The 120,741-nt window shown below is 51.4% G+C and overlaps 3 protein-coding genes across 5 annotated transcripts in view; 2 read left to right on the top strand and 1 right to left on the bottom strand.

The window, feature by feature from the left end:
• The first annotated feature begins 24,525 nt into the window (after window positions 1–24,525).
• Window positions 24,526–34,035, top strand: CIBAR2 (CBY1 interacting BAR domain containing 2). The gene is made up of 8 exons (XM_088026922.1): window positions 24,526–24,545; window positions 25,514–25,748; window positions 27,413–27,481; window positions 27,556–27,651; window positions 28,596–28,712; window positions 31,091–31,204; window positions 33,012–33,113; window positions 33,916–34,035. The coding sequence occupies exons 1-8, from the start codon at window positions 24,526–24,528 to the stop codon at window positions 34,033–34,035; spliced, it is 873 nt and encodes a 290-aa protein (XP_087883048.1).
• Window positions 34,036–39,458: 5,423 nt separating this feature from the next.
• Window positions 39,459–101,176, bottom strand: KIAA0513 (KIAA0513 ortholog). 3 transcript variants are annotated; one of them, XM_028093724.2, is made up of 12 exons: window positions 101,088–101,176; window positions 60,127–60,599; window positions 57,936–58,035; window positions 57,064–57,137; window positions 54,847–54,917; window positions 52,883–53,090; window positions 52,010–52,050; window positions 51,392–51,470; window positions 49,879–49,956; window positions 45,544–45,624; window positions 45,179–45,273; window positions 39,459–43,936 (listed from the first exon to the last, which is right to left on the bottom strand). In XM_028093724.2, exons 2-12 carry the CDS (start codon window positions 60,453–60,455, stop codon window positions 43,887–43,889), a joined length of 1,206 nt encoding a protein of 401 aa, XP_027949525.1. In that variant the 5' UTR covers window positions 60,456–60,599; window positions 101,088–101,176; the 3' UTR covers window positions 39,459–43,886. The 3 variants fall into 3 exon arrangements, with proteins under 3 accessions (XP_027949525.1, XP_027949533.1, XP_027949517.1); XM_028093732.2 differs by having other exon boundaries at window positions 101,041–101,131; XM_028093716.2 differs by lacking the exon at window positions 101,088–101,176 and adding an exon at window positions 100,958–101,081.
• Window positions 101,177–109,883: 8,707 nt separating this feature from the next.
• The window catches only part of ZDHHC7 (zDHHC palmitoyltransferase 7), a 23,132-nt gene continuing 12,274 nt past the window's right edge, over window positions 109,884–120,741 (top strand). Inside the window, exon 1 of the mRNA XM_088027512.1 lies at window positions 109,884–110,481. The gene's annotated coding sequence lies outside the window, so the exon portion shown is untranslated. The remainder of the gene's footprint in view (window positions 110,482–120,741) is intronic.

Below are 120,741 nucleotides of genomic sequence, written 5' to 3'. Positions count from 1 at the left end.
CTTAATCAGAGAATCCCAGGAGGTGTGTTGGAGAGAGGAAAGATTTTATCACTGATATTATTTAGTTTTGTTGTTTCTTTTTTTTTTTCCTAAGTAGATTCCATGCCCAGCAAGGAGCCCAGCGCAGGGCTTGAACTCATGACCCGAGATCAAGACCTGAATCAAGATCAAGAGTCAGATGCTTAACCAACCGAGCCACTTAGACACTCCAATATTATTTAGAATAAAAAACAGCCTGGAAAAGGTGATCCTAAAATCCATAGGGAAATACAAAATTCATATGGAAAATTCCAAAACAATCTTGAAAAAGAAGAACAGAATTGAACGAGGGACACTTTCCTGATTTCAAAACTTACCAAACACCTATAGTCATTAAGACTGTGTAGTTCCAGCATGAGGGTAGACATGTAGATCAAGGGAAGAGAATTGAGAGTCCAGAAAAAAACCCTCACCTTTATAGTCAACTGATGTTCAACAAGGGTTCCAGTATCATTTAATGGGGGAAAGAATCATCTTCCTTTTTCTTTTTTTAAGATTTATTTATTTGAGGGGGCGGGGAGAGCACAAGCAGGAGGGGTGGAGGAAGAGGGAGAGAGAATTTCAAGCAGACTCTATACTGAGCACAGAGCCTGACTCAGGGCTCGATCTCACAACTCTAAGATCATAAGCCGAAATGAAGAGTGAGCACTCAACCGACTGTGTCACCCAGGTGCCCCAGGAAAATGTCTTTTCAACAAATGGGGCTGGGACAACTAGACAGCCACATGCAAATGAATGAAGTTGGACCCCTACCTCACACCATATACTTAAACTTAAAAATGTATCAAAGACTAACATGCAAGAGCTAAAACGATAAAACTCTTAGAAGAAAGCTTAGGGGGAAATCTTCATAAACTGGGTTAGGCAATGGCTGTTAGAAATGACACCGAAAGGACAAACAACAAAAGAAAAAACAGGGATATTGGAACTTCATCAAAATTAATAACATTTGCACTCCAAAGGAGAGAGTGAAAAGACAACTCACAGAATGGGAGAAAATATGTGCAAATCATATATCTGATAAGGGACCTCTATTCAGAACATAAAAAGAATACTCACAACTCAACAATTAAGAGACAAATAACCTAAATTCTTTGCCTAAATGGGCAAACAGCATGAATAGACATCTCTCCAAAGAAGATGCACAAATGGCCAATAAGAACATGAAAAGTTGTTCAACGTTACGAGTCATTAGGAATGCAAATCAGAACCACAGTGAGATACGACTTCCCACCCGCTAGGACGGCTATCATCAAAAAGACAGACAGGAACAAGTGTTGGCGAGGACGTAGAGAAAGCAGAGCCCTCACACGTGGCTGAGAAGGATGTAACATGGGGCAGCTGCTCTGGAGGCCAGTCTGGCAGCTCCTCAAAAGGTTAAACGTAGATACCATATGATCCTGCCACTCTGCTTTCAGATCTATGCCCACGAGAATTGGAAACACGGATCCACACAAAGTCCTGTATGCAAAGGGTCCCACAGCGTTATCCATCACAGCCCAAAGGGGAAACCACCCGAATGTCCATCCGTGGATGACTGGATCAACCAGTATTGTCCAGCCCTGCACCGGAATATTATTCAACCACAGAAAGGAGTAAAGCACAACACGGATGACCCTTGACAAGAGCACGCGGTGTGAAAGGAGCCAGTCACGAAAGACCACACAGTGTATGATTCCGTCTGTGTGAAATATCCGGAATAGGCAGATCCCTAGAGATTGAAAACAGCTTCCTGGTGGTTTAGGGCTAGGGAGCTGGGGCGAAATGGGGCAAGAGTGCAAGAACGGAATATACAGTTTCTTTTCAGGTTGACAAAAATGTTCTTGGAATTAGGTAGCGGCGAAGGTTGCACACTCTGTGAATATACTAGAAAACCCTGAATTGTACACTTTACACGGATGGAGTGTGTGCCCCTTGATTTATGTCTCAATGACACTGTTACAAATGAAAAAGCAGACCGACTTCTAGCTGGCTCCATCATTAGGAACTTCTTGACAGCCAGTACCCCTCACTGCCCGCCCTGCTCACAATGACATGCTCTCAGCCACTAGGCCACGTCACCTTGCACACGCACGAAGGCTCTGTGCAAGCCTGACCTCGAGAGGTGCTCAGAGAAAGGGAACTGGAACTCTCTCCCCCATGCTCTTCCTGTAGGCAGAGCGCAGGGCCCTATGGTCTGCCCCCGCACTTTAGACACCCAACCATTCACACACAGGCTCTTCCACTCTGGTGACACGGTGCGGCCACCCGACCCCACTGGCGGTGCTGTCTGTCAATGGCACTCAGCTGTCACCCCTGAGGGTCGGCTGCACCCAAGGTCAGGCCCTTCCCACAAAGTCCGTGCTCGGTGACCCATGGACGCTGGTGCATAAAGGCCTGGCCGTCTCAGCCCAGCTGGGGACAACTCCGGGGGCCACCCTGGCTCCACGGCTCCCAGGGGGCCGGCCAAGGCCATATGGCAGTTCTAGGCCCCCTGTCCTGCCGGCTCCCCTCCCCCCACAGCGCTGATCCCAGGGCACCTCAACAAATGAGTGCACGTCAGCTCCCTCCAGAATTGGCTTCTGAGTGCCAACTCAGAAATGGGGGGCATCTAGTGAGGAGGGAGCTCAGGGATGCTGCTCAATGTCCCACAGGGCATAGGACGCCCCCCCCCCCCAGGGATGACGTGGCCTCCATGTCTGCAGCGCTGAGCTTGAGAGCTCTGACAGTGCATGGTTTTTACACACACACACACACACACACACACACACACACACACACGAATTACTACTTAGGGACCATGTTAAAATAGACTCTCAGGACTGTGGGAATCTCTCCAAGACAAACAGCCCTGTTTCGTCAATAAATACACTGTAAGGACAGAGAGGGAGGGGGCAGAGAGAGAAATAGAGACAAGGACAGACAGGGAGAGGGGATGAGAGAGACAGACAGAAAGGCACAAAGGAGAAACCTATATTTTAAAGAGTCTCTATATTAAACTTCCATATGAAATTAACCCTTCCCAGTGTGGACCTTAGTTGGATCCTGATTCAAACAAACCCTGGGGTCAGGCCTGGGAGGGAGGCAGTGTGAAGAGGGAAGTAAGTGGTGTGTGTCTTTGTTCCCTGAATGGAGCGTCTTCGTAGAATCTTTGTAGGACTCGCTTTCTCTGGACGAGGCCCACAGGAGATGACAGGCCAAGGCTGAGTTAAATGGGCTCATTAATGCTTAAGTTGTAGTCACGGGGTGACAGCGATGAGCCTCATAAATATCTGTCGGCTTCATTCCCGTATTCTGTGTTTCTCCTTCCATTTGGTCCACTTCTCCAAACACTGCTTTTTATGACTGAGAGGCCACATCATGGACCAGCCTCTACAGCTGCCTGAAAGCACCTCACAGGGAGGGATTGGACTGTCAAAAATATTTTAAAGCTTTCTTTAAAGCTAGGTTATTCATGCAATAGCTTTATTTATTTATTTTTAGTCTTCTTTTTTTATTTTAAAGCTTTTATTTATTTATTAGAGAGAGAGCAAGAGTGTGCACGACTTGGTGGGGAGGGGCAGAAGGAGAAGGAGAAGCAGACCCCCGCCGAGCAGGGAGCCCGATGCGGGGCTCCATCCCAGGACCCTGAGATCATGACCTGAGCCGAAGGCAGATGCTTAACCGACGGAGCCCCCCAGGTGCTCCTGTGCAATAGTTTCGTAGTCAAATATATTATACATTTTCTTCTTTTAATTAAAAAAAAATCCTATACATGCAAAACAGAAAAAGATACCGACGCCTGATTTCAGGGATGCTCCTTCCCGAGGTCCGACGTGGGGCCCGTGAGCTGGATGCAGATAATAGACCGGTCCCAGGCCAGCACGAAGCACCAGACCCAGGAAGAGACAATGAGCCATCGGGGCTCCCGGACCGACAAGTTGGAAATACCCTCCCTGAAGCCTCACCTCTGTCCGCCCACCTGTCTGTCTCAGAGCCAGACAGGTGCAGAGCTGGCACAGGAAGACCCATCTTCCCAAACCAGGAGCCCACGGTGGCACACCACCTGCTACCCCCAGGTGAGGCCTGGCTTTTCCTGCTGCTCAGGAAGAAGCTGCCGAGTCAGAATCAGACACATCTCCCCAACATCCATGCCACCAGCAGCACAGGGATAAATTGCAATCGGACTGTGACCCTGAGGCTTAAATCCCCCAGTGGCCCCCAGCCTCACTTCCTCACCTCGGCCATGGACGCACTGGCCTTCTGGAGCCCTCAAATGTGTATGCTGCCTCTTGTCTCCAGCCCTGGCATGGGTTTTTCCCAGCGCCTGGAACCCCATTCTCCTGCTGCGCCAACTCCCTTTCTCCTGGCTCTCACTCGTCTTTCCAGTATCAGCTTAGATGTCTCCTCCTCCAAGAAGCCCTCCTCATAGTTCCAAGAGTGGATTAGGTACCCCTCATTAAGGACTCCTGCAGCCCCCAGAGTTGCCCTTGTATTTGATATTTAAATATCTGTTTCATTGTTCCCCTTGCTAACTAGGCCCCAGTGAGGGTGGAGATTCCGATTCTGCTGATTTAACCTGTTGTTCTACTTCCAGGGCTCCACCTGTCCAGGTCACCAACACCTCTGCTTAAATGATTATAATTGGCTCCTCCCCACGTCTCTTCTCTGTCTATCCTTACGTTCTCCTACCACCTGGTGAGTAGTCTTCCTAAAATGTAAGCCACGTCATGATGCTCCCCTGCTTAAGCCCATGCAGTGACTTCCCCATTGCTCTTAGAACAAAGTTCAAAGTCCTGGCCAAGGTCCCCAGAACCCCTGTGATCAGGTCCTATCCTGCCCCCAACCTCCTCTCCTTCCTCCCTCCATAAAAGCCCCCAGCTTCCGTTCAGATCCTAGAACCCACCAAGCTCTTCCTACTTCAGGGCCTTTGCACCTGCTCTTCCCACTGCCTGGGGTATCCTTTCCACTCCTCACAAGACTGGACCTCTCTCCCTGCCCCACCCAGGTTGAAGGAGCTCACCCCTCTGAAGCGGCTGACATTGGCCTCATGGGTTCTGGTGCCTAGTTTACTTATAGACCCCCCCCCCTAATTATAATTGCTTGCATTTACTTACTGGATTTGTTTTATTCCTAACATTCTGTCTTGCACACTGTTATAAACCAGTTACCTGGCATGTGTCTTAAGCCCAGACGGTTTGGTCACTCTCTGTGGAAAAAAATGAGGAAGTGACCAGAGGGGACGTTTCTGGTTGTGGCGGGGAGGTGCAGAGAGCCTCGGCGGCACCTGAGGACTTCCCTGCTGTTCTGGCTTCGAGGAGACCAGGGATTAGCAGCCCCTGGCCTGCCGCCCTGGGGCCACCTGGCTTCCCTGGTAGGGTTCTTCATTTGCAGAAGAGATGACCACCCGGTCATCTTTAGAAGCAGAAAGACTAGGTTTGTCTAAAACAATGTTCAGGGCGCCTGGGTGGCTCAGTCGGTTAGGCATCCCATTCTTGATCTCTCAGCTCAGGTCTTGATCTCAGGGAGGTGGGTTTGAGCCCCACCTTGGGCTCTGCCTTGGTGTGGAGCCTACTTAAAAAAAAGACTACTTAAAGAAATTAAAAAATTTAAAAATAATGTTTGTTCAGGACCTTGCCTCCTGCTCAATTTCAAAGGCGAATCTTAAGGATATGCTCTTTAAGAGAGAAGATGCAAAGTTTCGGGGAGAGGAGAGAAAAGGAGAGAGGGAGGGAAGGAGGAAGAGAAGGAAAGAAAGAAGGAAGGAAGGAAGGAAACGGGGGCGGGGGGGAGTAACTGCTCCTGAGCCCTAATCAGAGAAGCCCCAGCACCACCCCCATCACGTCCCCATCCTGAAACCACCCCCAAAGGCCCCTCTCTGGACTTGGCAGGCCAGGCTGGCTGGTGGGACCCCACCCTGGGCCAGGCCGTCCCCTCCCTCCTGGACAAGGCTGGTTACACAACCGCCCCGGTGGCAGCCGGCCAGGAGCGGTCACACGGGGCAGCTCTGTGGGAGGGGTGGGGTGGGGGCGGCGCTTCCCAGACCCAGGCTGTCGCCACCGCCGCCCCGCCCCGCCCCCCGTTAGCTTGGCCGGGAGTCAGCTCTTCAGCCCACTGGCTCGACCAGACTGATCCAGAGTGTTCCCAGATGTGCGCTGCGGGTAATAAAAAGGCTAGCTGGTTCCTGTCAGCAGCGGGGAACTCCAGGAGGCGACCCCCAGCAGCCGCCCTGCCGGGCAGATGTCTACAACATGTGCTCTAGCGGCAGGGAGGGGAGGCCCGGGGCACCAGGACAGCCTGGCGACCGCACAGGAGGTGTCACCACACCCCTTCTCTTTGGACACATGGCAGAAGGGGTGGGGGTCCCCTGCCTGACCCCACACAGCCCGCTCAAGTCACCCCACCTTGGACGTAGCCCGAGTGTGGACATCTGGTTGGGTCTGCCCTGAACTCCCACTCCCTGCCCGTGGCACTGCGCCCTGACCTTGGGGGATGGGGCTCACCTGGTCCGACCCTGAGGTTCTGGGGGCAGGTGCCAATCACAGTAGTTTGCCCTTGCCCCTAGGCAACACGGGAGAGCGTGTGACCCAGTTCTGGCCAATCACAATTTGCCATTCTCCTAGCCCCTGTGATTGGTACAGGGATGGGCATGTGACTTGAGCAGGGCCAATCAGAAGTCCTTCCCTGAGATTTTTCTAGGTGGACAGAGTTGGAGGGAAGGCCCTGGGGGGAGTTCACACCTCGTGGGATGCGCTGCTGGCAGAATGTTCCCGATCCCCTAAGTCGCTCCGCATGCAAGGACACGGGTCCAGAGCTCGCAGAGCAAGCTGGTGGCAGAGCGTGCTGGCCAGCCAGGCGGAACTCCGGGGGGCCTGTCCAGGGCTGCCTGTAGCTCTGGTGCGGGCAGCCACCGTGCTGGCTCTGTGGCCAGGCTTGTGGGCACAGGAACCACACTGGGTGACCCACTGACCCTGAGCATCAGAGCAAGCAGAAGGGGGTGGTGCACGGGCAGCTGCGGCCATTGACGGAGTGAGGAGGGGGACTGTTCCGGAGGGTCCTGCAGGGAGAGGCCTCATTTTCCCTTAAAACGCAGGCTGAGGACAATTCAACCAACCTGGCCAGGTTGGGCCCTGGCGAAGCAGCAGAACAGTGGAGGAGTTAAATGAGTGGCATTTCAGAGCAGGAGGTGGGCCAAACTAAGGCCAAGCCCCGGAGGAAATGGAAGATTCTTTCCCTCAACCCTCAAACTGACCTCCGGGGATGGCCTGAACCTTCTTTCTTTCTTTCCAACTTGTAGGAACACCAAGAAGCACTTGGATTTTATCACGATGGCTTGTCTGCTCCTCACAACCATCGCCCCTCCCCACCAGTGAGGTAGGAACTGTGCTTTGCTCACTTTCCAGATGAAGATACTGAGGGTCAGAGTGGTGATGTATCTGCCCAGGAATACAGCTGCTAAGAAGTGACAGGACTGGGCCGGGACACAGCTCTCCTGACCCCCAGGACAGGGCTCTTGCCTTAGCAGCACAGTGGCTGATAAGGTTTTTGCTGGGGGGTTGGGGGAAACAGACACACCTCCAGGCCCTGGGGGCCCACTCCCCCAGGAGCTGCCCCTTCTTCTCTTCCTTTGCCCTTCACTCGGGTGACGCACAGTCGCCTGGTCTTGTGGCTTGACTTTGGTCCTTGCCTCCCTTCCCTTTGCTTCTTCCACCCCTCCTGCCCTCTGCCTCCCCCTTCTCCCTGACAGCCTGGCTCCTGGGAGACATCTGCCCACCAGGTGTATGTGGCAACACAACCACACCCCAGGGTCTGTCCTCGAGAAATTTCGATTGCTCTGGCTTCCCCCTAAGAACTGTTCTTTGGGCAAGGGCCACTCAGCTTTCTGGCCCATTTAGGCTGTTTTGTTGGATGGGACTGGAGTCAGGAGTTGGGCAGGTGGGGGGGCCAGAGGGGGGTGTTCTCTCTGATTCCAACAAGGCCCCGGCATCTCTACAAGGCATGAGAAGCGCAGATACAGCCTAAGTGAACTGAAGCCTGCTGAGTCCTAGGGTTTGTGGAGCCTCTGCAAGGCAGGACGGTGGAGTGGTCAGTCATTCCCAGTTTGGAGGCAGATATGCCTGAGTTTAAGCCTTGCCCGCTGCTGGGAGCTTCAGTTAATGTCCCCTCGTCAAGTCGCTCAAGCCCTGAAGCCTCAGTTTCCCCATCTGTCAAGGGAGGGTGACACCTGCATGCGGACTGCTGAGTGAAGCCCAAGTGAGGCCTTGTGGAGGATGCCCACGTGCTGGCTGTCACACAGATGGGTGCCTGGTCTCAGAACCCCTCCCCCCCCAAGCATGACAAGCCAGTCACCGCCCCTGCTCTCCCCTCATCACGCTGTCACCTCCTTTCAGGGGAGCAACCCCGAAAGCCTAGGGGTGGTGGCGGGCAGAAAATGGAGCCGCCTGGCCAGCAGGGTGGGGGCCGGGAAGAGAAGGGGCGGCCACAGGAAAGGTGTGGCCGGAACCTCCGGAGCCAGCAGCTGGAAGGAAGGAGTCGCCAGGTGGGTCCCACCCTCGGAAAGCAGTGCCGGGCGGGCAGAAGGCCAGGGCACTTGGCAGGACCACTCTCGTCTCTGGAGACCCCGGGATGTCCTTCGGGACTGAGGGCCAAGCATTGTCCCTGATTACAAGAGGTTCTGGCTGGTGGCTTTCACACGGTTCACTGTGTCCTGGGGCCTGTGGGAACTGGACTCTGTTCGCCTGGCTCAGGGGGGGCTTCAGCCTGCGGCCCCTCCATCTGCCACCATCCCTGGGCTCCATGCTATTGCGGGCTGCAGATGAGGAGGGAGGGGAGGGCAGGTGGACTGTTTCCATTCATACAAACGGTTGTTCACTCTGTCTGCATTCATGAGTACCCACTGTGTGCCAGGCCCTGTACAAGCCCCAGGGAGAGAGTGATACCACCTGTATACAGCTGGGGGGGGGGTGTCAGGGATGCCGACTACCCCCCACGCAGTAGAAAATCCACGTATAAGTTTTGACCCCCCAAAACTTAATTACTAATAGCCTATCGTTGACCAGAAGCCTCACTGATAACATGGACAGTCAACTAACACTTATTTTGGATGTTATATGCTTCATGTACTGTATTCTTACAATAAAGTAACCTAGAGAGAAGAAAATCATAAGGAAAAGAAACGTACGGTGCGATATCGTATTTGTCGAAAAAAATCCACAAGTAAGTGGACCCATGCGTTGTTCAACGACCAGCTGTATAATCCCTGCACGCTCTGTTCCTTCTATTCTTTTCTGACCCGTCAGTTCTCTTTATCTTAGTGGTTAGAAGCTGGGGTGCGGCCACATCCCAACCCAATTAAATCATGGGATGAGCCTGGCTGGAAGGCCACCCCAAGTCCAAATCTGCTTATGCATCAGGGGTGCTGTGGACAGTTGTTTCGGTTGCACACTGCACGAGGTGCCACATCTAAGGGGATGCTGTTTGCTTCGTGGACATCTTTATTTGTTAAAAAATCTTTTTGTATTTTTATTATAGCTTGACTGATGTGAAATTCGGGCTGTTTGCGCATCAAGTATCAGTTTTCTGTCAGATGGCAATAGAGGGGCTTGACCTAACAAAATCCACGTAATGCCACTGTCTTAATTATTCCTAATGGTTGTTATGGAAATTTTGAATTCTCCATTATCTTATGTTCAACAGTTTATACAGAATGTCTTTACATTTGGTATACTGTTGTTGTTGAGAATATAGTAGCACAACTTAAACTCTTTCGAAGGAGCCTGGGCCAGACTGCTCGCCTGAGCCTCAGTTTCTCTGTCTGTCTTATGGGCCTCAGGGCCTGTCCCTTGCAGGGTGTGCTAAGGATTCAGGGAGTGTACTAGAAGTCTGTGGTGCACAGTTGTGGTGCTCAGCAAGTGGTACTGGTGCTTATTCTCCTTAGACAGGCAGCCCTCCTGGCAATTTGCTCTGCAATGTGGAGGCATCTTTGTGCCTCAGTTTACCGCCCCAAGAAGAAGACACAGCTCTCCCCAGCGTCACGGTTGCAGGAGGATGCTCTGCTCCTACACAGTCCTGTTCTGCCTGGGCTGAAATTCTTGCCCCTGAGTATCTCCAAATTTGGTCCTGCCCAGACTCTTGACCCCGTTTCCTGTCCCCCACCCCCACCCCCCGTCCCTCTTGTGCTGGCAGCTAGAGGGGCCGCCATTGATGGGGGCCCTCCCCCGGAGCCCCCAGAAGCTGCCCAAAGAGGAAATCCTCTTCCTCCTCTTACAGGCTGGAAGCTACAGAATGTTTCTTTCGGAATTTTTTGGCTTCCACGTCGCAGAATGTTCTAGCCTCGTCAGCCACAGGTCAGCCACAGGCTCCCCCACCCCACCCCTTCCCTCTGGGCTGGCAATTCTTTGGCTAAAGACGTGCTTGGCCCTTACCTCCCCTCTTCCACCGCCCCCCCACCCGCCTACGCCACCCCTTCTCCTGTGTTTGTTGCAACCAAAACAAAATATGCCAAGGAGCCCAGAAGAACCGACCGGAAATTATCCGAACTCGCCCACAGCTGATCCTTTCCAAAACGAGAGACGCCGGAGTAGCAGAAACATGACAGCTTGTGGCCCCCAACATAGCGAAGGGGGTGGGGAGGACGGGGTAAAACCCGAAGGGCTCGATCGGATCCTGCCTTGGCCTTTGAAAAGAAAAATCCAGTGCTTTATTCATTTAGCTTCTAACCCTCCCCTTTTGGCAGCAGAATAATTAAATATTCATGCATTTTCTCCTTCCCCTAAGAAAGTGATAAGTCAGATTTCTGCACACACATAGAAAAAGTGCCCCGAGGCGAGGGGTTGGAGCCAAATTTCAGTCGAAGACAAAGCCTCCACTTCAATTTACGAATGAAAACACCCTTCACCTTTACTGCTGTGAATTTCCCAGATACACACGGTCAAGACAATCGGAGAATTATGAGGCTCCAGGACCAATTACGGCTGTTTGTGTTGACGTAAAGTCTGGGGGAATTTTTTCTTCCCCTTGCAAGTATTTATGATACTGACAGATGCAACAGGGGAAAAAAAAATCCCAGAGCAGGAATAAGCCTGTGGGGCCACGTGGATAAGAATTCGATGTGAAAAGCAGTCTCTGGTTCTGTGCAAGCCACCAGATCTGTCTGCACCCCAGTCCTGCCACTGCCAGAGTCTCCAGCCCGGGGAAAGGAAAAGCCGTGATCGCATGCCTACTGTGTGCTGACCCATTCCCAGGCACAGGGCGGGGCGTAGGCCGTGGAAGCCACCCAACAGATCTGAGGGCAAGATGTTCACCCCATTTTGCAGGTGGGGGGACAGAGATCTCGGGCAGTGAAATACCTTCCTCAAGGTGGCACGACTTGGGAGTGCAGAGACTCCTGTGCTGCCTGGAATTCCGCTCCATTTAGGTCCTACTACATCCATTTAGGTCCTACTACGTGCAGGGCTTGGTGGCGGGAAAGAACGTGCACGCAAGGCTCCCACTCCTATGCGGGGCCATCAAGCAGGACTCTGCCCTGTAACAAGCCTCTCCTGAGCACGAGGAACGTCAGGGGAGCCAGGGAAGAGAGGAAGAGGTTCCCCCCCCCCGGCAGGCTCAGAGCTGCCTGGAGAGGCGCTTGACCGCTGGTGTGCCTTCATGCACCCACCACCCTCGAGCAGGCATTTATTCAGCACCTACTGTGTGCACGGGACAGTGCAATGGTATAAGTACGGCCTCCTTCACACTGGGCCCAGAGCCCTGAACAAATGCCTAATGCCTCCGACCTCAGGGTCCCATCTGGAAAATGGGCACAATGAGAGAAGCCCCTGGAGGGTTGTTGCGAGGACTCCCTGAGATGAAGCAGCACGGGATTCCCATGTGGTTATGTAGCCAGACACCTGGGTTCAAATCCTGCCCCTACCACTGAGTGGATGATCTCAGGCCTGCAATTTACCCTCTCTCTGTCTCAGTCTCCACATCTGGAAAATGGGATGGTAACAGTGGTGACCTCACAGGGCTGCTGTGAGGTTGAAAAGTATACTTTGTTAAACAGTATATACACATTTTCTATCGTTTTCTGTATACGTGTTATGCTTTGTAATGTAAAGATTGTGTGTGATGGTGGGGAAGGAACACTATATGCAAACTCCCTTAGCACAGTCTGGCACATAGTGAGTGGTCAGGAAATGTGTTGTTATCGTCCCGTAGGTCAGTGAGAGCTATGGGGAGTATTAGAGTGAGGGGGTCACCCTTAGTTGAGTTCTGTTTTAGGCATATTAGAAGGAAAGAGACAGGAGCCAGGATCACTACCCCATGCAGTACTGTTGTATGGGAGGGAAAGATGCTCCAGCTGGGTAATAACAGAGCCCCATGCCAGGGCACATGGCTTGTTGGAGAGAGCCAGGTACTCTCACAGAGTGAACAACCTGCCCAACTGTACTCGGCAACCGTGGCCAAGAAGAAAGGACAGAATGATGGTTGATTAGGGCCTCCACCTCTGAATTTCTTGGCTTCCCTGGCTCAGCCCCCACAACCCCCTCCATAGAGCGAGCAGCTCTGAGACTAGAAGCCCACGCAGCAGATGGAAAGGCTCCCCAGCTGGCATGTGTGTGTGGGTGGGTGGAAAGGGGGAGGGCGTAGCGATTTCCTGTGCCCCAATCCCAGCTCACTCGCTCTCTGACCACATTTTTCCACCTCACTTTTTTTTCCCCATAATGCGCTCACACGTCTTAAGATCTAGATTGTTTTTTGTGAATGGAATGTAATTTGAGAGCCGGAGAGGCAAGTCCCCGTGAGGCAGTACAGATGGCGAAGGTGCCCCTCTCCGTGTGAAAGGCAAACCGGGCGGCCCTGCAGGGTCCCTGGTGGGCCAGGGCAGCCGGTGAGACGGACAGGGCCAGGTGGGGAAGGTCACGGCGCTGGCAAGGCCGGAACAGGAGAGGCCAGGGTGCCCCCTCCAACTCCCCCACAGCGCGGTGGCCCCCTCCAGCCACATTTTCTAGGCTTTGTGCTGATCAAACTCCAATGCAGGACCACCCACGGAGAGCCCGACCTCGGCCCAGGCAGGGGCTACTGGGGGCTGTGGCCTCTTCTACCAGGGGCCTGGTGACTTCCAGAGGCCCATCCCACAGGCTCGGCTCGGCCCCTGCACTAAGAACTCACTCATTCATTTGTTCAAACACTATTCATTTCCCATGCGCGGGGCACTGCGCGGGGCCCTGGGTACCCCTGTGAATGGGACCGCTGAGCCCCCTGCCCTCAGGGACTGGTGGGGAAAAGCAGCCAACACGTGACTCTGAACATTACCATGGACCAGGGTTTCTCCGCCTGTGTTAAATCGTTCAATCCTTACAGCAACTCTAGAAAGAAAGATATTATCACTGCCCACTGTACAGATGAGGAAATTGAGGCCCAGAGAGATTAAAGAGCTTCCACAAGAACAGAGCCAACAAGGTTGGACCAGGTCCTGTTGATGCCTGGCCTGAGCGCTTCACCACTGCCCTTCCCAGCCACAGGCAGGCCTCAGGCTCCCTGGGTGACCTGGGGTGGTCAGGCAGGACCTGCTCTGCAGGAAGGCCAGGCTCCTGCCGGAGTTGCATCCCTCCCAAAGCCACTGTGAAAGGTGAATTTGGGGGAAATCATGAAACTTCCCAAGGTTCCTGTCTTCATAAACTGAGGATAATAACTCTCGCTGAAGGGTGAATGGGAGGATTAAGCAAAGTTCATCATAGGTAAATGCTCGGTACCGTTTCTCATATATAGCACTGTTCAGTAAATGTTGTTGCACAGTAGACAACCTGCCCAACAGTACCTGGCAGTACTCTCTCGATTCTCTTTCATGAAAAGGCTATACATTTAAACTGAGAGGAGCCAGCAAGGGTCGGCTTTGAAGGGCAAAAGGCTTTGGCTGGCGTTTAGACCTCCAGAGAGAAAGAAAGAGGTGGCCATCTCAGACTTCCCTGCTGTTCCTCACATGCCTGTCTTTGTGGATGACTTAACTGTGTTCAAAATGTACCAGCCCCTTCCCTGGACAGTCCAGGCCATAGAAAGAGCCCCCAGCAAGAAGACCTCGAAGAAGAGGTTGCAGTCATTGGCTTTGAAGGCCTGGGAAGCTTTAAAGGCACAAATATTGTATATACTTTCCAGGACTTATGAGAGGAGAGAGCCGTGAGGAGATTGAAAGCCCCCATTTCCCAGCTGTTTCCTCTGCCTTGTTTTTAATGTTAAACTATAATTCATATATTATAAAATTCTCCATTTCAAAGGGTACAATTCAGCAGTTTTCAAAAAAGATTTTATTTAGGGGCACCTGGGTGGCTCAGTCGTTAAGCGTCTGCCTTCGGCTCAGGTCATGATCCCAGGGTCCTGGGATCGAGCCCCGCATCGGGCTCCCCGCTCCGCGGGAAGCCTGTTTCTCCCTCTCCCACTCCCCCCTGCTTGTGTTCCCTCTCTCGCTGTGTCTCTCACTGTCAGATAAATAAAATCTTTTAAAAAAATTTTATTTATTTGATGGAGAGTGTGTGCACGTGTGGGGACAGGGGGAGGGAGAGAATCTCTCAAGTGGACTCCGCGCTGAGCACCTAGGCTGACCCTGAGATCGTGACCTGAGCTGAAATCGAGAACCAGACGTTTAACCCACTGAGCGCCCCCAGCAGTTTTTAATATATTCACAAGGGTGTGCAACCATCACCCCTGTGTAGCTGAGGGCATTCTCTTCACCCTCCAAAAGAAACCCCGTGTCCTTCAGGGTCACCCCACTTTCCCTCCCCTAGCCCTGGCAACCATTAATCTACTTCTCTGTCTCCCTGATGTCCCTATTCTTGACATTTCACATAAATGGAAGAGGTCTTTAAAAACTGGCTTCTTTCACTTAGTAGGGTGTTTTTAGGGTCCCTCCATGTCACAGCTTGCGTCAGAGCTCCGTTCCTTGTGACAGCTGAACAACATCCCATGGTGAGGTCAGGCCGCACTTGCTTACCCGTTCATCCGCTGATGGACACGTGGGTTGTTGGCACTTTCTGGCTAATGTGAACAGCGCTGTGACGGTTCACGAATGCGTTTCTGCAGCCGTTTTCATTCATTTAACCCCTGCAGGAAGGGCCAGGGTGGCTGCTCCCATTTCCACGTCCTCAGGCAGCGCACCTGCATTCTGGTCTCTCTGTGAACCCGCCCACCCGGGTTATTGTCCGTCCTTCTGATTCCAACCATGGTAGTGGGAGTGACTCCTCTCTGCTCTTAACTCCCTCACCTACCAGATCTTGCCTCCCAGAACTAACCATGGTGCTCTGGTTAGGGGGGCTCCCACCAGCCTGAGACTCCAGGAAGTCGGGGTACACACCTGTCCTGTCCACTGCGGGCCCCGGGGCCCAGCTGAGAGCAGCTGCTCCCAACAAAGATAGTGTTGAATGGATCCTGAGTGCTTGCTGCTTTGATCTAAAGACTTTTTTTTTTTTTTTTTTTTAAATCAGTGAGACGTCTGAAAGCCACAGCAAGGTTGGTGTCGTGTGGAAATTTCCAAGTCCTCGGCAAGCTCTGCTCTGATAACTTGTCGTGGCTTCAGCCCAGCCGGGGCGGACCCCGGCCGAGTGACCGCCCAGGGAGGGACTTGGTGTCGGGGTGAGGGTGACGGCCAGGCCCCAGGGCTGCAGTTTTGCTCCTGGATGGCGCCCTGGCCTGGCTGGGGCCCAGCCCCCGCGACTTGGCCTCGGAGGTGGTCATCTCGGCCAAATGTGGCGGGACGTCAATTCATCAGGGCGGATGTGCCGAGGCCGCCCTGAGAGGAAACGCAAGCACTCAGCACTTACTGTTTCAAGAAAGAAGTTCTGTCCAGCGACGCTGAGTCGTCCCCATGGGATCGGGGAGCCTGCGGGGAGGTCACCCTTGTTCCCTCGGACAGAGGTAGCTTGGATGGTGGCCGCGGGTTTCAGTGGAGCCCTAAGTCAGCAGAGTTGCTCTTGGGTGCCTTCCCGCTTCCCTGGCTCACACCCCCTGTGCTCCCTGCTCCACCAGGCAGCTCCTACCCCAGGCCGCGCTCGTGCCCCTGCTCCAGGACACTAAGGAGCCCCTACTCCGCGCCAGACCCCATCAGAGTGCGGTGGTGGTGTTAACCCTCCCACAAGGAAGGGGGCTGTCTCACTATTCCCATTTTACAGGCGAGGACACTGAGGCCAGGAGCAGATCAGAACCGGTGCACCGTTGCCTGACTAGGAGGCGGAGGAGCTGGGATTCGAACCAAGCACTTTGACCGTGGCAGTCCCCAAAAGGTGGGCTGGGGGTCGGTGAGGAATAGGCCGAAGTTACCAGGAGCTCAAAACAGAGGCACAAAGTAAGGACCCTGTGTACTTAGAACACATCAGTGGGAAGGGATGCTGTCTTCTGAGCTCATAGTTGTTTTTGTGTTTGTTTGTTGTTTTTGTTTTTTGATGTTACAGAATCCTTTATTTGAATAAAATGCTGTGATAGGAAGACCTCCATTTGGGGGAGCTTTTAGCAAATATTCTGATGTGGCCAAATAGCGAGCTGTCGAGTCTGTATGGGTTCCCCCCCCCATATTATTATTTTTGTATTTTCCTGACTGGTGGAATGAGGGCACAGTGGGGAGGGGAGACTTGGGCTTTGGGGCCGGCTCTGGTCTTCTCAGGCACAGAACAGACCAGTCCCGACTCAGTTTCCTCATCTGGAGAACGGGCATCAATGTGCCACGTCCCCCGTCCCATGCAGCCGGATGCCCAGCACCGAGTGGGGTTTTCCCCTCCCCCTCAAAGACCTCTGAGCCTCACCTGTGTCCTGCACCCCCACTCCCGAGGCCTGGGGCCAGTGGACCCTGGGACAGGCTGGGTGGTAAGAGAGAGACCAATGAGGTACACCAGATGGCAGTCCCTAGCCTTTAAATGCCGTACGTTAGTGATTCTTTTCCTCAGTTTTGGGGACCAACAGAGGGTAGCCAACTTTGTGTTTTGCCAAAGGAGGACGTCTTTCAACATACCACTTTCAGCCACTGCCATTTTGCACTGAACAGGAGACACGTGACCCCCCCCCCCCAAAGCAAAGGAAATCAGCAGTTTGGGAATTAAAAAAAAAAACAAAACTGGGATCAGCCCCATTTTGTGAGTACATTGTTGCGTTTTCCATGTTCTTCCCCGTTTGTTTGCTTTGGACTGTGGAAACGCCAACCAGGCCCGCTTTGGCACGTGACCGGCCACTGGGGGCCATGGGTGCCCCCCCCCCCCAGTGGTGGCATCCGACCCACGGCTAGCAGCCGTCATGGAGATGTGGCTGAGGAAAGCGTGGGAGTGCTCGGCACTGGATTCCCACTGGTGGGGGGGGGGGAGGGACGCCCTGGCGATTCCCTCCCACTGAGGAAAGGGTCCCAAACCGATGGGCCACAGGCTCCTGGAGACCCTCCTGGAGACCCTCCTCCACCCTAGAGGTGCCCTGAGTGCCCAGCAACGCTGCTGCGCTGGCTTTTGCACTGTTAGAAATCTGACCTCTCCCAAGCCTCGAGGATGGGTAGACAAATTGCAGTGTCCTACTGTTACCTATTGTCCTATATACTCGAAATCTTTCTTAATAAAAACGTGGAAAATAACAAAAATCACACCAACACAGAGTTTGTACAGAAGAGCCCAGGAATGCCTGTGACATGCGGAGAGCAGGAGATTGTAGATTATTTACCAAAGAGATAGTAAGGAAATGTTTCCACATGTTACTAATGGACACCTCTGGATGGGGGATTATGGGCTTTTCTCTCTACCTGTGTTTCTGGATCTTCTATAATTAGGGGAAAATGCTTTGTAAAAAATACGAGTAAGATGTGTCTCAGGGTTTTATGCTCCACATCACCTTTCCCTGTCTCTCTTCCCGAGCAGGGAGCTGCTAATTGCTCCTGTATTGTCTTCCCTTTGCCTAGGAGGGTAAGTCTCCCCTGTTCTACAGAAACATCCATGCATCCAGAAGTCCAGCAGAAGGAAGGAGAGGAACTGGGAGCCAGCTCCCAAGAGCCAGGGGTTCCAGGGATGGCGCTGAGCTAGGAGCTGAGGGTTTTCTGCTCATCGGAAGGCTATATGGGGGGCTGTGGGGTGTGGGACAGATCTCCAGGGTGGCAGAGATGGGAGGACACGTGGTCCCGCCCTCATACAGATCAAAACATGAGATTCAGAGAGGGAAAGTGACCTGCCCCAGGTCACACAGCACAGTCTCCCCAAGACAAGACTTGACGACTCCTGAGCCCTCCCCTCCAGGGCCCTTCCCCCACAGCACTCTGGACTTTTCTATCTGGTGGACCCAGATAGCAGCAACTCCAACCCCTTCCCGACTTGTGCATCATCAGGTTTTGGAATCATCCCTGGGTTTTCCAAGGGAAACATATTTTGGGTTTTCTTTCTTTTCTTCTGCTCATTTGAAGAAATCCGAGAGTCCTTTCTCATTGTTTGGTCAAGACTACAGACAGGGAGTGAGGCATGCCACAAACCTGATCTTGAGCCCAGGGAGCCCACTGGCATGGAGAGACAGGACATCGGGCCTGTCACTGGTGCTTGGTCAGCACATGAGCTCTGAGTTCTAGAGAGTACAGGGTGTTTGCCAAGTTCCCCAAATCCCTGACATTGGGTCCCCGTCGGGAAAGACCGAGGGAGTCTACATTAAGCTTCCTGAGGCTGGGGCTTTTGTGGATGGGAGTGCCAACTGAGTCCATGCGGAGTTGGTAGATGTGGGCCCTGCCAAAATTGGGACCCTGCATCCTAGACTACATCCCCTAGCCTCCTTTGCAGCTATGTGTGGCTGTGTGACTTGGTTCTGGCCAATGGGATATGAGCACAAAGTGATGTGTACAACTGAAGTAAAGAAAGGGACACGGTCTTCTTACTGACTAGACAGATGGTGGATGTGATGGCTGGAGTTCCAGCAGCCATTTTGGACTATGAAGCAACTCTAAGAATAGAAGCCAAAAGAAGAATAAGATAGGAGAAGTCTGGACTATGACATCATGACATCACACAAGTGAGAAATAAATGTCCATGTTCTTAAAGCCATGACTATTTGGGGTTTCCTTTTACTTGTGGCCAATACTCTTTCTAAATGACGTACCACTTTTTGGTTGAGGGGTGGAGTTGCAGTCAGGCGCGGAGGGGCTGAAGGGACCTAGTACCTGTGAGAGGCTGGGGCACACTCTGAGATGAGACTGATAATTAATATGCATAACAGCAAGTGTGACATGTATATCAGTGTGTATGTGTTAAACATTTAGCCTAGTGCCTGGCCCAGGGTAAGAGCCCCCTAAATTTTAGCAATCGTATTGTCGTAATAGGTGACTAAACCCTGTATCCTGGTACGTGGGATGCAAAGGGCTGTCTGCGGTCAGAGGGAAGAGCCCGGGAGCGGGAGGCATTTGAACACGGCCTTAAAGATGGACTAAAAAGAGCGAGTGACATCACCAGGCACGGTGACAAAGAGCTTCATGGGTATTGTTTTACATGATGCCCTGGGAACCCAGTAGAACAGACGCATTCCATCCTTGTTATACTGGTGAGGGAACTGAGCCTCAGAGAGAGTAAGTACCTCCCCAAGGCACTCAGCAGGGCTGGGGTTGGACTTGGACACTCTGGCTCCACAGTCCTCCTCCCTGCGGGTCTGTGGGCTGAGAACCAGGGCTCAGGCAATGGGAAGAACAGAAGCAAAGTGCCAGGCGTCCAGTCTGGAGCTTAGGGCCCACGTCCAGGAGTGGGAAGCATGCTAAAGCCCATGAGGGCAGTGGGGGCTCCGCAATCAGCACCCCCTGGACAGGAGCCCCACCAGTTCTCTGGTCCTTCAGGGTTTGTATTACTTCTGTGTCCTCTGTGGCCGGCCCCAGAGAAGGGATCAACGGCCAGGCTTGGAATTTAGAGGGAGTTTCCTGTGGCTGTTGTAGCAAATGACCACAAACTTAGTGGCTTAACACAACGCACGTTTATTATCTCATGTCCCGGAGGTCAGGAGTCAGAGCAGGAGGCAGAGTCTGGGGGTGTGAAAGGTAGAGAGGATGAGAACCCCACCCCCGTCCCTTCCAGAGGCTGCCCATCACGCGGGACTGAGCCACTCTGCTCCGTTCTTTATTGCTCTTTGCCAATTCAGGGCCCAGCGCCTGGGGAAGCACACTCTACCACCTGCTTCTCCAACACCCCTCCCAGCCATACCCCTCCTGGGCCGGCCTGATGCATCCCCCATTTGGGACGGAGCCATTTCCCAGGGGTCTGGACCACCCTGCTGCTTTCACCAACCAGGACCTGGCTGGGGGGCTCCACCCACCCCATTCCCCCTGGGGCCTCTTAGCATGACCCCCAAGATCCCTGCACACATCCCCCAAACCAGACTCAGAATTGGAAGAAATGCTGGGCCCTGGCAGGGTCACAAATGCGCTGCCAAGTGTGGGGTCTGCAGAAGCCCTGAACTGAGCCCCCATCTGAGTCCGTGCATTAGCCGGCTGGCTTTGCTGTCTGAGAAATGTCCATACAGTGTAATGCGGCTGCTGGAAAAAAAACAACTAATTTGATCTTTGGCTGCACTGACAATGTCTGAGGCTTGGATCTGGGAGGGAAGAGCTCCCTGAGCCCAGTTAGGTCGGACTACATGTGGGGACGGGACCCCTGCAGGCTCTGGCAAGCCCTCTGCCCATCTGGACCTGGCACTTCCATCCTGCCCTGGGTTACTACGGCCAGACGCTGAAGGTCCTTCCCAACACCTCCCCAAAGTGACCTGATGAGGGCGGACGATTACTATGCCCTACTTCGCCGAGCCTCAGTAAGGGGTCCTGGCCTGTCCTGGGACCAGCTCTGAGCCCTCCACCAAGCGTGCAGCCCAATCTTCCAGGAAACATCAATGACCCCAAATGGAGCAACGTTCTCCAGAACAACTGGCCCAGAGTCCACGAAAATGTCAGAATCAGGCCAGCTAAAGACAGCAGGTGAGCCTGGATCAGATCCTGGAGCAGGAGAAAATTATGTTTGCTTATTGACTAAAATGACATTATTAGGACAAGTATGAACTCTGAACAAAGTCGGTAGATGAGATAATAGAATAAAATAATATGTTAGTTTCCTGATTTCACCATTTGTACTGTGGCTGCCTAAGAGACCTGTCCTGCTCTTAGGAAGCACCCATGGAGTGTCTGGGTAAAGGGGCATCGGGTCTGCAGCTTGCACTCAAGTGGATCAGAGAATAACATACACACACAGAAAGAGAGAGAGTGAGCATGGTAAGACAAACTCAGTAAAATGTTCCCGATTGGGGAATTTGGGTGAAAGCGTTCTTGCATGATTCGTGTACAACTGACACGGTTTCAAAATAAAAAGTTGCAAAATAGAAAAGTCAGTATCTTGAAAGAAAACAAGGTTGAGGAGCAGTTCCCAATTTAAGGAGACCAAGTAGACTGGGGCAGGAATTGCAACCCCCCCCCGAATCAGCAGGAAAGCCAGCTCTCGGGGACACGCATGGGACGGTGGGGGGCGCGGGGATTTCGAGAGGGGGTATTGCTTCCGTGTTAATTTCCTAGCTGTGACAGTCCCATGAGGGCTCGTAGGGGAACGCCCTGGCTCTCTGTAGGTGCGCGCTGGGGTCTGGGCAAAGGGTCAGGATGTCTGCATCCCTTGCAGGGTTCGGCAGAAATATGTTTACAGGACAGAGAGAGCCCACGGGCTCTACACCCACCGGTTCCAGCGGCTGTGTTTTCAGTTGTTCTCAAGGACTCAGACCAGCCCGCCCTGAGAAGGGGTGTGGGGTGGAGAGCCGGCAGGAGGGGGTGCGCGGGGGGGCCCCTGCAGCCCCGCTGCTCCCTGTCCCCCCGCTGTTCTCTCTCTGGCCGCAAGAGGTCTCCATGTGGTCCTGCGGGAAGGTGGTTTTGGAAAGTTCCTTAAAGTCTCTAAGATGTGAATTAAAACGTCGCCCTTTCTCTCCGACTCCCCCCTCCCCGTAGCTCTTTCTGCCCTCTGTGTTAAGGTGGTGTCTTCTGGGCTGTCCTCCCCGCGCTGGGTTTCCAGGTCCCCTGCCACGCTGCCCCGCACGCCGGAGGTTCTCATAAGGGGGTCTCTGCTGCCCTCCTGTGGCCATCGCCAACAATACAGACGCCCCTCCCGGAGGGCAGAAGCCTGCAGAGCTTTGCAGCTTCTCCTGGTCCTACAAGAGCGGGGCGTCTCCAGAGAAAGGGAACCAGTCCCTCAGAGAGGAGGGCCGTATTCTAAGGAGCTGGCTCGTGGGACTGTCCATCGAGCGGGCTGCAGGCCTGGATGTTGCTGGCAGGGGACACGGCCGAGGAAGGGCACTGGATTTAGTGACAATGAAGAACGACTGCAAAGGCAAGAGGAAGTGAAGGGAACCGAGAGCGAGGAAAGGCCACTCGTCTGCAGAGCTGCACGAAGCGGGGAGGGCTGGGGGAGTCGGTTGGGAAGCAATTTCTCCATCAGGAGGAGAGGCTTGCTCCGGCTGAAGCTGGCAGGAAGGAGTGTGGAGGGACAGGAACACAGAGCGGGGATGCTTGTTGGACCAGGGACCAGATCCAGAACCCAGGGCAGAGGCACCTCCTCCGTGTGGGCGCCTCTCAGCATGGACAAGACTCTCTGCCAGGCTCGCTCAGGAGGGGCTTCATCAACCAAAGGGATCATCAAAAGTATAGGGCGCAGGCGAGAAGTCAGAGGACCCGGAGAAACCAGGCAGGCCACCAGCCCCTGTGAGGAGACAGGCGACCACGTGGGAACACAGCAGTGCTGTGGGGAGGGAGGGGGTGTGCAAGTGTCCTGGGTCCACCATACCAAAATGGGCATTAACACGACAGAGGCTGACGCTACAGTCTGGAGGCCAGAGGTCCAAAATCAAGGTGTGGGCAGGGCTGAGCTCCCTCTGAAGGCTTCGGGGGAAGATCCTTCATGCCTCTCCCTGGGGAAGATCCTCTTCGTGCTCCTGGTGTTGCCGGCCATCCTTGGCCAGTGGCCAGGTCCCTCTAGTCTCAGCCCCTGTGTCAGGCGGCTGTCTCCCTGGGTCTCTGCTTTCTCTTCTTATAAGAACACCAGTCGTTTGACTAGAGCCCATCCTGTTCCAGCATGACTCGTCTCAGCTAGTTTTATCTGCAAAAACCCCCTTTCCAAAAGAGGTCCCTTCCGGAGGTTCTAGGGGGACATTTTGGGGAGATACTTTTCAACTCAGCACAGCCTCCAAGAGTGAAGCGGGCCAAGAACGTGAGGGGGGTGGGAGCGGTGCGCTGCACAAAGTGGGGGCACAGGAGCTCAGGCCCCAGCCCACCCAGCGTCCTGCAGGGCACCGGTCAGGGGAAGTGGCGTGCCCCACACGGAGCTGCCGCACAGGACGACGCTCTTACGTTTACGTGCTGCCCCTGGCCTGCAGGGCACACAGGGCACAGCCAAGTGCAGGGAGCGGGCAGGCAGACGCACAGGGAGAGGGGGTACCCAGGACCCGCCGCGGGGGAGTGGTCACCACCCTGGGCCGATGTGCGGGGAACTGCAGGGCAAGTCTGGCCCTGCCCTGTCCCTTTACCCTCACACCAGAGACTTCTTTCTCCCAACGAGGACAGAGCAAGGAGATACTGTCCCATTTTACAGGGGAGGTGACTTGCCCGAGGTCCCACAGCAGGGCTGGAGTCTGGGATTTAAACCTGTGTTTAGCTGACTCTAAAGTCCTTGCTTTTATCTGTGCTTAAAAAAAAAAAAGGCCCTCCACTCTGAAAACCTGCGGACACACCAAATGAACAGCCGCATGCAGGGAGTCCCAGCGCAGCTGGTTGCCAGCGTTCTGCTATGGGTTCAGGCCGCACCTGCCCCTCCTCCCGCCGCATCTCTTAGTGTTGCCACCTTCATGCTGCTTTAGGTAGAATGTACATACAGTGAAAGATACACAGCTTCCACTTAGTAAAATGTGTTATACCTTAGTACCGTTTCATCACGTGGTCTTGGATTTTCTTTGCGTCCTCTTTACTTTCTTACTTTTCTGACAATGAGCAAGAACTGTTTTTATAAATGAGGGGAAAAATAAGATGATGACTGAAATGTTAGAGAAGTCCCTTTGGGCTGGGGGCCCCGCCCCCTCCACTCAGCTACAAGGCTTCAGGACCCCCCAGATTCACTCTGGGCTTTCCCATACAGCCCCTCCCCAGGAACCAGGTATCCTAGGACCCTGCTTGCTGCTCCCAGAATTTGGGGGAAGGCTGGGCGGCAGCCCCTCATGGCTGAGCCCCAAGTAAGCTCCCCTAAATCTGGCCTTTGTCCAGTCCTAGGGAACCCCCACACTGCCTGGTTCTGCAGAACCTCCACCCCCAAACGAAGGGCATGGGAGGGACCCTTCCCCCCAGCCAATGCGAGGCTGGGCAAGGCTGGCCTGGGGAGAAGTTGCCAGGCAACCAGCTGGCGCTCCTCCCAGGGTGCCTGTGGGTGGCCATGTTGCCTGGCAACCAGGTGGCAGCGTCCCTTGAGCCCAGCCCACACAGCTGCGCCCAGCCCTGCGGGACCCCTGGGGCCCTGGCCGTACTCCCCTAGCCTAGGACAGCTGGTGCCTCCCATCACAATGAGCATTGTTCTCTCCAGGTGAGTGGCCCTGTGCTGGCCTTGGCTGGGAGGAAAGGGGAAGCAGGTTTTGGGGGCCTGATGCACCAAGAGCGATGGGTAAAGGGTGCTCTCCCTCCCACACCACCCCCACCTCAAGGTCAAGGGAAGCCCAGGGAAGCTTCCAGTGTCTGACCTCTGCTTCTCCAGCATTATTGTCCACAGCTCTGGGGTAGCCAAATTCAAAGGATCCATCCCCTCTTTCCCTCATCGGCTCACCTGGGAAACCTCTCTTCGTTCCTCCAAGCCCACCAGACACCGCGCCCCTGTGGCATCGTCCCTGACCGCACCCTCCCTGATCCTATCAATGCGGTCTTACAGCTTTGCCTGCCCCTTACCCATTTGTTTTGGCGCCTGGTTCCTCTGAGCTTTGCAGACTCGAGGGTGCCTCTGAACCACTGGATGTGCTTCTGTAAAAATGCAGCCCCTGTTGATAGTAACAGGGAAACCGTGTTTGCCCCGAGGGGAGGGCCTATGGGAACTCTCTGTACTTTCCTCTTAGTTTTTCTGTAAACCTAAAACTGGCCCCCCAAAAAAGTTTATTAATTTTTTAAAAACCTTCAGTGTTCAGAGAAGGGAGAGAATTTCAACAGCTCGGGGCAGGGGGCGGTGTGGAGGAGAATGGGCGGATTTTGGAGGGAGGGGGCCATTGCAGCTAGGGATGGTTGGAAAACAGACTAACTCCCCCAGGAAGAGTCCCAGGGAGGGTAAGGCTGGATTTGGAGCCAAAGCACCCTTTGCATTCCTGCCAGCCATTTGATCAGCCTTGAGGTCCAGCTGGTCTCCCAAATCTGCCTTGATAGAACCGTGAGCATTACTGGGGGAGCGGGGAGCAGGCACCTGGCTCGACAGCTAGGTGGGGGGTGATGTGTAGGTGACCCCTGTGTCGCTGTCCTGACCTACCTGGATGTCCTGGCCCAGAACAGCCTCTCAGGCCCCCTCCTCCCCAGGGACAGCCGGGTGAGGGTAATGGAGAACACCGTGACCAATGCCGAGAAGTACTTTGGCCAGCTCTGCTCGCTGCTGGCTGCCTACACCCGCAGGACGGCTCGGCTGCGGGACAAGGCTGACCAGCTTGTCAAGCAGCTCACTGACTTCGCCAACACCGAGAACCCAGAGCTGTGGGCCACCATGAGGAACTTTGCCGAGGACCTGGCCAAGGTGCAGGATTACCGGCACGCCGAGGTAGGCGGGGTCGCCCAGGAGGACCAGGGTGGGGGTCTGAGGGTGGGAGCCGCCCTGCGGGGGCCACAGCTAAAGAACACCTCTTCCAAAGGCGTCCCTGAAGGGTGGACACTCACACCATTCCCTCCCTGGGGTCTCGCCGCCCTTTATGGGACTGAGAGCCTGGAGGCTCTGCGGTGTTGGACACAGGCCAGACAAGGCAGGGGCCCCGGGAAGCCAGGCCTGAGGGCTGCAGCTGTGGGCTCTGCGAGTCCCAGGCAGGAGGCACAATCCGGGGCCCAGGATCCCCAGAAATCCTGGCGGGGGAGGGCGAGGAGGCAGCAGAGTGTTAGGGAGATGACTGAAAATACACACCTGCCAACCTAGGAAAGCCCTCTGTGTGACGGCAGACCAAGATCCAACCAGCTTTTCTTTTGAATAAGCACGAAATGAGACACACTGTGGGTGATACATAGGTGCCTGCGCTCAGAAACCTCACTCCCCGACAGTCGTGCAGAAACCACCCCACGCCCACCATCTCAGGACAGGTGACCAGATGGTACCGTTGGTCCCACGGGTCTCCTGAAATCCACCTGTCAGCTGGGCGGCAGCCTGTGTCAGCGAATCGCCTCTCCCCCAAGGAAAAGTAAAACTTCTCCTATCTCTGAAACCAGCAGGTCGGAGCCAGGCCCCAGAGCAAACTCCCTGGAGACCTGCCGTCCTCCATGTTTACGTTTCAAAGAGATGCCTGCCATGCCTGGCTTGTAAACCATCAAGAATCTTATTAAAAAGGTTTACATAAGTTCCAAAGGGACAGAGAAAGGGATTTACAATTGCAGGTTTTCTAAAAGAAAATGCTGTAAGGAAAGCAAGGGGAAAAGTCCCTCTTCCTTTTGACTCCTGGGAAAATTGTTATTAAGATTTGTGTTTACCCCAGCAGGGTCATAAGCCTTGACAAGGAGAAGGAAGGGGCCTGGTGGGGATTCCAGATCCCCTGGCCCATCTGGCAAGCCAAGATTTCAAGGGATCCCCCTGCCACTGGTCCTCAAGGCATCAGCCTCACCTGAGAACTTGTTAGAAATGCAGAATCTTGGGTCACGCTGAGGACGTGCTGATTCAGAACCCCTGGGGGTGGTGGCCGGCAATCAGGGTCTTAAGGGGCCCAGGGGAAAGGAATGGGGGGCTCCTAGGTCTGGCTCAGTTAGGCACCAACTCAGGGGTGTGAGGCATCCCCCTCACAGATCCTGCTGTGCCCTTGGGGGGCTGCACAGCACGCTCAGCTCAGGCAGCTCTGAATCCCGGGCTGTATTGTGTTCCAAGTGAGTCTGTCTAGTCCCTGCAGCAAGGTCGTAAGGCAGTCTGGAGAACCGGAATTGCAGTGACTCCCAGTGAACTGTCATGACACCCTCGGTGGGCACAGTTGTTATACCCATTTGATGGGAGAGTAACAAGGCTCGTGAGATGAAATGTATCGCCCCAGCCTTTGGGAGGCAGAGCCCTGAGCAGAGGCGGGGGCTCACAACCCTCTACGGGGCAAGGGAGGGAGCCTTGTGTTTGCGCAACCCCCACGGGCTCCCGTCATGCAGCACGTGGCACTCTCTAAATGTAGGCCGGAGGCCCCACAGGCTCCACACACCTCCCTGGTCCTGTCTGCTCTGACTCTCTGTGTGTCCATGCTCCCCCAGGTCGAGAGGCTGGAGACCAAGGTTGTCAGCCCCCTGAAACTGTACGGGGTGCACATCAAGCAGACACGGGTGAGCAGGGGGCACTGCCCGACAGGGTCTGGCCCACCCGGACATCCAGGAAACAGCCCTCCTCTGTCCTCTAGGCCGAGATCAAGAAATTCAAACAAGTCCAGAAGAACGAGATCAAACAACTGGAAAAGCTGGAGAAACTGAGGCAGAAGTCCCCTTTAAACAGGCAAATGATCGTATCCTTCGGTCGGGCCTGAGGCTGCTGGGCCGGGGCAACCATTTCTCACAGCGGTCCTCTGGGTCGGGGCTGCTGGTTAACCTGGCTCCTTAACAGCACCTTTCTCAGTCCCAGGTGAGTGCCCCAGGGCTGTGTGGGAAGGCGGAATCTCATGCAGGTGACGAACGACTTCACAAAACAGCCAGGTGAGCTTTTACCTGGGCAGCTGTGTGCAGAGCCTGGCGCTCAGGATGCAGGTCAAAGGTGCAGGGCAAGCAGTGGGCTGGGGGCTCTAGAGACCTGGGTTCTGTCCCCTCGTTCACACTGTTCAGTAAGCCAGCAAGTCACCCTGCTCCGTGCCCCCACCTCCTTATCAGGGCTACTTATGAATGCTCACTAGATGTGGGCACCTCTAGCTTCATGCCCATTGTCTAGATGGGGAAACCAAGACCAAGAAAGGGGAGCTGCCCAAGGGCACACAAGGGAGGCCAGGGGCGAACCTGGAACTCCACTCTGAGGGTGCCTGACTCTAAAATCCAGGTTCTTCATGTGCCTGGCGAGGAGTCGGGTCAGATGAATTACTTAATTACCTACAAACGTTCCACATGCAGGAATTAATTATTATTGAAAGTGGAGCACCTATTATAATAGCTCAGCAGGTGCCCACAGTTTAATTCCTACAACAACCCTGCAAAGCAGGTGTTATTACTACCCCCTGCTTATAGGCAAAAGGAACTGAGGCTCAGAGAGGTTTAGTGATTTGCCCAGGGTCACACAGCTAGGAAGCAGGTCCATCCAAGCAGTGCCTGGCCCTTTCACCATGGTCCTACTTGGTCTTTCCTTCGATGACCAAATTGGCAAGAGATGTCCATGAAGCAGGAGAGAGGACCCAAAAGAAGAACGGAAAAGGACCCAGAATAGTGTCTAAAGGCCAGAACCACCCCATGACACTTCTACCCCTGGAGCCAGGCAGAGACCAGTGTGCAGAGGGCCTCAGCGGATGCCAGCCGCACCACCCACCAGCTGGAGGAGGTGATCGACACCTTCCAGAAGCAGAAGCTGAAGGACCTACAGGTAGGTGGGGTTGGCCCTGTGTTAGAAGTACTCTGGCCTCACGTATGAGTGTTTTCATACGTGTGTGTGTGTGTGCGCATCTGTGTGAGTGTGCACGCATGTGTGTGCATGGTATATGTGTGAGCACATATGTGTGTACATGAGCAGGTGTGTCCTGGGCTCCCAGGACAGTTCATCTTGGCCTAATCCTGGCTGCAGGGGGAAGGCCCTGCCTCCAAGCACCCAGGTCCCGCTCCCCACCAGGAGAATTTGGCAGACTTTGTCCCCCACCAAGTCCCCCGCTTTCCGCACAAGGACCCACAGCATTTGTTCTAACCTCCTCCTCTCTTTGCCCTTCACTGAGCAAGCCATGTTTAGGTCAGCAGGGGGTTACAGGTGCTGCCTCCCTCCACACCCCTGCCCCCTTCTTCAGGGAAACTCACCCAGACCCCCAGGCCAGTCCAGCCCTGATGGTAATTCACTACTCTGCTCCCTCTTGGTGCAGTTATCCCAAGGGGATGAGTTAATCGTATCTTTAATTCACTCATTAATCCAACAAATATAGAACACATACCTACGATGTGCCAGGCGCTGTGCCTGGAGCTGGGACATCACAGCCAGAAAGAAGAGCAAGGCCCCTGTCCTCATGGAGTTGACACCTTGGGGAAAGACCCATGACGCATGCAAATCATGACGGAGTGAAGAGTGTTGGTGGGGGGCACCTTGCTGTTCCATGCCTTCCCCCCACACTGCATGTCCGTGCCACAGGGCATGAACACACGGGGCACGATGTGGCACCTGCCTGCCGTGTCCCTGCTGGGTCCCTGCACTGGGTCCAGGGCCTGGCACTTTGCAGTACTCAGTCAATATTTGGGAAATGAATGCACAAGGAGAGAACCCGTGGTGATGAGTGCTCAAGCATCTATGTTGCAGGCAGGACCTAAAACTACCAGCAGGCCATTATTAAGCACCTGATGTTTATGAGGCCTGAAAGCAGGGCTCTGTGGAGTGCCAGCAAGAGTTTGGGATGAGATTCTTGGCTTCCAGTTAGGGAGCAACAGATGAATGCAGTTTAAAATAGGCATCCTTTAAACTTTGGGGATTTAGTTTGTAAGAGGCACTTATCCAAGCCATCCCCGAGAGAGCCCTCCCAGTTCTGAAAGAGCGGAAACTCAGAACTGGAGGTAATGTTTATCACTGTATCAGGTCTAGGGCCCATGTCTAATAAAGTGATCATATATACAAAAGAGCTCTCTGGCTTCTGTGAAAGCATGTAAGTGATGCTTTCATACAGGGGTTCGCAGAGCTGAGCGTGCAGCAGGAATCTCCTGGGGGGCTGCTTAAAACGCAGATCCCCCAGCGATGAGTCCACCCACGAGTCCCATTCCGTGGAGCTGGGTGGGACTGGAGAACGTGCATTTCTGACAAACTCCCAGGTAGGGCTGGGGCTGATTTGCGGAGCCCAGACAGAACTGCTGTGCTAATAGATTCTCGTAGGGCTTTGTAAACTCGGGCCACCCTTTGTCCCTGCTGTGCAGATGAAGACGCTGGGGCTCAGAGAGGATTGGTCATGTCCTCGGGCCATATGCCAGCGAGTGGCAGGAGAAGGCCTGGGCCCTGCCGCTTGATCTGCAGAGGTGACCATGAGGCCAGCCTCCCAGAGGTGGCCAGGGAGGAGCCAGGAGGCAGGCGTTGCCATCCGTCTTGGCCCCTCTCTCCTCTCCTCTCCTACGCTGGCTTGGGGACTTCCTCTGAGCCCGCCTCCTTCACCAGGGACTTCCAGTGTTTGTGTGAAGTGGGGTGTTTCCAAACTGCAAGCTCCCCCCACCCCAGCACTAAGCCTGTGTCCTGCCGGGGCCCAAAGCAAAGTGGGAGCCTCAGTGAAGGCCTGGCACGCAGCGGGGGCCCTCCCTGGGGCCGGGCGTGCAGGAGGAGCTCTGTAAGAGCTCATTGAGCTGAGCAGAGCCATCTGATCAAGAGAAGCCAATACTACGTTTTGACAAACTGGCTCGTCAGGTTGTGAGATCCACTCACAGCCCACGGGGGACAGAGGCTGCAGGTTTTGTAGCAATCCCCCTGAAACACCTGCCCTCAGAGGGAGAGAAGCAAATGTGCCGATGAGCCCAGGTGACAGAGCAAAGCAAAGGACGTCCCTCAGAAAGCCTTCACCAAGAAACAAGCCCTCTGCGTTTCCAGAACAATTGCCGCGCAAGGCAGCTTTTGAATGGGAATGTATTGTCTGTTTAAACAAAATAAAAGTAACACGGGCCTAGGACCTGTCCCCATAAGAACAGCTAACACCCTCCAGCCCTCCAGCCCCCTTTGTCCATATTCACAATGACCCCAGGACTCCCCTTGTGACAGTGTTGCTTATGTAATTCGGGCTTCTCTCCCCATAGAAAATTTTTTCAGACTTTGTCACCATCGAGATGGTCTTCCATGCCAAAGCGGTGGAGGTATATTCCAGCGCCTTCCAGATCCTGGAGAGCTATGACCTGGAGAGAGATCTGGAGGTATACCCCTCAAATGCTCCATTTTCTACCTAATGGTGTGGGGCTCAATTTGAGTTTAGGTATCTTGATAGAAAGCCATTTTTATTGGCAACATTTTGCAACTGTTAGAATTTTGAAGACTCGTTCTGATGAATTCTTTTAAATATCTGCCCCTGGCTACCAAAACTAGAGGTGGGGGATTTTCCCAAGTCTATCATTCTGGAATATCAACCTGTTCAGCATCACTCAGGTGTTTAAAAACAAACAGATGCGTCAACATTGACAAAAGGCATTCCAGGCCGATGCTTGCCACAGATTAGATACAGACCAAGTGGTTATATCATCCTCACCTCATCTGATGAATATCAAGCACGAGCTGATGTATCTGTAACACGCTGCGCCAGTGCCCTCAAACAGCTATCACTCGCTGTGGTTATCTTCTGTGGTTCTGGGGTGGGTGGGCTCAGCTGGATGCTCTTATGTGGGTCTTTCCTGGGTTTTCAGTCAGTTGGTAGCTGGGGCTGGGGTCACGTTAAAGGCTCCCTCCCCCATATCTGATAGATGATGGCTGTTATCTGGATACAGGACAGGCTTCTTGGTTTGCAGTGTTCGGTGCAAAGTGAAAATGTGGGCCCTTCGTTCAATGATTATAAAGAATTTCAAGAGAGTGACAGCAGAGTATTAGACCAAACACAGGGCGCTTCTGAGCTCGCGAGGTCCTGGGTCACTTACTGCAGGAGCTGCACACCCACACAGGCCCGCCTGCCTGGGTCCGCAGGGGTCTGTAGCCCGAATGCCTGCCTCCCCGAGGCCTCTCCAGCTGGTGTGGGCTTCCTCATAGCATGACAGCTGGTCTGCAGCAAGCATCCTGGGGCGCCTGGGTGGCTCAGTGGGTTAAGTGTCTGACTTGATTTCAGCTCAGGGCATGATCTCAGGGTCGTGAGATCGAGCCCCGCGTCCGGCTCTGTACTGGGCGTGGAGCCTGCTTCAGATTCTCTCTCTCCCTCTGCCCCTCCCCGACCTCTAAAAAAATTTTTAAAAATAAAAAAATAAAGCATGCATCCCATGACAGAGACAGGTAGAAAATGTACCATCTTTTATGACCTAGCCTTAGAGGTAACTTTTGCTTCTGCCACAGTCTATGCTTTAGAAGTGAGTCAGTCACTAAGGACATATTCAAGGGGAGGAGAATTATATTCCAGCTTCTGATGGGCAAAGTGTCAAGGAATTTGTGGGTAAGCTTTCAAACCACCACATGAGGTTAAATGCAGACCAAACAGGCTCTGGTGTGTTCACTCATCTCTACAATATTATTATTTTTTTTAAATATTTTTATTTATTTGAGAGCGAGTGAGAGAGAAAGAGAGAGAGACTGAGAGAATGAGTGGGGAGAGAGGCAGAGGGAGACGGAGACTCCCTGCTGAGCAGGGAGCCCGATGTGGGGCTCAACCCCAGGACCCCGGGAGCATGACCTGAGCTGAAGGCAGATGCTTCACCGACTGAGCCACCCAGGCGCCCCACTCATCTCCACAATATTCTTTTAGGGGCAAGAGCAATCTCTAATTTTTCTGTGTGACTATGGATGTGTTCCCTAGACTCTCTGGGCCTGTTTCCCCATCTAAAACATGGGATGATGACGCCCACTTACCGGGCTACCATAGATTAGCTGGAGGAACACATAGGAAGCTCCCAGACAGGACCCAGTCCAGGTGGGGGTTCCGGTAGTACCAGCTGTGCATTACCTTCTTCCCCTTCCCCCGCCCCCCTCCCCCTGCCCCTTCCTTCGTCTCCTGATTGGAAACAATCCATCCTGGTCTCTCCTGGGCAGGATTTTAGAGCCAAGATGCACGGGGTTTATGGACATTACAATGCTCGGCCACTCAAGGATACCATGCCTTCCCCAGCTGTCTCGTGGGCTCTTACTGGCCAGGTGAGCACTGGGGGTGGGAAGGTGAATCCTGTGATGAGGGAGAGGCCATCTGAGGACAGGGATTTGCATGAGGTCCCGAGGAGGAGGCACTGCTTAGAGAGTGTGTAGACCTGCCCTAGGGTCTGACCTGGACTGGCCCGGAAGGGAAACGAGTAACAGGCTCATCACCAGGCAGGTGCAGCCACCGTGTGTCCTGAGCGCCCCCTAGAGGCATCCTGAAGTGTGTCCACTTGAGAAGCAAGGGCTCTCTGGACAGGTCACTCCTGTTTCCCAGCCCTTGGGCCCATGGGTTTCAGAAGTCCAAATTTCTCAGACTTTTGAAAAGTCAGATGGTACACAGACTCCATGTTCTCCTACAAGCTCAGCAAAGCACATTTCTATTTCTGCAGGAAGACCTCTGATGGCTCAACCCAGTAAAGACAAAGACTCTAAGCAGCCTCGTGCCAATCAGGGGAGGTTTAGTCACTCAGCGAGTCGGGGTCCAGGGGGAGCCTCGCCCCATAGTGGAGGGGGCAGGCTTCCTGAATAATTCTCTCTACAGGCAGTGAAGCAAGTACGGCCCCCACCCAGCCCACCTGGGTCCAAACTCACTGCTCCCAAGCTGTGTGACCTCAGGAAAGTGCCTTAACCTTTCTGTGCCTCAGACTCCTCCCCTGCAAAGTAGGGCTAATAACAGGGCCCCCCTCATAGGGTTGTGGTGAGTACCAGGTGAACAAATTTACAGGAAGCTCTTAGAAAGTGCTCGATACTTGTCGCTGCCCTTAATATTACTGATATTGTGCTGATGACCGTGACCATTCAGAGCACTCAGGCCACCATACGGAGCCAGAGGAGAGACGAGGAGGAGGACAGCACGGAGCACTCTGCCGAGGAGGACCCCGTGCAGGACCTCAGGGGACAGGGGCAGGCACCCCAGCAATAGGACCAGAGCTCCCCAGCTGGAAAGATGGGGGCTGACCGCAGATGCTCTGGGCTGGGGGCACAGCCCCCCGGGCGAGTCTCGTGTCCTCTGAGCCTCTGTTTCTTCATCTGTGCAACACGGGCAATCTCGCTCACCTGACAGGTCACTCTGAGGATCCACGGGCTTAGCATGGTGCCTGGTACACCACAGGTGCTCAATAAATGCAGGGTGCATCTTAACCTGAATCGTGCTGGGTCTCACTTCCCACCTTATGACCTGCGGACTCGGCTGTTTACACCCTCGCTGGTGTTGAGAACAGGGTGGCTTCGTCTCCCAGGGCTGCTGTAACAAAGCACCGCGAACTGGAGTTCACTCTCTCACAGCTCTGGGGGCCTGACGTCTGAGATCAAGATGTGGGCAGGGTGGGCTGCTGCTGAGGCCGTGGGGGAGAATGTGCTCCAGGCCTCCCCCCCCAGCCTTCGGAGCCTGCCGGCCATCTTTGGCATCCTTTGGCTTAGAGACACGGCACCCTGATCTGTGTCTTCACCCTCCCATGGCATTCTCCCCGTGTGTCTGTGTCCAAATTCCCTCTTTTTATAAAGACACCAGTCCTATGGCAGTAGTAGGCCCCGTGTGACCTCATCCTAACTAATTATACCCACAAAGACTCTATTTCCAAATAAGGCCACATTGTGAGGCACTGGGAGTTAAGATTTCAACATAGAAGTTTTGGGGGGACCTGAGTCACCCCTAACAAGAAGGTGAGGGAAGGAGGTGAGAACCATGATTTTCTTATCAACAAAGTTAGGGAACTCAAAGCCTTCATAGGATCATTGCAGGATTAACATCCTTACCACAATGACGTTTATTATCCCAAATCCAGCTCTATGGCACCTCCTCAGGGAAGCCCACCCTGATTCTACCAGGAAGAACACTCATTCCAAAAATAACTAAAACATTCTATATTTTCTGTATAGTAATTTGTCAAACAACAAATAGATTACATCTTACATGTAGTCACGCTTTATACTATATATTGGATCTCATACCTTTATGTGCATATGTATGTGCACACACGCACATACACACAAATGTACATCTTCTTCAATCTCAGCTGTGTCCCAACCCCACTAACAGTTTCTACAGAAAAATGGCCTTGCTTATTCACCTGGTGGGCATGGAGCCCGGTGGTGCCTGGCACACAGTAGGTGCTTGTCCCTTCCTGCTCTGACCCCAGTGCCCCCAACGGACCAATGGTTCTGAATTCCAGGGCTGGACTCAGGCAGAGCCTTCCTCGACACCATCTCTGTGGATGGCCCCTTGGGAAGCGGCAGAAAAATTCAGAGCTTCTCTCTTTTGGGGGAGCAGGAGCATTCCCGGCACTGGGGTGGCAGGGCCCTGAGGTCCACTGCAGACAGCGCTCAGACGGTTCAAGGGGAAACCCTACTCAGGGCCGTCCAGGAGCCCTAAGGCACGTGCTTCGTAATTTAGCCACGGAGGGGAAAAGCTGCCCTCTGCAAACTGCCAGACCCTGCCAAGGATGCAGCAGTCGGTGCTCCTGGACTGGAGGAATCCGTTCCGTCAGCGTCTACACTGCCCACTCTCACTCCGTGTGGCCCCGATCAAAGTCCAAGGCGGCTTCAAGAAACACAACACACAACCCAAACGCGGGTGCAGCCCGAGGAGCCCGAACAGCCAAAGCAGAGAGGAAAGACCAGCAAGCTGGAGGCCTCACGCTCCCAGCGCCAAACCAGAGCAGCGCAGCTCCGCGGGGCAGGACGAGGCCCCCCGGGGACCAGCCAAGCACCCACCAAGCACGGCGCCACGCCTGTCAGCCCATCGCCAAAGCCACGCGGGACACGAGCTCCGGCCACCGACCAACGAGCCCCCCAGGTGCCGCATCCAGCCCTGCCCACCGCGTCCTCCCGAGACTCGCCTCTCAGCCGACGGCGGCTCCCCTCCTCCCCTCCTCTCGCGTCCTCCCCTCCTTCTCCCGTGTCCTTCCCTGCTCCTCCCGCGCCCTCCCCTCCTCACCTCCTCCTTCCGCATCCCTTCCTCCTCGGCGTCCTCATCGCCTCCTGTCAGCGGGCACGTGGAGACGGAGCGAGGCGGGAAGACGCATGCGCGGTGCGGGGCGGGGTGGGGGAGCTCCGCTGCCCCCCGCCGGCCCTCGGGGGCAGTGCAGGACGCCCAGCCACAGTTCGGTGGCCGCGTTGGGGCCCGCTGAATCCCCCAGGTGTTGAAATTCAAACCGAATGGAGCCAAATATCCCATGCCTTACCCAAAGATAGTTAAGGGACAATTAACTGGAAACCGTATAGAATGAAATGAATGCAGTTACATACTTTGCAACGTACACCAAAATTCACTCAAAACTGTCCACTGATAAATTCCAAATGCAAAACTGTAACAATTCCAGAATAAATACAAAAGACAATCTACATAACCTTGGGTTTGGTGATGAGTTTTAACCGAAAACACCAAAAGACGATCCACACACAGACACAAATCGGTAACGTGCACTTTATAAAATTAAGCCTTCTACTTCCGTGGACGACCTTGCTCCAGGAACCAGAAGACGAGCCACAGACTGGGAGAAAATATTTGCAAAACCCCTATTGACAAAGGATTTGTATTCAAAATATACAAAGAATTCTCATAACTCCACAATAAGAAGACAACCCACCCCAACAAAAACGGGTACCGGTCTGAACAGACACCTGAGCAGAGAAGATAGAGGGTCAGGCATGATCCCGACACAGGCTCTAGATTACGTATTACGGAATCACACATTAGAACAAGGATGAGCTAGCATGCATCCCTTTCAGAACTGCTGAACGCCGAAACAATGACATTGACAGGACCCGTCGCTGAAGGGTGAAGCACAGGGACGCTTCTGTTAAAATACAAAATTCAGCCAAATAGAGGATCTAGTTGGCTTTATTAAGAGACTCATAGATTTGGCAGCAACATCCCCTCCAGAAAACGGAGGGGTGTCCCCTCAACGCTTCCATAAAGTCAGAGGGAGAAAAGTTACAACCCACAGAGAAACACCATCTGAAGACCTCACTGTTTAAATTTTATATTTAGTTTTGTGAATCTTGACTAAGACACTTTAGATTTATCCCTATAAGATTTGGACAGAAAAGTCTGGTCTTCTCTCTCACAGGTGGGATCCCTCCTGCAGGCACAGCCCCCAGGTTTATTTCGTGGGGATAATTACAGCAAGAGCAGCGGTGAGCAGCACAAGCTGAGGTCTGTGTATACCACCTTTGGTTCTCACAGGACCACCTAGGATAGGTGCTATGTTCTTCCCATTTTACAGATGTAGACACCAAGGCTCAAAGGACGATTTGGCAATTGGTAGCGCGGTGGGACCAGACCTGGCCTCTTTCCCGGGGCTATCCCGCCCTGCCCCATGGTCTTCTGGGTCTCTGTTGCCCTAAGGGGATCCTTCCTCTTCAACGTGGTTGCCTCTGAATCCCACCATTGGCCCGCTGCTGCTGGCAGACTCCCCCGAGCACCAGAGGAAGAGTCAGAGGTGACAGCCTGGGGATGGGAGCGCCCACCACCCAGGCCATCCCTCTACGTTCGGCTAAGAGGGGGTGGCGTTCTCCAGACTGGGTGGGAGAACTGCAGACATGGAGGTCAGGCCCTCACCCCATCCTGCCCCTGGGCACCCCTCGGGCTAAGGACCCTTCTCCCAGGCCCTTCGCTGTTCCCCAGATTCACCTCCCTCATCTGTTTAGGCCAGAGATTTAAACGTGGCTACTGACTTCTTAGAATCCGAAAAAGAGAAAGCCCAACATTTCACAAAACATGTCTGTCAAACCACACTGGAAAGGACTGATAAAGGCACCCCACCCCTGCCAGGTAGGAGATGCAATTGGGTTCCACCTATAACCCCACCCCAAGCCTCAAAAACACAGGAGGGAGGCAGCTGGGCTTGAGGAAGAGCAAGATCGGGGTTCCAGCTAGAAGGGGCGGCAGGCGTCCTGGAGGCCTGGGCTGAGGTCCTGACCCCAGGCGCCGCTCCACCAGCACAGACCCCCGTACAGACCAGGCGCGGGCTGGCCCTCCAAGGGGCACTCCTCCTCCTCCTCACGCTCCCACGAGACGCACACGCATCTGCACAAGACCCTCACACTCAGCCTAAGTGGGGAAAGCATCTATTTGACCCCAGAAAAAAAAAAAAATGCTTTCTTCTGAAAAGCTCATGTCACTGAGAAGATTGCCGGTTCTGTAAGAAGTCCTCACCGATACGTGAAAACAAAAATTAAACAGACCAGTTTTTTTTTTTTAAGATAATTTATTTAAGTTTCCACCTTCTGACAATCTGAGGTGCAATATAGAGACATAGGTTTTTTTTTTTTTCTTCACAGGAAAGTTTTGGTTTTAGCACTGTTCTGAGATCTCCCACCTTGAACCTTCCTCAGCCTTAAAATACTGTTTGTAGGATGTCACCTGGTGGGACACAGGATTGCATAATGGTCACACCGAGAACAACTGCTTCACGGAACTCTACTTTGGGGCTACTAAAGGCAAGCTCTGGGTGTGGCAACGGCAGGGTCAGGGTCCAAGACCAGCTGGCTGAAAGAGAAAACGCATTACTGCACACGTGTAAACCATCTCCGAGAGCCCCAGCAGAGGCCACGGTTTATAACAAAGGTGACAGACGGGCCTTGTTCTAACACATTTACATATTTGAAGGGGCTCTATGTCTAATGTCTGAATTTCTAGCATTTCCTGATGTTCAAAGTTTGGGCTCGTCTTCTTCAAGGCGCCTTACAGAAGTGACAGCCCCAGGCTCACTCGCAACCACAGGGACGGAGGAAGCTAACCTACGCTGTCTCTGGCACAGAAGAAAATAGGACCCCACCCGTCAGAGCTGACGTGCGGGGACAGCGCCCGCAGTGCCTTCTTCCCATTTTCACGAGCACATGTCCAAGGAGGGAACAGGTACTAGCCCCCCATTCTAGGACTGACCTGTGGGTCAAGGGGGATTTACCAATAAGCGGTCCGTTTTAGCTAAAGTGCAGACCCCTTCAGGGGCAGCTCAGGAGGGCTCCAGGTGGCGGTGCGCTCTGCTCTGACTCTACCTCGTCAAAGCCTTGGAATCTGGGGGTTAGGCGATGATCCGAGTTCTCCCCCAACTTCAGACACCCTGTGGCAGGTGTGTGTGGAAGTGACAGGAAGATGGGCAAACCCAGACCATCCTGACGCTCTTCTGGAAATCACAAGTTTATCCCTTTCTGTTAGTAACCAAGAGGCTGCACTGGTTGACTCCCGGGCGCTGGTTGACTAGGGGAGCACAAGACAGCGCCCAAGGAACAGAGCATGCCGGCCCCCACGAGACCCTTCCGTCCCTCCCTGAGGAGTATGAGACTCTCGGGCCCAGGGACAGCAAGGGACACCGATGAAGCCCACCGGAGGCTGCCATGGAGGATGGTCTTAGCATCGAGTGTATTTGCTGAAGGTGAACAATCTGAAAAGGACTCCTCCATTTGTTATCTGGTGAACCAACACACCCCCTATTCCCAGCCCCACGACGACAAAGGACGTATGCGACATGTGGCCTGTGTGGTTTTGCCCGAGGTCTGAACATTGCACATTACTCAATTAGGGGTGCTTCTAGCTGATGCAATTCCCTTTTTGGTGAAACTCATCCCCGAGAGTCATAAGGAATAAATGATTTATAGGGAAGCTAGGGGGAGGCAGCAGAGACATGAGAGTAAGGGTTCAGAACTACAAGGCTGGGGGACTAGGAGGCAGAAGGGACTCCCACCCGGCAGCTGGTCCTTGACTGAAGATGGGGAGAGAAGAGAGCTGCCTGAGCTGATCTGAGCGCTGGCACCCCCCTCTCCCGAGGCTGGGGCTGGACCTCGCTCCCCTGCACCCGGCCTCCCCACTCTGGATGACAAACTCTTCTTCCAAAGGTTCCTCACTGTTCCGGGGAAAGGACTCCGGCCCACTCCCCACCCCGGCTGCCAAGTGTCTCCAGTTTTAGGTAATCTGATAACAAAACTGATCAAACCTCACGGGCTCACCTGGATCCTCCCTAAATAAAAGCCAGCCCTTAGGCTGCTGTAACGAGCAGGAAGGTCAGGCCTGCAGCTTTCAGCCCCGATTGGTGGTCACGGTCACCGGGGTTAGACAGAGCCTCGCACAAACTCCTTCGTGGTGTGCCTCACATCCGGGGACTGGAATGCCAGGCGCTCTATGGCACAAGCTAGTCGCATAAAACATTCTGTCGGGGAGCAAACTTCAAGGCTGGGTCTCCTCTCCAGGGCAATGAACTCTGCGGTCTAGCTGGGCTTGGAGAAGTAACGCACACACTGGTTTCAACTCCGAAGAGGAGCACAGAGAAAGGGGAGGCATGCCTGACTCTTGCCCTGGGCCACTGTCCACGTTTGCTTGGGGGTTTCACCGGCTGACCTGTCCCTAGGTGGGCTCCCGGGCTAACCTGAACATCCTAGATTTTAATTTGGGTTCAGAACTCAGGAAATGGGACTCTTTTCTGGTCCTCCTTTTGGTAACTTAAGAAATTCTTAGCAAACCCTCCCCCGTTTTTTGGCAACAGGAAAATCATAGTTCACTCCATTTTACTGTACAAATAACTTCGGATATCAGAATCTGGTTCTCCTACCTTTGGTTAAACACACATGCACACACAGCAGATGCAATCTGAATATCAACGTGCCCCCCTTACACATCTACCAATATTGCTAAAATTAAAACAAAGGCTAAACACAGAGCTGCGTCTTGGGGCATCCGGGTGGCCCAGTCAGTTCAGTATCTGACTCCTGGTTTCAGTTCAGGTTATGATCTCAGGGTCGTGAGACTGAGCCCCGCCTTGGGCTCCCCACTGGGCGTGGAGCCTGCTTTGGATTCTCTCTCTCCCTCAGCACCAGCCTCACCTCCAAAAGCTGCATCTCAACATCATCCTGTTTTCCAAGCAGGGAACTTTTTATTTGAGAGGATTAGCTGTCCTGGCTCACTGTGATTTGCACAGCCCTGGAGGACAGCCAGCAGAAAGTCTGAAAACACCAGTGCTGAAGGGCGGGCGAGCCTTCAGAGCTCCTGGCTTCGGACAACTCTCCCTGCCGGGATGGGAAGCTCTCTTCTAGGATATGATCTGACCCTTCCTGCACTGAGTCTACTGTTCCTGAGTTTATAGGAAGGGTTCGCACGGCTCTCAGACCAACGTGTCCCTGTGTGTGCACCAGAGGGAGACCTCTCTGCACGCTGGGACCTCTGAGATGTCCCGTGTTGGTCTGCTCTGGCTGGGCCCCCAAGGGAAGAGACCGTGTCCCAGGGATAGAGGCACTCTCAGCAAGGCAGGCTGCCAGCCTTCTTTCTAGGGAAGGGACTCCTCCAAGTGACACCGGCCAGAGCCACTGCGAGGTGAAATGCCTCTGAGGAGGGCCCAGGTCTCTGGCACCGTCTGAGCAAGCCCGGCAGCCCAACCCCACCCTGCCCAGCCAAAAGAACAAGCAATGGGATGGGAGAAAACCCTAAGCAGGCCTTGCTTCCACCTCCAACTGCTACTTCAAGAGGCCTACAGGGGGGAATCAATGTCTCAATATCATTTTTGAAACTAAAGTGCTTGGAAATGCCCAAGAAGTCAAAGGGGCGTTTCCTTCCAAAGGCCAAGGGAGGGGTCCTACGGGCCCCTCCCCAGGGGAAAGGGCCACGCCCACTCTCTGGCACTCTGGAAAGAGCCTCAGAACCCACTTCACTCCCTCCAGAAATCAGAATCAGGCTTCTATACAAAAATCTGATATACACAAGGATAAGTCTTGGGGGCACCGTACGATAAAGTTGTAACGCATTTCAACTAACTACTGAGAAATGACTCATAAAGCCAATGATAATGCAGTTGAAAGGAGAGCCTTGCAGGAGCCTCAGATGGCCCCCCTCCCCATGCGGCCCTGATTCTACAGAGGGTGAGAGGAGCACAACGGATTCAGGGGTCACGGTTGAGCGTTTTAGGAGGGGATGCCTCATCTGAAATAGGCATTGGAGGAGGGTCCACATACTCATTAATTTGACCTCTGAAATGCATGAGACATGCACTGTCCCTGGGGCCCAACGCTGGCCAGGGGGTGGGGGGGACCTCCAGTCTGTGGGACCTGCCCCAGCAACACAGCTGTGCTCTGTTTGGTGACATCGCCAGAGAGGCTGACCTCTCTCTCTCTCTCTCTCTCACACGATGCCATCATAAAAACAAGCTGAGTTTCAGGATCCAGCCTTTGGACACCAGCCCACTCCCATCACACCATGCTTCATGTCACCTCTCCTGTCCTCACCAAGATGTGCGGCTACGGCTCCGTCGGGGCATGCTCGTCTCTGGAACATTCCAGGGAGGCATCCCATGAGGGAAAGCATTCCAGCACTGGCCGGGTGAGTGACTACCAGGCATGTTTTTGCTGTGCTCAAGAGGAGACTGTAACGTAATGACCGAGAGGAGAGGAGGTAGAGAGGGAAACAGGAGGGGAGGATGCAGGGAAAGGAGAGCGCCCCGGGCCTACTTTCAAGGTCAGTGCCCAAGTGCGAGAGGCTGAGGCAGAGGGAAGCGGACGAACGGGGAAATATTCAGGCCGGAGGAGCCGCATGCTGGCTGCTTGCTGTCACACGTCAGTCCTCTCGGGCCGGGATAAACCCCGAGAGAAAAGCCAGGGTTCCCAGGCACTGGATGCACAACGAGGAGTATCTGCAGAGTGTGCAGGACAGCGGTCAGCTGGCGAGGGCCGAGGGGGGCAGAGGTGCCTTCCCAAGGCTGCCGGGGGGCGGAGGGCCCCATGCCGCGTGGCCACTCCACCCATGAGCCTCATGCAACTGCCCCCAGAAGCCGCCTCTGCCCGGCTGTCTAACACCAACGCAGATTTTTCTGTCTTCCTTGAAATACAGAACAGCAGTGTCTGCTTTTAGAAAGGGTGGTTGTCTTGCAGCTACTGAAGAGACTTCTCTGTTTGGTGCCTCTTCACGGGGCAGACAGCCCGTGCTACTCCCAGGGAGGGAGTGCAGGACTCTCTCTGCTTCAGAAGGAAGCCGTCAGCTGACCAGGAGCATTTCAGATGGCCTGACACTGACAGCTCGGTGCTGGTGTGAGTCCCAAGCAGCCATGCAGATCCCACGAGGCCTCTGGGGCACTCACACCCCTCGCTGGGCCTTCTGCAGCCAGGGCCTTCTGCACCGGGCTCTCTCCCTCCCTAAAACAGGAAGTGTCTCTTTCCTCCTAGCGGTTCCTGTGACTCCAGTTCCTGTCACACGGTGGGGAGCTGGCAGAGCCAGCAGCAGCCACGGACTGACCCGGCCTGCCCGGGGAGGCCCACTGCCCCCTGTGCGGGGCTGTGGCTCAGCAGGAGCCCCGACTGGCGGAGTACCCCTACTCCATCCCGCTGCCGAAGAAGAGGGTCCCAGACTGTCACCCGTGTCATTGGCATGTGCCAGCTCATGATGCCCCCATCTGCATTCCCACGGGCACCCCACCCCCTCCCTCTCCTGCAGGCGGCTGCAGCAGGTGTTGCCCTGGGCCCACCTTGGCCCTGGTGTCCTTCCTCCGCCTCCTGCTCGGTCCTATGTCACGGGCCTGACACCCAGGAGTAGGGGCAGTCATCTTGGTTTTATCGTGTAATCCCAGGGACCCTATGGCACGCGGATGGGGGGAGCAGACAAGGCAGAAGGGAGGTGGGGAGACGGGCAACCAGATTGTTCTAACTGCTAGTTCTAGGGCAGTGTGGAGCGGCTCTGGGTGCTGCCGAGGTCATGCAGGGTCTTCAGGTGGGGTGACAGCCAGTCGCTGGCCCAGGAGAGGGGTGTGCACCTTCAGTCCTCCTGGAGGGTGCTCCGGGCGACCTCCCATGGCCTGCCTACTCAACGGCCATCTGTTCAATGTGGTCGCTCAGCAGCTTGTATTGCTCTGGAAAAGAAAACAACATTAATTCTTGGAAGAAAGATGTCGACATCGGCAGGTAGGCCCTGCTCTTTTCATCCGGGCAATAACAAAGCAGGACCTCACCAGGAATGGTCGTGTCACCAGTAACACCGAGCCCTCAGCCACTAGCATGCTGCACACCTGGCACCGGAAGTGGGCTCCTTGGAAATGGGATGCATCTTCTTATGGAAAGGACGTGAAGCCCAGGGAAGGCACAGTGCCGGCGGATGAACCATGCCACGGGAGCCAGGCCTGAGTCCTATGAGCTGCACAGGGCCACATGGCAGGGAAGAGGACAGTGTTCTTGCCCGGTACTGTGCGGCTGCTGACAGCATTCTGCGATTTTCCAGGGAAGCACTGAGCATTCTCCTGCCTCCCGAGGCCACTCCTCTGTGGCCCCTTTTAACTTGGTGCAGGATGGAGGGTTTTAAAAAAAGATTGATTTATTCATTTGAGAGAGAAAAAGTGCTAGCAGTGGTGGTTGTGGGGCGGAAGGGACAGAGGTAGAGAGGGAATCCCAAGCAGACTCCCCACTGAGCACAGAGCCAGACACGGGGCTCGATCCCCGACCCTGAGATCATGACCTGAGCCGAAACCAAGAGTCGGACGCTTAACCGACGGAGCCACCCAGGCTCTCCAGGTGGAGGATTTTTTTTTTTTTTTTGAAAGAATACCGTGTCAATCCAAACGTATGTTTAAGTGGAAGATTTTTTACGCCACGAGGGAAAGCTGTTTTGTAGCAGGTGGGATGACACATAAAGGCTGGCTCCAGTAGTAGATTAGGGGGGCGGATATGTAACGTATCTGCTCTTACTAAATAAGTCAGAGACTCTAGAAAAACCTCACGGCCCCCATAGCTCTCACGGCAGTGTGGTTCAAGAAACAAAGCAGTCCATTTAGAAGCAGGGGCAACTCATGGTCAGAGCTTGGCCATTTTCAAGTTCAGAGTCTGAGCGCCCAGTCCCATCTTTACCTTTGGCCCCATGTGGAAACACTGGAGAGGGGAAGCTCCCTGACCCCTGGCAAATGCCACCTAGCAGAAAGGGCCTTCCAAATACACTGAGAAGTGTCCCGTGCATGTAGGGAGACTGGAATAGAGCAGGGTTGAACCTGCCCGATAGTTCAGCATCACGTTTCTAATTAAAACCGCGGCAATCCTGTGAGCGGGGTGGGGCAGACCACTGGTTCCTCAGCCCCGAGCCCCAGCCACCTCTGGCCACTGCTCACCTTCGTCCAGATTGCCGATCACGGCCTGCTTCTTCAGGAAATCATTACACAGCTTCTTGTTGAGCCCAAACGCCAGCATGTTGTGAGTGAATGTGCTGGAGGAAAAGACACCCGTGAGCTGGCACCCTTCCTCCTCCCTGGGGAGAGGGAGCCAGAGGAGGGGGGCCCACCTGGAACTGTAAGAAGTGGAAATGAAGGGCAGCTGCCTTGGCCTGCCACCGGGTGTGGGGACAGGAGGTGCGTCCGTGGGGAACTAGAAGCCATGAGGACTGGCCTTCTGGCAGGAGAGAACCCCAGGCTGGCCCTCGCCCCCAATGCCCCACCCGGTCAGGACCCCCAGGGTGGGGTCATCGTGGTGCCCTCACCCCAGCTGCCCGAAGGTGATGTTCTCATTGAACCGCAGACTGTCGTTGCGTTCCTCCTGGGTCATGTGGCACCACTTCTCCCTGCAAGCACAGGTGACAGGAGAGCGTTCCAGAATGCTGTCGCGTCCCCCACCTCTCACCCCCCTGCTCTGATCTACAGGGGGCACCCCAGTGTTGCCTCCCTGACACGGAGTGAGGAGCACCTCCCCTGAAGAGCTGTTTGATCTGCTTTTCCATAAAGCCTGCCCAGGGTTCTGACACTCTGCCTGATGGGCCCCAAATACAAACTTCATCACTTCATCCTTCCTGAGATGAGGAGATCCAAAAGCTCATACGCTTCCTACTGACCCAGAGATGACGTGTGCTTAGTGGCTGCCCAGAGCATTCTCTAGGAGACAAGAACACCATCCCCCGCGTCCTTTTCTGTGGCTCAAGGATGGGAGGTCCCAGGGCCACTGGGGAGGCAGGATGACCTGCAGAGAGGACAGGGCCCTGCCAGCGTCCCTGGGGGGTGGGAGCAGAGAACCCGTCCGGGAGGCCCTCAGGCCGGTGCTTCATCTGCAGGCCTCCCAGGCTCTTTGGAGGGGGCAGTGTGCACAGCCTCTCGTGGCCGGGAGGCCCAGGGAGGAGGGGAGGCTGCAGAGGGCCACACTGTCCTGTCAGGTGGGGTCTTGGCTCTGCTGCATTTCCCAGCCCTGACTTCCTCAGAGGCCAGGTTCATGTTCCACGCCCCTCCCCGGAGCACAAAGATGAGACCCCGATCTTCCCAAAGGCCCCCCGGAACTTTCCTCTCCTGCCCCCCCCCGCGCCCCCCCCCCCCCCCGCCGCCGTGACCACCGTGAAGACGGCACAAGGTGCAGAAACCCCAAGAGAAAGAAACGCAGTCTGTGTGCAGCTGCCCGGGTGGGACTCTGAAGCCTGGCTCTGTCCGCTCCCCATGGAGGGACACGAGCGGGCGCAGGCTCTGGGGCAGGGAGGGCGTTCTCGGAGCCCCATGAACTCTGCGTCCTGATGGAAAGCCACCTCCATCAGCTTGCTGCAGGTGCGCTCGCTCCCTCCCCTGGTGGAGCACCCCTGTCTCGAGCGGATGGGGGACTCATCCCTGGCCCCTCTGTCTACCTGAGAAGCGGGCTCCTTGCAGGGGCAGATGCAGATGCGGAGGAGACGCTCACTTAAGCCCCCTGCCCCTTAAAGATTAAGCTCTGGGTGAAGAGTCTGACTCAAACAAGGTTAGGAGAGAGAGAAGAGACGAGGGAAAGGAGAGGCAGAGTGAGGGAGTGAGGGGTGGGGGCAATGGAGAAGCCAAAGGAAGAGAAAAAGAACCAACATCAAACCTTAACTGCTTTCCACCTGCCGGGCCCAGGGCCACGTGTGCTGCTGTGGCTTAGCAGGAGGCCACAGGACGCCAGGGGCAGATGTCACTCCCAGCCTCCTCGTGCCGAGGACAGGACGCCCACGAAGACAGCCAGAACGTGCTTCCGGGCGTGACGCTAATCCCATCCCATTTTGCTTCCCGCCCTCTTTCCCCCAGTCGGTTACCCTTAGGGTGGTCCAGGCACATAAATCCCCACACCACCACCAGGCCTGCTGTGTACAGTTCTGCAGGTTGTGCGATGCACAACCCCACACCACGTGGGAGTGACCCAGCGGCCCTAACCCTCCTGACCTGGATGAGAAGGAGATGCTCTTTGCCGTGGCTAGGCCGAGAGGTGGGGCATTTAATCTGACCTCTGAAGAAAGAGGTGGAAGGTTGTTAGCACTCAGCGGGTCAGGTGCTGCCTGCAATCCAATCAATTCCTTAAAACTGAGATCAATATCCAATACCAGTCAAGGTCTAATCCCATACAGAGGGCAGGGCATGTGTCTAAACTGCCACAGTGGGAATTTGGATGTGAGCAATAGACGCCTTTGGAAATGGAGGCCTTTCTGCCTGAGTATCATCAGCCGAGTTTCCCGAAGAGGAGATATGATGCTGGAGGCACGAGGTTGCCCAGGGACCCAGAGCCCACCCTCCCACCCCAATCTCGGAGGAACATTTGCCCCTCTTCCGGCTGAGGCCCAGGGCACGTGTGAGTGTCCCAGTGGGGCAGGTCCGAGACGTGTGGGGTCAGACCACGTCTGCTCTGGGGAACAGGGCCTGTGAGGCCCAGAGGCCGGCACTCCCTCATGGGCTTGGAGGCGGCCGCGGTGCTCCAGCTCTCCTGGGCCTCAGCCGCGGTGCTAAGCAACCGGGCCCCTGAAAGGCCGCGGTGAGTCATGCTCCCACCCAGAGAGACTGTGGAGACGCAGGGGCTTTGTACTAAAGGGGGTGTCCATTATGCCCAAATGCTCCTTTTATAGCCATAATAAGGCTGCGTAAGAAACAAGATTTCTCATAAACAATAAGCACTAAAAATATATTACTGATTAAAGGAAGTGTGCTCTGGGAAATGTCCTGTGAAGAAACAATCATTGTATCAGAAACTATTTTGAATCGGCAGGCCTTTTGCTCCAAAAATATATTACAAAAGACATCTAATGAATACAAAGGTCAAACGATGAGAGACCCCACTGGGGGCTCGAGGAAAAGAGCGCTGTTCTAGGCCCTTCTCTTCAGGGGACCCCCTCACACACACACACAGGCTCCTCACCATGGCACAGCTGGCAAGGAGGGGGCAGCCATCCTTCCTCCCTGACCCCCCGAGCCTGTCCCAGGGGCGGGGGACGGTCTGCCAGACCCCGGCACATCTCTGAGCCTGGCTGCAGAGAGGAAGAGCCTCTGGGCCCCTCCCCGCCACGGCTTTGTGTCACGACCAGATTACCAAGCATGAAGTCAAGGGGGTGGGTTCGAGGCCTGCTCAGGAGGGGCTGGAGTGGCCAGTAGAAGGCTGGAGCCGCTCAAAATCGGACTTGGCTGCTCACTCTCTGAACTCACACTGGGCCTTGCAGGGTCTCGAGTGCCCTCTCTGTCTCCTGTTCCTGATGCTCTGTCCTTGGCGAGCCCCCACCCGCCACCGGCCTGTCCTGGCAGTGGTACCGGGCTGCCCCTGCGTCTGGGCTCTGCCCGCTGCAGCAGCTAGCACGCGGCTCCCGCCTTGAGGTGGCTCTGGCGGGGACCCCCGGCCCTGTAACATGAACAAAGTCACGTGGACACACACCTCTTCTTCTCCTCCTCTCCAGCATCCCCTCTGGAGCGGCAGCAGAAACAGGTAAACAGAGGAACATGTCAAAGTCATGCAAGATATGTGGATGGAAAAAAGAGAACAGCGAGAGAGGAGCGTTATTACAGGCAGAAACAGAGAGACGGAGAGAGACGGGGTACTCGAGACCCTTGATCCGCTAGGAGCCTGACAGCTACATAAGCAGCAGGAAACCCCGTTCACCTACAAGCATCTAAGCGCTTCCTGCAGTCTGGTTTCCTGGCAGAGCATGGGATTCTCTCTCTAGAACCCCCGGGATGGCTTCAGCAGCTTCCCCTCCGCGTGCTCCCTCTGCCTCCCTCAGGAGATGCAGCTGCAGCGGCCTGCAGGCCGTCCTGCCCCGCTAGGGTGTAGCTGCCCCCCCCCCGCCCAGACAGAAAGACTGCACCTCAGACCCCCCAGCGCTAGTGCACCGGCCATACACAGCAGGCCCCGGCTGTCTCCTGCCAGGGAGGAAGTCCGAGGGGGTCTCCCCATTAGAGAAGGAGAGGTTCATGACTGGGAGGAGGTTGCCAGTAAGGGGACCCAGGACCGGGAGGGCTGCTGCCCCCTCCTGCCCAGCCGCTAGACACAGCGGGCACACAGTGGGAAGGGCCACCAGCCCTCGCTGCCACCCTGTGCGCTGTGTGATGGTTTACAAAGGGGGTCTTCTGACGTGGCGAGACTAGCGTCAGGGAGCCTGGGAGGGTCTCAGGCTGCAGACCAGAGCACTAAGCTGAAGGCAGCAGTTGCATCTCCCCAGACCTTAGCTCTCTCGAGCTGAGTCTGCGGGGGGCGGCTGGCCCCGCGCCCCAGAGTCTTGTGGTGGTTCCTATAGTGATAGGCAGAGGGGTGGATCCTTGGGGGTCCTGATGGTTGCATTCTGGGGGAGTGTGCGTTTTGAGGAGGGTCAGGCCAAGTCATGCCAGAGCCCAGGACAGAAAGCGCTCATGCAAGCTGAGGAGACCAACCCCCTCCGCCGCCCCAGCCAACCACAAAGCTGTGCGTGCCCAGGACCCTCCAGGCAGCTCGCCGGGCACGGGGGCCAGAAGGAGCTGAAGAAGAGACCGATGCACCGACTCAGCCATCCTTCCGTTCTCCTCTGCAGAAACCGGACAAAAAAGCCAGTCCCCGGTCCTCTGCCCCAAGGCAAGGCGGGCCCAGACGCTGCTCCTACCTGGTGGTAGGAGACCGCTTTCTCCTCTCATAGTGGACGGCGTCAAAGAAAGCCGCGTTCCAAAACCTCAGCGTGTGCCTGTAAGACAGAGGCGTGTGTCAGTCCTCTCCAGGGAGGCAGGTCTCGGCACAGGAGGGATAAAGGCACACCGTTTCCCACCACATCTGCAGGACCTTCTAACAAGTCAGAGAGAGGCAGAGCAGGGAACAGAAAAATGACCATGTGCCTTTGTCCCACACCGAGGCGGCTCCCTGGGCTCCCGGCCAAGGGTCACATCTCTCCCAGGATGAAGGTACAACACAGAGGCGAGTAAATCTCGCCTCCATCTGGTCAAAACCGAAGCCACCACCTTTGGGACGTGAAGGCCGTCTTCTGCTTCTCCACCCCCGCTGGGCCTCCTAGAGGAAGCCGGGGGTCTGGGGACACCTGCTGCCTGAGAATTGGATCTACTAACATAATCGGGAACCCAGCGCGGACAGACCGCGTGCAGAGAACAAACATGTTCACAGGGACACACAAGTAAGAGACGTTCTTAAAGATCAGGGCTCAGCCAACTACGCCACTGTGGCCTTTGAGGGAGGGGCACGTCTGACACCCTTTGGGCTCCAGGGGCTGGCTCTCTGCCTACTTGTGGGTGAATAGAGCACGGTGATGGAGAGGCTTCAGCGGGACGAAGGCAGCCCAAACCGTCATCCACAGAGCAAGACAGAGGGCAAGGGCTCCCCTGACCGCCGGCCTCTCACTTTACTCATGACCTTCATTCCTAGATGTTCACATAAAATAGCTTCATTGGGATATAACTCACGTACCATAAACTCAGTCTTTTAAAGCACACGATTCAGTGGTTTTTAGTATATTCAGAATTGTACAACCATGACCACTGTCTCCTTCCAGAACCTCTTCATCCTCCCCGTAAGGACACCCCATACCCGTGAACTGTCCCTGCGCATCCCCTGCTTCCCTCAGCCCTGGGCAACCACTCAGCTACTCTGTCTCCAGGGATTAGCCTATCCTGAATGTTTCATATAAATGGCATCATCCACCACGGGGTCTTTCGTGTCTGGCTTTTTCACTCTGCAAAATGTTTTCCAGCTTCACCTGCATCTCAACTGTCAGCGTCTCACTCCCTCCCGGGTCTGAAGAAAACCACGTGGTAGGGATATATCGTGTTTTGCGTATCCACACATCACGTGTCCCTGTCCGTGGACATCGGGTTCTTTCCAGCTTTGGGCTATTAGGAGCCTACGTGCATGAGTCTTGTTCTCAGTTCTCTTGAGTACCTGGCTAGGAGCGGAGCTGCTGGGCCACGGGCCGACTCTCCACTAACATGCTGGGGAGCTGCCCGGCTGTTCTGCACGGCTGCTGTCCCCTTTCCATCCCCACCGGCAGGGTATGAGGGCTGCAGTTTCTCCACATCCTCACCCACACCTGCCACGGTTCTCCCTCTTTATTCTGGCCACCCCGGAGGGCAGGGGCTGGGGGTGCGGCCCCGCAGGTTGGGGAGCGGCCTTACCAGATGGGCTGCTGCTTCAGGTGCGTGTACAGGTAGACCTTCTCCCCCTTCCTTTCTTCCTCCGGGCTGCACACGGTCACTGCGGGAGGGCAACAAAGACTGCCCGTGGCCCCGGTTGCTCCCACATGTTGGCGAACCCCTCAGTGACCCTCCTGGTCGGCACTGCTTCTCCCCAAAGGTCACAGAAACGCGCAGTGGAAATTCCAAGACCATTTGCCCGCCGCCCACGGCCGGGAAGGACACTCCTGCCGCCTTGGCCTTGGGAACTCCTTCTGAGGGAATGGTCCCTGGCACAGCTCCCCCACCCCCAGCAATCCGTTCCTTCACTTCCCTGAGACGTGAAATTTGGTTCACGAATCCTCTCCCCAGAGAAGAGGCTTCCCCCCGAAAGTCACTAGGCGAGTCCAGGCCAGGGTGGACAGAAGTCGGGAGTCATCAATGGCAGCATCTCGTGCCCCGGCGGGAGGGGCCCAGAGGTTCAGGGACCTGTTTGGTGGTGCTACCGGTTACCGGCGGGGCCGGTCGAAGACCCTGTGGGGCCTGGCTCTGCGACCAGGGGCGCTGTTGTGGCCACAGCCAGACCTCCGCTGGGCCCGGAGAGCGCTGGGAGGCACTCACCAGTCTTCTGCGGCTTCTCCCTGGGCTTGTTCTCTTCCTCCCTGGGGGAGAGAACCACAGCAGTGACAAAACAACCCCTCCCCCACACATTTTCTCAGCTGAAGGGAACCGGTCTAACCTGGCTGAAGGATTATGTCTCTTAGCAATGGCTACATTGCATGTGGTTTCCTCTGCAAAAGTGTTAAGTCAGTGCAATGTTTACCAACTGCCGATCTTCCAGAATTAAGGAGATGCGGCATGGAGGCTCCTTTGGACCATCTTCTCTGAATCCAAAACTGCCTGGACCAGATGAGGAACAAAGCCAAGTCACCCAGCTGTAACCGGCCATCGGAGGGTCACTGGGGACTTTGGGGAGCCCAGGGTACTCTCTTGCTGACGTGCCCCCTTTCTTGGGAGGTCTTGGCTTCAACACCGCATTCTCAAGCACCTGGTCCCGGCGGGCTCCTGAGCTCCCGCTGCAGAACAGCTGTCCTGGGGAACAGGGGTCTGTCCCCTGCCTACCTGGTTCCCTTCACATGCGCTCTCACCACACTTCCAGGAGGAAGGGCCAGGGAGGGTTTGTAATTACCCTCCTGCCTTCCAGCAGTTTCCACATGCTCCCCATCCGTCCTAGAAAACCCCGAGCCCCAGGACATCCCTGCCTGTCAGCCAACCCAACAGCATGTGCGAACCACAGAAAACTCTGGGGGGTGGAGGGTCAAGCTGTGCTTCTCAGGAGCTGCTCACGGGCCCCTAAGGTCACCCAGGGCAGCCAAGTGGACTCCCTCACGGCCAAGCCACAGCCTCCCTGTCACCGCCACTGGCAGGCGGAACATGGCCTCTGCCTTCGGCCACACCTGCCCCTCCCCCCACAGTCCACCTGGTGACACCTACTCATGTTTCCTGGCCAGGGGTCCCTTCAGCTTGGTCTCCAGCCCCCCGAAGAAGCCCTTGACGTTCTCTGTCTTGGCTGATGTGTTCTTCAGCAGCCGCTCAGCAATGTCCTTCTTCTCCACCAGCCAGCTGTTGGCGGATTTCAGGTAGGAGTCGATGCCCCCCGTGGGCTTCTCCCTGCACTCGGAAGGCAGCAGGTGCGGCTTACCTGGAGCGGGGAGAGGCGGAAGGGAGCAGGAATGGCACCTCGCTGTGTGGCAGGAACAACAGGGCGCCGGAGCCTCTGGGTGGCAGCGGCGGCCAGCAAAGGCCCCAAGATGCCACCAGGGGGAAGGTGGAGGGCCAGGCCTCTGGGGGCCACAGCTAACCATCTACTGTGTACAGAAAGGCAGCCAGGCGCACCCGGACCAAAGAAGAAACAGGAGAGGACCCGGCCCTAAAGAAGCTCGAGGACCTGGAGGAGGGGAGCAACACACACACAGAGCTACACCATGGTGTTGGAGGCCAAGGGTTACAGGGGGACCAAGAGCCTCTCCCTGTGCCGGGAGGAGGCATGCCGACTCCAGACAGGCTCCGGGCCCCTGCTGTGGGCCTAAAACTGGACGAGGTGGGAGTGGGCATCCCGGGAGAGAACAGTAAGGCCAAAGGTCTCCCACAGACCAAGGTGCACCCTGTGGGCCAAAGGGTCTCCTTCAGGGTCTCCTTCAAGTCAAGGTGCCCCTGCAGATCAAGGCCCTACTTCAGGTCAAAGATACCCACTTTGGGTGCCTGGGTGGCTCAGTCAATTAAGCATCTGCCTTTGGCTCAGGTCATGATCCCAGGGCCCTGGGACTGAGCCCCGCATTGGACTCCCTGCTCAGCGGGGAGTCTGCTTCTCCCTCTGACCCTCCCCCCGCTCGTGCTCTCTCTCTCACTTACACTCTCAAATAAATAAAACCTTTAAGAAATCTTAAAAAAAAAAAAAGATATCTACTGTTCAGAGCCTTGCAGGTCAAAGGACCCCCTACAGGTGAAGATGCTAAGTGTCCCCTACTCATCTGAGCTGCTCTGTGCACAGAGGTGACTCCCACTCCTTTGAGGAGGAGCCACGGTTTGGATGAGGGGTTCCCATTTGACCCAAAGGTCTGGCATGAAGGACCCTCCCAGTGGTGGCCTGGCCTGGAGCTAAGGCAGTCCGACCAGCTGTCGCCAGCAGAACTGAGGCACAGGGAGGATGGGCGGTGGGAGCCGGGGGGGGGACGGAGTCAAGCTGCAGAGGACATGGGGTTTCGACACAAGAGCAAAACCGTGCATCCTCAGAGGGGTGCGAAGAGAGGCTGTGCTTACCGCCACCCTGACTCAGCTCTAGAGCACGTGTGGGCCCCCGGCAGCCTTCTGCTCCAGAGGCCTGAACGAGTCCCTGCCATCGCACCCAAGGAACTTCACACAGGGAGGCCTCAAGCTCTGATTACCACCAAGTTAAAGAACAATGAGCCAGAAGAGCTGTCAGACAACGGGATGAAGAACAATCCGCACTTGTCATGAGGGCATCACCAGCCCACACCCAGGGGTGCTTTCCACCCCAACACCCTATACTGCTCCTCCCACTCTCTTCAAGAGCCAACCCCATGCGTATTTTGCTAAAATGTGAAAGCGATGTCCTCACATCCAGCAACTCCTGAGTCGACCATGAAATTTCCCACCAAATGAACTTCTTCTCTCATCTCCCAGCTGCCGGGTGGCTTCCTTCCTACCGTGGGTAGGCAGCCTCATGACCCATGATACGGACCACGTGTCTTCTCCTCCTGTTTCAGGAACCTCACTCCTTGTGCACCCCGTCCTAACCTCAGGCTCTCTTGTATTCTGGAAGCCTCACCACTTTGCCGCTAATGGGGAAGAAATCCTCACTTGATGCCACGTTACAAGGTGACAACTCTTGAGTTTCCATGTTTGCCCTCCACAGTGGCCGCGTCCCTGGGCCTTACCGATGTGGTAGTAGGTGAAGCACATGGTCATGAGGTTCTTGGCAGGCCCGAAGTCGTCCATCTGATGACACCTAAAATGACAAGGAAGGTCGACCAGCTAAAGAATCGTTCTACCCAATTCTCTCACTGCAAGCTCCTGAAGCAAGACCGAAAAATTTTATAAATATGTCCACATTAACATCTCACTCCCCGGAGGCTACATAGAAGCAACAAAAAAGAATCCCCAATTGCTTATCTTTTTCAGAAAGATATATATTCGCTGGGATGCATGTCATCACCGGGATCGTCGCTGGGAGGAGGACCACAGGAGCGAGGACAGGGCTGTGAGAGGGGTTCCTTTCCAGTTGAGGCACTGTGCTTCTCTACCCTGCTCTTCTGGACTTTTCTCTCCTGTTTAGTTTCTAACCTTGCACAAGTATTACTTAAGAAAAGTCAATGGAATGTAGACAGTGGGGTCAGGGCCAGTTTTATCTTTGAATATAAAAATAATCTAGTCAGAGGCGCCCGGGTGGCTCAGTTGGTTGAGCGTCTGCCTTCGGCTCAGGTCACGATCCCAGGGTCCTGGGATGGAGCCCCCTGTCGGGCTCCCCGCTCAGCAAGGAGCCTGTTTCTCCCTCTGCCCACCGCTCCCCACCTCTCGTGCTCTCTGTCTCTCCTCTCTCTCTCAAATAAACAAATACAACCTTTAAAAAAAAAAAAAACTTAAAGAACTAAACCCTGCCAAAAAAATCATAAAAGACTATAAATAAAAGTAAAAACATAAGACACTAATAAACTAAAAATTATGAAACTCAAATTTTAAAAATTAGTACATATTTTAAAAAGATTATAAAGTTTTTTTCCTTTTTCCCCCAACCATACAGAAATACATATGCTCACCGAGAAACGGGGAGATTCTGTGTTTTGGTTGGGTTGGAATTTGAATTTTATTCCTTTTATTGAAGGAAAAATCCAAAGTCAGTGCAGAAGTAAATACGTGTTACCAAGTGCGACAGGTGCCATCTCTGCACAATACGGATTTGTGAGAAGTCCTGTGGGTGGCAATGTCCGGAAGCCGGGGTGTTCTCGGTGCCTGAGAGCATGCTGCACACGAGACAGCTGGGCCTGTCTGAAACCCGCTCCTTCCGTGATGCTTTCCCGTCCCTCCGCCCTTGCCGGCTCCGAGACCCAGAACCCCCCCATGAGGGCCGATCCTCAACTTGGGACATTCCAAGCAGGTGCCAGAAAAAGAGGGATCCTCCCCTTTCCGGTCTTTTCCCTCCAGCCCACGCTCCGTGTCCTTGGGGGCGGGGAATAAAGAGATGAGACATCAAGACACAGGGAATTAGGGTTCCCGAGAGCAGCTATGTCTCTGCTGGGAGGAAAAGGGGAATGTAAAGGAGGGGGTTTTCAGGCCTGGAAGGACCAAAGGGACATGGGGCCAAACCACGGGACCAGGACCTGCTTCGGGGCCAGAATGAGGGGACGAGGGTAAGTAGGGCAGAAACAACAGTCAGATCGGGATTCCTCTTCCCTGTGCTTTCCCATTTCTCATCCACAGTGACCCCCTCCCCCATCAGTAAAGCCACTGGCCGCTTCCCCAAGGCAGACACATCCCCTCCTTTCCTGCTGGTGGGGGGGCCATCACCTGCTCTGATGCAGGTCCAAGATATATGACGTGAGTGTGGCCGTCCCAGGGCCCTGGGGCCTCAGGAGGAGAGAGCCTGTGAGTCACATGGCCCGCCTCCCGCAGCTACACAGATGCAAAGAAGGGCCCTTTCCATCACCCTCCAGCTTCTACCGTGCTGTCTGTGATAAAAGGTTCCAGCAGGGCCTAATTAGCACGCGGGGCAGGCTGAAGTCATCCGATCACATCATTAAGTGGGTGGTTATCTAGTTGGAGATACTTCACAACAAGAAATCCAGAAAAGGCCACATCTCCACAGCAGGAGGGCAGGGTCAACTGCCTGTCATCCCTGCCTGTCCTGACAGCCCTCCTGGAGGGATTTACTCATGCCCAGCTGCTGTCCCCTAACCCCCACTGCCGGGGGAGGCCCCTACTCCCTCCCCAGAGAGGCTAGTACAATGCTGCCTCTCGGTGGATGCTGGGGGAAGGTGGTGTTCAGAGCAAGCGCCCGCCGATGACTCACGTGGCTGTTACGACTGGGTTAGTGTAGGGCAGGAAAGGTGGGGAACACACACTCTAGGGCAAAGGCTTTGAGCTACAGCAACACTTACTCGAACAGGACCACGGCGAAAGACTGCACCAGGCGGTAGAAGGTCGGCTCCGAGACACACTTGGAGTTGCAGCGCTGTGTGGGAACAGGGCAGACACATCACTGGGCAAGCAGGTGGTGGAGGTGTGCTGCAGCTCAGACAGGCGCCAGGCTCCCCACGCTGAGCACCGTTAGACGCAGGGGAGCCGCGAGCCCAGGACGGGAGCTGCCGGGCCCCCGAGCAGAGCACAAGCCAACATTTTCCTGTGTCTCCTTGAAATTTTACGAACTAGGAACATCACTCACTCCCCTATACAACACAGAACAGTGTGGAGGGATGAAACCCCAGAAGACAACACGGGCCATTTCTGGATTGTAGAGGTATGGGCCATTTCTCTATTTGTGCTGATCTGCATTTTCTGATTTCTCTTGGAAAAATAAACTGTGATCAAAATACTTTTTAAGAAACCAAGAGTTTAAGCCACTTTACAGAAAAAAAAAGAACCTACTACGTATTGACAAAAAGTAATTCTTTTCTGAACTCGCACGGCTGTCACTGCTCTACATCATCTTTGTAAAATTGAATATTGTGGGCTATTGAACAAAACTATGTATGGACATCGTCCACATGCTTGCCCTTAAAAAAGGAACTTTTCTGTAACTGCAAACAGTTGAAAGACCAGTTTGCTCGCTCATTCTTTCTTACGGGGCATCCAGACAAGTGACTTCCCGCTTCCCGCTATTCTAACGAGGCCTATTGGGAACATCTTTAAGTAAGTTCTACTAATTTCTCTGCTGGGTTGTTTCCTGTGGCTTTTCTCCAGAGCGGGGGCAGGAGAGCCAATGGGAAGGGGCCCCACCACCCATGCCTCCCTCCCATCGCTGTCCCCTCACCTGGGCGCTCACGTATCGAGCAAACCACTCGCGGCCCTTTCCGTTCTCACTGCTACAGTACTCTCCAAACTTGGCTTTCTCCTCCTGGTCCAAGTCCTCCCTGGAAGGAACAGAGCAGGAAAAGCAACTTTCAGCCCTCGGCAACAAAGATGGCCAGAGCAGGCGAGAGGCAGGAGAGGGAATGGGGACGTATGGCCCCTCAGCCAAGCGTGGACACCTGACTTACACGGGCGCATCCCACCCTCAGCTGGGCCCACGAGGAAATAGGGGCATTTCTATCTCAAAGATGAGGAGACTGGCTCAGAGGATCCGACACAGCTGAGTAGTGAATGGGAGCTCCATCCAGACTTCCAGGCTCCAAAGCCCAGGCTCCATCCCCCACGTCCTGCCTCCAGTGAAACAGGGGTGCTAACAAGGGTAACAAGACCCTCTGAGGGCCTGGTTCTCAAGCTCCGCCACCTTCCCACTCACTGGTGCTAAGTCAGCAAAGAACCACACAGTGAGTTCAAGAATCCCTCATGTGCAGGACACACTGGCTGGCTATAAGGGAGACTTGTTGGTTGTTCTGAAGAGCCAGTCTGCTCACCTCTCTGATGATCCTGGCTGTGTATGTGAGGCATGGAGACTGGGGGAGCCCAGGGGGGTCACCACGGCCAGGGTGAACAGAGTGCTCACCTGACCTCAAACCACCTCTGATCACTCATCGTGGGAGGCTAATACTCTGCCCCCAGATTTAAAGACCAGATAAAAAAGAAACAGAAGGCTGAAGATCAATTAGCTCATGCAATTTTTCATTTATTTAAGGTTTGGTAGAAAACATCTTGGTCTCATTTATCCCAAAATACCAACACCAGATGAAATAGGGGAATTTGCCAGCCAGTCTTCAGTGATTTCTGGAATGCTCTTGAAAATGCATCCGGCTCAGTTGTCCACGTTCCATATTGCTGACAGGCTGCCGCAAATATAGATTGTCCTTCCTGACAAATTAGCAAGCTTCTCTGCTTTCTCCCATTTCATTAACCGGGTGTGCTCCAAGAAAGCTGACTAATTCCAGTGTTAGTCAAACAAAATTAGGAGGGCACCACATCTACTTGTTCTCTCAGAATGCATTCAAAATCAAACATGAATGCATTTTTGGATCGTCCAATATTTGGATTATCACTGAGCTCTCTTCCCCATTCTAACTGCAAAGAAAACGGACACAGGCCTGGAAAAGGCAGACATCCCACCTCGCCAGGTTACAAACAAGGGATCTTAGTCACAGTAGGAAATAATATCCTCTTTACACAGAGTCAACAGGCAGAGATTCTTCCTATTGCTTTAATAAAATGGGAAAATGATCCCTTCGGTCCCTGAGCTCCTCGGACTGCAATGCGTGCACAAAGAGTCCAGGGGTTTTGTTGAAATGCAGAGTCAGTCTCAGAAGGTCTGGGTGGGGCCCAAGACTGCATTTCTAGCAAGCTCCCATAATGCGGATGCTGCAGGTCCACGTCCGGCAAATGAGCAGCAAGGCCTTCAGTGACTAGCGTGTGGTAGGGATGCAGGACAAGGCTGACATCCCAAACCCAAGAATTTAGGTTTGCGGGCTCCCTACCCCCATGCTGAGATATTAACAAGAATGGGTGGGGGAGCTGGAGGTGTAACCACATACACCCCCTCCTCAGTCTGATCCCAACCCAAACTCCGCTCCCTGCTGCTCCAATTGCCAGGGCTCCTACTTACCCCTTCAAGAACCGTCAAAGAAAGGCAAGAAGGAGGAGCAAGGAAGGGTCCCCATCCTGGCAGGGGCTTGAGGCTCAGCTGCCATGAGCATCTTGAGGAGTACGGGTAATCAAAACCTCCTGGATCGTACTGCCCTGCATTGAGAGTCTGCTAGTCATGGTGGCGCCCTAGCCTGGAGTGAGTCTGACGCTAACATGCAAGGGCTCAGACACGGGGATGCAAACCTAGAGTCCTTCTGGATTTAGCAGTGAGGACGTGAGCATGTCAGCGGAGTGGCTGGAGCCAGGGGTGGGATGGAAGAGGCAGCGAAAACTCCCCAAATGCTTCTACCTGCAGCTGGGGGTGGGGGCTGAGAACCACCCAGGTGGCCCACCATTGGCCTGTGAGGGAGCGAAAGCCCAGGCCCCAAGGGGTGCGCTGTCAAGGACAGAGCCTGGGACAGAGAGCAGGTCCCGGGGCGGGGGCTCACCCTCCAGAGAAGATCTTCTCCACGTAGCTGCGCATGAACTCCCGGAGCTCCAGGGTCTCCTCGTCCTTGGCCGACTCGGTGCTCTGGTTGGAAGAGAAGGACTCGCTGGAGGAGGAGCGGCGGTACTGGTCCCAGGACGGGTGTGAGGGTGACTCGCCCATGTCATTCTCGCTGTCCGCAGACTCTGTGGTCTCACTCTCTGAAGCACCGTCGCCCTGGGAGCTGTCCCCATCCTGCAGCTTCGGAGGCAGTGTCTCTAGGGGCTCGGAGGGGGCTGGCTCAGTCCCGAAGTCAATCAGTGCACCCACGGGGACCTCCGGGGCCTCCATGGTTCGGGTAGGCTTCCAGGCTGGAAGGCCGGCAGACGGGATTCCCGGATGTGTCAGTGGGAGCTGGAGGCCAAGCACCTGAGTGGCTTCGGAGCTGCTGGCCACCAGGAGTCCTCTGGGGCAGCGCTCGTGGCCCTAAGGCATCTAGAACGGAAGACACAGAAACGTTATCACCATGAGAGCTACTCTCTGTGTAAGGGGAATTCAGCACTGCAAATCCAGACTTAAATGAATGAATGAGGCCACAAATTTCCTGAAAAGAGAATAGGCTCCAAGCTTCTAGAATCTGGGTCATCACTACATGGACATCATTTCCCTACTGTCTACTGCTAAACACCTGGTGCATGGTAGGCACACAACTATTTGTTGAAATAATAAACACATAAACACCAAGGATCAGGACTTCTCCAAACTACACAGACTTCAAAGCCACTGCACCTGCCTGCCCTCTCCCTGCTTTGGCCTACCAGACTGATGCCAGTAAATAAAAAGGCCGACCCCTGGCTAGAATCAGAATCATAAAATCCCCAGGGACACATCTGCCCACTCACTGCCATTAGCGTAAGCGGCTATGGGAGATGGTGTCATCTGGCACGTTGGGAAAAGCTGCATCTTCTAAGCACGTGAGCCCCTCCCCTCCTGGGCTGGCATCTCTCTTCCTTCCTGCGTTCCTATCTGAGGACTCTTCCAGAGGCCCAGAACCTTCCCAGGCTGCCAGACAGATGCCCCTTTTCATATCACTCACTAACCCTCCACCTGCTTCTGAGCCTCATTTGCTGCCCAGACCCAGCCTCTCCGTCCTGCCCTCTCCCTGCACTCTGGATAAGGACACCTGGATGAGGGCATGTGTCCCGAGGTACCTGTTCCTTCTGCCCTCTCCCTTCCCCAGTCCATCCCTTCTTCCTGCCTCACCCTGCCCGGATGCTGTTCATCCCCCAGGCGGACATGGTGACACCTCTTCTGAGCAGCTCACTCCACCCCGAGTCAAAACTATTCCCTGATGCCTCTGCGCACCTCCAGCATTTTATTTACCCCCATTTTAAAATTCTGCTTGTTTGACGGGTAGATACTACTATTTCTGTTCATCTCACTACAGTATAAGCACCTCTGTAGCAACTGACTTATCGAGAGCAGTCTCAACTAAGGTTTGCTGTGCGTCTGTGACTGGATGGACAGGGCTGCCCATGAATGTACTGGAAGAGCTGGGGTGGGGTGGGGTGGGGTCCAGGATGCAGGTGGCACAGCAAGAGAGCTGGGGTGAGAATCTTCAAGTCTAAACTGGGTTTCCTGACTGCCAGTTGGGGGGAGTCGCCTACCAGGTCTGGGACCCACCTTCCCCGGTGGTGAGCGGCACACAGCTCAGCATGAAGCAAGAGCCCTCCTGATGCATTAGCTCCTCCAGGCAAGAGCAGCCTCCAGGTTGGGCGTGTCCCTGTCCTCACCCTCTGCAGACCCCGAATATCTAGGACAACCCCCAGCAGACAGGTGGCTGCCGACACTGCAGCACCAATGCATCTTCTGTGGGTAATTCGATATTACACTGTCTTTGCTGCCGGTTAAGAGCTTAATGTTCACAAATCGATCATAGGTTCCTCCAAATTCCCCAGCTCAGGATATTTTTAAATGCCCTGAGTCAGAAAGATGGAACGGCTGGCTCCTTGTTCAGTACAGTCCTACAGAGCTTGCCTTGGCTCAAAGAGGAGAAGCATAAACCTCCACTTGAAAGAACCGTCTGGGCCAGGAGAGCGACATGGGGTTTTTAGGAGCTCAGGAGACAGCACCACCATGCAGAGAGGCGGAGACTGAGGAGTGGCGGTCTGAGGCTGGGTCAGCCCTGGCCCCCCTCCCACCACCCGTACCCAGGGCCTCTGCTCCCTGGGTCACAGTTCCCCCGTCTGAGACACTGTGGTCGGGCTCAAATTCTAAGGTCCTTCTGGCCACCACATTCGCAGACTCTCCAAAGCACAGAAAACCACACCTGTGACAACACACTCGGTGTTAAAAATGGAAAATCACCCACTAGGAAGATGTTCGCAGTCACTATGATAGGAAAGTTGGGTCAAAAATATCTGTATTATAAATTTACCCAAATCCAACTGAAAACTCTGTGTTTTAATAAGGAATACAAACGACTCAAACAGACAAGTCACATGAGAAGAAATACTCTTATTAAATACTTAGACAATTCTTCAACCTATGCTGATAACCACACATGTAGATAGGCAAATTAAAACATTAGGTACCATCTTATACTACTAAATCAGCAAAAACTTTAAAATGCAATCTAAATGCTGATGAGGTCATGGTAAGGTTAATATTCTCAAGCAATCCTGGCAATAGGGATAAATAAGACTCTAGAAAGTGTGTTTGTTTGTTTGTTTATGTATGTTTGTATGTATGTATGTATTCTCCACACGTACGGTGGAACTCGAACTCACATCCCCAGAGAGCGAGAGTTGCGTGCTCTTCCAACTGAGCCAGGCAGGCACCCTTAGAAACTATTTTCTATAATTTTTATTTTTTTATCCCCTGATCCAGGATTCAAATGCTTGAAATTTATCCCAAGAAAATAATTTAAAACACTCAAAACCAGTTACGTGGAAAAGAAAATGCTCCTTGCAACAGTATTTCTAATCCTGATAAATTGGAGGAAAAAATCTAAATACAGGAAAATGGCAAATAAATTCTAACAACTTGATACAATAGTAATCAGTGAATGACGTTCACTTTATAGCTAAGTAAACAAAATAATCCGCAGTCAACAAGTATTTACTGAATCCCACGGCATGCTGTCCTTTTCTCTGGGGGCTGGGAATGCTGGAGTGCATGAATTTTAATTTTTTTTTTTTTTAAGATTTTATTTATTTATTTGACAGAGAGACAGCTAGACAGGGAACACAAGCAGGGTGAGTGGGAAAGGGAGAAGAAGGCTTCCCGCCAAGCAGGGAGCCCAATGCGGGGCTCGATCCCAGGACCCTGGGATCATGACCTGAGCCAAAGGCAGACACCCAGGCACCCCTTAATTTTCTTATAATAACAATAAAGCATATGCACAAAAAGGACTGGAAAAGAAGACAGAAGTGTATTATAGTCCTGGCACTGAGATCATTTCTCCTTTTGATTTTGTGCTTGATCATAATGATACAGTTTGCAATAAATAAAATATTTGGAGCAAAAAGGAAACAAATTTCTGTATCTTGAGACAGTTTCAAGCAGTGAGAAGGGCTGCATCTATTTATCCAAGCAGAACACCCCAGCATCAGGGCTGCAAGATCAGAGCAAATTATCACGGCTATTTCTGGTCCAGCCTGGGGCTGACAAGCGGCTCTCCCAGCATCTCCCTTGCTCAAAATTCTGGGAGTGTGTGAGTCATCCTTTCCCAGAAGCCTCCTCTGTGGGCTCAGAGGGACAGAGTAACAGGGAGAGGCACAAAGTGAGAGGCCTAACTGTTGGGGAGAAAGAAGTGGCAGGGGACCCAGGCCAGGGTGTGTGAGGGCACCGTGGGTGGCCAGGTACAGAGCAGAACGCTGTCACCACGCACTGCTGCCCCCTGGTGCCCTCAGCCCAGGGATCTCACGCTCCCTTGGGGAGAGAAGGCAGGGGTGCCAAGTCGGCTCACAGAGCTGAGACACCAGGGGGAAGCAGCTGTTTGTGGGTAAGGGCCTTGGAAGCACGCCCACCCTCTTCCTTCAGGAAGGAAACATAATTCTGGGTCTCAGTGCAGGACAAGGTGACGGTCACCCTGAACACACCAGGATGGCACACCTCCCACGACTACCTGTGTTGGGCCAGCCAGAGAACACAGAGGAAGTGGGCCCAGCGGGAACCAACCACACCGTCCCCAAGCAGAGCCAGGCAGGTGCTACACTCAGCAGCGCAGGCCCAGCAGCACCAGACCTAAAGAGATGTCCAGAGAATGGCTGAAAGGCATGACGCAAAATCCTCCAATTCCTCAACACTGGCAACTAATTTACATTTATTTCAAAACATGTTGCGGGCCAAAGAAAACACATCTGTGGGTTGCGCCCCAATCTATCTGCCTTGTTCTATGAACAAGGAAGGTCCTGAACGCACTGCAGGGCCACAGGCTCTGAGATTCAGGGTATCAAATCACAGCAGGATCTTTGCAACTACAGACCGTGTATATTAAAAATGCTCTTCTATAGCCTCAAAGCAGAACAAACCTTCTTGCAACTTTTGCAATTCATTTCCTGGGCCTTACAGCACAAGTTTCTACCAACCAAATTAGGCTAAAATTCTAAGTCAACCTATAACCCGAAGGCCTTAACCACCTACCTGCTCATTCAACAAGTACTCCTTTTCTTATCTTTTCTTTAAGCAGGCTTTACACCCAACGTGGGGCTTGAACTCACGGCCCTGAGATCAAGAGTCGCGTGTCCTACTGACTGAGCCAGCCGGGCGCCCCTCAACAGTATTCACTGAGCAGCTACTACGCATCAGCTAGCGTCCCAGCATCTGGGAGTGCACGCATGAATAAGGCTGTAAGGAGCATCTGGTCGTGTGGGGGGGGGGCACAGGCTAAGAGAAGGGGTGGTGGGGGTGGGGAAGGGCGGGGGGCGCTCTGTAACAGACCGTTAACAAAATGGAAACCCAAACAAGAACTTAAGGGGGCACTGAGCGCTATGGAGAGTCTCCAGGAGATGTCTCTGAGAGCCCCGAGAAGGGCTTCTTTGGACCGGGAGTTGGGGAGGCAGATAGGAACTGAGAGGGAAGGAGGACCTGCCAAGAAGACTCAAGGGTCCTCTGACAGGAGAGAGGTCTGGGCAGAGGGAGAGTCTACACAGAGGCCCTAGGCAGCAATGACTTTGGAAAGTTCAGGAACCAGGAGGCTCATGAGGAGAGGGGCACCGCTCACAGAGAAGAGGTTGGCAGGAGTCCAGGGATGGCTTGTCGGCCACCCCTGGGGTCTGGGCGAACCGGCAGCCACGGGACAAGCTTTAGTACAAGCAGCTGCATGCACGGGACAGGAGCAAAGGGGGGGGGGGGGAGGCCAAGGTGATCACATCCTAGTGGGAGGCTTCCTGACCTCCTCCCCTCCCCTCCCCTCCCCGCCTCCCCCCAGCCTTTTCCCGCCACCGCGGCCCGGCTGCAGAAGGAACTAAGAAGACTGCCTTCTTGCAGCTGCTCAGCCACATCCCCACGGGGCTTTGCTCAAACTCTGATTTCCCCAATATCCCAAAGCAACCCGAGCCAGGACTTCTCTAGCAGGTCGACCTTGAGCAATCAGATGAGGCTCCCTGGGCAAGAATCCGGAACTTTCTGTAACTCTGCCCCTTGCCATCCACCTCAGGCAACTCCCTCCCGTTTAGTGTGTCCAAGAGTGATCAGACGTGCTGCTCTTCCCACAAAAAGAGAAGGGCCTGCAAAGCCTCGCTCACCCGGCATCCCTAACACGCTGGCTCACACTCGCATCCATCCAGCTCGTTCCTCATCTCATGACATCAGTAAATCAAGGCTCGGAGACTTACTCCAGGCTAGGAAGCGACAGCATGCACAATCCATGTCAACCGAGAAGCCCTGTTCTTGACCACCATATGGTCCCCTTACAGCTACCTCTTTGGTGCTCCCTGGGGCTCCATTTCTAGAAGTGGGGTTGCTGGGTCAGACTCCAGGGTCCTCTGACAGGAGAGAGGTCTGGGCACGTGACTAGGGCTGACGATGGGTGCTACCAGATGACCTTTCTCCAAGTCTGTACTATGGTTATATATACCCGGTGGTTTCTACATCCGCACCTCCCTTTCAACTGTAAGGTGAAAACACCACCTAGCCTCCTGGATTCAGAACTCTAATCCATTTGTTTCACTCTGGGTCAAGTGTGGGGCAGTGTGCAAGGAAGGGCAGGCCCATTCTGCAAACAAGGGAACTGAGGCCAGCTATGTCTCTGTAGCCAGAACTTCCCACGAGCCCCAGGCTTCAACGATGGCATGTGGCTGGAGTATTCTGCCTGATGAATGGCCTGAACAGAGAAATCCAGCCTCCTGCCTAGGGTTCCAGCTCCACTCAGACTCACACCAGGAAAGTGTTTTTTTATTTTATTTTTAAGCAATCTCTGCCCCCAACATGGGGTCCGAACCCACAACCCCAAGACTGAGTCTCATGCTCCACCGACTGAGCCAGCCAGGCACCGCTGGTAAAGTCATTTAAATCAGAACCAGTTCACAGACTCATCTGGAGTATTATCAAGATAAATGAGATAACACATGGCCGGTCTTACGGAGATGTGTTGTCCTCCTCGCCCACGAGGAGAAGCTGAACAAGAGCCTGGCCACGGCAATGTTGAGACAGCTGAGAGACGACGCTGAGGCCGTATTATCAGAACAGTCGACGCTTTCCGAGGCACAGAGATACAGAGGAATAGTGTCTTGGACCACTCCATCAATCTGCTGGGCAGTACTGCATTTTTATTCCCATTTTAGAGACGAGATGTCTGTGGCTGGGGGAGGCAGGTGTATGGCTGTGCAGGGTCACCTGTGGGTGGGTGCGGAGCAGGACCACCTAATTGGTTTAGGACCAGAGGTCAAAGGTCCCTCACAGCTGCTGCCTGAGCTTCTGCTACATTTTGACCTCTCTCCAGCCACAAGTTGAACGTCACTGCTGGGGCCTCACATAAAATAGTGAGCTAACTCCCCACAGAACATCCACCTTGCTTGGCCTAAGGGTTGTGGAGGGCCAACGCAAATCAAAAACTGCACATCTCTGCCCGATGCTGATTACTAAAAGTCCTTGACCCTGAGACTCGAGTCATAAGACTTTCAACCCCACCTGCCTCGTGCAAAGGTACTGTCCAAACACAGAGAAGGTGAGGGTCCTGTGTGTGAAGCAGAATATAAACCTCTCCCCTGCAGTCATCAGACTCCCTTAAGCGCTGGGATTTAACCCCTGAAAGACGGTTTACCCCCCAGATGTGGGCACCCTTCTGCACTCATGCAGCCTTCTTTGCCTAACATCAATTGGATACCTTCTGTGACTTTTTATTAAGTCTTATTTAGAAAACACACCTGAAGGGGGAGCCTGGGTGGCTCAGTCGGTTATGAGTCTGCCTTTGGCTCAGGTCATGGTCTCAGGGTCCTGGGATCGAGTCCCTTGTGGGGCTCCCTGCTCAGCGGGGAGTCTGCTTCTCCTTCTCCCTCCCCCTGCTTGTGCTCTCTCTCGCTCATGCTCTCTCTCCCTTGCGTTCCCTCTCTCAAATGATAAAATCTTTCAAAAAAAAAAAAAAATACACCCAAAGAACCCAAGAAAAGTATCCTTTCTTCCTCTGTGGTTGTGGATGCAGGGTATGCTGAAGCATCTGACTGCATGAGCTGTGAAGGGAGGGCAGGGTCCAAGTGACCGACTAAGGAGGCCAGTAACCCTTAGCCCATCCACACCAGGTCAGGAACAGGGCCAGGGTTTGGCCAGGAGCAGCAGACTATGGATCCAAGAGCATCTGCAGACTGGGGCACTGCATTCTTTTCTGGAGTCACGTCTTCGCTGAATGCCTAGCTAAGGGGGTCCCCCCAATCCTTACCCCATGAGGCGCAGCCCAAGGAGCTGAGCAAGGATGCTTTTAACTGGCAGCTGTGGTTTCCAAACTGGTGCCAGGGTACCCCGGGATACCAAAGCAAACTCACAGGTGTGCTGTGGGGTATTTCAATATTTTGAAGTAGCTCACAGTTTCACCATTAGGTCATGCTGTACTCCTTTCTATGACCTTGTACCTTTGCAAAGCTGAATTTTCTGCAGCTTGCCATTATAAAAAGTAGTTCCCGAAGACCAGTATGAACAGGAAAACAGAATGGCCATGTCCAATGAAGAATGAAATAAAAATAGTTTTTCAAATGATGTAGTAGGCTGAAGAGTGGTCCCCCAAAGGTGCCCACGTCCTTGTCCCCAGAAACTATAAATATATGACCTCACACGGCAAAGGGACCTTGCAGCTATGACTGAGTGTGGGGCCTTGGGATGGTCCTGGATGATTGAGGGGAGCCCATTATAATCCCAAGGGTCCTTAGGAGAGAGAGACAGGAGGGTCAGAGGGCAGGAGCCACAGCAATGCTCTGCTGCTGGTTTTGCCACTGGAAGAGGGGCTGCGTGTGAACCAAGGAATTCAGGTGCCTCTGGAATGTGGAAAACTTGAGGGATACGAGTCTCCTCTGGGGCCTCCAGAAGGAACCCGCCCTGCCCACACCTTGTCATTAGCCCCATCAGATTGACTTTGAACTTCTACCCCCAGAACTGTAGGACAGTAAATGTGTGAGATTTTTAAGCCATGGAGTTTGTGGAAATTCGTCAAACCAGCTGTAGGAAACTAACAAAGACCGCTAGGGTGTGGCTGGGCATAAAGACCCACCGAGGTGCCCCGTAGTTGCTTTAGCCTAGGCGTGTCAGGACCAAACAAGCGAGACACTATGGCGCCATGAGCGTGGTGACCTCCGGGCCTGGGCCCACGCCCGAGCCCCATCCCTTGTCTGCCAAAACGCCGTCTCCATTTCTATGTCTTTCCTTCTCACCTTTGTGCTTGAGCCGCGACCATGCTGAGGGAGGCCTGAACGTCCGCTGCGCGCCGAGCGCCTGGCTATCCTTCTCCCATCTGCAAACATGCAGGTGACCTCGCTGAAAAGTCTTCGCTTGTCCCCCAGTGCGCATTTTATTTCAAGTTGACCTAACCAGCAGGTCGACACGGTTTGGCAGGAATGAGGGGAGACAGACCCCGGGCTTAGATCTCTGGTCTCTGGGGCTGCCTTTAAAACAGGTGAACCTGGTCAATTATGAGGTTACCGCTACCTGGTTTTGTTCTGCTATTATGAGATATAATAATGGACGGTTTCCGGGAAGACTGTGCCTATTGAAACTGCTGGAGTGGAGGAGAGGCAGAGGGAGGAGAAAGCTAAATGCAATCATCCTGTAGGGAAAGGCATGGCTGGGAACACCGTGGCTGAACACGTAAACCACCAAGGTTATCCGGAAGCCCCATCGCTTCAAGGCCTCGTGGTGTGGGAGCTGCTTCCACAGCGCCCCCCCCCCCCCGCCCCCAACAGCCTGCCAAAAATAATCAGCCTCAGGCCAGGGCTTTTCCTGCTCAGCTGGTGTTTGCTCAACGCACTCCTTGCTACCCCTTGCGCCCCACGCCCCTCAGTCCCGAGTCAGAGAAGGGCCCCCGTGGGCTGGCCTGGGGCGGGTGGCAGTGAGGAAGCCCCCTGAGCCCCCGGGCCCTCCGGCGCCCCAGCCAGAGCTCAGTCACTAGCCCAGGCTGGTAAGAACACGCTTCCTGTCGCTCAGAACCTCTCACACCACAAGACCACAACAAGGACTCTCTTCTGCCTCTGCCCGGGGCTGAGCAGCTCAGCCCCCGGGGCTCCTGACAAGTACATCTGCTCCTCCCCCGCTGGCTGGGTGACAGCTGACTTTGCCTCTGAACCAGGAAGAGAGTTTTGGGCCATTTGGAGCTATGAAGCAACAGTCATTCCAGGGAATGAATCTGTGTCCAATATGAAATGTCACCGATGTCCTTTTAGATGTCAGTGTGTTCGGGCAGCTGCTCAGACATAGATTTAAAGCTAGTCAGTGTGGATCTAGGGCACCTTACAGGCCTGTGAAATCAAAACAACAACAACAACAACAACAACACCCATTCCCGAAGCTGGGCAAGGAGCTTCGTGGAGTTTCCTGGTAGCAAAAGCAAAACAGGGAAGTGATATGGGAAACAAAGGCAGAAGAAAAATGATTAAATTTCCTTACTCCCTCCAGCCCACTGACAAGTTCCTCTAGGGACCCAACTGTCTCCATGCTGACACTTTGCTGAGGGCAAAAGGCAATTCTGGCCCAACACTCCCAACCCCCAGGATCCTGTAAGTATACTTTAACATATAAAAATTCTTTTGGAAACCTCCTTTATCTCTAAACCCCTCAAGATACGTGTTGGCAATCATCCCCCAAGCATATGGCCCACTGACAGACATCTGAAGGGTCTCAGGACTCAGGTTTTATTAGACGGTAATAAGTGACCTTTTCCCAACAATAGCTCAAGGCCCTGGAAACCTTGCTTCCAAAATTCCTTAGAAACTGACGCGATCCCAAACCCCCTCCCAACTTGAAAGTATGTAACGGGCCATTCCTCATGAGCCCGGGCGGGAGCTGTTTCTGCCCACGGGTCCTGTCCCATGCTTCAATACAACCACCTTTTTGCACCAAAGACGTCTCAAGAATTCTTTCTTGGCCGTCAGGCTTCGAACCCTAACTAACATTCTTTCCTACATCAAGAAGCATACTGGGTCATACAATTCTTTTCATTCTGACATATTCATCTGCAGAGTACCTTTTTTCCAGACACTGAATTTAAAAGTGAAATTGTCAGGAAGTCCTCATATGAAAACTGCTGATCACTGTCATGAAGAATTAAAAGGCTCCGTAAAATAAACAGGGATGTTGCAACATATATTTTTAAATACCCCTCCAGAAGTCTGAAGCATACATTAAATCAGCTCAGCACAGGAGTTAGTCTGGTCTGAGCACACTACTCGGGTGAAGATAAGGTGTTCCCACGTTCAGACGTGATAACCAAAACAGAATCGAAGTGCTGCCGTTCCCAGGGGGGAGAGGACTGTCCTGCTGGCTCCCTCCCTCAGACACGGACAGCAGTGGACCCACAGGTGCATGCAGGGGCTACCCCCGTCATGCCGAGGACGGTGGCAGCTCCCCGCCCTGTCTCCGCGCCACACGGGCACGCCTGGCTCCCACACAGACGGGCTGCTCCCCGGCAGCCCGCTACAAGGGTGGGCATCTGAGCCAGGCATCTGGTAGGAGTGTTCTGACTCTGGAGTGTCGAGGAGACCCTCTAGTTGGCTGAGCCGCTTTGCGGCCCGGGGTTAGTGACCTCAGGACTGCACTCCCCCAGGAGAGGCTCCTGGAGAGTCAGCAGCCTCATCTGCTTTCTTCACTATAGGGTTCTCAGGGCCAGAACAGGGCCAGGCACATAATAATCGCGCAGGAAATATCTGTTGTTGTGGGACTCTCCCAGGTCAGAGTTCAAAGGTGAGCAAAGGTCACAGGCTGCATTTGCCAAGTCGGCTGGCCCACCCACCCGGCCCTAATCACGGGCACACACTTCTTCCACTGCCCTTGGCCTCCGTGAAGGGAGACGGTCAGAAAAAAAGGCCACTGCCCATGTTTTTACAACTGAAAGCAGGAAAAACTGTAGGATCATTACTGACGTTTCAGTCAATAAAGGTGGTAAGTCCTGCCCCTAAGCCATTCTGCTGGGCTGCACGGGGAGACCACACAATTCCAGACCTCAGTGGGCTCCCAACATGACCCCAAAGGCAAAGAAAACGCATTCCAGAACGCAAATGAAACAAACCGGTTTTCTGCCTAGGTGCAAAGAAGAGTGGTTTGCAAACCCAATTTTTACAAAGTGCATGCCTAGTAGGGAGAGTACTGAGGGTCTAACTAATTGTCCCGACAGGCAGGGGGCACCTGCACAGGACAGGGTACGGGGCTGGAGAAGATTAAGGCTCAGAAGAAGCAAGACCACACCCAATCACAAGGAGAGTCTCAGAAGGCTGGGTCCATTCCTGCTAAGTAGAGACAGGGAGAGAAGTGCCCCTGGAGTGTCCTGACATTTCCAATGGGGCGGCCTGTGGAATGCACTGAGCTACCACTGTGGTGTGGCCCTGGGGGGTAACTTCATACGGTCTTGTCCAAATCTTCTGAGGCATTCAAACCAGTGGGCAACGTGTTCAGAGGTGGCCTCCTAGAAGAGGTGGGCTTTTGTAATATGTCACTGACGGGAGGAGCACAAGGTGGAGGTCTGGGGAGGGGCAGGGGCTCCTGTGGTCATTCGGGATCCACATTCTGGATCCTGGATCCCAACCACACACCCTCATGTCATTCATCCCGACACAATGCTCAGCTCCCCTGAGTGAGGACATACCTGGCAGGTGGACATGTGAAACTGGATGGCTGCAGCTCCCCAGAAAGCCCAGGCTAGACATGCACTTGGGGATCATGGAACAGGAGCACAGGTAAAGCACAGGGACCACTCAGAGGGCAGAGGGGGGCAAAGCCGAGGGCTGGCGAGGGGAGCAGCCGTGTCGGAAAAGGGCCACCAGCAGGTGTGGGAAAAGAAGAGCATGAGGTCGGTCCAAAGCCCAGCGCAAGGCACCAGCTTAGGGGCTCTAATGGGGCCAGAGCCCACGCTGGTCAAGGGACCTGGGATGGACCGGGTGGCTGCCACAATGATGTTACAACTCCCAGCCTTTGCAGGGCAAGCCTCCACGATCTCTCACCTCTGAAGAAGTGAAGATGACAGGTGGGGGAGATGGGACAGGGACCAATGTATCAACCTCACTTCTAGAGGGGAAGGCAGGAGACGCCGTGAAGAGATTAAGGGGGAAAGCCACGCCGGGGAATATCCAGCCATTACCAACAGGGCAGCTCTGTGAGCCCCGAAGGAGGGAAGTGGTGAGGGCCAAAGTCACACTCCGAGCCAACCTCATCTCTGGCGTTGTGTGTTTGTGTCTTACACACTCGTAGATCCAGGGGATACTGTGCAACTGTACACTGGGGTTTACTTTCAGCAAGGCGCTTGACAAATTCATTACACCTCTGAGGATGAAATGGACGAATGTGGCCTGAACATTGTGTAAATTAGGTGGATTTATAAATGCCGTATTTCATTGCCCTGAAATACAATTTTTTGCATTTTATTTATTTTTTTAAAGATTTAAAAAACTTACTTATTTGAGAGAGAGCGAGTGAGCAAGAACAGGGGGGAGGGATAGACAGAGAAGTAGGCTCTCCACTGAGCAGGGAGCCAGATGCAGGGCTCGATCCCAGGACCTTGGGATCATGACCCGAGCCAAAGGCAGACGCTTAACCGATTGAGCCACCCAGGTGCCCGCTGTTTTGCATTTTAATATCTCTGAAACTGGATGCCTCATCATTGCTCTTAAGTAGGCTTATCATGATCCGTTGTCATTGTGCAGAGACAAGAGTGCACCCTCATTTATTTTTCAAAATAATTGAAGAAATAAATTCAAAAAGTGCATAAATCATAACTGTATCACTCACTGAATTCTCACCAAGTGAATACTCCCATGTACCCACCCCTCCCCGGGAGTGGACACAATCAGCCCTCCTTATTCCCCTCCCCCTGGTACTCCCCTCCTCTCCAAAGACAGATGGACGGGACACTCCATAAAGAGCATGCTGGATGGCAGAGAGGATATTTTGCAGAAACCCATGTACTTCAGAAGAATGGTCTCTGAATGTAAAGAAGTTTTAGAATTACTTTAAGCAACTTGTTTTGTTTGCATTTTCCTCCTTGCAATGGACCAGGGTAACACTTGATAATAATCTAAGTAATTCTAAAGGCATTCTTTCAATAAGGACAGAATTTCTAAGTGATAAGAAAGCACTGTGTGACAGTAAAATGGCAGTGTTTAGTCTTTCTTCACTGTGCATAAAAGAATGGTGACTCTTAGAAGTGAGGAGGTCTTAAATTCGATGAAATACAGTGCTTGGCTGCACAACCCGACAGTCACCTTGGTTAAGATGTCTGTCACTAATGGGCAAGCGACTCCAGTCCAGGCTCTACCCTACACCTTCATCAATTACTCAAATTAGGAGGCAAATAACATGGTGATGGAGAATGTGCAGAACCTAAAGCCAGAAGGACAGTTAACACCAGCAATGATACAATCAGGGCCCAAAAAGCTTTTGGCGGACTTCAGTTGTGGGCTGAGTGTTAAATGACACCTCTCAAGAGTAAATCTGTTCATTTGTTGGGCATGTGCTGAGTGCCCTCCATGTGCCAGGCATGACGTGGCAGCAGAGAGAGAGAAGGACAATGTGGTTTCTGCCCTTGAGTAACTCATAAATGATTAGCGAGGGAGTCTGACATTTGGGCACAGACTTGCCCAAGCCCAGTACGGGGGAGACGTTGTGCTCGCTACGAGTCTGTGTGTTTGACACTAACAACAAACTACAAACTGACCTCCACCTGCGTCAAAGAAAGCAAGCTGACCCAAAACACGAGCGGCCATTCCCACCCCACCCTGCTTCTGCTGGTCAGGCTGCCACTGGCCCGTTCCGCCCAATCGCACATCTGGAAAGGAACAATACTGAGGACATATGTCCAAGAGCCCCCACACGTTGTTCTCCTCTACCATTAAGTCCAAAGCAACCCATGAGGATTCCTTGCTCGGGAAGAAAATAATACACTTGCAAAGGCATTTTAATTCAATAAATGCAAATGTTTGTTAAGACTTGAAAAAAAAAAAAAAGGAGAGCACCACTGAGAATCTGGAGAGCATCCAAAAAAGTACAGATGAAAACGAAAGCCCACCTGATAATTATGTCACGTGAGCAACCGTGAGGAAGTCAAAGAAACCCACCTTGGGAGTAAGTAAGTCGGGGGACATGACAGGAGTCTTCAAATTTGTGAGGAGTGGGCACCTGACCGAGGGGCCAGATTAGTTGTGTGTGGCTGCAGAAGGAAGACGTGAGTCTAAGGGTGGAGGCCCACCAAGGCAGCAGTGTCCACCACTGGAATGGTGTCCCACGTCTCATTTCCAGGCCGCCGGAAGCAGAGGGCGATGTCTGCTCATCAGCAGGTTATCCACAGGAGAGGCCGCTGGACCTCCAGGGTTCGTGCCACGGGCATTCTGAGATAACATTTTATGACGCTTAACGCAGGCTTTACCCCACTGCGGCTGTTATAAAGCTTCTATCCGAAGAAGACCCCTATTTTATGACCTCCAGGAAGAAAGAAACATCTAAAGTGTCCACAGTTCACAGAGAAAAGAGATAAGGGACCATCTGCTGGTTCCCCAGTGTGGTCAGAGAGTGAGACGGGTTCAGCTGTCCCCAAAGAACCGTGACTCTGCTGTGTTAGTTTTTAATTCACGATGACGGGCTAGGTGCTGTGCTAAGTGCTGGGAAGAGAGCTGTGAAAGAGAGAAATTTCCTGCCTCGTGGAGCTTGCAGAAGGCTCCGGAACAAATGCCATTTCACCACGTTGCCAAAAAACCAAAGGGTCCAGGAGTTCCATTGGCCCCAAGTGGATTAGGGAGGCGGAAAAAGGGAATGAGGGTTGCCCACCAAGGGCTCCTCCATGGTCTAAGACTTTAAATTTCTTAGTTCTTCAAAAGTCGTCCTGAGTCTTGAGTCACCTCACACAAGCATCTGGATGTACATTTTGCACTTTGCTAATGTTTCATTCGTCCGAGGCAACCCCTCAGTGAACGGGTGAGCCCTCTAGTTTGAGGCAAAAAGGAGGAATTTGGCGACAGGTGTTTCCCATTAACTTTCGCTGGAACTTACTGAGTTGGTGCCACTCTAACCAAATGTTAGAATTTACTGCAAAGCACATCCCTCCCTTGGTGAGCAGCTGTACTTCTTTAAAAAAAAGAAGGCTACAGCTGAAAATTCAGTGACAGTTGGATTCAGTTTGGATACAGACTGACTTGGCCTTCCATGCTTTGGGATAACCTGACAAAATAAATGCATACTGCTCCAACCCCTGGTATGGAGATAGGCACACTTAATCACTGGATTGGGATGGGCTCTCTAAAAGATCTAGGACTTGGTCCCTCTCCAAAGAACCCAGGGGAAGGGAGGGATGAATTGAACAAACATCCATTTTCTTTGGGCTGGGTGCTTTGCTCCATTGGCTCAATGAAGAAGTGTGCACACTGGACATCCCATCTCTGGGCAAATCCTCCTGGATGCGGTTCACCTGGCAGGCCAGGTCATCTCTGGCTGGCGGTCAAGGTGCTCTACAATCTGGAGCTGGTCGAGGCTGCCCACACAGCTCTCCAATGGCTACATGCAGAGGGGACACTGCCACTGTTCAAAAGCAACCTGCCACAAGCATTCAAGCTGTCGGCCTCTTCAAGACACAACTTTTGCTTTAATCTGGCTGGTTTCCTCACGAGCTATCTCTCTCTCTCTCTCTCTCTCATACACACACACACACACACACACACACAGACACACACACCATGCCTTTGTTACTGCTTTCTTCACTTCCCTATACCCACCACCCATCTTCCTCTGGCTAAATCTCTTGGCACATCTCAACCCCGCTCTTTGACATGGAGAAATCTGAAATTTGTTCATGTGCTACACTGGTGCCTTCTCTAGGTCATTCGTGGTCTTTTGAAATCCTCTTTAATGTTGAAACATGTTTGACAATATTTTAAAAGTCTATCTATTTGGTTTATCCTAAGGAAATAACGCCAAACATGGCCAGGGAGCCGATGTGCAGCACGATTTAAAACAGCAAAAGAAGTGATGATAACCTAAATTCTTGACGACAAGAACTTGGGTGAGCACTGCTGGGTTGATTCTAGAGCTTCATCGGAGTGTCACAGAGCAGTAATGACAACACGGCATTGTGACAATGCCCATGTGACATGAAAATGAAGTGGACAATGGAAAACCAAGACTTAACTGTGAAAATAACACAGCTATATCCTGTCTGCCCTGCACCGTGGCTACTACCATCAAATGAGTTAACAGAGCAGCAAAAAAAGGCTGACATACAAATTCTGAAGGGCATTAATAATTAGGCATTTGAAGAACGTTCAGGGCAGGAGCCAACAGGGAAATGGAAACTCTGAAGATCGCATCAGCATCAGAGACCCGAGAAAGAGGCCACTTCAAAAGTTCAGCTCTACGACCTACAGACAGTCTTTGTTTTTATCTGTGTCAACACGTGCAGGTGGAAATTCAGGGCAACAGTTACTGGTATCAACAGACCACTCATTCAGAAAGCCTTAGCAAAGCAAGAGTTATTCTTGCAATAAAGGCTTGGCCTTATTTGAGTGAGTGAGAGAGAGAGAGAGGAGAGACAGGTCTACTTTACGGATTTAACCTCTCTCTCGAGACCAGATCAGATTCTGCAGCTCGAGGCTGTGCACACCGGGGATTCCCTGGTGTCCCAGAGGACAGACTGGACACACAGAGAGATCTTCCTCTGCTTCTCCACGGGTATTTTCCCAGCACTCCTGCTGGTGAGGAGGAATAAAGCTCGTTGGCTTATAATCAAACCAAACATTCGCGTCAACCCAGCAGCCTGAGCAGGTGCCGGGGAAGCCCTCCCTCTCTCTGTAAGGGCTAATACATGGGGATGGGGGTGAGGAAAGCTCCCAAGGGAGGGGCCCCATGAGTCATTTATGGGACCCTGAATGGCGGCTGTTTCCATTAACACCTACCTTCAACCTTTCTTTTCCTTTTTCCACACAAACTACAATTCTCCTGCACCAGATCCTTCCCGACTTCCTCGTTCCTTTGTTTAATCCAGATTTCTTTGTTGAATGCCTCTAAAACATATGACTTCTGGCTTCCTTGTGGTTCTGAATGCGAAGGGCGAGGACACTCCACCCAGCCTCACCCACCGAATGTGGCTATAAAACCTGGGCAGAATGAACAGAGCAACGACCTGACGTCCCGGAACAGTAAAGAGCAGCAGGTAGATGAAGGACAGGAGAATCTGAAGCACCACCGCAGTGGTGGTGAGTCTGCCATCCGCCCCCTGCCAGGACCCCCGTCTGGACTAACTCACAAGCTGACCCAGGTCAGCTGGGTGAGTCAACTCACAAAAAGACCCAGAAGCGGGCCCCCGTGCAGAGGGCAGAGCGCAAGGGGAAGCCATCCAGTCCTGCTTCAGGAGCAGGAAAGGGGTCCCCGATCCTCACAAACCATGAGCCAAAGCCCAGGGTTTTTCCTTTTCTCTTGTGCCTCCGTCTTCTCGGCTCTCTTGCACCCACCCCCCGCCCCTCCTCGGTGACTCTGCAGTAGCAGTGACAACAGCCGCAGAGGGGCCCACGGAGGAGGGAGCCCTCCATTCCCACTGGGGGAGCTGCGCTCTGAAGAGGGTGACAACCCACTGGGTTTCTGTCTCTCGGTCCTCCTCCCGCTTAGTCACGGAAGAGAGCGAAGTTTCAGGGAGAGGGTAGCAGAGCAAGAGAAGTAAACACCCCTGTTTCCTGGCTGAAGGCCCAAAGGGAGGAGGTCCCTGGAGCTGGAACGTACCGGGGAGATTGTGAAGAGGGAGGAGCTCGGGAGAACACCACCGTAAAGCTGTTTAGGAGCTCCTGGGCTCACCCCAGAGCTGTGCATATACAGATATAATCCTCAACAGCATATTCTAGATTCTGAGTGCTGAGGTTCAGGAGAGACCACTGCCGGGCTTCCACACTGGCCACGGGGTGGCACACGGGGGACAGCTCTGAAGGGCACCACGAAGGCTTTGGAAACGCAACTGATGCTAAAGCCCACAAAGGCTGGTAGGGACTCAGAATCTGAGCGCCTGCTAAAACAGACAACACGCTCCGTGGGATCTAAACTAGGTCTAGAGTCTCGTAGTGTAATATCCAAATATTCGGGATCCATCCAAGATTACTCAGCATACAAAGAACCAGGAAAATCCTCAACTCACATAGGAAAAGATAATCAATAGATACCAATGCCAAGGGGACACAGATATTGAAATCAGCTAAGACTTCAAAGCAGTTATTATTTCAAAAAATACTCCAAACGTAAAGAGTTTTTGGAATGAAGGGAATGGTAAAGAGTCTGTCAGCCAAGAAACAGAAGATATAAAGAAGAATCGAATGGAAATTTCAGAACTAAAAAAAAAAAAAAACAAAAAAAACCCCCCAGTAACTGGAAAATTAAAAACCACTGGATAGGCTCAGTAGAATTAATAGGACAAAAGAGTCAGTGAACATGATAACAGATCGATGAAAATGACCTAATGAGAACCACAAGAAAAATGTTTTTTTAAATGAACAAAGCCTTAGGGATTTGTGGGACAATTTACTAAAAGATGTAACATTTGTGTCACGAGAGTCCCAGAAGGAGAGGAAAGAAAGCAGTACAAAAACATCTGAGGAAATAACGACCGCGACTCCCCAAATTTGGCGAAGGACATAAGCCTTCAGACTTGAGCAGCAACATTAACACAAAAAAGATTAAATCCAAAGAAATCTCTAGCCACAGGCCTCAGTGAACACTAACGACGAAGGAGGGGAAACTTCACTTTTTCAGTGCCGAAGGAAAAGACCTGCCAGTCTAGAATTCTATGTCCAGCAAAAAAATTGCTTCTGGAATGAAGGCAAAGCGAAAACGTCTGCTGCCAGCAGTCCGGCTCTGTAGGAAGTTAAAAAAAACTTCTTTAGACAGAAGGGAAATAATACCAGAAGGAAACGGAACATCAGGAATAAAGCAAGTGCAAAAGAAGAGGAGAAAATCTGGGTAAATATAAGAAACTTATTCTCCTCCTCCTGAGTTCTTTAAGATATGTTGGACAGTTCAAAGCAAAAATTATGGCATTGGCTGATGAAGTTTTCAACGTAAACAGAGATAATACATATTAAAACTACAACACAAAGGGGAGAGAATAAAAGGACCTAGTGGTGGCAGGCCTTCTACCTTCCACCTGCAATGGTCAAATATTGATTCTGAGTGGACTAAAAGTTAAGTGTGCATATTGTAGTCACTAGAGAAAACACTGAAAAACCCAAAGCAAACAAAAAAACCAGCTAGAGTTGACCCTTGAACAACCGGGGTGTGAACGGCCTCGGTTCACTCATATGCAGATTTTTTTCAATAAATACAGTAAGTACTGTGATGTCTTTTCCTTATGATTTTCTTAATGACACTTTATTTTCTCTAGCTTATTTTATTGTAAGAATATAATATATAATGCATATAAAAATATGTATTAATCAACTATTTATGTCATCAGTAAAGCCTTGGGTCAACCGTACACTATTAGTAGTTAAGCTTTGGGGGAGTCAAAAGTTATATGTGAATTTTCAACTGTGCAGGGGATTGGCACCTCCAACCCCCATGTTGTTCAAGAGCCAACTGTATACGTAAAGTAAAAAAACTCAAGAGATGAAATGGAATGCTAAGACATTCAAATAATCCTGGAGAACACAGGAAAAGGAACACAGAGGAGAGAAAACTCCGCAGAACAAAAAGAAAACAAACAATAAAATGGTAGATTAAATCCAAACTTATTAATAATTATATCAAGTGTAAATTGTGTAATATGCACCAATTAAATGACAGAGGTGATCAGAATGGCTAAAAAGACATAACCTAGCTATAGGTTACCTACAAGAAATTCACTTCAAATGTAATGGTATTAGTAGATTAACAGAAGGAGAGACAAAAGAAATATGCAAACACTAATCAAAAGAAAGCTGGAAGGGGAGCCTGGGTGGCTCAGTCGTTGAGCGTCTGCCTTCGGCTCAGGTCATGATCCCAGGGTCCTGGGATCGAGCCCCGCATCGGGCTCCCTGCTCCGCAGGAAGCCTGCTTCCCCCTCTCCCACTCCCCCTGCTTGTGTTCCTGCTCTCGCTGTCTCTCTCTCTGTCAAATAAATAAATAAAATCTTAAAAAAAAAAAAAGAAAGCTGGAAAAGCTATGTTAGGGACAAAGTTTAGTTTGGAGCTAAGAGAATTACATGGACTAAAAGGAAACACGACGAAACGATGAAAATGTCAATTCATCAAGAAGATATAACAGTCTTAAATATGCATGTGCTTAACAACAGAGTTTCAAAATACATGAAACAGAAAGTGACCAAACTGAAACGAAATGAGACAAAGCCACACGTACGGCTGGAGACTTGAGGATTCGTCTCCTATTCCTCTCTGTCGATAGGAGACACAAAAGCAGCAAGGACAGAGAAGAGTGGGTCAGTAACACAAACCAACTGGACCTCACTGACACGCACAGAACATCCCACCGAACAACAGCAGAAGAAACACTCTTTTCAAGTGACTATTCCCCAAGACAGTCCGCATCATGGCTTATAAAACAAACCTTAGCAAATCCAAAACAACTGAAATCACACAAAGCATGTTCTCCGACCATAACGGAATGAGACTAGAAGTTAACAGAAGCATAGCAGGAAAATCTTCAAACATTTGGAAATTAAACAGCGTACTTCTACACAACCCACTAGTCAAAAAGGAAGTCTCAAAGAACATGAGAAAATGCACTCAACTAAGTGAAAGTGAAAATACAACAAATTAAAGCCTATGAAATGCAGCTAAGCCAGGGCTTAAAAAGACATTTATAGCATGAAATACTTAGGTTAGATAAGAACAAAGGTCTCAAATCAATAATTTAAGCTTCTATCTTAAAAACTGGAAATGGGGAACCTGGGTGGTGAAGTTGGTTGGGTGTCGGATTCTTGGTTTTGGCTCAGGTCTGATCTCAGGGTCATGGGATCAAGCCCCTCCTGGGGCTCCACAATCAGTGCTGAGGCTGCTTGAGTTTCTGTCTCCAACCCCCTCTGCCCCTCCCCCACTGGCACTCTCTCTCTGTCAAATAAATAAATCTTTAAAAATAAATACATACATATACACATACATACTACAAAAAGATCAAAATAGCCCCAAGAAAGGTAGCATAAAGGAAATAGTAAAGAACAGAAATCAATGAGGTTGAAAAAGAGAATAAACCAATACAACTAAAAATGGCTTCTATCTTAGAGAAGATCTTTCAACTTAATAACTCTCAAGCAAGATTGATGAAGAAAGAGAGAAGACACAAATCACCAATACCAAGAATAAATGAGGGGGATATTACAAGAGACCCTGTAGACATTAAAAGGATGACAAGAGGGGTTCCTGGGTGGCTCAGTCGATTAAACATCTGACTTTTGACTTTGGCTCAGGTCATGGTCTCAGGATTGTGAGATCCAGCCCCACATGGAGCCTGCTTGAGATTCTCTCTCTCCCTCTCTCTATGCCCTCCTCATCTCTCTCTCTTTCTATCTCCCTAAGAATGAATGAATGAATGAATGAATGAATAAGTAAATAAATAAGTAAATAAATGGATGATAAGGGCACACATAAAGCCAATAAGCTAGATAAGATGGTTAATTTCAGTTCCTTAAAAATCACAAATTACCTAAATTCACCCAAGATGAAACAGATAACGCATATAGTCCCATAACTATTAAAGAAATTGATAGTTTTGAACCTTCCCAAAAGGAAATCTCCATGTCCAGATGCTTTCACTGGCAAATTCTACCAAGCATTTAAATAAACAACACCAATTATACACAATCCCTCTTTGAAAATGCAAGAGGATGTAACATTCTCCAATTCATTTTATGAGGCCACTATTACTCTACCAAATCAAACAAAGACAGTACAGTACAAGAAAATGACAAGCCATCATCCTTCATGGACATAGATGCAGACATGTTAAACATCAGCTAATCAACTACACCAACACACAAAAAGAATAATACATTATCAGCAAGTAGGGTTTATCCTGGAAATATGATGCAAAAATCAAACGATGTGATCCACTGCAGGGACAGTATAAAGAAAGAACATAGGATCATATTGAGTGATACAACAAAATAGATTTGACAAAATTCAATCCCCATTCATGATAAAAGTTCTCAGCAAATAGGAATAGTAGGAAACTTCCCCAACTTGATAAAGAGCATCTATAAAAACTCTTCATCTGGCATACACAACGGTGAAAGACTGAATGCTTTCCCTAGAACGCTGGGAACAAGGCAAAAATATTGGCTCTCACTACTTTTATTAACACAGTACAACAGGAGTCTTATCTAGTGCAATAAGGCCAGGGAAAGATATCAAAAGGCACTGAAAAAAATATTGGGAAGAAGAAAATAATCCTGTCTATTCACAGATGACATATTGTCTAAGTAGAAAACCCTAAGGAATATATTTTTTAAGTATTTACGTAATCTCTACACCCAACGTGGGGCTTGAACTCACAACCCCAAGATCGAGAGTTGCATGCTCCCCTGACTGAGCCAGCCAGAGGGCCCCCTAAGGAGTCTTTTTCTAAAAAATCTCTAGAACAGGTGACTTTCGCAAGTTTGCAAGATACAAGTTAACACAAATTCAACCATGTTTCTACATATTAGTACTGAACATTTGGAAACTGAAGTTAAAAACAGAATAGCATTTACAATAACTTGAAAAAAGTAAATACTTAAGCACAAATCTATCAAAACACATACAGTAATTTGTATGCTGAAGACTCCCAAACACTGATGAAAGAAACCAGGGCACCTGGGTGGCTCAGATGGTTAAGTGTCTGCCTTCAGCACAGGTCACGATCCCAGGGTCCTGGGATCGAGTCCTGCATTGGGGTCCCTGCTCAGTGGGGAACCTGCTTCTCCCTCTCCCTCTCCTGCTCCCCCTGCTTGTGCTCTCTCGTTCTGTCAAATAAATAAATAAAATCTTTTTTTAAAAAAAGAAAGAAACCAAAGAAGATTTACTAAAGGAGATACATACTGTGTCTGAGGATTGGAAGACCGAACACAGTAAAGATATGGAATCTCCCCAAATTGGTATTTCCCAAATCTCACACAGTTCCTATCCCAGAAGGACTTTTTGTAGATATAAACAAGCTTATTCTAAAATTTATATGGATAGACAAAGGAACTAGCTAAAATTTATATGGATAGACAAAGGAACTAGCTAAGACAACTTTGAGAAGAATAGAGTTGGAAGAATCACACCTTCTGATTTTAAGACTTACTATGATAGCTATGGTAGTCAAGACAGTGTGATGTTGGTGGGTGATAAACACACAGATCAATGAAACAGGACAGCATACAAGTACAGTCAGCTAATTTTTGACAAAGATTCAAAAGCAACTCATTGGAACAAGGATAGTCATTTTATTTTAATTTTTTTTTTTAGCAATAGTAAAGTTTATTGAATGATAGAGTACAAAGCTCCCAAAGAGGGAGGGGACCCAAGAGGGTTGCTCAAGGATAGTCATTTTAACAAGTAGTGTTGATACAACTGGACATCCATGGGCAAACAGAGATAGAAAGATAGATGGGGGGTGCAGAGAGAGAATAGAGAGATGGATAGAGAGACAAAGAGAGAAAGATTGGGGCACCTGGCTTGCTCAGTCGGTGGAACATAGCATGCGACTCTTGATCTTGGGGTTGGTAGTTCAAGCCCCACATTGGGTGCAGAGATTACTCAAAAACAAAACCTTAAAAAAAAAGAGAGAGAGGTAGAGTGATAGATAGGTAAAAAGAATCTGGACCTAACCCTCACATCTGATTTAAAAATAAGTCAAATGGATCATAGACTAAACATAAAACATAAAACATTAAACTTTTAGGATAAAACAAGGCAAAGAGTTCTTAGACATTACATCGAAAGCACCATCCATAAAAGGAAAAGTTGATATACTGGACTTCCTAAAAATTAAAAGATTTTGCTGTGTGAAAAACACTGCTACAACAATGAAAAAGCAAGTCACAGACTGGGAGAAAATAGCCGTGGGTCACAGAGCCAACAATGGACTGGTGTCCAGAATGTGGAAAGAACTCTCAAAACGTATCAGTAAGAAGCAGCAGCCAACTTACTACTAAGGGGAAGGGGGACAGACACAGCACAAGGACCAGGTGGATGGTAAGTCAGCACGTGAAGAGGGTTCAGCATTACCAGCCAATGGGGAAGGGCGCGTCAAGACCATGACAAGCTACAATTATGCATCTGTTAAAATGGCTACAATAAAATATATTGATAGTACCAAGTGCTGACGATGATGCTGAGCACCTAGAACTCTTCATATGTTGCTGGTCATATGTCGCATGGGAATGCAAAATGGTTTGGCAGGCGTTTTTTTTGTTTGTTTGTTTTTGTTTTTTTTAATAAACTTTTTCATTTTGAAGAGTTTTAAATTTACAGAAAAGTCACAAAGATAGTAGAGAATTCCCACATAACCCACATCAAGTTTCCCCTACTGTTAACATCTTATATTAATAAGCCCTATTTGTCACTATTCATGAACCAGTATCGATCCATTCTCAGTAACTAACATCTGTACTTCGTTCTTATTTCCTCGGCTCTTCCCTAATGCACTTTTTCTGTTCCAGGACCCCGAGTCAGTCACTGTGTCTCCTGAGACTCCTCTCAGCTCTAACAGGTTCTCAGACTTCGCTTGGTTTTGATGACCTTAACCATTCTGAGGAGTATGTATTGGGTATTTCATAGAATGTTCCTCAAGTGGGATTTGTCTGACATTTTTCTCCTGGCTAGACTGGGGGTATGGATTTTGGGGAGGAAGACCAGAAGTAAAGTGCCACTGTCACCATGTCATATCAGAGGCATATTCCATCGACAGCACTTCTCACTGCCGACCTTGAGCCCCAGCCGAGGGCATGGTTACCAGGCTTCCCCACAGCAGAGTACTCTTTTGTTGATCTCCTCTTCCATCCTGGGCTCTTTGGAAGGACGTCACTATGGGCGGCCCCTACTTAAGGAGTGGGTAGTTATGCTCCACCTCCTTCAGGGTAGAGCTTCTACAGACATTATTTGGAATTCTGCATGGGATATTTGGGTCACTTCTTTCAAAGTTATACACTTGTCACACAACCTAGCAATGACACTCCTACATACATATTCAAGAAAAACAACAACTTAGGTTCACACAAAAATCTGTACACAAATGTTTCTAGCAACTCTATTCCTAATCATCAAAAATGGACAACAACCCAATGTCCTTCAACAGGTGGATGAATAAACACTGTGGGGTACCTATACAATGGTCTACCTCTCAGCAATAAAATCCTACTACATGTAACACCTCGGGTGACCCTCAGACACATTATGGTGTGTGAAAGATGCCATTCTCCAAAGTTTGCCTATGGTATGATTTCATTTATAAGACATGCCCCAGAAGAGGAGTATCAGCGGTCGCCAGGAGTTAGGGATGGGGGTGGGTGTGAACACAAGGGAGAACCCAAGGAGGTTTGGGGGGTGATGGAGAAAACGTTTTGTTTCCTAATTGAATGCAGCAGTGTTTGCACGAATCTCTATGTTTTATTTTATTTTTTAAATGAATCTATACATTTTATAACTCATAGAAATTTACTCCAAGGAAAGGTCAATTTTACCATAGGTTAATTAAAAAGAAAAGAAAAAAAGAGGTGGAAACAGCCAGTCGAGTTCCCAGAACATAGCAGGGGCTAAGTAAATGACAGTTCCCTTTTTTTAGTAAGAAGTTGGGCTCTAGGGACCCAATTCTTCAGCTGCTTGGCTGATGTCAGCCCATCATCCAGCCTGGCACGTGTCCTAAATTTCTTGGTTTCTCTGTCCACATTTCTCCCAGGTGTCTGTCTGGAGCTACACACCTTTCCTGACAAGCAGGTTCTGAATGTGGGTCCTTGGAGAATGTGGGGCAACCGAGTCAGCCATCTCCTCTCCACCACCAGCTGACCTCAAAGGATGGCGCTGGCCACAGAGAGGCCGTCCCTTCTCTGCTGTTTATGCACCAATACCCACTCTCTTGGAAAAGGAATTCTTTCTTTGCCACGCGAGGGAAGCAAAGAACAATCGAGGGTCCAGCAGACAGAGATGGGCCAGAAATGATGAAGGCAGGGGAGAAAGGCCTCCAGTGGGTAAACGGTCCCCATTCTTGCTAGGCAGAGTGGAAGCACAGAAGTGGGTAGTTCTACAATACCAGAGTCCCCAGTTTTTCTGTGATTCTTTTCATCCTTTGTGTACATGGAAGAGAGAGTCATGCATGGAAAAAGCCCAGATTGAGTCAGTCTTGTTTTCAAACTAAACAGGTAGAAAAGCCACACAGAGCAGGCGTGAATGCAGGGAGGGAAAAGACACATGGCAAAAAAAGATTTAATGAGGGAAACCCACAGACATGACTCCTGCCAGATTCTCTACGTGAAGTACAAATAGCCAAAGACCAAAGTGAAGTCAAGGGCAACTCCCTGCATCTGAGAAGCTAGAACACGGTACTGTCAAGTGCAATGGCCTGGCTCACCTCCTGAGGGCTACCTAGCACCTGCCAACGTTTGCTTCTGGACCCCTCCCTAAGTGGATGGCCCTGAAGGATGGGCCTCACCCGTTAGGAGCACAGCCCTGCACCTGAGAGGGGTACAGAAAGCCCGAGCTAGATGTCAGGATCAAGGCTGGGCACGCAAAAGGGCTCCATAGAGCCTTGAGTTGACTGCTGGTTGGAGGTGACAATTGTCCATGCAGCCTGAACAGGCTGGAGCACAGTACACACCCCCCCCCCCCAACACACACACAGGGCAGAACCTGGTCACTTCATCTGAGGTGACAATGACTTAGGATCATTGAATCCTTGAAGTGGAACCCAATTTCCGAACTCCCTCTGTTACATTGTTAAAACAAGGACATGGGGCATCTGCTTAAGCATAACATATAAGGACTCTCTCTCCCCAAAGAACGGTGCTCACCAACAGGCCTGAGCAGCTGACACCAGCTGAGTGGCGGTCCTGCCCTCCTCTCCTTCCACTCTGTCATGCCACAGACGTGTCCAGGAGGGCATCTCTGACTGTTACAGACCATTTCCATGACTAGGATTGGAGAATTCCTTTCCTGCTGACCTAGTAATCACGGAGGGAGAGACTTTCTCCAAAGCTGCTGGTAGAGTTGGGGTCTCACTCTTCCGCATCACAATCAAGTAAATGCAGAAGTCAAAGCTCCCCAGTCAGGGTCACAGGGGAGGGGCCTGGTTTCTGAGTCACGGCCTGGAAAGCTTGGGACCTGCCCTGGGTAAAGCAGGAGACCACCATCTCCCCTTCCTGGGGGCCTGCAGCCCTGGCGTGCACTCCGGCCCGGGGTCGCCTCCTTCCTGCAAACCCACACGAGGATCCAGCCTCTTCAGTATGGACTAGACAAAGGCCCTGAGCCACAGAGAACTCACCAAGTGACCCTGAGGGAAAAAGACAGGCCTTCTGTAACCAGGGCTTCCTTCCTTCTGAGCCACTGTGGTTTTAAGGAGACAAGAGATGAAAAACTCGCATGCATGTCTTCCTAAGGGCACGACGGTCCATGTAAGGCATATCAGGCAGTTAGATGTCACCACGATTGGCTCATCATGGCAGAACAACCCAAGCAAAGAGAACAAAGGATAGCCTGGGAGTCATGCAGGGCAGCACCCTGGTCTTTGGAGGCGATGCGGCCATGGGGGCAGGGGTCATATCCTCCCTGCTTGGCCACAGCCTGACCCAAACCTCTGCCAGTCGTCAGCCTGTCTCTCCACCCAGGGGCCTGGGCCAGGGACAGTCACACACCGACTCTCAGGAGAACCAAGGGAGGACGGTGCTGGTTCCTCTGCCAAGACTGCAAAGGAGAGAGGACGCCACCCCCATGGCCTGCTTTGCTTCTTTTCTTTCCTGGAGTGATTTGCCCCATTGCCCAACTGCTGTTCCTTTATTGAGCACATATGAATATCTTCCTCAGATTCCATTCCAGACACTCGGTTTTCATCTGAGAGCTCAAGTATGCCTTTTTTTTTTGGATTCAGAATCCCCCAAAACATGACAGGGAGGAAAGGGTTATTTCACCAAGTGCCTCTGGCCAGACCATCCCTGCTAGGTTGTTCCAACGATCAGAAGGACAGAGAGACAGAGACAGAAGGACAGAGAGGGACACACACATACATACACATGCATGCACACACGGAGACCCCCTGCCGGACCTAAGGACAGGGCATCACGATTCTGCTGAGTGGCCTTAGATGTGACATGACAGGTCTTTCTATCAAACATTTAAAAGATTTTTATACCACCCGTTCTAGAAGCTATAGACAATCACATTTTTCTAAAGTTTTTCTCTCCTTACAAGTTCATATTTGAATAAAAGGATGGCATTTTCAGACATCTTGAAACAGTCGCTGCTTCCTCCTCTTCCGTGCACGTGTGGGCTGTCCTGCCACACCTGAATGCCGTGGTGTTCCCAGTGGTACGTGCTCCCTAGAAGGTCAGAGCCCCTGCTTCCTACTCTGCTGCTTTGGTGACTGCGATGGTGCGAGAAAGCTGAGCTGGTTTGGGCTGTTCTTCCCCATAATGCTAACTATTACTACTATTTAGTACTTGTTAATAGGGAAATGATAATTACCACTAACATTCACGCTCACTACGTACAGGGCACTGAGCTAATGCTCTACATGGATAACCTGATTTCACTGTCCCGTAACATGTGGGCTAGGTCTATTAGAATAGAATCCCCATTTTATGGCTGGAAAAAAGCTTGAAGGCTTAGAAAAGTTAAACAGCTGCCTAAAGCCAGAGAGCCAAAATCAAAGAGTCTGGGTAAACCCAATCAGAGCCAGACGCCACAGCCTTGCTGTAATGCAAACTGGGAACTGTGCTAACCTGGGGTGTGCATAAGGACCCTCCAAACAGATGCTGTGGACTCACCCTCTCTTGCCCATCACTACAGAAGAAGACACAAGCCAGGGGTCTCCCTATTTGGGGGTGATGCAGGCAATGTCTGATTTAGACATTTATTCCACAGCATTTAAAGAGGTTTCCTAATTCCTGTTACAGTAGACATCAGCCAACGAGGAAAGCTCAGCATTGGTCACCCACAAATGCTAGGTTTTCACAGACATTACTCAGTGTCTAAAGGAAAAAAAAAAAAAACAATCGAAAAATAACACTAATAAAGGAGATGCCTGCAAAGGAGTGGGAACAAAACAGTTATCCCTAAATAATTCTAGACCTTGTTTAACTCAAATAAAATCCCATGATGTTAGAGTTGGATGAGACTTGAGATTTCCGGAGGATGGTGGGGGGGGTTGGCAGACAGACAAGGGAGGGACAGGGGGAGGCACAGACTCACGGAAGTAGCTGTGACGGAGTGATGTCAAGGCGGCAAAGTGGCTCATACACAGCTGCATCGATAGCCCAGGCTTTCTGCCCACAACATCACCAGATGGGTAAAGGGGAACCAGCGAAAATGGTCACTCTCGTCCCTGGACTGGTTTGTCATCTCTCAGTTCAGGGCCACGTCCTGCAATGTCACCGCCCTAGGCCAAAGAATGTGGCCGCTGCTTCCTTTTGGTGGCAGTACCAATGTGGACAGGTGAATGGTGTTATTTTGTAAAATTCAGGTCCTTCGTTGGACAAACATGTTTTAGGCCCCTACCATGTCGTGGGGACTGTAGTAAGTCCGGAGGTACAAGGAACAACAGGGTATGGGGCCTTCCTTTCCCCAACGCGATCGAGGGAGGGACAGATATAAGGAAATGATCACAGGGACGTCACGAGGGCCGCAATTCCAGGATGAAGATGTCAGCGGGAGCCCAGAAGGAGGAGCGCTCCATTCTGCCCGGGGAGACTTTAAAGACTGCATTCCTGGGGTTGATTCTAGTAGAAGCTGGTCGCTCAGACTAGGGAAGATACTCCAGAGAGGGCAGCACGAAGCAGAAGGCAGTAGATACCCTGCACACCGCTAACACAGTTGCATTCAGACCTCGCTGGAGAGTCGCAAGGGACGACAAACGTTGATTGCCAAGTCTGGTACAAGTTCAGTTTGTATTTGCAAGTGCAGCTGACTCTCGAACCACAGTTGGGGAGTGACCCCACACTCACAGTTGAAAGTCTGCACATAATTTCTGACTCCCCAAAAACTTAGCTCCTGATAACCCACTGGGGACCAGAAGCCTTACTGATGAGGTAAACAGTCTACTAACATGTATTTTATGTTACGTGTATTACATATTCTAGTCTTACAATAAAGCAAGCTAAAGAAAACAGCATTTAGAAGATCGTAAGAGGAGATACACCTATGACACAGCACCGTATTATCTACATATAAGCAAGCCGTGCAGCTCAAACCCGTTGAACCTGCTGTTCCAGAGTCAACTGTATTCCCCAAAACCTGAAAAGCTAAAAGTACAGTCAATCGTTTTTCTACCCCCAATAATATGGGAGCCAAATTCTCTTATTTTGGGGGGCCTTAATGTATAAAAAGAATTAAAATGCACATAATTCTGTGCTCTGATCCTGCTTTGGAGTGTAAATAAGGATTTTTTACAAGTGTACTTGGCAGATGTTTCCTTGCATGTAACTAAAAAGAAATCAGGTTCAGGTGCTGCTCTGGTCAGAAAGTAACTAAATAGCTTTCAGGGGGCACTTCAAGTGTATTGATCCGCGGTTCTGAGGACACAGGCTCTTCCAGATGTCTTCCCTGCAGAATTCTAACTCCCAGTTTAAAAGGGAAGCTAATTTTCTTTCCTCTCAAATGCTCTAGCTGAAGGCTGTTTTATTTGGTCTACCCTTTTAGGAAAAAAGCCGATAAGCAGAGGCAGGTTTAGCCTGAGAGAGAGAAGGGCATGAAAAGATGGGGTCTGCAGAGAACCTGTCAAGTTTCCACAGACTAACAACCTTCCTGACATTATCAGAGGCGACTCAGAAATGCCACAAATGTTGGCACCACGCTGATCTACAGCAGGGCCGACCTACCCAGCACTTTCGGGCTGCATCAGTCTTTGCAGTGAGGGCTGTCCTCTGTGGGCACAGCAAGATACGTGGCGGTTACCCCCAAGTTGTGGCAATCAAAAATGTCTCTGGACACTTCCCCCAGTTGAAATCTCTGATCTATTTTAACTCCAAGCAGCAAACAACGCCAAAGAATCTCAATCCTGTTAACTGGTTCCTAGTGAAAACCCTTCTCTCTTTGGTTATCATTGTACCCCCCAAAATAAACCCAATAAAAGTGATCACAGGAGACCTTAAACAATATCTAAGTCTGTATATGAAACAGTTAATATTGTTGGCCACGGGAAACCCTGTGCATTGAATTCCTCTGATTAAAACAGACTCCAAATGGCACTGGCTACTTAGTTGCCCCTGGAGTGGTAAGCGGATATGGTTGTGTCTCGTTCATTCTGCCATAGGTTCGTACCCGTCATTCAACAAATATTGTGCATTCACAGTGTGCCAGGCATTGTTTCAGAAGAGTAAGACAAACAAAAGCCTAGCCCTCAGGGAGCTTATGTTCTAGTCGGAGAACAAAGAGATCATTATAGTCCGTCTAAGTGCTGTGAATAACATAAAGCACAAATGGGTTAGAGCTATGCTGTCCTATAGAGTAGCCATTGGCCACATAGGACTATGAAGCCCATGAAATGTGGCTCATTTAAACTGAGTTGTGCTGACCACACCAGACATCAGACTTAGCACAAAACGAGAATGTAAAATGTCTCGATAATAATTTTTATATTGATTAGATGTGGAAATGAGATTAAATACTGGATTAAATAAAATCCATGATAAAAATTAATTTTGCCTGTTCTGTTTACTTGTTTAGTGTGGCTCCTAGAAACTTAATACAATGCATGTGGCTCACCCCATATTTCCATTGGGCAGTGCTGGGCCAGAGAAACCAGATGGAGGTGGGGAGCTCCTTCAGCCTGAGAAGCCAGGGAGGGTCACTCTACCATCTGGAGGACCAGCATCCCAGCCCAAGGAAATGGCAAATTCACGGCTCTGCAGTGGGAATGAACCTGGCCCATTAAAGCAACAGTGAGGCAGTATGGCTCCATGGGGTAGACACAGGGAGGGAGGGAAGGAGCTAAGGATGGCAGGGCTGCGGGCCAGGTGCTGAGGCAGAGGCTTGGAGGCCAAGCTAAGGGGTTAGGGCTTCATCCCAGGAGCCATGGGAGAGCACTGGAGGGTTTACATCAGGGGAACATCATAACCTCATTTATGTTTTACCAAGATGCTACACTTGGTGGTTGCGTGGAGAAAGGACTGGCATTCAAGCAAGAACAGAAGCAGGACCACCAGGAGGGAGGCATCAACCTTGTGGGACCCCTCAAGCTTTGGGCCACTCTGGGTCAGCTGGCAGGGTTACTTAGAAGAGGATAGGAAGGGCGCCTGGGTGGCTCAGTTGAGTTGAGCAGACGATTCTTGGTTTCCACTCAGGTCGTGATCTCATGGGTTGTGGGGCCAAGCCCCCCATATGGCTCTATGCTCAGCAGGGAGTCTGCTTCTCCCCTTCTCCCTCTGCCCCTCCCCCCAATTTGAGAAACAAAGAGAAAGAGAGATTGTGTGTGAGAGAGAGCGAGCATGTGCTCTCTCTCACACACACACAATCTCTCTCAAATAAATTTTTTTTAATAAATAAATCTTTAAAAACAAAAAGAAGAGGATAGGAGATGACATCAGAGATGCTACTTCTTTCCCATAGGATAAGTCTGGTTAATTCAACTTACATTAAAATTTTGATTATATATAATACCTCTTTCCACCACAAGAGCAGGTAAATGAAGTTTGTTTTTTTTAAGAAAGAGAATGAGTGCAAGGTGGAGGGAGGGAGAGGGAGAGAATCTTAAGCAGGCTCCCCGCTGAGTGTAGAGCCCAATGCGGGGATTGATCCCACAACCCTGAGACCAAGACCTAAGCTGAAGCCAAGAGTCAGACGCTTAACCGACTGAGCCACCCAGGCGCCCCTGAAGTATTTTTTTTTATTATCCAAATGGAGCATCAGGATTCTCAGAGCCATCCTGCTGCTTAATGAAGTTCAGCTAACCTGCCTCCTTGCAGAATAGGGAGGGTGTTAGACTAGCTTTCCTCTGTTAACTGGTTTCCTATTTCCTTGTACCACCGCACTAATTAAGTTTTTAAAACTGGGGGTTTTTAGGTTTGTTATTGTTTTGGTCTCACTTAATGCACTTACTTCATTCTTGCTACTTTACTCTTAACTCAAAATTTGGTTTTCTTCTCTCATGAGGCTTTCACCCCTTTTAACTGGGCCCTATTTTTGCATCTCAGCCTCCTGGGTTCACCCCTAAGTCCCCTAACTCAGGAGTGTTGGCAAACAACAGCCCTCTAAGCTCATCTGCTCTGGTATTTTCCATTTACCGTTTGCTCTACTGTTGTTAGAGCCTCGTTTTTCCCCTAGCTCACTGGTCACTTTTGCCACTGGTGAGTCATTTGCTCTGAGTCATGCCTGGCCGTTATGCAAAGGCCAGGAAAATGCCTCAGGACACACACCTGGTTTACAAAAGGACATCACTGAGGAATATGGTGTTTTCCTAAGTGGATCCAGTAATTAACTGAAAAAACAAAATCCCCTTTTCTCCCTTTTTTTCCCCCCTCCAAATCTGCCATTTCCCTCAGCATTTGCTGGAGATTACTCCTATGGTGGAACGAATCTTGGTCATTCGTCTTGGACCGTGAGAGGCAAGAGAACGTTTCTGGAATGAGCCCAGAAAACCCCTGAGGATGAAAGCAGGTCCTTCTTATGTAACGTCCTTGCTCTATTGAACAGCACCAACCTCACACACAGGCCACATGTGAGTAGCTCTTCCTTTCGAGAGCTAGGAAGATACTGTTCTACACAGGACCACTACCCTGTACACAGATGAGAACCACAGACAGCGGGCAGGTTCCTCTCGGCACCTCAGATTTCTCGTCTGTGAACTGGGGATGGCACCGGCAGCTACCCGGGAGTGTTCTTGCGGGGGTTAGCATGATGGCCCCAGAGAGCGCTGAGCACACTGCTGGGTATGGCAGAGCAAAGCCAATCAGCATGACCTGTCTCAGCAACACCCTCCCTCAGGAGCACAACTGCCCCTCCCACCTTTCTCCCCCAGAATGCTCTGCACTGGCCTCCCTTCAGGGCTAACCCTGATGTTAAAGGAACTGGACTCTGAGAACCACCCCAGCAATACAAGCATTCTCCCCACCCTCTGGCCTCAGAACCGCACATTTTACATCACACGCTCCTTCCTTCTGAGCACTTTCCCTCCAAATATAAAACTCTTGGCAGAAGAGCTCGTCATCAACTCCTAACACATGGGAATGCATCGGCCCATCAGGTCCCCACGGAAGGGGTTCTGAAAATGCAGCAGAAGGAAGAATGGAAGGCAGGGATGTAAGCAGAGCCCTTGGGTTGTGTGAGGGGAGGTGGCACTCGGGGACATTAAAGGGGACAGCAGATCTGGAAGGAGATGGAGGAAACTGGGGTTGATGGGTGCCCCTGGGGAAGGGACTGGGAAGCTGGAGGGGGCAGGGAAGGCAGAGGCAGGAACTGCTCTTCACCAGACATCTTTCTCTTACCATCTGAATTCTGTACCATCTGCATGTATTACCTTGTCCAAAAATTCATTACATTAAAAAAGGAGGGATTACCTATCTCCCTTAATAAGGCGAGACAGAGCCAGAAATGAAAAGGTCTCAAAGGCAAAGGTGCAAGTCATTTCGGATATTTTGCTGGCAGCCTGCCCTGCTCTCACGCACTCCCCCAGCCCCAGCCCCCAAAATGCAAAGTTTCCCCGTGAATACCTGGATGGCTCATTCCTGGAACACCAGCAATACTTTTTCAGGGTCATAACCCGAGACACTAAAACCCGGAACTCTTAAAACCTTATGGAAAGGGGCGCCTGGGTGGCTCAGTCGTTAAGCGTCTGCCTTCGGCTCAGGTCATGATCCCAGGGTCCTGGGATCGAGTCCCACATCGGGCTCCCTGCTCAGCGGCAAGCCTGCTTCTCCCTCTCCCACTCCCCCTGCTTGTGTTCCTGCTGTCACTGTCTCTCTCTGTCAAATAAATAAAATCTTAAAAAAAAAAAAACCTTATGGAAAAGCCCCTCTGAATCCCTGGGAAAGCCCAACAAGGGGAAACCAACTTCTCCTAATGTTATAGGGCCCATCAGAGCTGACCACATGAGGTTTCGTGTTGGCAGTGTAAGGCTCACGTGCACCATTTACTTCACCGTGGGACGTCAAGGAGCGATGCCTCCCCTACAAGGAGAGGGTAAAGCAAACCGCCAAGGAAGGAAATAATCCCTGAAGGGCTCCGGCAGAGCCATCAGACAAATCCCACATCCTACCCTGGCCTTGTGCCACTAGTAAGACCCCTCCGGTAGCAGGCGGGGGAGGCCACAGGCCTTGCAATCTGACACAGGAGACTCATCTTGTCCTCTTGACCTTGGGCAAGTCACTCAACTGCTAGGACCCTTGGCCTCCTCACTCTGACACATGCCAGATCACCACTTACCTTGCAAGTTGTAAAGAGCACAATGCTTCATGTAAAAATACCCAAATCCACATCATTATCCCTAAAGAGAATGCAGCACCTCCTTCCAGTCTTTCCCTTTAAAATGTCACGGGATCTGGGCGCCTGGGTGGCTCAGCTGATTAAGTGGCTGCCTTCGGCTCAGGTCATGATCCCAGGGTGTGGGATCGAACCCCACATCAGGCTCCCTGCTCAGTGGGGAGCCTGCTTCTCCCTCTCCCTCTGCTGCTCCCCCTACTTGTGCTCTCTCGCTCTCTCTGTCAAATAAATAAAAAATCTTAAAATGTCACTGGATCTTGAAGTTAGAAGCTGTTATGCATTGAACTGTGTCCCCTAAAAAGATACGTTGAAATCCTAACCCCCAGAATCTATGAACGTGACCTTATTTGGAAACAGGGTCTTTGTAGATGTAATTAGTTACGTTACAATAAAGTCATAATGGAATATGACCAACCTGATGGCGTCCTTACATAAGAAAAGAAACAGACCCCCCCGCCACCCCGCGCGCGCACACACACATGCAAAGAGAGAGGGCGGCCATGTGACCATAGAGGCAGAGACTGGAGTGATGCAGGCTTCAAGCCAAGGAATACGAGGGTTGCTGGAGACCACCAGAGGCTGGGAGAGAGGCATGAAACAATTCTCCCTCTGAACCCCCAAGAAGGAACCAACGCTGCTGGCACCTTGACTTTGGACTCCCGGTCTCTAAAACCGGGAGTTTTAGAGAATGGGAGAATAAACAGATGTTGTCTCAAGCCACCCCGGTTGTGGTACTTTGTTACAGCAACCCCGGGAAAGTAGTACAGTGAGTTACCCGCTTTCCTATCTATCTAGTGCTTGAATTGTCTTGCCCAATGGCTGGCTAGTCAGCCTATGTCTGACTGTCCCCAGTACAAGAAAACTAACTTGGTAGCTACCAAGGCAGCTATCCCTCCCATCTCTGAAAAGGTCTGACTGTCATTAAAATCATTCATTCAACAAATATTTATTGAGAAACTATATGCCAGGCACTCTTTGGCGGTACTGCTGATACAGTGGTAAATGGGCAGCAGACAATAAAAGCTTTCTCAAAGAAGATCATTTCTGATATTGTTATGAAGGAAATAAAACAGTATAATATAATAAAGTGGAGGGGTTGGGGACCAGGAAGAAACTATTTTAGTTGTCAGGGAAGTTCTAAGGATGTGACCTTAGAGCACTCACTTGAATGACAGGGAGCCAGCCAACGGAAAATCTGGCAAAAGGAATAGCCAATGCAAAGGCCCTGAGGCAGAGTGAAATGGATGTGTTCAAGGCACAAGAAGAAGGTGGGCTTTTTGTAAGAGAGTGGTAACTCATGAAGCTGCAGAAACAAGAAAGGTCAGCTAGCACTCATCTAGCATCCCAAGTAGAAGACAGTGAGAAGTCTGATTTCAACCCCCAGAGTACTGGGAAGCCACTGGGGAGAGGTATGAGTCAACCCATAGTTTTTTAAAAGATTACTGGCATGATAACGTTCTTTAAAACTAAAATCTTCCTGGGGTGCCTGGGTGGCTCAGTTGGTTAAGCATCTGCCTTTGGCTTGGGTCATATTCCTAGGGTCCTGGGATCGAGCCCCGCATCGGGCTCCCTGCTCAGCAAGGAGTCTGCCTCTCCCTCTCCTTTTGCCCCTCCCCCTGCTTGTGCTCTCTCTCTCTTGCAAATGAATAAGTAAAATCTTAAAAAAAAAAAAAAAACTAAATCAAAATCTTCCTAACTATAACTTGCGTCCCTTGGTTCTTGGGCCACTAGAGAACAAGTTTATTAATGACAGCCCTGAACCTTCTGTGACCATGGCTCCCCAGATTCTCAGGCCTACCAGCTATAATTCACTCACCCCCGTAGCAATTTCCAATGAATATTCTCGATTTTTTTTCTATGTCCTTTTTAAATGTGATGTCCAGAAAAGAACACAATACTCTAAGCATGGAGTCGTAGATTGGAACTGTCATCTTGTTCATTCAGATCTATACATCTATTGCTGTGCCCTAAAATTGTCTTGGATTTTAATTGTTTTGTACCACTGACCACTGAAACATATCTCAGATAACCTCCCCCGAAGTCCTTTTCCAGATCTAGATGTCCAGATCTAGAAAGTGGGATTAAAGCGTGTTCTTCTCTAATGAGAACAGCTGTGCCCTGGTTTAAAAAAAAAAAAAAAAAAGGTGTCACCATAACCCAGACAATGCCAGGTATAGAATACTGCATCCAATAAACAAAACTACTGGGTCAGCTACCCACGTTTCACAACCACTAGACTTTTCTTCCGGGTGGAGGACAAGGAAAACTCTAAGGGCACGTTTCCCTAGAATTGCTTTGTTCTCTTGCATCACATCTGAAGACACCTAGACTATTTGGAAATACCAAGCACTTGAGCAAGAGGCTCCTTGCAAGCATACTTCCTACTAGATTTCTCAAAGATAGATAAACAAATCTGAGTAGATGCAGACTCTCTCAGGCTTGGGTGGGGGAAGTGGTAAAGGTGTAGCTGCACCGGGGAGCTGAGCGCACTTAGTGAAGAGGCAAGTGGTGGCAGAGAAGGATGCTCTGCCCGCGGATGCTGGCGTCCTCGGATGCGCTGTAATCCGTCCTATCCTTCCCACATCCCATTCCATAGGCTGATGACAGACTATTGCCTCCGGTTCACACCAGATGGCTAGGTTCATCATTTTGCTTCGCCCCCTAGGACCTAAGTGACTCTGGGCACTCGCTTAGCCTCAGTTCTCTCATCTGTGACATGGGAGTGTTAACACCACCTATCACTCCAAGTTTATGGTGCAGCTCAGTTGAGATTTTGTGCACAAGCCCTTTGTAAAGTACTCTGTCATGTAAAAGTGAGGAGTTATTATGAGCAACAGGATTTTACTCCTCCCTTTGTGTATTTTTCCTGCTGCCGGTTGAATTTTCCTGACTTTTTTTTTTTTTTTTAATCTTCCCAGGTTGTTTTGATGTCTCTTTTAACCTGATTATTTTGGGTTTTTTTGAGGGAGGAGGCAGTGAGTGAGCTAGCAAGCGAGCGAGAAAGAAGCATATAGCATGACTCATTCCATTCTGAACCTTTCTTGGGATTGTCCTGAAAGATGTCCTCTCTTGGGGTCACCATAAGGCAATTTACCCCTGAAGAACCAAAATTAATTGTCATACCAAGAGAATCACTATTCTCTACTCTCTAGAATTCTGTAGCAAATTATTTAAGGTTTCTGACTTACTCATGTCACCCAGTAGTAGCTTTTCACTGCCTTTAGTCATCACATTCTCAAATAACACAAACCATCTTCACGTTAACTGACACAGCCATACAAAAGACACACACTACAAAAGAAAACGTGGGAATGTATCCCAGAACCATACAAGAGGCTAGAGATAATCTGTAATCACTAAGAGCGCCTATGTGTGTGTCCTCAGTCATCTTCATTTCTTTTATAGAAAAAGAAAATCTCATGAGTCAACTTTTTCATTGTGAGCTGATCTCAAAAGCCTTTCGCCCTGTGCTTCAGATGTGTGAGCAGTCCTATTTCTGAACAAAACGGACATAAAAAAAAGTGACAGTGGAAGGGAAAGACTGAACAAAGAGAAAACATAAACTTCCAAATGGGAAGATGTAAAAGACCAAGGAGGAGCGCTCATGCGTAACCAATCAAAATCATTCTTTTTTTCTTTGCTCAATTCCCTGTTCTACATCTTGGCTGCCCTGGTTTAGGTTCCGGGAGGGGGTCCCTCTCATGAAATGACTCTGAAACAGTAGCATTAGGTGACAATGGTCTGGGCGGCAGCCTGGCTAAAGCAGCCTGGTCCCTGACAGCTGTCTGCGTGCCTCTACACTGACTCACCACAGGGACAACCTCCACACCAGGGCGCCTCACCTGTGCCAGCTCAGAGGCAAGTTCCTGCTCAGTCTGCAGGTCGGCACCCTTGCCCCACACTTAACCACAGAGTTAGACAAGCTGGCCATGGCTAGTGGCCACTGCAAAGTCGTTGTCTGAAATCCAACCCAAGTGCAACAACCCAGGGAAGCACAAGCCCCGTACGGGCGGGAAAAGGCACCCAGCTCCAGGAAGACCGCATCCTATCCTTTCCAATTCCCCGGGGCCACTGGTTCAGTCCGCCCTGAACCAGCTGTTCTAAACTGAGCTGCTAACACGGCGCCCATGCTGCTGTGGCCTCTGCAAACCTCTTTGCTTACTGACCCGTCCGGAGGATGGGGGGCCCTGGGAAGGCACGGTGGAGTTGACGGGGCGGCCCCCAGGCCAGAGCCCTTTCTCCCTCACCCCACACCCCACCGGTCTGCCACCCCGAGCAGAGAGGCAGCAAACTTACGCCTGAACACACAGCACGACGTGGCAAATGTCTTTCCCATCCTGGTTCCAGGCACCCCCTCCCCAGCATGCCCTTCGAGGAGTCTGGGGGTTCTTCTTCCCCCAAGACCGAGGAGCCGACTCCACCCCAAAGCCACTTGGCTACACCATCTGCCACCGGGGGGTGGGGACCCCTTGTCCATCCCCCCTCAGGTATTGCACTGCCCCCCACACCGCGGGCTCCCGGCTTCCCTTCCACCTCCGCACCCACAGCCCGCGCGGACCCTGCAAAAGCCCCTGAGGCCCCGACCCCGCGTCATCCCACGGCCCCCTCCCTCCACCCACGGCCCCTCACCCGCCGGCCCTCGGAGAGCCCCGCGCAGCCCGGACGAGTGACGCGTCTTCCCCCTCCGGGGCGCCGGCGGGAGCCTCGCTCACCGCGGCGGGCACCGGCCGGCGGGTCGGACCGGGGCGCGAACGGCTACCTTCGGGCTCGGCGCTGCGGCCACTGCGCGGGCCTGAGAGCCGGGTCCTTCCGAGGCGCCAGCCGCGCGAGCTGTCAGTCAGGCGGCCGTGCCCGCCCCGCCCCCTCGCCGGCGCCGCCTGCGCAAGCGCCAGAGTGGCCCAGCTCCTCCCCACGGGGGAGCCCCGAGCGCGGGTCACGTGACGTGACGGGCGGGGCGGCTGCTCGTGGCCGGAGATGTCAGGGTCCCGGTACCCGTCGCGGATCTCTCGGTACCCCGACTGTCCCCGGGCGGGAAGTCTGGTCCCACCGTCCCCGGGAGCACGCTCGGACACCTCGCGTGGATCGCTGTTACGGAAAGCCGTGGAACCCGGTCTCCTGGATCTGCTCAGAACTAGGGTTCCCCCGGGGAACAGTTGGGTGGGACGGGCCGTTCTGCGAGCACAGGAGAGGGGGATTTGGTGATTTGGGTCGCGAGGCCTGGGGAAGCCCTGGCCGGGAGCCGGGGAATAAGGCCGGTTCTGGTTGCTTCCGGGCCCTGAGTGTCTCCACCTTTAAGACAAAGATGCCATTTGCCATTTCCTGCCCTCCTATTCCAGGGATAGTGTGAAGTCTTGACGTTAACAACACACTTTCAAAATAAGTCAGGCAAGGAAGCATAGTATAGAAGGGCAATTTATTTTTTGAAAGGGGGAATCTTAAAAAGCTGATAGATCCCACCTCGTCTGCACGGAAAGTTCTAGGCTAGTCTGCATCTTTTCAGCAAATGGAGTAAACAACTTTCTTCCTCCACACCTCTAAAATTAAAAAAAGAAAATTAAAAAAAAAAAGGAATGTCTCCTTTGGAAGCTTTTTTTCAGTTCTGGAGGAAGGAAGTATAGAAACATAAACTGACGCCCACTCCCAATAATTTGGGGGTTATATCAAACTTGGTTCCAGCACCAGCAAAATAAGAGAGGATGATCCCAGAGAGTGGGCTTACGTTGTCCAAACGTGGTTTCCAGAGCTGCATTACAGAGCTCTAGGGCTCCTTCTGGTGGTTGCTTGTATGAAATAATAAAGCCCTGTCTAAATAAATGTAGTGCTACCTGAAATAGGGCTGAATGTCAGCAGGTTCTCTGAAGTCCTGGTAGTTACAAGGGAGGATCTGGAGTTCTGCGACTTTTAGGGAAAAAGCTGACATGGATTGATGACCGAGCATCTTTCCTGTGCCCCAAGAGCACCTGCTGGTCCCTGTGAAATGACCTACAGAACTTAAGGCTTGCTTGGCAAAGTTTAAGAAAACAACATGAAGGAAAAAGCTGGGAGCTTTATCCACAAGAGTTATGGCGCCTTCGTGTCATAGCTGCTTCTGGTCCATTCCATATTTGCTTGACCAGTTCGGTGTGGCCATGATGTATGAGAAGCTGGGTCTTGGGGTATTTCAAGTTTGGTGTGAACTCAGGAAGGGAAGGAGTGTAAGGTAGCCTTCATTCCCTTAAGTGGATACTACAAATAGGTGGGCATGCTGTTTGTGCCTCCAGCAGAATACGAGCCCATCTAGTGGACTTTATGGGAACAGGATCCTATCTGTGGCTGGAGGAACTCCTCACCTAGTTCAATGAGTGAATACGGCATGAGGCAAGGACTCAAGCAGCCCTGACCTGACTCTGGTGATAACAACTATTCAGGAAAACTGGAAAATGTGAGCTCATTCAGGGTCAGATCCCATTCGGGGAAACTATCATTTCTCAAGAGATTCCTATGAACCCTGCCTCTCCATGCCTCAGAAAAGGTGTTCTGGCCTTGCCAGAAGGTTGGAGAGAGGCAGATACATGGCCAGTTAAAAAAAGGGTGGGGGAGAGAGTTCTGCAAACCACAGGCCAGTGAACTGGACATTGCGCATAGGAAATATTCAGCACAGATCACTCACAAAAAATATTTGTGACCCCTCAGAAGAGGAAGCATCGATGACAAAGATCAGGTCATTGCTAGGTTAGCCCTATTTCTGTTGTGAAATGGATAGACTGCTAAGTCAGGGAATAGGATAGAAATAGTGTATTTGGGCCTGGGAGGTGTATTTACCAGGATTCTTTCAGCTATAGGTGATAGAACTCAATTCAAACTGTTTTTTCAAAAAAAAAAAAAAAAAAGGAAGATATTGGCTCATGTAACTCCCCTAAATTCTGGGGTTGGCTCAGCGGGATCCAGGGGTGCCAGCGATGTCGTCAGAACTCAGTCCCTCTTCCCTACTTGACTTCCTCCCTCTAAGCTGGCTTCGTTCTAGGACTAGGGGCTTTTTTATAAGATGGTCTCCAGGAGCAACAGGCATATGTCCTTTCAACTTAGCAACCCCAGGGGGAAAAAGGACTCTGTCCCTCAGTATTTCCAGCAAAAGTCCTAGGATTTGATCTCAATGGACCAACACTGGGCGAGTGCTCATCCCCTTGAGCCAATCTCTTAAGGCCAGGTTGTTGGGATAATTGGATTGGCCATACCTGGACAGGAGGGAGGATCAGCCCCACCCGGCTCCCTGCGTGGAGGAGCACGGGGAGAGTGGGTCGCCACAGGGAACTGAGAAAGAAGACAGATGCTGGGCAAATGGGGGAGTGCAACAGATATCCGGGACAAAGCATTTGCTGAGGTATCTCCTGATACTGTATAAAGGACATGAAGAAAGGGTGGGAGAAATAGTAAATTTATTGGATGGCAGAGTCAATACTCAAAAATACTTTGACTAGTGGATGGCTCCAAAAAACAATTCTACCAGATCAACCAGGCGGCGTGACTTAGCATCACTTCGGCTTCTGGTTGCCCACCATGCCTATTTTCCCCTCTCCCTTTGTAACATATTGCCACAAATGTGGCTTCAAACAATACAGATTTACTATCTTACAGCTCTAGAGGTCAAGTTCTAAAATCGAGGTATCAGCAGGGCTGCATTCCTTCCGGAGGCCCTGGGGGAGGATGGCCTCCTTCCCTTTCCAGCTTCTGGGGGCCTCCAGCACCCCTTGCCTGGGGGCGGGGGGGGAGTCTTCCTCCATCTTCAAAGGCAGACCCCTTTAACCTGGAATAGTTTCTGGCTTTTCTGTGTCCTTTGGGGCACGGATGCATATTTTGAGCGCAGGCTGGTTGTTTTGTAGGATGTCTCTGGTGTAGGTTTTTCTGCCTGCCCCGCATAGTCAGGTAGCACAGTGTGGCCAGCAGCAGCACGGATGTGTGTCCTAAGGGCATTGGATCAGGAGGCACAAGCGTCCCTTTGTCTCACTATTGCCGATGCTGTTGACCGATGGTTGAGATGGTGACGTATTTCTCTACTGTAACAGTATTTTTTTTTCCCTTTGTCAATTATTAGTCATCTGGGGGTGCCTGGGTGGCTCAGTCGTTAAGCCTCTGCCTTCGGCTCAGGTCATGGTCCCAGGGTCCTGGGATCGAGCCCCGCACCGGGCTCCCTGCTCAGCAGGAAGCCTGCTTCTCCCCCTCCCGCTCCCCCTGCTTGTGTTCCCTATCTCGCTGTGTCTCTCTCTGTCAAATAAATAAAATCTTTAAAAAAATAATAATTTGTCATCTGTGGGAAAGGTACTTTTAGACTATTTAAATATCCTTTTTCCAATGAATTTTCACCCGGTGGTTTAGCATCCAGTAATGATAATGCTAGGCTGACTGCAAAATGCTGAGTGCTCTAATTCGATGGCTCCGTCGATATGTACCAGTTGACATTTCCTTGCATCTGTTCTTGGCCTTCTCCAGTTTTGTTCCCCACAAAGCAGCTAAAGTCACCTTTAGAAACCACAAATGTGACCAAATCCTTCAGTGGCTTCCTACTGCTCCTCAGATGTAGCCAGAATCCTTCCGGTTGTTCAGGCCGTGCATGGCCTGGCCCTTCCAAGCTCTGCAGCCTGGTCTCCTCATTCCCCACTCACCCTCCAGAACTTCCAGCGATCCATGCTGCTTTCTTCTGTAAGGACTTCCCACCTACCCTTTTGCCTGGAACCCTATACCTCCATCCCCTGAACCCCTTTGCTTATCAAATACCCACATGTCCTTCACCTATCGCACCCAAAAGGAAGCCATGTGACCCCCCAGGCCAGGCCAGATTCCCAGGTAGACCCTTTCACCACACGATGTCCTTTCCCCTTATAGGAACACCCGCCTTTGTAATTGTGCACTTATTTACTTGTTCACTTAGTCTCTGTGCTCCGTAACAGGCAAGGACTGGCTGGTTTTGCTTACTCATGTGTCTGCAGCACCTAGCAAGGGGACAAGCACAGAGCAGATCATTAAATGTTTGTTGAAAAAAACCAACATAAGTTTAAGAAGAGGATCTGGGGAGGAGGAGACAAGAAGATGAGCACCCATGGGCAGGCCTTGCTTCCAGGAGCCTTGGTGATGGGGCCTTTGGCAGCAGGTGCAAGCAAGCCATCAGGGCCTGGTATAGAGCTGCATCGGTATACAGCCTGGCCTCTGGCTCCTTAGAGAAGGAGTCTGGTACGGTATAAAGAACAGGATCTTCACAGACAGACAGAGAGAGGTCTGCAAGCCAGCTGTGCTTTCTGCTTCTGTTGGGCAATCACTTCACTCTGAGCCTCAGTTTCCTTAGCTGTACAAAGGGATCACACCAGCTTCATAGGGCTGTGAGGACAAAGTGAGTTTATGGGTGTGACAGCGGCAAAGAAGACAGATCTGTGTCTGAATCCTGGCTCTCCTCTCCTAGCTGTGTGACCTTGAGCACAGTGCTTGACCTCATTGAGCCTGTCTCCTCATCCATGAAAGGGGCCACCCATAGTGTGTTCACTCACTCATTCAATGCATATTTATTGGTTGACAGGAGCTGGGGAAGCACTAGTGGACAAGAGCAACAAGAAAACTGCCCGCCTTTCACGAGGCTTGCATGATAGCCAGGGATGCACAACGGAGTAATTAAGTGAAAGACATATGATAAATAAAGTTGAGATGTGACAAGGAGCAAAGGCAGGGAGGGGGAGTTAGATGCCGCCGGGATGGGAGGGAGGGGGAAACTTTAGATAGGGTTCCAGGGAGGAAAATGCCACTGAGTAAAGTTCCTGAAGGGCATGAGAGAGCTATGGAGGCGACACAGAGTGCCAAGCCCAGAGCGTGGCACTCGGTGAGCGCTCCATACATGTCCACGAGCCATACACCTTCCCCACCAAGCATGGCCATGGTACCCCAGCAGGCTTTATCCACAGCTGGAGGTGAGGTGGCCCTGTGTGAAGGAATTAGGACACATCATACCACTTTGGGTCCTTCAGACTCCCTGGGCCTTGTCCAACACCATGAGCTGTGGAGAGTCGGCCTTCTTGCTTCCCTATTCTGGCCATTGCATTCAACACCACAAAGTCTGTGGTAAAAAATAAGGAACAACCCACACACCCTTCTGGAAGAAACCTCAGATTTTCCTCTGTACAACCTTTGGAAGCGTCCCTCTTTCTCTTTCTCTCCCACTGTTTACTTGAAATCGAGCACACAAACCTAAGTGTACAGAGCTGGATGAATTGACCCCAAGTGGGCACTCGTACAAATAGCACCCAGATCAAGACATGAAGTATTATTGCCTCAATGGTCACCACTGCCCTACCTTCTCTTCCTATACCAAACATCAGTTTTGCCCCATTTTGGACCTTTTAATGGAATCATATAGTATGTACGTTCTTATGTCTTGCTACTTTAACCCAACACATATTTGAGAAGTTGATTTCTGCTGTGGAGCAGTTCATTGTATCAATATACACTATTTATTCCTTCTGTCGGTCATGGACATTTATGTTGTTTCCAGTTTGGAGCGACTGTGGATAGTGCTTTGTGAACATTCCTTTGGTGAACATAGGTTCATGTATGCTAGGCTTCAGCAGATACTCCTAATGGTTGTCCACAGTGGTTTAATAATGACATTCCTACTGGCGATGTATGGAAGTTCTAGTTACTGCCGATGCTTGCCAATGCTTGGTGCTTTTTCATTTTAGCTACTCTGGTGGGTCTGCAAATATTTCATTGTGGTTTAAGTTTGCATTTCCCTGATGACTAATGAAAAAGAGCGCTTTTTCATGTTTTGGAGAGTCTCTTCTGTGAAGTACCCGCTTGAGTATTCTGTCAATTGGTGTACTGTCTCATTCACTGTATTTATACATATTTAAAAATAAATACATGGTTAAAAAATTAACAAGTTACAGACCCATTTCATGTCTATCTGTCCAGGGATATTCTATGTACATATAAACATGTCTATCTCCCCACTCTGCTTTCTCACACAAGAACACACAGTTTGACACAATAGGACCTGATTATACCTTGAAGACCAGACATTTGAATTCTTGAAAATTGGTCTCATTTTTCCCCAGTTGCACAGCGCAGGGTTCCCTTGTGTGTGTACAACATATTTTACGAATATATTCACAGGCCCACGGGATACTGCCAGTTTTTTGCTTCTACAGCATGATACCGTATGAACACAAGTGCAAAAAGCTTCATGCACGTGGGTAAGTCTATCTGGAGGGTAAATTCCTAAGGGGGATTGCTGGGTCAAAGGGCATGCACACTTACATTTTTTTGTGGTTCATGTTGCTATTTTGCTCTGCAAAGAGATGAACAAATTTACAGTTGCATCAGTTGAGTCTGTGTGCCAACACCAAGTATTACCAAACTTTCAGCTTTGCCAACCTAAGTGAAAAATGGCATCTCCTTGTACTTCAAATTTGCATTCATCCCTTTACTCTGAATGAGCCTGAGCATCTTTTCCCATGTTTGAATAGAGCGTCTGCCTTAAAAGGGCTGCTTCCTGGGATGAGTGGTAAGCTGGAAACCAGCTCCTGAAGGATAAACAGAACTAATCCTGGACATGGGATGTTTCCCATCCCTCCAAAGGGGATGGGAAATATTAGGTTTTCTGCTCCCCAGGGCCTCAGTGAAATCAGGGAGAGGGTTAAACAAAACAAAACAAAACAAAACAAAACAAACACCTCTAAGTTGAACCACACTCTTAAAACACTTCCTTCTTTCTTAGAAATGAAATGTAATCTCATATTTTAGAGATTTTAGAGATTAAAAAAAAACAAAAACAAAAGCTGAGGCTTGGAGAGGGGAAATGACTTGCAGAAGGCCTTTTTAAAAAACATACCAATTCTATTGAGAAAGAGATGAAAACCCTCGATAACAGAATTGTTTTTGTCAACCTTTGCTGTCCCTGTTAAATATTTTAATGAATGATTTTATTGTGCCATTTCCTATAGCAAGGGGTGCACTTTCAAAGTTACAAAAAACAAGCTACACCAGGATTAAGGGACATAGGCAACACAAACAAGTGTGGGGACTCTAAGAAGAATCCACTCTTCATTTTTTGGGAAAGACTTTGAAATGGGTCAAAAAGATTGTTAGGTGTCTTTGGTGAACCAGAGGTTCTGACACACCCTTCGGGGTTATCTGGTTCCCTGGGGTCTTCTCTTTCCTTTAAGCTATTTATAACTTTACAGGTTGCAGAGAACTGATAGCAATGCAAATGATTCTTGTCTATAGATATTAGACATAAAGTCAGTTTTGCCTGGTGAAAGTTCAATTGATTTGCCTCCCCTACTGCAGAAGCCAGCTCTACATCTATTAAGCAAATTCATTTTAGCATGCTTGACTGCCTAGATATATGTCTGCCTTTTGGATTTATCTCTGAACCAACTGTACGTATCATCTTACGTACTTCATTAATTAGTGAGTTAAATTAAAGCCTTGATATGTGTTTGTATTTGTCTGAGATAACTTTTTTTTTTTTTAAAGACCCATTCTGGGGCTCCTGGGTGGCTTAGTCGGTTAAACATCCCACTCTTGATTTCATAATCTCAGGGTCATGAGATCGTTAAGAGTCTCTCTCTGCCCCCCCACGCCCGGTCTCTCTCTCTCTCTTTCAAAAAATAAAAAATTAAAAAAGACCTATTGTTTTAACACTGCTTATAAAAAGGATATCCCAAATATAGGGCTACTTGCAGGCCTTGGTGTTATTCAAAGATAACCATCCTTTCTTTCAGCCAATGCAAAAAGAATTGATCACTGATTGAAGGCCTCACTCACTTTCCTCCCTCGTGGAAACAAATCCCCAAGCAAAGATAGCAGGAGACAGGAGCCTCAGAGAGAGTTGACTAAATGCATACATAGCACCACTTTGAATAAAGAGGTACAAGATACAGTAACAAAAGTTTAAACTTTTAAATGCACCCCTTATTTCCAAAAGTTTAGCTGGAAGCGGGCGCCTGGGTGTCTCAGTCGTTAAGCCTCTGCCTTTGGCTCAGGGAATGATCCCAACGTCCTAGATTCGAGCCCCACGGCGGGCTCCCTGTTGAGCGGGGAAACCTGCTTCTCCCTCTCCCACTCCCCCTGCTTGTGTTCCCTCTCTTGCTGTCTCTCTGTCAAACAGATAAATAAAATCTTAAAAAAAAAAAAAGTTTCTGGAAGCAAGAACGGTAAATGGTGAGACGGTGGCTTGCAGACTGTGAGATTCTGATAGATCCCTTGGCTGTAATCACTGCTTTCGTTAATCTTACGAGTCAGCGAGTACTTAACCAGTTTGACAATAAACACCTACTGAGCACGTACTTCCCAGCCCTGCGAAAATTGTCCAAATGTTATAGGAAAGCCAAAGAAATAAAAACCATGTGTCTACCTTCAAAGCACTTAGGACTTAGCATCTGGAAGGAATCGCTGGGATGCTCAGGGAGGGGATCAGAGGCTCAGAGGCGCACCCCAGGAATGCCCCCAGTCCGGTGCGCTTCCCCTTTCCCCCCCACTGCTGTCTGGCTTGTTTCCACTCCCGCTCCTCTATTTCCCCATTTTCGAAGTTCTCGCTCCGCACACCGTACAAGCCACACCTAAAACTGGCTCTGAGACGCCGCCGCGGGCTTCGGGCACCCGGACAGGAGCGGTCAGCCGAATTTGACAAGCAAACGGCGCAGCTTGGACTGTGCGGCAACCCGTAGCCCCCATCCTTTCTCTTCCGGACTTCAGTTTGGATGGATCCCTTTATTTTGGCGAGAGGAGCTTTCGACTAGGAGCTGCCTTTGACAAGGAACTGTTAGTCTTCAGGACTCTCGGCTCCGCGAGGATCCGGCTTGCAAGTCCCCACCAATCGCCTCGAGCTCCCTCTCCGCGGCCGGCAGCGGCGCAGCCGGAACTGCGCAAGCGCGGCGCCCCTGACCTCGTGGGGTTCACTTCCGGGGGTCGCGCCGCCCGGCTCTCCCGGCTGGGCTGTGCGCCCTCGTGTGTGCTGGGCGGCCGCCTAGCTGCGATCGGCCCGGCGGGACCCACCCGAACCGAGCCGCGGGGCCCGCTCCAGCCCGGCCATGAGCGCGGCCGCATGATGCGTCCCTGCCTCGGCCGCTGCAGTCGCCGCCGCCGCGGGCCGGGAGGAGCCGCAGCGCCGGGCGACCCCGCCCGGGCCTCGGGTGAGTGCGGCGGGCTGGGCCGGGCTAGGGCCCGGCAGGCTGCTCACGCCCCGACTCCCGGCCGCTCCCGGTCCCCGGCCTCCCTTCCCTCGGTCCCCTGCGTCCTCTCCTCCACCTGCCGCGCACCTGCGACCTTCCCGAGCTCCTCGGGGGCACCTCTGTGCCACCTTGTGCCCGCGTTTGACTTCCTTTCCAGGTGTCTCCTCGTCACTCTTTCGTTGATCTCTCGGGATCGGGCCCGAATTGCAGCCCCAGGTTTTTGCCTGACCTTGGGCATGACACCAAGCTCTCCGAGCCTTGTTTTCCCCGTCTAATAAACTAACCACGGGCTTGTTCTTAGGGCCCAAAGAGAGAGTGACTATAAAACCCTACTGTAAGCTGTTAAGAGTGGTTTATAGGCATGTATTACGATGGGCTTCCTTGAACATCGCCCGTGGCTTCTCGAATGCTCCTGTTCTTTCCTCCCTTTTAAAAAAGTTTTAACTATTCTCTTTTATTCTTTGCCCATCTTCCTGGTTATCTTCCCTTCCCCCGTCAATGGTCTTTGTGGCGAGTTGCGGGACAGGGCATCTCGGACAACCAGGTCAGCCTTCAGGGCAACGTCTGCATCTCTTCTTGGTGCTGCCAAGGTTCACCTCTCCTGAGGAGTCATTGCTGCTGGAACTAAGTCTCTCTGCTGTGATGGACAAACTTTATTAGCTTATAAATAACACATTTATGATGGTAGTTAAATAGGAGTGTAAGAACTGTTGAGGTAGCTAGCTGCCTTGTAGCCTCTTTTACTGACCATTTGTGCAGTGAGTCCACTTGGTGTATGTACTTACTTACCGTACATGTATTTGTCTATCTTATTCTTCCTGTCTCAGATGGTCCAGAAATCTGGGTCCGCTATTTCTTCCTAAACTCCTCACCTCACAGATGACAAGTTTAATCTTTTTGACCTTGTTTTACAACGTGTACTTACCTAAAGCCACCTTTATAAAAGTCACCTTGTTAAATTTGCTTGTTAGGAAGTCGGAACTTTGTTCACGTGAAAGGTTCTTGGGATAGTAAAAAAAAAAAAAAAAAATGGGATGGAACAGAAATGTTAAATTGCATTTCTTGACACTCTGGAAGATAGAAGGGTTCAAGTTATTGAAGTTACTTGGGTTGTGTATTTTGGGGAGTTAGACTGGTTGGGTTCACCCTGACTTTTGAGTTTAGAAAGGGAGGAGAACAAGACTATCTGAGAGGTGGTTTCCTAAAGAATTCAGTAAAAGACCATGGGAACTTTTTATGCAGATGTCTCAGCTCAAAGCAAAGGGGTAAAGTGTGTGCGGAAGTATTCCACTACTAATTGCTCAGAGCCTGCCTTAGATTACAGTGTATAAACTGGACTGTTACAGCTGTGCTAATCCGCTATAAAAGTAGAAATCTAGAAAGGACAAGCATTAGTATGAACAGAATGGCCCTCTCAGTGAGAGAGAAAGTACTAAAACGAACTTAGTCTTGATTTAGTCAAAAGTATGGATTGACTTCTACATACCTACTGAAACTTACCTGCAGGCTTGGGACTTGGTGGTGGTATTGGTAATTTGAGAAATGGGACTAGAAATAAGTTTATATATGAACTTAATGTTTGGGGTGAACTGGGAAGTAGTTTTCCTGATGATGTGGGAGCAACCCTGCTCCACTCCATGTCGGGCAGCTCTACAAGACAATTTTCCTAAAGCAGCTTTTTGGGATTATGTTTCTTAAGAATAATGTTTTAATTATAAGAATAATACAGCTTATTTTATTAAAAAAAACAAACAAACAAAGTTAAACACTAGAGCAGAGCATAAGGTCTCAACACTCATTGCATTCCCTTTTGGCCCCAAAGCCAGTGTCCACGGTCAGCATTGACAACTTCTGTGTAACCCTTCAGCTGTAGCATCTGAGAAGTGTTCAGGCCAACCGTGAGAGTCAAATCCAGAGTTTAGAGGGGACAGTCTGCAAGACCACCCTCACTTTTGACATTAGCTGCAAGTTTCGGGGTTCTCAAAACCACCCTCAGGTTTGATGGTTATTTAGAGAAGGACTCACAGAACTCCCTGAAAGCGGTTATGCTCCCGTTGTGGTTTATTACAGGTAGAGGATAAAGATTAAAATCAGCCAAGTGAAGAGGCTTCTAGCAGAGTCTGAGGAAGGAGCAGAGGTGAAACTTCTGTCGTCCTCTCTCTGTGGACTCAGAATGTGTTAAATTCCTAGCACTGATATGAGACAGTGTGCACAGGAGTATTGCCAACCCAGGAAACTCATATGAGCCTCGGTGCTCAGAGTCTTTATTGGGGTTCCGTTTCATAAGCGTAACTGATTCATTAATGGACCACGCTGATACTGTGTGACCCAAAGCCCCCCTCTGAGTCACATTATTGGTCTTTCTGGTTTGGCCCGTTCCCACCCTGAATCTGACTGTCGGCCAAGGCCAAAGGCCAAACCTCCTTTGGACAAGGTTATATATTTTTTTGTTACACAGCATCCTTCCTTTTTTCATGGTCCCTTTCTACTTAAAAATACACTCTTTTGTTGTACCACTAACGAATGACTACCTTCTAGAACATGGAGGAGACAGAGGCTACTGGGGGAGTTCTCTCAACCTTGAGTCTTTTCTAGCTAAAAATCTCTCTCAATATCCATCAGTCTTTTTCTTTCCTCTGCCTCTGAGGAAGAGAGAACCCCATCATTCCATTAACTCTGTGTCTGTTCTTTGCCCTGCCTATCATGGGACAGGCATTTAGGCATTTCCTCTCACTTTTTGCCTCTTTGATTGCTTCCCATTCACTGACCTCTGTCTACAAACATGTTCTTGTCTTGCTATTCATAGCTTTCCTTACTGCTAAGTTTTATTCCATTCTTGTAGAGCCTTGTTAGAACCCTATTGTCTAATAAAATCCAGACTCCGTTTGGGCCCAAGGTAATGCTATACGTTGGTACAGTATCTTATAGTTTTGAAAATACTTAAGTCATCCTGGGATGTCTTGTGTGTAGTGGGGGCTTGGTAAGTGCTTGATTAATGAATAATTTGGCTGGGCAGAGAGTAAGAGTCCTCTCCTTGGAGGAAAGAGCAGGAGCAGAAGCACGGAGGGGTGAAAGGGCATGGCGAGGGGACCAGCACAAGTGCCTTGTGGAAGAGACTGTGGCGAGCACTGAGCCTGAAAAGGTAGGGGAGCCAGATTCAGTGGAGCCTCGAATGCCACGGGCAGGGCTAACAGGTTTGGGACCAGACTGCCTTTGTGACCCACACTGTGATTTTGGCCATAAGTCCTGTGGCTACACAGAGGGTGGTGATTGGACCTGGCGACCTTGAGATTAGGATTCTGCAGAGGTACCCGCCAGAGGTGAGGGTGCCTAAACTCGGTTGTGGGAAAGGTGAGCAGGGAGGGGGCAGAGCCCTAAGCAGGGAGTGTCCTTGCGCAAGTAGGAAGGGGTGAGGGGCTGTGTGTCTAGAGGGTAAAAGGTACTTAATGAATACTGGTTGCATGAGGAGTGCTCTCAGTACGTGAGAGGAGAGGCCAGCTCCCTCCCTGTGTTGCTGGTGCTTTGGAAAGGGTGCAGTTCTAGGCTCTACGTTCTGGGAGAGGGTGCAGTTTATTGGCAGCACCCTGTAAACAGGGAGCAGTCAGGATAGAGAAGCTTCCAGTGTCTCTTGAGACAGGCTTTTACAGTATCATTTCTCTGTTGAAATGTTTTGAATTCTCAGAGTTCCATAGTCCCTAATTCAATTTATTCATTACAGAATGCATTTTCTAAAACCAACTGCTCTGGGAGGTGGTGTATTTTAATGGAAGAACATGGACTTTGGAGTCAAGACAGTCCTGCATCCACCCTTTCCTGGCTGTGAGCTTGGGCAAGTTACTACAGCTCTAAGGCTTCATCTACTTGTGTCTGAAATGAGCTGATACTAGCACCTTGCTTTTAGGGCAGCAGCTGGTTCTGATGTACTGATGCGTATAAAGCCCCCTGCGCAGGGAGACGGTGGTAGGGATTGGCCTTTCCTTTCCTTTACAATATCTTCGGTTGTCATTGATTTGCATCTGGCGGCCAGCTATATTAGTAGCATGGCACATGTTCGTAGTGTTTTGGATTTGGTTGAGTCTGATGTTATAAAAGTTCATTTCATTTTAAACAAGGAAACCCTATTTAGGAGCATCTGGAAAGAGGCCGGGAGTCACCAGACTGATTGAGGTTCAGCTAGTCCCTGAGGCAGGACACTAGAGAGGTTTGGAACCCTGGTGTTCTTTTTATTTTCTGGATTTAGAATTCCTCAGGGTTCATTTACCTTCTTGGGATTTTTAGAAGAGCTGCTCCATTTGTCTTTCAGAATCAGGCTGTGGCTCCAGTACAGACGTAACAGACCTCTGGCATATGGGTGAGCGTTCCCTTGAGACCACCTCATTGAGCCTGCACGCTCAGGGTGACACCCCAGAAATGGAGGCTCCCCCAGAAAACCCCTGCAAGTGGGTTTCTCTCTTCTCCCCTTCTCCCTCTCTCCCCATAACCTTCCACATTTCTCCCTGCTTTTCCCCAAGGCTCCCAGACTTCTGACTTCACCCCCTGTGCCAGATCCCACTTGACCCCCTTCCTGTTCCTGTGGGCTTCTTCAGGCGCGCTCTCTGGTTCTCTCACTTATTCATTCCACTGATGGGTGTGGAGTGTGGAGCGTCCTGGGGGTGTGTCGGGACATTGCGGGGGAACATCGTGTGGAGGTGATGAGAGCGTAGCGAGCCGGCCAGCGAGGTGGGGAGGGTGAGTGAGGTCAGCATGGTCTGGGTCGGGTTGGGCTTTAGACCACAGGAAGGCCTTTGGATTTTATTCTAACTGCAGAGGCCCTCGTTGGGTGGTTTTAAGTAAGGGAGGAACGTGATCTCATTTAGATCTGTGAAAACGTACTCAGCTGAATGGGGGCGGACTGTGGGCTGCGGACAGCAGTGAGAGCAGAAACCGTGCTTAGGAGGCGCCCTGCACACTGCCCAGGGCCAGGCTCGTGGGCCTTGGTTTGCCTGGGCGGGAGGGGGAGGAGGTCAGATTGGGGTTGGTTTGGGAGGTAGCGCCCCCAGGACTTGCTGAAGGGTTCAGTGTGGGGAGGTGGGGGAAAGTTCAATGAAGGGTGACCCCTGTGTTTTGTCCTTGACAGCTAGATGGGGGTGCCCCCATGGAACCATGAATGTCGGAAGGGTCTGGTGGGCAGAGGGCCTTGTTGAGGAGCCGGCTGATAATACTCAGTGACACATGGTTAGTTGGGGGGTTCTTAGATATGTGTGTTTTTAGCAGTGACAATGGGCCTGAGAGCCTCTAATATCGTTTGGAGAGAACATGTAGGTAAAGGGAAAACCCAGGGTTGAACCTGGGCACTGCCAACACTGAGGCGTCTACAAAGACGAGGACCCAGTAGGAGACTGAAGTGTGGCCCGTGCGAAAGAAGGAAGAACCCAGTGCTGCCCTGCCCCCCATTCATGAGATTGACTGCGTTCTGAGTCCCATCACGTGGGTGCTTCCGTCATTTGCCATCCTTCCGTATTTTAGTGTGGAAGACCTTTCTAGAAACCTTAAATAAGTTTACTATTCACTGTATGGGTAATGTGCCAGCCTGTTATTGAGACTTGGCTCTAGTTAGCTTAATATTCTGTTGGTTTTTTTCCTTAAAGGTTAATATTCTGTTCTTTAGATTCAATAATTTGAGAAAATAGTGGTTTTGTATAGCATATATTATCGGTAGGGTTTGAAAGCGCAAGCTAAATCTTTCATGATTGCAAATTGACGGAAAGAGCATTTGAGAACGTAATTGCCATAAATACCCTGTAGTAGATTATCTGAATGCTCCATTCTCTCAGCGAGTTCAGCTAGGACTCCGCTGTCTGCAGTCTTCCCACTGGGTCCCGGCTCACTTAGCATCCAGGCTGAAGGTGACACCCCCAGGCCAGGCGTGCCTGACCTCCCCCTTCCCTCCCCTTCCAGGTCGCGACCTGCCGGATCTTACTGTTACCCTCAGTGGCGCCTCTGCTGAGTTCTTACCGCTGCCCTGCTGACCCAGCCTCAGTCCGACCTGGCTACCCTGTCACTTCCTCCCCACCGGGTCTTAGTCTCCCCGGCACCTCCAGGTCCCTGGAGTTTGCTGTCCCCTGGCCTGTCAGCCTTCTCCCCTTCATCCTGCACTCCCTGGTGAATCATTTCAGCCCAAGTCTTGCCTTTGATACCCTGGTTTTCCCTCCTATCCTCTTGGCTACTCTCCAGCCCCATTATGCCTTTGGGTGCTGAGCCGGGCTTCTGGATAGCAGGGCGAGCCACTCCCATCACGGTGTTAGAAACTGGGGGTCTGCTGTGCTGCCTGGGCCCACGGCTCCCTTGGCTGTCCTCACCGCAGCGTCTCTTCTCCAATCTCAGTTGCTTCCTGTACTTGTTAACGCCCCCAACCCACTCCTGACTCCTGGCTCAGAAGACGGTGTTATGGAGCGTGAACAGCTTTAGCTTCAGTCCCTCTCCAGGGTTCTCTGTAGACGTACCCCCCCCCCCATCCCACTGTTGCTTCGTCCATCTCGGGAAGAAGGGTCATCCCCCTGAGTCTGCAAACTTGGACACTCATTCTTTTTAAAAACAGAAAACTGCAGTGAGCCTAAATTATCTCTGCAAGAAAATTTCAAATAAGTACAGGATGAGAAAGAAAAAAGAAACAGGAGCAGGCATGGCGGGGCCTCCTCGCTGATGTTTTCTTAGACTGCTGCTATAGCTTAATTGGCTTCACCGCACATACATTCGTTCTGTTTCCATTAAATCACTTTTGGGGCTGTCCTCGGCTTTTAAAAGCTAGCCATGGTCAAAGCAGGATGCAGTACAGTGGGATTGTGTGGAGCCCCAGGGACTCACGGGGGTGAGGGGTTGGTGGGCACTTAACCCTGTGGGTCCAAGGCGGCCCGTGTGCAAGTGAGGAGACCAAGTTTAGCTGACCCTTGAATGACATGGGTTTGACTGCATAGGCTACTTAGATGTGAATTTTTTTTGATAAATACAATACAGTACTGTAAACGTGTATTCTCTTAGGATTTTTTTTAACACTTTTGCATCTCTTGCTTACTTTATTATAAGAATACGTGCAAAAATTGTGTTCAGTGGTTGTTTATGTTTTAGTGTGGAGTAGGCTATTAGGCTATGAGGAGCTAAATTTGGGGGAGTCAGAAGTTGTACATGGATTTTCGACTGTTTGGGGCAGGGGTGGCGACACAGCCCCCGTGTTGTTCTAGAGCCAGCTGCACTTAAGGATCGCTGTCGGACCATTACATGAGATAATGCATGACAGCGGAAGCTGAGAGGCAGAATTCCCTCGACTTTTCCTTCTAGCTGCATATGTCCGGGACTTAACTGCATCTTTAAAAAGGTGCTTCTTTAATTTCCTCACCACCCAGTCTCCCAAGCTCCGGGCACTTGGCTAGACCTGCTAGGGAAAGGTCCCTACTGAGCTGAGCCTCTCCTGGTGCCTGCTTTGGGAGGGCTGACCGCTCCAGCCTTCGTGCTCTTAGCTCCCTGCTCTTAGGCCCCCCTGGCTCCCTTGCTGGCTCTTTGGACCCTTGTCAGAGCTCCAGCCCCACACTGCTGTGGCCCCTTGGGTGGTCACGTCCGTTCCCACTTTGTCTCTTGAGGACGGAGTAGTAGGAGGGCAGATGACTGTTTGCTGGTTTATTCCTGAGGCACCTCAAGTCCCGTGAGCCCCAGTCCCGGGGGACTCTTTCTGAGTCTGCGGCTCCTGTGTTCTGGGAGAAGCAGGTGGGACAGAAACGCCTCCGAGTCCCCTTCACTTCCGTATGCTGTGCCCCAGCCGTCCCTTGCCGTTGAGCCCCGCTGTGCTCTTCCTTCTGGGGACAGCTCTCAGTCCCCTGCAGGCCCGACTCCCGTCTTGGCCCCGGCCAACTCCTTCTCTCTTCTGGGTGGTGGCCATGGCCTCCTGGTTGGCTGGCTTCCTCCTTCCATCCTTGGTCTCACCGATTATTTTTTAAAACATCTGTCTATTTACCAGCGATGTGGCGCCTCCCATACCAGCAGAACAAGTCCAGACTTCCAGACTCCTGAGTTGGGCATTCTGAGTACTCTGTGAGTGGCCGCACCTGCCCTTCCCCTCCTTCACCCTGAGCTCGAGGCCCTTTGTCTCACTGGGTTCCTGCTCCCGCCTGGGCCTCCTCACACTGTTCTCGCCTCCTGTGTGTACCTCGCCTGTTGTCAGGGCCCACCATGCTGGCTTCTTTACTGACACTTTCTCCGGCTCCTCCAGATAGAATTAGCTGTTGTCATCTCTCTCCCTCATCACCCTTTGCTCCTAATCTGGGGATAACACTTAGCACATTATTTACGGGCCTGACTCCCCCCCCTGCTGGTTTGTGGGCTCCTGTGAGCTAAAGCTGCCTCTGTGGTTATGCGTCCTGGGGCTAGTGTAGAGAGGATGGTGCTTGGAGCCCCCCCACGTCTGAATTAAGTAGATCTCTCATGGTTCGCGTTTGCTTCCTATGCTTCTTCTGTGCCTGAAGCAGAGAGTTGCTTATTCTTGCTTTTTATAGGTCATCAGTGGGTGTATGAATAGTAAAGCCATAATGAGTTTAAATAGCATTTTAATATAAACATGATTATCAGACTCTACGGTAGACATTCTTTTTATTGCAATAGTGAAAGTAATTGTATCTTGATTCTTTTTTTTTTTTTTTTAAAGATTTTATAAGTAATCTCTGCACCCAGCCTGGGGCCCGAACCCCTGAGACCAGGAGTTGCACGCTTTACTGACTGAGCCAGCCAGGCGCCCCTCTTGATTTTTTGTCGTGACTGATCTCCAAAGAATATTGATGTCTTTTGTTTATTTGTTTTTAGTTTGTATTTGAGGATACATTGTCTGTTTACAGCCAAAGAAAAAGTGAGGGAGGAGGCTAAGAACCTCGTCTGAAGGTACAGACAGAGGTCAGTCAGAGACATCATGGCCCCTGAGTGCAGTTTCTGGAGGAAGCATCTGGCTGGAGCTTGGCCTCTGCTTCACCTTTCCCACCCTGTCCCTGTAACCGTGCTGCTTATTTTTCTTCTGTTCATTTTTTTTTAATTGAAGCATAATTAATGCACAATGAAATGTACAACTTTTAAGTGTACTGCTGATCGTTTGGGTTTTTTTCCTAAACCAGCTCGTTGACTTTTGTTTTGACACATGCATGTGCCGGTGGCACCAGTGGTCCTGTCAGGATATAGGCATTTCCATCACCTCAGAAAGTTACCTTGGGCTCTTCTCAGTCACTCCCCTTGTGCTCAAACCCCTGTTCTGATTTCTTTCAGAAAAAATCAATGTGGCCTGGTTTCAGGTGCCATACAGGTGACATGATATCTTTGAGATTTATCCATGTGGTCACAAATCTCATAAAAAAATTTTCTTCCTCTTCGCTGCTGAGCAGTGTGCCCTCGGATGAATATGCCATAGTTTCTTGTGCATCTCCCGGTAGTGGATGTTTGGGTTGTTTCTGGTTTGGGGAGTATTATGAATACGGTTGCTGCAGACAGTTCTGTACATGTTTTGTGTTCAGATTCATTTCTCCTGGGTAAATACCGACAAGGGGAATTGTTGACTCACAGGGTGGGTGTCCAGCTTGGGGAAAGTGTCAGGCCGCTTTTCGAAGTGGTTGCTGTGTTGGTTACTTTTCAAAACGTATAAAATAATTGGGGATTTGGTCTCACTGTAGAGATTCTGCGGGAAACCTGATGTCTGCGATGAGCAGTCTTACATCTTGCAAGGCCAGTTTTATTTTAAAACATTGTTAACATAAGCTTATTTGAAAACAGTTCAAGATATTAGGTGTTCAGAGGTGCTGGCTGTTGCATAGCCATCCCATGAACAAAATCACTGCATGTACAGAGTCGCCCGCACTAGTGCCGGCAGCGTGGAGTCACGGCCACGTGTGTTCCTCAGACGTTCAGAAGGCGCTCGGAGCACTGGCCCCGGGGTGGCGGGGAGGCTGTCAGGTAAGTGCTGAGGGAGAAGTGGCTCCTGAGGAGTCTTGCAGTGGCTGCTGGGCAGAGGGGATGACAGAGCCTGGCCTCGGTGGAGGACGGGCAAACTCGGGGCTGGACAGAGAGTGGCCTCTGCTCTGCCCTGGAGTCTGGCTGGTGGCAGAGACTAGGGGGTACCGTGCCACCAGCAACCACCCCCTCCCCCCTCTTCCACGCCAGCCTCCTGCTGTCCAAGTCAGGGGTCTTGGTTTCAAAAGATAGACTCCGGCAGAGGGT

This window comes from Eumetopias jubatus, unplaced genomic scaffold (assembly GCF_037043125.1).
Source record: "Eumetopias jubatus isolate StellerSeaLion01/CBP00866 unplaced genomic scaffold, mEumJub1_p1.0 scaffold_10, whole genome shotgun sequence".
NCBI classification, from domain to species: domain Eukaryota; kingdom Metazoa; phylum Chordata; class Mammalia; order Carnivora; family Otariidae; genus Eumetopias; species Eumetopias jubatus.
Note: the sequence above shows the minus strand (reverse complement) of the source record. Positions and strands in the feature narration are given on the sequence as shown.

Bases quoted from the DNA above. Each gene is read 5' to 3' on its own strand.
- CIBAR2 (XM_088026922.1), top strand. From the start codon at position 24,526: ATGAGCATTGTTCTCTCCAG. The intron at 25,749-27,412 runs GTAGGCGGGGTC...ATGCTCCCCCAG, and splicing joins AGGATTACCGGCACGCCGAG to GTCGAGAGGCTGGAGACCAA. The intron at 27,652-28,595 runs ATGATCGTATCC...TGACACTTCTAC, and splicing joins AGTCCCCTTTAAACAGGCAA to CCCTGGAGCCAGGCAGAGAC.
- KIAA0513 (XM_028093724.2), bottom strand. From the start codon at position 60,455: ATGGAGGCCCCGGAGGTCCCCGTGGGTGCACTGATTGACTTCGGGACT. The intron at 52,051-52,882 runs GTAGGTGTCACC...TCTCTCCCCCAG, and splicing joins CCCCTGGCCAGGAAACATGA to GGAGGAAGAGAACAAGCCCA. The intron at 45,274-45,543 runs GTGAGGGCACCA...CTTTTCCTCCAG, and splicing joins ATCACCTTCGGGCAGCTGGG to CACATTCACTCACAACATGC.